Here is a 144,179-nt window from a genome sequence, read left to right on the forward strand (position 1 = left end):
GTTTCCTTTAATACCATACCTCTTGAGATCCCATAAAGGGGAAAAAAAGACATTCCAGCACTTGAATTTCCAGTGGAAAGCTTGAATGTCAAGGAGTTCAAAGCCACAAAGCACAGTAAAACACCATGATTACTTATTATTAAAATTACTAAAGCCACCCTGTGACTTTTAAAAATACCTGAAGATCTTGACATATTTGATGATAATGGTTGGCTAGGATTTTCTAGCATTGTCAAGCATGTATATATTGGGGCACTAGTTTATAGCCATTTAATGAGAGAAAAACACAAGGGTAGAAAAGGAGCAACTCTTCAAACCTGTCAAAAGAACTCCACACACCACATTGCTACCAAATCTGAATCTAAAGTTGAATGAAATGTGATACTATTTCCGTAAAAAACTCCAAATTCCTAAATTGTGGAGGAAGTATTTTGTTCCATCAGCCAATTTTGAGCATTAAGGACAAAGGACTCCTGTTTGAAGATGTGCAGTAAGATCCACACCACATCTCTCACTAGAAGAATGACAAAAATTTTGCAGTTACTGACAACCTCCTCTTTCTCTATGCAAAGACATACCAGAAATTTTCACTAATAAAAAAGGAACAGAAAATTCAAGATCTTTCCAAGTTTTCTTTCAGTATAGCATCTGAAGTGAGTTTAACACGATGCACAAGAGGCAGCTACAGAAAATTCCACATTAAAAGGCCAAGACAGTAGCACAGCATCTCAGGAAGCACTGCTGAGTACCAGATGTATCCTCACTGGGCAAGTGTGCTAAAACACTTCCCTCCAAGACTTAGAACATCAGAATCTGTGTAAAGTGGGGGAACTCCCCCGGAAAATTTGGAGTACAATGACAGATTTGGCTAGAGAAGTTGACAGGATGGTGTCTTTGGAGATGGAAGCACCATGTTCCCAGCTGGACTCCAGGCTGTAATACTTTTCAGTGTTTTTCCTCATCAGAGAGTCCTTTCTGAGGGTGGTATAGCTGATTTTCCCTCTAAGCTCCATTGTAAAGAAGGCAAGACATTAGCTAGAAACAATGAGCAAAGTCCCAGCCTTGCTATTTAACAGCAGGAGTAAAATCCACTAGCAAACTTTGACTTGCAAAGTCAGCAAACACATCTGTTCTGCTCGATTTCTGGATGCTTTCATAACAGTATGTATTCTTTTCAGAGCACTGTGAGAAACATGACTGACCAACAGGCTTTCTTGATTAATAAAACCATACCAGTTGGCACTCCAGTTTTGCCTTCTTTAAAGGAAAAAATGCATTCATTTCATGTAGCTCAACAACAGAAAGTCTACAAAGCGTGGATTAACTCTTGCTATAATGTAGAAAATCTTTTTAAAGTTGTTAACTGACATTTCTAAGCTTTGTCCTGGAGATGGTCGTGATTAAATTTTGAGTAAAGACTTTAGTTGACTTAGCAGTTTAATGAAGAGGAAAAATTTGATCAAAACATGTAATTGCTACAGACAACTGAGTTAGATGATTCCTCTGAATACCAGCACGAACTTTTGGATGCTTATGCTTCAAAATAAACATCAACATTTGGTCCCAACATCCAATTAGTCAATCAATCAATCAATCAATCAATCAACCAATCATCCATTTGAATCTTTCTTAAATATTGTGGAGAATGACCGTGTCATCCCTGCCTTCAACTCACCTGTTCTTTGCAAAACTTGTTGAAGAAAAATCATGTTGAAAATGTGCACACACATTTTGACTATGACATTTATATTACATATTGATATAGCCAAACTGAGCACAACTTCATGCTCACCCTGATTTTGATAATCTGTATTCTTCTGAAGAGTCTTGTCATTCCTGTGCAACAATCAGTCCTTTGTCGACCTTCTGCACTTGCTGTCTGGAGCTTACAAGAATTTTCGTTCCAATCTCTGCAAATGAAAAATTATTTAATCCAAGAAGCAAACACATTTCTGATTCCCAAGAAGATGATTAGATGATACATTATCTTTGGACACAACCTCTGGATCCTCTTCCATTTTATTTGGCAGACTTATAAAGACTTCTCCATTGTGTATATAATTTTGTTTTTTAATACTAGTGTTGCTATCAAGCAAGAAAGAATATGTTCATCATCCTGATTCAGTGGTATCCCCAGCAAGCTGCAGGGAAGCTCCTGTAACATTCTGTTCAGGATGTTCAGGAAACATTGACATCTGTCAGACTAATGTATTTGGGTGTCAACATGTCAACCTTGCAATGCTTCCAAGTTTAAAAAAGTATAAAATTATACTTTAAATTTGATTTAATTTATATTTTACTTTGGGGTTTTTGGGTGTAATTTTGAAGTACAAATTCTTATGTCATATTATTTTCTGAGATGAGACCTTCTTAGCAGCAGTAGAGTGATAACAAGACACAAGTTTTTTCCTCACCAGCATCTCCAGCCAACAGCTCATCCCATTTCTCCAGGACAAGACCAACAGAACAAGTGCTGACACTTTCTTCAACGAACTGGTCACAAAATCTGCTCTTGATTTCTTGGTATGTTTCTAGAGCCATACAAAGACGGATTGGTGTGCATGATATTCATCGTGGTCAAAATTGCAAGAAATGTGGAAGATATTTTGAGCTGTAAATAACCAACAGCAGAATTCCAGTTGACTTCCTGGGAGCCAGCACTTCCCAATCTCTCTCTAAATACCTAATCTATGATCATAATAAAAGACTGGGAAGTTCAAGTAATGGAATTTTTAAAATTATTGCCACAAAAATAGACTGACCATGTATCACCATGACCAGTCATCTTCTGGAAAATTTATGAAGCAACATTGAAGTGAACACTTAACCAGTGCCCTAATTTGGTAGTAGTACAAGAACTGGAACATCCTTCCAAGCTCATTCAGCAAAAACATTTCTGTTTCTCCCTGGGTTTCAGAGCCTCCTACAGCATTGTCTAGAGGGGGTCAGTTAGGACAAGTTTCTTTTTAAATCCAGAGAGGCATTTGATGACCCTCAATGGACCACTGCTGAAAAAAGAATGCCATTCACTTTGGCTTTTGAGAGAAGACAAAATATTTTAACTTGAAGGAAGAGAACAAATGATAATGATTTGACTTCTGATAATTTTCCATACCTAGTACTACAGGCTCATTACCAAATTGGAAAAAAAAAAAAAAGATAAATTTGCAGCATTTTGTTGGGAATCATATTTTTTGGATATGTGCATTAATAAACATCTCATTGTTTTAGTAGTGTTCACTGCTACACTGTAATTAAAAAAAGAGAATAGTTTGAGTGTTTATTCAGTAATAGTTGGTGCATTGTATTTCCATACAAAGGAAAGCATCTAAAAAATGCTGCTTATGTAAGTCTGAAATGTGAGGAATTACAAGCAATATAAGCAAATGTGAATCTCTGATGCATATAAAAATGGTTATAATTACACAGCACTTGACATGGATAAAATATCAATACCACATCTATCACAAAAAAAAAAAGGTTAATATTATTGCTACTGTCATAGGATAATAACTACAATTATAATTATTATCACAAGAATGATATATCACTGAAAGGAGAAACAAATACAAAACCTGAGCAACTCAGCAAACACAAAACTTGATAGTGCAGCTTGGGTGGTTTTTCTTTGATGTTCTACTGTTCAAATATGACTCTACTTCAGCAGCAGGACTATTAGTTTTATGTGGGCTTCAAAATTAATAAACACTGAAAACAATGGTAGCAGATGAATCTTCTTGAGGCCTCAGAAGAACAATATTCTTGGACAGAGCACAGGAAACTTTTTTTTTTTTTTTGTCAATTCCTCCAACACTGAATTGAATAGAAGGCATGAATTGTACCCATGTAAAAAAGTGTCTTCCAGTCCAGCGTTTTTTTGGCACATTTATGGACCATTGATGAAAAAAGAATGCCACAGATGATATAAAACCTTTCTATACAGCATTCAGGATGTCCATGTAAAAACAAAAATTAAGCCAATCTCATCCACACCTTAAGTCCCTCCTGAAATGGTGTTTACAGCACCTAAACTAAGTCCATTTGATAACTGCAATGACACTGTATGTGATGAGAAAGTGAGCACAAACTATATGAGTCTCCCTGATAAAAAATTTATTCTGGTGGCTAATTCCTTCCAGGAAAAAAAGACAAAAGCTGATCACACGTTACTTTCATCCAAGGGGTAGGGCAAAATCTGTAAGCTGAATTGTGGGCACAGGAAATATGAGAAGAGCAAGGTCTTGAGTTTTATAAGGGAGTTTTGGTGTGAAAAGCAATTAGTCTCTCTAAGGTCATGTCTGCAGGGATGATTTCAGACAGTCGGGAATTAACCTCGCCGTTTACTGAGCTGGCAGGACATGACACACTGTTGACCAGAAGCCAATGTAAAGATGCACAAAAAAATTTAAAATACTAAAGTGATCTCAGCCTATGGAATGACTACTGCTTTTTCTTTGTTCTGCCACCCAGTGACGGAAGTGAAGGAATTCAATGCTTCAAGGAATTCAAGGGTAATTTGTCCATGAGATTCTTGCAGCAAGGCAAAAATTCAAACAGTCCTGTAACTTAAGTATTGACAGTACATAAAAAACATGTTGCCTCTTATTTCCTTTTGTGCGTGACTTGCACACACCTGGTCTCAGACCCAATCTAGAGTCCAGCAGTGGAAGCAGATAAGGAGCCAACAGAAATCTACAGAAACACAACACAAATGTGTCACAATATTCAGTATTAAGTCTGTGTAAACTACTGGCTGTAAATCACACAAATCAAGTGGTCTAGAACTACTCAGTTCTAGAACATGAAGCAAAAGTGGTAAAACAGAAGGCCTGACTAGCACCAAGGAAAAACAGCATCTTAAATACTGGATCTACTGTTGCCCTACTTTTTAAGTCACTTCTAATACATGCAACAAACTGTCCAACCCATGTCTTTATATAACGATTTATGGTTTATTTCTTATATTAAGTATATGACCATGTAGATAAAATGTTTATTATATGATCTTTGCCGATGTTCTAGTTCTTGCATTTTGATTCTGAGGATTAGTTTCCAGGGTTTTGTGTTCCTCTCAGTACAGTCTTGCCAAAATTTAATGCTACCAGCCAGGTCTCTGAAGCAGATAAAGTTCTACCCCAAAGACATACAACATGCTATTTTCTCTTTTATGTCATTCTCCAGTCTGTATGTAGGAATAAAAAAAGAATTAAAAAAAAAAAAAGTGATGTCAACTTCTAGGAGACAGACTGATTTTGCAAACTTGCCCCTGGCTTTAAACTGAAAGTGAGGGGGCTCAGATTGGATATTAGGAAAGAATTCCTTTCTGTGAGGGTGGTGAGGCCCTGGGACAGTTTTCCCAGAGCAGCTGTGGCTGTCCCATCCCTGGAAGTGTTGCAGGCCAGGTTGGATGGGGCTCGGAGTAACCTGGGCTTGTGGAAGGTGTCCCTGCCCATGGCAGGGGGTTGGAACTGGATGATCTTTAAGGCCTCTTCCAATTCAAGCCATTCTATAATTCTACGAGTTCCTTCTTCCAAATTTCCACAAACTGCATTCTCCTATGGTTAGAAATGAAAAATATCCGTAAGCTTTAAAGCTTTGGATACAGTATGGAGAAGGTGGAAGTTACTGTATGCTGCAAAGCTCACCTATTGAATAGGTCTGGTTTTGCTATATAAGTAAATTTCTTCTCTGAGACTTGGAATTTCAAATGTAACCCCAGCACCCAGTCTGGTCTTGCGCGTCTGTGGTCTGGTCTGTAATTTTGCTTGCAGGGTAGAGAGGAAGATCAAAAGACTAAAACTGTCAGAGGTAAGAAAAAATAGGTACAGTTCTCTGTGACCATCACAATATTCAAGAGCTGAAATTAAATAACACATGATCTAATGGGAAAAAATACATCACAGCTGCCAGTGAAATCTTACTGACTTCAATCATAAGCTTCTCCAAGAAGTGTTTATGCATCGTGTTGCAAGTCAGAATACAAATCTCTTTGTTAGAAGAAGGTTGATGGACACCTAAAGCTCTGGCTTTGAAAGGGACCGCTTGGATGTTTTCAGTAAAAAAGGAATATTGTTTCATGTACAGACCTAGAACAAAACCAATAAGTTCATTGAGGAATCTGCTCATACCACGTTTCCACAATTAAACACACATTGTGGGAAAGCACTAAGCAATCAATTTCCTTTTACAGTGCTTCAACATTAAAAAAAACCCCATAGGGACATCTATGTCATCTTTGGTGCAGTTACAGAGACAAAAAATTCACTGGTTTAGGAAGAGAAGATGAATAGGCAACTCGTTAACACCAAAGGATTTCCTTGTCTGCCAGAAAAAATTGGAAACTGATCAGCCAATCAAGTATCAAACAGAAGACTGGATTTTAATCCATCTGCAGGGTAAGGCCATCATCTAGTAAAACCAGCACCGTTTACTTCTTCAGTGAGCCTTTGTGTCTACAAAAGACAAAATCTTTGGGTTTGATTACAGAAACGGAAGCATGGAAAAAGATTTCAACAAAAACCTTAACTTTCTGCAATACATATTTCATACTGCCAAATACATATGCAACCATTTAGTGATCCTTATTACTATAAGAAAGCGATTTATGAAAAGTGCTGATGAAAAAGAAATCAGCTAATCAAAAAACCCCCAAACACCTCCAAATAACAAGAACCACACTTAAAAAATGCCCATGAGATCAGCATAAGAGAGATCATTCTTAGTTTATTTATATACCTAAGCATGAACACTTATTTTTCCTCATTTCATTCAGAGCTCTTCTACAATTAAGGCTCCAATTCTACAATCAATAGAGTGTAGGCACAGAAATTCCACTCCATCTGCTGCTAGTAGGACTAAAAAGACCTGTGAGTGATCCAAAGTCCAATAATGTCAGTGGGGAGTTTTTCTATTTCCTTCGATGTACTTAGAAAGGGCATGTGAGGTCAGCAAGCTGCACTCCTTATTCTGTCAGAAATTCCACTGAGGCAGTGCAGTATCAGTCTCCACATAATTACATACATCTTCTTCCTGAAACTGAGGTCAGTCACATTAATCGTAATTTCATGAGAAAATGACTCTTGGAATTGAGCTAGCTCCGTAAAACAGAAACAAAATACATACTATACATTGGTCATGGCAATGTTTTGAGCTACCCTAAACAAATGCACTGTTTAGTTTTTAATTTTTTTTCTGTTCCTAGAGCTGGATTTGTTTATAAATGCCTGACAACACTCTAATGTTTCAGCACTGATTCTTCTGTTACACATCAAAAGCAGTAAAAACTAAATAAGCTACTCAGGCTCACCTGAGGCAATGGACTTGGGCAGATACTTTGGAAATAGATTTGTATCTATAACCAACTAAATGTTTGTCTCCATTTTAAAAAATATCAAAAATAACGGTGAATCATATTAACACGTGGTGCTAAATTTAAAACAGACATAACATGGAAATGTTCTCATCATTGCTGCAGTTATCTAGAACTTCAACCATGGGCTACTAGAAAATATAATGAAAACAAAATCCTAACCTAAATAAAACAAACCCTAAATAAAACAATTTTTTTCCAAGGATTTTTCCCTCTCACATTTGCTATCTGATAACAGTAGTAAAATAAATAAATAAATAGAAGAACATCATCCGCAAAAATGTCTATCAAGCCTGTCAGATCACTCATGGCTCAATGATACAATCCAAAAAGATTGGAATACATTCATCATTTGCTAGATGGAGATTTGCAGCTTCACAAATCACACTGTACCATCAGCACTGAGAATGTCAGTCTCTGTTTTCCTCTGGGGTTGGCTCTTCCTTTAATAAAACATTTAACTGTTTCTGTGCACATGAAAGGAAAAGTTCCAAACTATGCAGATTTCTCTGACGGACAACTTCATCAAGCTGTTGAAATAAAAGAAAAATAAAAATCAATCAACTTTAAGAAAACCTGAAAACAAATGTCAGCAAAAATCCAACCATATCTAACAACAAAAATTCAACAATTAAAGAACCTAAGTAATTTCAATGTGTATAATTTAGTAACAACTTTTCAATGGAGTATTTGAGTTTCTCCAAAATAAAATGCACACAAAGCTAAAAGTAACTTTAAAGCTGTTTAATTCTACACAATCTATTTGAGACTGCTAAACAGCCTAGCTGCCATGCTAGGTAAATCCCCACAGAAATGACAACTGTTGCTTTTATAAAAAATACTGCTTCAGTTTAAAAGTGATCACTATATATAACTGCATGTTCAAAAATTCAAAGCCTACTGGTAATTTAAATGGCAGCATGTTTAAGTAGTTCCCAGAGGAAAAGTCAATATATTTGCTATTTACTTAGCTTGTTCCTACATTTTATCCCCTAATGCCAAATAATGTGAAATATATAAAAATACAACTTTACAGTATAGACAATCTTCCCCACCAAAAAAGATAAGAACACCAGAGCAAGATTTGGCAGGTTATGTCACATAAATGACAAAAATACGGTTTACTGAAAAGCATTTGAATTTCTTTAACATAAACCAAGAAATAAAATGCACTTCAAAATTCCTCCTATTTGAATGTCGAAGTTCAGACATCAAACAAATATTATCAGAACTGAGAGATGTTTTCAATCCTTTAATCAGCCCAAATTCAATTGAACATCCATATAACGACAACACAGGGTGAGACTGAAAGGTAGTGGTACAAGGCACAAAAGTTATGCCACTCAAGGGAAAGGAAGGAATGGAATTTTGAAGAAGTCAGCACTTCTGTCAGACTATTGTACAGAAGTTCATATGCAATGGAAAATGGTAGGTTTTTCAAAAAAATATATCTGACTCATATATCTTGGACTCATAGCTTTAATTACAGCTTTCAACAAAAGCCAATCTGTTTATCAGTCAGCAGTCCAGTTAATTGCTCTAACAGTCACTTGAATGCCCATTTTGTTTTATAACAGATAGGCTATTTTTAAAAATTTCATCACAGAATGCAAGGCAAGGATAGTGACAGCCTCCCACTTCTCTTTGAAAATGCACTCAGGATAAAGTAGCAGCGCTGTGATTTAATACACAAAGGGAAACATTTTTATGAGCCTGTGCTTTTCTGCTCCATATATTCCTCTAATTTATGCAAAACCGGGTAGTTAGAATACTTTGGCAATTTGTTTCAACAGAGATGGATATATCAGATCTAGTCACCAGCAGAACACACACATTTTTCTAAACAGCACACAATCATAAAACTCCTTCAGTAATAGGAGGGTAAAATCACAGGATGGTTTGGGTTGGGAGGGAGTTTAAAGATCACCCAATTCCAACCCCCTGCCATGGCTAGGGACACCTTCCACTGGACCAGGCTGCTCAGAGCCCCATCCAACCCAGCCTGCCAATGTTTCTACTTCTGCAAATTTTCAGCAGTTCACAATTTTGTATCTCTCTGCAAAAGCAGGCATTAGGGCTCCATACACAGCCTGATGAGAACCTAGCCCACTGATTTACAACAGATTTTAAAGCAGATCTAATTCAAATAAATGACAGAAAAGTCTGTTCTTGATATATTCAAGTAACAGCTGCTACTGACAGGAAAATGGAAGAAACAGCAAACTGATCTCTAAAGAAGCTGGAAGAGTCTGGAATAAGTGGACAAAAAACCCCACACTCTGTTATGCTGGTGCATTTCCTCTGATTTGAAAACTCTCTTGCCTCCTTTGTATCTTCTGTACCAAAACATTTTGCTTGAGGAAGTTTGCAGGTTTTTTGTGTGCTTGTGATCCATATTTCTTTGGGGAATGAATAGACAGATATAGCACACTTCACATAATATCATCTGTTGCATGTTAAGAAAGAACATGAGATACCTCTTTCTATAATTAATATAATTCTCACATTATGTCATCAGATTCTCTTGCTTCTGTTAGGTGTATCAATTGGAGAAGTTCAGCATGAAACTGAATTTTAGGGGTTTCCTTTTATTGCATATTATATCATTACACACCTAGACAGTTCTGTACTGAGCTTTGACCACAAGCTTTGGCTAAACTCTCCATTTTCTTTTCTTGCAGCCTTTCCTTGCAAATTCTGCTTTAAAGAGACCAGAGCAGCTCACCAGATGCGTGTTCTGATATGCTGCTGTTAACTTTCTTTACCAAGGCTGCAATCTCAAATTGTATAGGATTAAATTTATTTCACCAAGTACTAAAGTAAATGTTTAATGCCTGTAATGATTGGCTGCAGCACGAAAAAACCAGAATTTCTTCAGGCTTGAGCAAGATTTTAAAAGTCTCAAATGAATTAAGTACACATTTGAGGAACCTTTGTTGAACTCAAGTGGTTAGTTGGTAGTCTCCATTTGTGCATAAGGGAAGTTTATTGCTTGTTAAAAGTTTATGTAAATGCAGTAACATAAAACTTGAGAATTCAGTTCTCCCTTGTTTGCTCAGTTTATGAATATGCATTGCCTTGAGCAGGACATTCTAAAAATCTTCAATGCTACAGCAAATGACAAAACAACCCAGAAAGGCTTGGGATGTTCACAAAACACAAAAAGGGATGCAACAAATGATGCTGGCTTTGAAAATGTACATTTGAATGCATTTAGAAGGAGAACATGCTTGTTAATGAGAAAATTGGCTTGGCTGGGAAATAGAAACAAATGAAGCTTTTTATTGTTTAATGAACTGTTAGCAATGGACACAGCTTGTTTGAAGAGTGCCTCCACACTGCTGTGCTCCTGCTTGCATAATACACCAAAAATGGGAAAATTTATAAGATATTTTAAATCTCACTTTCCCAAACAGTCTCCTCTCTATATTTTCAGGTCCTGTTCACTTCATGGAATGATCTCATTATTTAAACAAACATAAAGGGACATCTGGCAAATTCAAAACTGAATGTGACTCATATGCAAATGTAATCAGTATGAATAATATATTTGGGCTGGAGTATTCACACAACCAACCCAACCCAACTATTCTGATTCTATACATGCTGAAAAATGTATCCTGTTGGTTCAGATTTGCCAAGAAAGGGCATTTTCCTACACCATATTGTTAGTGTTGTCATTGCTATTCAATATTTCTCTTTCACTCTATGAAATCTATTGGTTCAAAGTTCCAAAATTCTTTAGACTGTGTCCAGTTGGTGGAGCTTTCATTTGTTCAAAGCTTTAATGTTCCGGAACTTCATTATTTTAAGTTACTCAACAGCATCTTTTAAATTGGTGTAGATTTTTATTTTCTTTTCCTTAAGAACCAGAAGTTGCCTTGCTAGGCACTTGTATGGATCCTGCTGAGAAACTGGATATATGAGATTTGGAAAAAAATACTTCTTGAATTCTTCCCACTCTCCTCCAGACATTTCATTTACCAAAAATAAGCAGAATGTTGCAGGACCACATTCAGTGCTGTCTGTTCCCCTCTCTTTAAAGCTTCAGTCCACCTCTCAGATCTAAGTACAAAGATGCCTGGATGAGGCTCCCTGTGGGGTCTCACCTCAGCCATACCCACAGGCCACCCAGGATGAGGTGCCTTTGAGCCATGCAAGGCACCACCTGAAGGCACAAGCCCCAGCAGAACTCCTGAGTGGATGCAAGAACTTTGGACTTGGGAAATGGAAAAAAAAAAAAAAAAAAAAAAAAAAAAAAAGGCACTGTACTACCACCCGGAGAATGCTTCCACCCCATGCTGCTCTATTTCAATTTAGGTCAATCCATCTTCCCCTGCATCACTTCAGCCACCCAAAGCTCAAACCAAAGCAAAGTTAACCACTATTCTTAGCTCTTATATTTTCCTAAATTTATCTTACCTTTCAATTTTTCTGTGAAATGGAAAGAAAGTCTACATGAATGATGCCTAAAACAGAAATTAGATTCTTACACAAACAACTGAATGTGCACACCTTCCATATCTTTCCCCTTGCAATATCTACCCGCAAATAGGTTTGTTTTCATGGCATTCATGCTTATCTCCCTCTATTAAACATTCACCAGCTTTTAAAAATACTTCAAATTACTAGAGGAGAAACCCAGCCAGAACTCAATAAATAACTCCTGTATGTCAGAATTATACTCTCTTTCTAGTAACTAATAAAATAGTACATGGAAAATAAAATTTTATGTTAAGCACTGAAGGATATAAGATGAAATTCTGATCTTACCACAGTAAAGTATATTTTGTTATTAATCTCACTGTGGCCTGAAGTTCACCCAGGAAAGTGAAGAAAACAAAATTAATGTTAAATATGGCTCTTCAATTTTTCTGTCTATATAAATATAAAACTGTATCAAAGTGCATTTTTCAAAATTATTTCTCAGATAATATAACTTCCCAATACCAAATGTGTTCGCAGCTGGAGAAATAGTAGCTACATTTATTCAAATACATATTGAAAAATTTACCTGTATCACAAATGCTAATTAGAGTATTAATGTATTCAGTAGCAGTTCAGCTCACTACTCTGGCTCTGTGATACTAACAGGAGTAAAAACTGCTATCTTCTTTTTATCATGAAATTCAACAAATACAATGACCAGAGATTAAAAAAGAGCAGAGATGTTGAGGAAGAAAGCTTTTAATTGTATTTTTATTACTGTTGTTTTTGTAGTTGATCGCACATAAAATAAATAAAAAGTACTGCCATTTTATTGTAATGAGGTATAGCAGTTTCCCAAAGACCATAAAATCAGAAATAAGTTTTTGAGTCCTGTTACTTTTCCAGCAAGACTGCAAAGAAGTTCATAGAGAAAATATTCCAGCAATGATATTTATGCCTATATTCATCAACATAGGAGGAAGGGTCAGTGGGAGAAGACTTAAAATCCTTGTTCCTCAAAGAAAATCATGTTCATCCAAAGACAGGAAAATTTCAAATGCAAAATGAATGTTTTAGAGAATTGAAAACACAGGTGGATGTGTGAAGAGAATAGGTTCTGAAGGTGGATTTAAGCAGCTGATAATAGGCTTTCCATTTATCTACTGTTTACAAGTGGCTGCTGGTTGAATAGGATTCATCACCAAGGCATTTCTTTGAAGTGAAATATTGATTAGCCACAGGTAATTATTCATAGACATCAGCCTGGTATAATTTCATATTTTTCAGAGGACTTGCAGTATAAACATTCTCACGTATTTCCTGCCACTCTCTGAGGAATGTTCAATAGCAAGGGGACATTTTGACACTGGAGATAAAAACAATTAAGCTTTGTTGTAATAATTAATAGTTTACCCTAGTTTATTTAGTCTTAATTTCTCTATGTATTTTTTATTACTGATAAATATACTAAAGCTACACCTCTTTGCTGTTTGCAAGCTGATTTCTGTTTGCTATTTTTCTGTATGGTTTTGTATTATATAAATTTACTAACAAAAAAACTTAGATATAAAATAAAGAATGATGACAGGCATACTTCAGACTATATTTTTTTACAATTTAGTTAAACAACTTTTCTGAAGAAAATTAATATAGGACTAAACAATTCCCATTTTTACTTGAAAAGAATCTGGAATAATTTTTCATTTTATTCTATAGTTTTAACTTGGCACTCTTTGATCAACACACAGATGGATGTGTCCATGGAGAGCAGAACACCAGTCAAAAGTGCTGATGATGACAGATTGCTTTTCTAAATACTTCTGTATTTAATTATTAAGGACTAGAGGAACAAATTTAAATCCCTTTGAAATCAGTGGAACCAGGAAGAAAGTATAAGGAAGAAATTATAGTGATACTTGATTTGTTCGTGTATATAAATAATTTACTAAAAAATTCTGTCAGTGGCACTCCCTCCTCTGTGCAGGGACTTGCTTGAAAATGACAACATGCTAAAAATATGGTGAGTTGCTCCTGGAGGAGGGAATCCAGATGTAATGCAACTTCTTGCTTAGAGTCAACCATTGATGTTGCAACCAAATCAGCCTTTAGGTATTTTTGTTTATCCTAATTCCATGTACATCTGTACCTAACAACAGTTACTTAACAATAGATAATTATTTCAAAATAATTTTGGCATCAGTCTGAGCTATAAATTACGGTTATGGTCTTTCTGAACAATGATCTGAACTTCATTTCTAGGTGAATAAATGGTTGCATTTTAAATCTGTGATACTTTCTAAATGTTTTTAGAGACAAAATATTTTGCAAAAATAATGGCTTTTCATGTATGATCAAAACCTTAACTATTGCAGGCTCCTCTTGGCCCAATTGATGGTGCAAAGCACTACTGCAACTTAGTGCTAGGATTGCACTGGATATTGGCCAAAAACCCAGTCCAACAGCCCCCTGCAGTGTAATTAAACACTCATCAGTGTCCTCTCACTGCTTGATTGGTCAATGTTCCTCTTGGAGGAAAATTCAAACACAAAGGGTTTGCTTTGTACAATTTTTATGATATAAAGACAAGTTTTTTTGGGTTTTTCCCCCCACACAACTAACCCCCTCCAGTGAATGAGCCTGACACGATCCTGAAAGGTTCTGTAGCTGCAGAAGTTCAGCTACATGATAATATTTTCTAGTAAAACTATGGGTCCAGAACTCTTTCTCGGTGCACTAACATGAACTTCTCTGCACAGATTCAACAGAAGGCTTTAAAAAAATTCCCTAGCACATTAAATAGAACATCCAGAAAAATTATTACCTTGAGGAACCTGCAAATCTGAGAGCTGGATGAGGAAACAATTAACTACTTCCTCTCATTTCTATAATGGATGAGAAGGAAAACAGATCCATATGGTACATACGTGCAGCAGAGCTTATTTTAGAGTTAATCCCAGGACAGGACATTTTTGTCTGTCCATCTGTGAATTTCTACTATTGATAACACTAAGAATATAAAAACAAGGTTCTTCACAGTTGTAATTTATACAATATCTGCTACACATTAGAAAGTCATTAGTGTTCAAGACAACCTCTAGGAAAGAGTGATGTTTAATAAATTATATTGCCATGTGAAAATGTTTTTTCTTTTTCCCCTTTAAATAAATAATGCTGCAACTTCTAAACCTCAAGGATTTTATGCTCTGAATTTGATCATTAAAATAATACCATATGTTGGACACATCTTTAAAACAGATTTGCCTAGTTTGCTGAAGGTGGTGGGAAAACACCCTGTCAAACCTCTCAGAATCTCCACTGTCTCCCAGCTGGACCCAGGAATGTAAGAAAATACTAACTTTTCTTCATATAAATACAAGAAAGAAATTTGCTTTCAATTAAGGAAACTAGATCAAGTGCAAAAAGAACTAAAAACGGTTGCAGCACCTGCTCAGACTACTGCAGAAGGTGAAAAATAGGTATTTTCTAAGCCCACAAAAATTATATATATATATATATATATATATATATATATATATTTATGTGCATTAGCACATGAGAAATCTCTGCAGTGACCTACCTACTTAACAGGTAACAAACATGACCAAATTATTTATAGACTATTGCCATACACCAAAAAAAGGAGTTACCATAATTGCTACTATAATTGCTGACTGCTTCAGCAATCTGACTGTTGTGGTTTTAAGTCTCAGAGTCAAGGTTCTGAAAACAAAAATACAGAAATACATGCAAACAGTGTCTTCAAAATCTCTGACTGACAAATGGTTAATATTTGGCCCTGGAAAATGCCTGCACAGCTTCTGGAACACAATGAATTACAGTCTCCACAAGGCAGGCACAAGCAGAAGACTGACCACAATGTGGCCAAATTCATCAGATCACTTCCTCTGATATGAAAAAAGAGAACTACAGATTTACAACAGCATCTAAATAAAGGATTTGTAAGTGAATCAGACTGGTTTCTATCCTGGCTTGTCAGACCCTGAGTGCTCACAGAATGTAGAAATCCTTAATAGTTTTCACTCCAATTGTTTTAAGCAACCAAGTCAGTCTTAGGCACTATCACATCCTGATTCAATACAGCTACAAATGACTTGGCAGAAATCACACAGAGCTTCTGTGGAGCTTCAGAAACCCAACTTGCCACCTCTCCAGGAAAATGCCTGAAGACTATCAGACCATGCTTCCTGAAAAGCCCTGAGTGCAGGGCTGGGTGACAGATCTGCTGTCCAAGATTTGCTTCACTTATCAGTATGCAAACCTGCTCCAACTTAATCCACAGTAACCGCTTGGCTAAAAGCAACAATCTTCCTACACATAAAAATTGCTATTGTTATCAAACCAAATAAAAGATACTATCTGATGGGCTCGTGTTGAGTCATGCTCACGGAATTGCCTTACAGTACCCAGATGATATCTACAGAACTGGATTAATTAAGCCTCACTGAAAAGCAAACAGCAAATACAGGCATTAATCAGAACAATCTTTTTTGTTACTGTGAACACGTATTTTGCATTATCTGTGAATAAGTATGTAAAATAGAAATAATCACTGCATCCTAAGTGTTTGCAGTGTATACAAACTGAAAAAAAATTACCCTAATAATGTGCATGATTGTGAAACCACAGTTGTATACCTGCCCTTCCATTGCCATGGGTGCTTTCTAAACATCAATATCTAATGTGATCCTTCATGAACAGAAGGCTGAGAGGAGCACAACTTCCTTCCCTCTGAGAAGGGTAACAGGGGGTTGATAACACAAGACAGAGAATCACTGCTTTAGGCTGGGACGTGAAAAAAAAAAAGATGCTATATGGAAAGCTGGAGCTACAAATAACATAATGAGTCAGACTGTAATTAATCTACCTCGATATCGAGGAGACTGGGGTTGAATCATGATTATCTGAAGGTTCCTGTGAAACTCTGACACTATCTGCCACAATCTCTAAAGCAAAGTGTCCCTTAACAACACACTGGAGTTTGGTAAATAGAAGCAGCAGGAAAAAAAAAAATCCCACCTCTTGGTTTCGAGGAACTCTTGATTTAACAGCCAGGTTTTCATTCAAATGAAGCTTTAAGATGTGACAGGATGAGACAGTACATTCTAGAAGTCATGGGCAAAGATGATATCACATGAAATGCAGGTATCTTTCTAAAATTACCATTGTAGAGTACAGCTGATGGATTCACATGAAGAAATTAAACGGGGAAAAACAGCCTGCAGCAAATCTGTGATAAATTTAGTGTTGAATCTGTGGCAATATACAAGCCTTAAAATAAATAATTACACATTAAGGTTCAGGGAATAGAAAAATTAATGTCCAACAATCCAGACAGAAATCTTTGACCCCACATTTACTACTGGACTTCTTCAATATTGAGAAGATTGAAGATATAATGCTTTTTTTACTGACAGTAACATCTTACTGGAAAACTCAGTTTGGAGTTTGAAGTCAAGCTACTACAGCAAAATTCAGGGCAAGCAGTTCACAAAGCTGCAGCTGCAACAACGTCATCCAGACCAGACCTGCTTGTTTCGCAACTCACACGGACTGGGTACCCATGGCTCTCTCAGCAGGTCATCACTTTACAACACCACAGGCAGGAAGATTCTAAAGGAGGAGGGAGAAATCACCAGAAGGACACAACAATCTGCAGGATTTCTGCTCCACGCGGATCCAAATCCATCCTGCAACCGCCAGCCAGGGGAGACTCCTCAACTGCTCAACTCAAGAGTTCCTGCCTGGCTACTCTGCTGCACTTCCAGATGCAAATTTGTGTCAAAGCTTTGCTGAGAAATTACACCAAGAACTCACGACCACAGAGAGAACAGTGGTTTTTCACATCGGTAATACCTTGTTTCACATTATTTAAAAAAACCCACAAAAACCAGAAGAAACTGTTGCTTAGCAGGGTGGGGTGGAGGGGAAGGGCAAGGAAGGGAAAGAATATACTTGACCAAATTATATGAGTCAGTAGCCTGCAGCCAAAGCAGAAAAAATAACATATATACTCATTAATGATAAGTCATTGAAGCATCTTGCTGAATTTCTAACACACATAAAATCTTTACGCTTTTAATGCAAAAAGTAAACAGAGAACCACATCTCTTTGCTCCATCTATCTAATCTTGGTATTGCTGTAGGTAATAAAATTTATTTCTTTACATTTTTCTCTAACTTTATAGACAACTTGATTGAATCTCAAATTTTGATCCCACTGGCTTTGCTGCAGGAATCCAATTGCAGGAAATAATCATAGGAAAGATCCATCAAAATGCATATGGTAAGGCCAGCTTTCCCATTTACTTTTTTAAAATCAAAGTTCAGCAGAAGTATAAAAATAGTAAAAGTCATACCTGAAAAAAAGAGCAAAGAAGCTGCAAGATTTGGGGTAAAAATACCTTGAGTTTTCCTGTGTATAAACCACTATGAAAAGTCTCAGATAATTCCTCAGGTAAAAGAGTAAGCAGATAAAACTACTGAGGTTCAAGTATCTCCACATAAAAAGACTTGGGTGTAAATGGGAACCAGCTCCAAAAACCCAAACAAACCCTAAACTACAAATATTCCTCAGCTGTAGGAAAACACAGCTCAGAACAGAATAAACCATCCTCATACACAAAGTTATCTACTAATTTTATTTGTGCAATGAATAGGAGAAAAAAATAGTTTTCCCTCAAAACTCTACAGCCAAGACAATGTGCCAAGTTATGTGACTTTGTGGTGGCTCTGCAATTACTCTGGGCTTATCTTATCCTGGTACATGGACAGAGAAATTCTACAGAGCACCTCGTTAAAACCACTGTGATTTCTGGATCTTTGCAACACAAACACAGAGACCACAAAACTGCCCCTGCATGTCATGGAAACAGTGGAGAAAAGAGCCTTCTGTATTCTGTCCTTGTCTCTTTGGGGCTCAACTCCAGTGTAATTAAAATGGTATCACAAAAATCTAGGGATGGAAGAGACAGTGACCCAACTTCTGATCCTTGCACTGGGAACTCATAATAAAATCAATCAGAGTGGAACAATTGCCTCTTCTCTTTTGCAATCTGACAACCTTGCAGGTGCATGCCAAAATGTCTTTGCTGAGCACGGCCATCATTAACTTTCTAAGACTTTAGGGTCCCCTTGGTGCTAAGAGAATGGTACATCAGGGACTTGGAAAAAGCCAAGAAGTTGACCTATGACTAAGAAAATAAAACTGCAGATGATATTCTTAGCTTTAATTAATCCAAGTGATCATATTGAACTGATTAAACTTTCCATCTAGTACAAAGCAACGTGGATTACACTAACTTAAAGATCAAATTTATGTTACAAAATACTTAATTGTACATACTCATAAATTGTGAATTAAGAAATGACAGTGAAATACAAATCTAGTTACAAGCATATAGATGAATTTGAAAGACGAAGACAGCAAATAATTTAGGTTTTATTTTAATACAAATGAAAAATAATCCCCAAAGTCCTCCTCCTCCTCAAAACATTCACTTATTCAGTGTCATAGAATATTAGATGCTTAATCTTCCAAATTCAGCTGACCTAACTTTTTCCCTAGGATGGCAAGATAAGGGCATCCATGTTCATTTGCATAGATATTTCTGGGGTTTGTTGTTCTTGCTCTTTGTTTTTTTGTCTTAAATTAGCTACTCTTGGTTAATCAAAACATCTGAAAACGCCCATGGACAAGAGCCACAAGTTGCACTAAAAATGCTTAATCCAACACATCTAATCAAGAACTTTAATTTTTTTTTCTCTACTCAGTATCAAAACATATTTGGAGAAAGTCAAACAGAACACGAAACAACCAATCTTCAAACAGATGATCTGGTTACAATTCTCACATTTCCACAAGTACAGCACAAAATCCTAACATGGAGAGATGAATCAGGAGCAGCACAGGAGAGCCTCACTTACAGGGGGCCTGAGGTGTGTAAGGATGCCCTGCTTCCTCCTGTCACACACAGCCTTCCTGATGGACAACAGAGACTTTTGGGAGCCTCCTCTGCCCTCTTACCAAATATTTGCAGAATAGAGGGACCCTGGATGACAGATCTTGCCTTTCCTTGGACCTCAGGTGTTGCCAAATCACTTGATGATGAGAAAACCACACCACTCTGTGCTGATAGATAGATCTGGGTGACATTAGTACAGTGCACACTGCAAGTCTTTATTCATGTGAATACTCTATATGCAGAGAGCCAGCTGAATAATTATGTGTTTGCGGAGCAAATCCAAAGTTACTCTTACAGTAATTAAGATGACACACATTGGATTAAAAGCACAATATGTCTCAATCACAAGAGCAGCTTTGAAACAGTGTCGTATCCAGTCATCTCATTGCTGAACATTATAATTCATCCTGTTATTTTTTCCACTTTTTGGCTTTGATAGCACAATATTTTCTCAGTAATAACACCACTTGATTTCAGTCTCAGCTGGAATCTCGCCTGACTAAAGAGTACATGCATAATCTCAGTCTTTGTAGATTTATACACTGTGGCACAAAAGGATATATGAAACAGTTTTAACTTAAGTAAAGAATTTCAAACTGGCAATTTTACGCTAAAGTAATTGCAGAAAACCCTACAATAGGCTATGTATGTAGTTTCAACTAAATTGCTTTCATCAGCATAAATGATCACTCAAAGAGTTTGAAAATTATAATTTTGGTTATTTAAAAATTTCCTTTGTATTTCAATGAAACTAAGTGGCAGAGAATTGTATTTTCCTCCTTTTCCATCTGTTAAAGGCAGAGCACTATAATTTCCAGGAAATTAAAAATTCTCTTCAATGCACGATGTTTCGCTATTGAAAAGTGGCAGAAAAAAAGCCAAAATGTCCTCTGAAGAAAAATGCCTGACAGGATCAATCAATAAAAATACTATATTCCTCCATAGGAGACTATAACTTCCTTTTAATATTTAGAAACAATAATTTTAAAGCTTATAGAGATCTAAAAGTTCAGGAAGAAATGCCAGGCTCACTCCTGTATCCCGTGCAGATACATCACACTGCTTCAGAATCCTTATCCACAGAGGGGAAAAGGAGAGCCAGGTGCACCAAACTCATCTCACACTACAACTTCAAATAATTCCCTGGCTTAATCATTTGGATTCATACTCCTCTTTGAGCTGGGAAAAGGAACAGTGTGAAAATGCTCCTAAAGCCTCAACGTAAATGTTTCCTTAATCCTATTAAAGCCACGAAACAGGCCCAGCTGAAGGGAGAAGGAAACTGAGCTGAGGAACTCTCAGTGACCCCATCACCACTGTCTCTCTTGGCACTGACCTGGTGGTCACAAGCTCACCCTGGGCATGGCACAGATGTCCTGACATGTCCTGACATCAGGTGGAATCAGGACATCACCGTGGGCACCCCAAGGACACACAGGATGGTGCTGTGTTCTGCAGCAAAACAAAGTTTTGCACTGGTCACCTGCAGCAGCTGAGTGATTAAAATAGCCGATGCTATAGAAGATAGGATTAAGTATTATTGAATGTCACTTTGTTGCTTTACACAGGACTTTATGTTCCCCAAACATGACACTGAATTCAGCCAAAAATGATACAACTTCATTGCTTTTCTTTAAAAGTCAGAAGAAGGGGGGAAAAAAGTTGAAAGAAAAATACTCAAGGTGACACCACACTTTAAAAACTGGGAAACTGGTCTGTTAAAATGTGTTGGTGGTAACATTTAGGGTTTGGACTCCCATTAATGGGGCCCCAGGGAAAATATAAACACTCTTTCTGAAATTAAATCTTGAGTTTGCCCACCGCAGTCTTGTTTTCAGCTTCAGCTGCTGGCACTTCAGCCTGCAATTGAGGCCTTGCATCAAATGCCAAGCCAAACATTCAGGAACAAGAATGGTAATGACACCCTATTTTCTTCTAAGGCACATTAAAATATAGCGAGTATTATTAAAAAAAAAAAAAAAAAAAAAAAAAAGAGATCACTCATTTGAGATTAATAACTTAAAAGAAACTGATTTTTGTAACCTCTCCCACTTGCACTTGTCTTCAAATAATAAACCTTCAGAAGAAAGCTGTGCTTGACTCTTGAAATCAAGCACACTTGCAAAAGAGTAACACGTATCAAAGTTCTGATAATAACTGCCTTAGGGCATAAGCTTTACCTACAAGAGTTCAAAACTAAATTCTCTGGTTTTGATACATGATTTTTCAGGTGACTTAACACGAATGGATCAATAAATGGAAGTCACTAATTTGTAACCCAAGTTTCTCAGGTGGGATCCTTCCTGTTCACAGGGATATGATACATTCACATCAGAGCTCTGTTACTGGAACACCTCCTACTAGAAACTCTTTAAGTTAGCTCTTGTATTCTCACATTCTTTTCCTAAAAACTGTGGTCAAAGTGCGAGTGTGCTGCTCCAGCTGTCAGTTTTTCCCTCTCTCTCCCAAATCTCCAGCATTCTGTAATCTCTCCATGTAGATGGATCTAGAGTAAGGGATGCAATGTAAGACACAGCCCCTGTTCCAGAGAAGGAATTGAGATCTCTTGCCCATGAGGGGAATAATCAGCCCTGCCTATCCTAATCCCAGCTCCTCTGATGTCTCATGGTGCACAGGAACTATCCCCTATATGGGAAAAATTGCAGTCTAGATCTACATGGGATGTATGGAGTTTCTCATATTAACACTTCTCCAAGACATTCAATCCCTGATGTGAATCCGGGTTGAAAATTGATCTGACTCAGAGATCAGACTGTACCCATGATTCAAAACAAGGATTAACAATAACTTACCTGCCATGGGTAGGGAGTTTGAAGAAACTGCCAATTTACCAAAGAGACAGAGAAAAGGGTGCACCAGGAATTCATACAGGGCTTGTTCCACCAATAATACACAATGTTAGAATATAGGACATAACATACTTTAGCCTGCTACCCAACAAATGAGTGAATCCCAAGCTTTATCTTTAAAATCAGCCCCTCCATGTGAATAAAAAAGTGAGACCAAGTAGGTGTCAATTCATGGCCTAACCAATAGCACTGTGTAGAAACTCTGCACTTTTATCTAATTTCTTTAATCAGAGGGTGGTGAGACACTGGAGCAAGTTGTCCAGAGAAGCTGTGGATGCTCCATGCCTGGAAGTGCTCAAGGCAGGGTTGGATGGTGCCCTGGGTGATCCAGTGGGAGGTGTCCCTGCCCATGGTGAGAGACTTGGAACCCAACATGATCTTCCAGGTCCCTTCCAAACCAAACCATCGTGATTCTATAACTCAGGTCTAAAAGCAGCAGATTTGTCTGTCGTGCCTCCCCTGGAGTAAGGAATTAGAAAGAGGGCAGAGTGCTGGATTCTTATTATTGTTCTAAGCTGGAGCCAAAAATGGTTGCAGAAAACACTTTTTAACCATGCAAGCACATCAGTCCTCAACATGAATCACATCAGCACTCCTGATGGAACCATAAAGTCAACCATAAATTTCAGAAACCTGAATATTAGATGTAATAACCCACAGTAATTAGAATACCAGTCTAGATACTGAAGTTAATGTAGTGCTATATGGGAACAGTTCTTTTCTGTTCAAGACATTAGCAGGTAATTTAGGAGCCTTTCAAGGCATATAATTTCACATTCATATGGAGTACATTTCTGAAAGGCAAGTGAAGACGTTTCTTATTTTATTTCCATTCATCATCATGTCAGTCGTGTAACTATCCACTTCATTAGAAAGAAAATAATTGAGAAAATTTACTTAAAAGAAAATAAATACTGGATGTGCACAGTTGAAAAAAAAAATTAGGCAACATAAGTAAAGCAAAAGCAGTAATTTCTAATTTAAATGTGATTAGCACCTGAAGAATCTGAGCTCTGGGGTTTAAAGCTACATTAGGATTCACATTTCAAGAGGAGATTTTGCAGATTTGCAATGGTTACTGCCAGTAGATATATCATAAAAGGAGTTACCATCATGCATGTATGGAAGCACAGAGAGGAAAGCAAAGGGGTGCAGTCAACAACAGAAGGTCAAGAACTTCTCAGCTAAATAGAGATGTTACCCATATAATGAAAGTCTATAAAGAATCTGATTTAAATAATTGGATTCAATAATTTCAGGAAAGATAAAATACAGATAACCAGGAGTTGACCTCTATGTCCATTCTTGGTTGGACAGAAAGCCAAACTGCTTTTCAAGCCACTTTTTAATTCTAAAAATTTGCTTTGATTGCAGTTAGGATAATGAGTGTGAAGATTGGTGTATGGGTGAGAAAAAAAATGGGTCCAGCCTCGTGACACTTCCTCAGTGGCACAAACACAGATTACATACAGAGATTTTTCTACAATGATAAAGTCACCTTTGAAAGTAGAAAATTAAAAATCAATAGCAGGAACAGAACATGTGGATTTTTCTGTCTGATAAGAGGGGCCAATAAGCCATAGTTATTTCCAATTAAACTGATGTTTGAGGGTGTTTTCTGGTAGTAATATTGTTTTCAAATCCTTTTTTACAGTCATAGCCAATTTCAGCCACCAGGCAGACATCTTATTCCTTTTCTACTGTACTGACCTTCCCCATTAATTTGTAATTCTTACTACAAAAAGGGTTATAAATTACAAGGTCTTTAAAAAGAATGTATGACCTATATGATAACTATGGCGTTTACGCCAATATTGTAAAGAACTAAAATGTTATTTCAACTGCAGCACTTGATATGTAAAGGGAGAACTTTTAGTCGGGTTTGTTTAAGAAAAACTTAAGAAAATTGACCATTTTCTGTAATGGTTCTGATGGATGAATAATAGAGTAACTATGCAGAGGTCCACATATCTTCTCATAAGGTCAGATTTCAGGAGTGAATTACAGACAATTCCTCAGACAATTTGAAAACCCAAAGGAATTTGCAGCAGCCTCTCCTCAACAAGGTGGATAAATCTAATTAAACTTGAGCTTCATGCATTCTTTTTCAGTCTTTACCTTAAATAACTAAACGTAAGGTATTAGTTTTCATCATAAAATCTACTCTTAAAATATCAAAGAATGAGAAATTTGCACAGAAAAGACTTCACATTTTAAGAAAAAATCTACATAGATAACAGAGGTTATAGAAATTGCAAAACAGATCTCCTTCAACAATCTGTATTGGTAAAGGTACTTTCAAGATAGATTTATATAGGCTTTGCTGCTGAACTACAAAATCAAACAAAAAAACCCCAAGAAGTTCTAACAGTGCATTGATGATAAATCAGATCTGTACGAACATATTAATTATGAAACATAGCACATGTCACTTGAAAAACCCCTGAAATGGGATTTTGTACCATAAGCAACCCCAAAAGTCAGTGTATTAGTTAGAAACCAACTCAAAAGGTGAAAACAAAGGTCTACTTGTTTCCTTCAAGCAAAACAAACATACAAAATACACTCCATAATTACAGTATGTTATGAAAAATAACCCTGAAGAACAAGGACAACCATGGGGGAAATTAGCAATTTTAATCTGATTTACTGTCAGATTATGTCAGATATGTCCTGCTGTCTTGGATATAACTTGATCACTATTTTTCTTTCCTTAAAAACCATTGTGACTACACTGCATCTGTACACAGAGTGAAATGCACAATTCCCCCTTCAAGTGGCAAATACTTCTTGCCCTGCAGAATAATCCCACTGTAAGTGGGAAAAGGTATGACTTGCTCTTGCCTGGAATAAGCTGCGTAGAATAGAAGGAATAGAAGGAATAGAAGGAATAGAAGGAATAAGACCTTCTATCAAGGTGTTTTATCAGGGTAAAACAGAATTTTCCAAATATTGCAAGTATTTTTCAGAAAAGAACAAAAATAACTTTGGTTCTCCACATGGCAAAGAGCCAAGCTGCCTGTCCTGGCACATCCCAGACATCCCTGGGATCAGCCTGGAATTCTGTTTTCCAAAAAGCACTTGTATTATTACCAATCTAAAAGGGGCAAATCCTCTTTGAAAAATCAGAAAAAAAACTTGTTGGCTCATTTTTTGCTTTCCTGTGAGACAGACATGGCTTATACCAGTTTGCCAGTGATTCTTAAATATAAATACTGTGCTTGAAACAGGCCCTTAGTTTCTGTAATATCAGAAAAAATTATCTATTAAATACACAACCCCCAAATGTATCTCTTTGGCTACTCTCAATTCTGCAGTATTTTGGTAAACATTAGTCAGAGAAACGTTTAGTTCTGTTTTCTTCTAAAGGTTATGAGGCACAGCTGCACAAGTCATATGGGAGCACACAGTAGTACAGTGAGTTTTGTTATAATGGTGACATCTGCTCTCAGAACCCGACCCTTAAATCAGGATGGGAGTGCATTTATGACAAGTGTCTGACCTTCAGGGAAACAGGGGCTGCATTAAAAGCCAATCTGTCATTCCAGTGATTACTCAAGCCCCAACATGTAGTTTTTTCCCTGACAGGCCAAAATATGCCCTTTAAAGCAAATGAGAACTGTGTAGAATCAGCAGACAAAAGGTGACTGATTAATACCCTCAGCTTTGCTGTCAGAAAACAAGCAGCAGATTTTCCTGATGTCAATGTAAACAGGAAAAATTTAAAATTTGCTTGTTGGCTGGCTACTCACCTCATGAAGTGAATCTTTGTAATTTAGAAAAGTTCTTTAAATAACCTATTCAGCACAAGATTTTGTTTGGTAGAAAGTTTTTCCTCTTGTGACTTACTCTCTCCTTTGTATACCAACTTCAAAAATTAATTTTTATCTCTGTACAGTTAATAGTCACAAAAATTAAAAGCAGGCCCAATAATAATAGATTACTGGTTTTTTGTCTGCTATAAATACCTAATAAATAAAACATTGTGAATTAGTATTTTTAAGCACTCAATTGGAATGAACAGGCAGTAAATTACTGAACTATGATATTTATAAACAACTTTGCCTGTAGCACATGCAAAATACCTGAATATTATAACAGAATACTTTTGTAAACCTCTATTCTATAAGATTTCCTAACATTTGTGTGATTTTAGAACTAACAAGGCTTAGTTTTTAACACAAGTTTTTGTTGAAAGCTTGTAACATTTGCAGATTATGTTCAAGAACCAAAACCCTGTCCGAGTATGAAAAATTAAGAAGCACAGTAAAGAATTTCCTGACCTTCCTAACAACAAATAATTGCATACAGATCTTTGTTTGAAGTACAGTAGTGATCAATCAATTCCCTTGATCATCAGAATTTTTCTGAGACACCTGGAAATATAAAACTCCACCAGAATTCTCTGGGTGACATTCTGGTCTGTATAAATGTCCCCTGACAGGGAGACATATTTAAGTCAGTATTGCACAGCTTTCAATATTTTAATTCAGTTATTAAAAAACTATTTTTATAAAGTTTGGCTGGTTCTTTTACTTCCTATCTGCAAATTAATTTAAAAAGAAATCATCTCAGCCAGTCATATAAAATGTAAATATATTTCAGGAATTGTCTTCATGGAACAGCAGGAGCTACACTTAACTGCACAACATCTATATTCATAATGTGTGGGTCCACATTATGAATGCAAAGACCAAGACACAGCCTCAAAATAAGATTGAGAAGCAAGGAGATGAATATACTGCAATAGTGATATTATTTTATTCAGATATTGCTTATCTGCTATTTTACTATTTATTTTCAAGCTCATTTTCAGTTCAGAAATGAAGCATTTCTCCTTTAAATCAGCTGTCTTGGCTTCTCTCAAACCAGTGGATTCTGAAAATCCACCTCACCACCTTTAAGTAATTCTTGTCTTTCACTCTTCACCTTCACAGACCACCAGGCGCAGGCAGCACCTCCTTTTCTTCTCATCTTGGACCAGTGAGAGGAGACAAAGTGCAGGCAAAGGATGAGGGAAAAGCTGTGATCTGGACCCCACTTCACACAGGGAGTTATCACACTCCTCCTTTGCTCACATTATCTGGCATGTTTGCAACACACCTCCAAAATTTGGGTCAACCTCGAAACTGCGCCGCCTTCAGGAGCAAACAACAAATGTGGAAGTTTCCTTGGAACTCTTACAAACCACACTTTGGGGAAAAAAGCTTTGTTTATATCCACTTAATTCAGCATCAGCCAACTGAAGCAAACTGTTTAGTAAATGGGCCAAAGCCTCACGTGAAGTCCATAAAAAGTGGAGCAGGGATAGGTCCAGCCTGTACCCATCAATCAGATTTTAACCAAAAATGTTACAAAAGCAGTGCAGTTGGACAGGTCAGTGGACTGCTCTGCCTCTGTCCTGTAGCCCAGGGATCAGGGTTTGGGAGCTCCAATCCTCAGGCAGAGTTTACAGGATATTAGGCTCTCCTCCTTGCTCTGATCCCGGAGTAACAAACACAAACATGGATTTATACACCTATACATGAGAGCCTAGGTACAGACATGTGCATATATTCTGCCATATCAGCAAGATGTTGGAGTAAAATGAAACTATTAACCCTTAAAAAACCCCTAGAGCTGTTCTACCTCATAAAGGGAATACCTTCACAAGCATTCAGTATAAAAAAAAACCAAACCAGTAGAATTTTTCAAAAACCACAATGCAGAGGCAGAGGTTACAGGATGGTGAACATCAGACAAAGAGGTGAATCCTGAGTTTACATCAAAATAGATGGACTTGGGATCCTCAAGGACAGGTGCTTCCTCACTCTTTGGTTAATTCCAACCAAACTGAAACATTTTGCTTCCCTCTACATCTGTGTCTCAGGTAGAGCTCTATGGCACATTGCACATGCATCGAATCCAAACCAAAAATAACATTTATTTGTATGACAGAAGTGAAGGCAGTGACTTTCTATCTGTGTGCAACCCTTCACCTCTGTCCTCTCCTTTTCCACCCCACCAGCAACAAGGTGAAGCATTGTTTTCCCTTCCTGATATTTCCTGCAAATGCAGGCAAAGCAAGACTACACAGTCAAATATACCTTCAATTAACAAAGATAATTTCTGGACATAATGTTGATGGACCTTTGCTGAGGAAAACAATTCTGGCCAACAGTTGAAGCATGTGTATTTGAAATTGATGTAGATGGATTTTTCAAGGTGTTACAAAAATTTAAATAAAGCTCTGTGAGTTTGGTAGCTATGGAAGATGTCTTTGAACAGATAGGACAGCCTGACTCTAGTTCAGTTTTGATACCCGCTTTGGAATGGTTCTGGTTATGAAATAATCATGACATAACAAAGAGTTAAATTCCTAATTGAAATTTCCTTCACATCTTAGATATCCACATTCTTAAGGTGTTAGCTGTGGCAACATTAAAAATACACACTTTTCTAGTATAAAAATCTTCATTTAACATAGAACAGAGAAAATAAAACTAAGACTGCAGTATGTAATTAGAACTGCTGCCAATATAGTGCTAAATATCTGTAAAAACCTGGGTTCATATGGCACAATTACAATGAATGCCACATCTTCATTTATTGCATGAAAATAACTGGTTTCATCACAGTTTTTTGGTTTTGTTTTTGTTGGGTTTTTTTTAGCTTTAGTGTTCTTTTTTTTGAAGGTGGAAAGACATGCCAACAAATTCTCTCCTAGCTTTGGTGACTGTTTTGGCTTCAATGCAGGGGAAGTTACATTTATTCTTGTCAGCATTTTAGCATGATGGTATTTTTGCTTTTTGTTAAGCAACTTTCTACGAATTCATAATAATCCTCTGCTCACCAAGTACAAATACTGCTGTGCCCATGATTTGAAGGATTCTACAACCAGATTTTCAAAACAATGATGACACAGTGTCGACTACCATTGCAAGTTTGGACCTGGAATGCCCCTGTCACTCAAAATCAAAAAAACCCTTCTCTGAATCCTAGACAAGGCATTTTCCCTGAGTTCTTTCTAGGAATTCCTTACATAAGCTGCTACTTTTTAGCACAGTCCATAAAGTATATTTATTACTCTTACAGGTGTATGAGCTTCGACCATTTCCTCTGCCTCTTATGTAATCATATAAACACTATTATGCTACATGATTTGGACTTTAACCAGTCTTTCACTTCCAACTTGAATACAGGCAGTCTTTATAAATCTTATGCCAGAAAAATCTAGTTCTCCTTATGTATGATTTTGTTTTGAAATTAATGGATATGTGTCAACTGATCAAAAAGAGAAAAAGGTCGGCTGGAATATTTGAATATGCTCTATGAAATGAAAGGAATTTATGCTCCTACCAGCTAAACCAAAGAAGATTTTGTTTCTTTGAAGGTGATATTTTCATTTATATTTGCATTGGAGGCCCTATTTATTTATGACACTTTTATTTATGACACTTATGATAAGTTATAGTAAGTTATTTTACTGGTAGACCTTCCCCACAGCTTATCCTTCATAAACAACTGACTTTGGATATGCTCAAACATCCTTATGGATCATGTTTTGCACTGGATTCTGTTTAAATTGTCTGTCCAAATCAAACAAATCCTGCTAAAAGGAAATGTCTCCACACAGAGCATCATGGAAGGAGCTCACCCAACTGCAATCTTAACTAGCAGCAGAGTTAAACTTCTGAAGGTAAATCCTATTTCCCATACTATTATTTAACCCATAAAAGCAGGAAATATAGAAGCAGAGGCCAAACTCATTATTTCTCCTTCTTTCTCAGGACAACATTCCCCATTAGATTCAAGCTGAGTGATTTTGTTTATTGAGAATACTGAAATTTGATCTCAGGCTGCTACTGCCATATGAAAGAGGTTTTTTAAAAATTATTTTTTGCTTATGTTTTTATAGAGAGCTTCAAAGGGGAGAAGTGTGTTATTTTTTTTTCTCCTCCTACTAAAAGCAAATCAAAGTCCCTTGAGCTACATTTTACTGTTTATACACAAGCATTAAACTGCCAGGATATAGCATTAATAGAACAACTGAAAACAGCTTTCAGAACATTGCAGCATTTCATAACAAGACCAATGCACTGACTATAAATCAAGCTTACTAGAAAACCACTTTTTCAGGTTCTCAGATAATATGGGTTGAGAAGAAGAAATTAATGGCCTTTGTGTGCTTACAAACTGCACAATAAAGCTTATTTGTGAACATAAAATAGCACCTGTTATTTATACTGAAATATTTTCTATGATCTGAGCTCAGATCACAACTTAAATCTGACAGACTGTGTTTATGCCCCACCTTTATGTTACTTTATGTAAGAGGAAATTAACTGAACTATTTAACTGAATTATTAATGTTTGCTTTTCACGTTGTGATGGACTTAAAAGTCTACAAATATATATGAAGAAATGTATCATAATAGCAAATTTTTTGAAAAAAAGAGTGAAAGATTTGAATTCATGAAAAAATTAATGTTTTCCTGTGCCCTTTAAAAGAGGTTTGAGGTTTAGCAAACTTTACCAATTTCTAACTTCATGATGAAACCCATTATCCACTGGTAACTCACCCTCTTCTGTTCTTTAATATATTCCATCAGTTCCTCTCTTGTCCTTTTCACTGCTTCTTCAATTGCCTTTTCACTTCGTTTCTGCTCCTCCATCAATGCTTCCTTGACAATTTCCTTTCCAAAAGAAAAGTATGTAAATGTAAATGAAAAAAAAAGTCATAAATGTGATAAAAGGTCATCCTCTTTCCTCCTGATAGATTTTTATCACCTTTATGCTCTTTCTTAGTAATAGTTATCCTAAATGTATGCAGCATCTTTATAAAAATTGAGACATTAAGTACTAAATTGTAAATAAGAGAGAAAAAAAGGAGAGAAATGATAACTTTTAAAGAAGAGCTTCACAATGTCCAGTCTGAACCTCCCCTGATGCCATTCCCACGCCACCAAAGTCTGTTTCTAAACTGTGATACAAATTATCAAAGCTTTTTGCAAACTTACATAAAACCTTGTCAAAATCACTAATTTTCTTCCAAACTTCAGGAATTGGCAGGAGCATTCTGTACACAGCAGTAAAAAGCAGGAAAAGATACTCACCTACGCATCCCCCTAAATTAGCATTACCCTATATCAAATGCATTACAGTAGAAAAAGTCAGGAACCATTTCTTAGAACATCTCTATCCCCAACAGTATCTGGTTAAGGAAATAAATTGCTGGGCTAAAGTCACTGTCCCAAAACTGAAGTCCCAGCTTCCCAAAGCCTTCTTCATGGAATGAGTAACGACATTAATCCAAATGTTCTGTTTCCAAGATTCATGAGAACAAAATGACAATTCCTATAAATCCTGAAAATGTAATATTTTTAGAAAGCAAAAGAAACCCAAAAAAACCCCAACAACCACACCCATAAAATAAATCACATAATTTTAACTAATTTGTCAGGGAGATCAAGAGGAAGATGGAGAGTGCCTCAGAAATCAGGCAGAAATTGGCAATTCCTATTTGTTCTAGACATTCCAAATTGGAAGAAACAGAAACACTAGTGGTGCACCTGAAGAATCAAGCAAGAAATAATGGAAAAAACCTCAGTGGTTCAAACAGGAACACAACAGGACTTCTAGTGTATTTATTCACACATACATGATTTATGTGGTTCTTTTGAATAATCAAAGCTGTTCGAAAATCAAAGGTAAATATAAATGGATTCCTTATTACTCTTCACTGGTTAGACATAACACTGCATTACCCACAGATTTGTTTACAGGTTTGCTTGACTGCAGAGCAATACAGACATTTTATGATACGTATTTACAATTTGGATTTTGGGGAGTGAGGAAGGTTGGCTGGAGGATAGGTGGAGTTCTAAAGTTTTGGAAGTAGTACATATTTATGAAGTTGCACAATCCATCTGTATATTTAAGAGTGGCAATTTACAATATGCTATTAGTGTACAAAATGAATATTCCACCAAATTGGATCAAACTAATTTTTTTTTTTTTTAAAGAAGTCCCTTCAGTGGAAGTTATTCAACTGAAAAAGAAAGCTCTATTTCTTACCTTTAGTTGTTTGCTCTATTTCAGCCAAAATGGAATAGTTTCTGCTAAACTACAGTTTTTCTATTTTTATAGCAGAAAAAGTCTAAAGTCCCAATTTTAAAATGTGCAACTATGTAGTCCCCACTGTTCTGGAAGGCAGTACACATGAAAATCATAGTTGTGAAAAGTGATTATGACTTTTTGCTATTTTAATTAAGTTTACCAAAGAAAAATCCTGAGATAAAGGTCTCTTTCACTACAGAACTCTGGCAAGACTAACAGAAAAAGTAGCAGAAAATTACATATTACAGAAATATGCTGTTCTTATAATTATACTCTCATGCCAGTTTAATTTGTCAAAAGGTCCCAAAATACTGTCTTGTGTTAGAATGGAAAAAAATCCTATAATCTACCCAATTAAACTCTTCAATTTTACAGAAATGATAAACTGTATATCTTAATATGTAGAAAATTTTACACGCATAAAATACTTACAATCAATTAAAGTATGTTAAATATCCTTGATATGATACTTGAAACACTACTTAGTCCAAATAAAAACACAATTAAATTCTACAAGTCTATTAATAAAATACAAGAAAAGAGAAAACACTAGCAATACCCTTATGGAACACTAGTTTATTACACTGACATTAAAGCATAAAAATTAAAATTGGAAATTATTGTTTTTAATTTCCACTGGTGTAGCCAAAAGTCCCCAGGGATGTGGTTAAATCACCATCCCTGGAGGTATTTAAAACATGTAGTTGTGGCACTTGGGGCCATGGGTTGGTGGTGGCCACGGCAGTGTGAAGTTAACAGAGGCACTCAATGATCTTAAAGGTCTTTTCCAACCTAAGTGATCCTATGATTCATCTACCACACTCTAGTTAACCAAAATAAGTGCTGATGTATCTTCCCAATTTATAGACAGTTCTCTGTTTCAGACACTGATCACCTCCTGTTATCACCTGAAAATCATCTCAACAGTGTCACCAGACAAATCCTGGAGCCACTAGACTGGACAATCTCAAGTGACTACACAAAAAGGCTCCTGCTTTAGTGGAGTATCCAAACCATCCCAACGTTTGGATTTACCAGCCTGCTGGCAGTTGTCCACAACACTTTTGATTTGTTGGGGTTTTTCTGTGATTATTCACTGACCAAACCCTAGGATGAATCATTTGGATCCGTTTCTCTGAGATCTGAGTGTCTGCTTCTCATCTGAGTTGAAATGTTACCCTGCTCACTGGATTCAGGAGAAATGAGACAGCTCCATAAAACACAGAGCTTTCTTCGCAGGTTATGTCTTAAAAACCAGGTCCTACAACCTCTGACAAGGCTCCTGAACTGTCCCATACCTGCAGCTCAAAATGGGCAAACACAGAGTCCTGTGGAACGATGGCACTCGAGACCATCAAAAGACAACTTTGCTGTGATATCAATAAATGGAGAGAAAACTCTTTTATCCCTTTCATTCAGTTTTCAGAAGTCTTCAAAGAGCAAACACTGCACAATAGTTCCTCAGTCAACTCAGTCATACACTTTTGATCTTAATGATATTAGTTTTTCCTTCTGTGACAAGAACCCTCACTTCTTTTATATGACCTTCCCCTAAATGCTCTCCTCTAAGTGCCAAGTCACTGTCTGTCTTTGCTCTGTTTCTGTCATTGGAGTAAATTATCAAATAATATAAAGGTATTTACATTTAGATATTACCTATTGTTGTTGAGCAAAGCATTAGGTGCAGGTACATTCTCTCAGGATGTGTTTACTGTTCCTTCATCTCTTTGCTCCTTCCTTTTATGCTGTATCTACCTTTAGATTCTATCCTAACTTAGATTTTGATTGCAAAGGTAAAAATTTGCCTTTATTTCATCTTTAACAACAGAGGGTTATTTGAGCCTCTTAGTGCTATTTTAATAGACTCAAGAAAATGGAAAAAAAACTGTAAAAAGCTAAGGAAGAACACTGCACAAAATGGCATTTGAGGTGCAATTCTTCTCCCTCCTCCCTTTATTATTTTTTTTACATATTTGATCAATGGCTGGAGTACCAAATTATAGTCTCAAAGCTGGCTTCTTTACATGACTCTCTATACATGTGCTTGACATGAAACCAGTTAGAAGATTAAGAGTACCTAATCAAAAATAAAATACAGTTATTCAAATACTCAATTGACAAATCACAGTCAACCATGTATTAGAAAAGACAATCACACAATCAGAACACATAAATCTGTAGGAAGACAGAAAAAAAAAGCAGTGTAGTTGATACACCAGAGAACTCCAGACAGTATTTAAAGAATAAAACAAGCCATATGTTGCTTTGCAATTTCATAGGAAAATTCTTTTGTTTCCACACAAGGATCAGGTGGCAGCACTAAACTTTATCTAGGAAATGCAACCACAGACTGCAATGTTAGTGTTTTTTCAGAAAATAGTAACTCTCAAATTATAATGTCTGTGGTTATAAACTACTACAATCTACTTCTGAAGTCAGACATGGTTAAAGTCTGTATGCAGTGAACCATTCCTTTTCCAGACTTTGCAAGCACATTAAAAATAAACTCATCTAATGGAAGGGATCTCTTTCCACTCGGTGCTACTGAGTTTTGTCCTTCCTCACACAGTCAAGATTACACAACATTTTCTTTGAAAGTGTCTCTACCAACATTGGCCACACCAATGTTTCTGCAAGACAGCGGAAAAACAAGAAGAAAGTAAAACTGAAAATAATGGTTTGCAACTTTATTGAGAGTAATGTAAGCACACACTCCCAATGAAAGGTGAACAATAAAGAATTAGGAGAAGCCGTCCTTGAAAGAGCAAGTTCTTCTCCAGCACACTGTGTGATACCATATTATCAACAGACTATTTAGGTAGGAATTGGGATATAGAGGAAAAAAACCCCAAAAACGTCTTGTATGAGTCCACACAAAATACATAAAGAGTAATGTTACGACAGTCCAAGCCTGTTACTGAAAAACCATTTTTTCTTCCAAAGATTAGCACTGACCCATCCAATCAAAATCCTACAGAGTGGGAAAAACTTATTTCTGAAATTATATTAAAAAATATGCCACTTTGCTAAGTACTTCAAAAACAGAATAAAGGGAATATTTCAAACTCTGACCCTTCCACAGGACTCTGCAACCCTTGCAAAAGATGAAAAAAAAAAGTGGAAAAAGTGGTAATGAGAGACTGATAAACATAATAGTTTGTATTCCCTTAACTTACAATGCCCTCAAAGCTCTGTATACTACAGACACAAAGGGCTTAGAGGATAAATAAATTAAATTTTAAGGAAACTAAATTAATATTGTGTCATGTTAAAATCCTCCCTAGTAAAAAAAAAAACAAACCTCATAGAAGAAGGGCAAGCAATGCTAATATAGGTAAAAGTTGATCTTCTGGTAAGAAATACTATAAATAGAGTGATTAATGATGAAAAAGGGACAACAGCAAACCCTGAAAGAGAGGCAAAAACCAGTTTATAGCCTATTTAACAGAAAAAGTGTTAGAGTAAAGGGCTGGAAAGTTGCAACAATAATTAGGGCAATTTTTTCAAAGGAGAGAAAAAATGCATTAAGAAAACCATGATACAGTCCAGAGCAATGAGCAACAGGGTTAGTCATGAGGGTGCAGAAAGTATTTAGGAAGTGGGAAAGGAAAAAAGAAAGTCTAAGAAACCTTTGAGTGATAGTGGTGCATTTATAAAGAGATATCACAGAGATTTATCAGGGTTTTCATTGTACACAGAAATAGCTCACAAAGGGGCCATGGAGGAAAAAGTGAGTTTGGCTTCCAAATTTGGTATGAACCAAGAGGCAATCTTGCACAGAATAAATTTATTGGACAATGAAAAGACAAGACAAATGTATAATCCCCATATATTTCCATTTTTCCCCTACGCTGTCCACCAAAAAATTCCTTCAATAGCTACTCATTTGATGCATGAGAAAAAGTGAAGTGGTTTTTTACAGATTATAGGGCTAAGAAAGGGCCATTTAATAGCTAATAAATCTGACTGAAAGCTGGAGTGGGAAATAACTTTTTTGAAAACCCTTTTTCCTTCTTAGTCCATACAACCTTCTCAAATTCAGGGCAGTGGGGAAAAAATATTTAGACAAACAGTATTTTGGAATTAAAATTTAACAGCTAATTTTAGCACTTGTAGAAAAGAAACAAAAGCCAGTTCCTTAGGAATAAAGGCAACAGCTTCATGTTTTAATTTACAAAATTTTTATTCCCTTACACATAACTGAGTGTGGAAATCCTTGAGAATGTCAATACCAAATTCATTCAGGCTTGCCAAACTACCAACAGAAGCACTCCCTCAAGCAGATGACAACCAAAAAAGTTTTGATAATGTAGCAGATAAGGAGTCATTCACTCTTTAGGACTTTGCACCAGGTGTCTGAGACATTTCTCGTTTGCTTTCCAAGCAATGGCATAGGCAGATATTCATAAATCCATGGAAATTCATAAAACACCATTTAAATAATAAATTCTTTTTCAAGTATCTAAATGTTCACCACTAAAATTGTATTAAGGTCACATAGATCACAAATTTATTGTTCTGCAAAGAACACCACCACATGGTCCTTCAGAAATGTGAATATATTCAATTGCCTTTCATTGTTAAAGGTTTACTCAACAAAGACCGCTGGAAAGTTCCTTTTTTTTTTTTTTTTTTTTTTTTTTTTTTTTATAAGCATTTTAGTTAAGTTTTCTTGCAAAAATATTTTTTCCTTTGTATATCTCTGTATATCTCAGTTGTGGCTTGGCTGAATGAGACACAAGAGCCTCAGTTTTCCTGAAATACTTTCCCATTGGTAAGATAATTTTGCTTTAGTGCTTTTCCTCATGTCCAAGAGGAAGCAGAGTTTATGTTAGTTCTTTTAATAAATTAAAGGCTCTTCTTCTTCTTTTTTTTTTCTTTCCTAAATATTTGCAGCCTTCAGAACACTTGAGTCTCTAATGGATCTGCTGTGTGGATTATGGCAGAGATGAACTCAGGCTCTTTTTCCCTGGAGAATTAGAGTAAATCACACTAGATAATACAGAGTATTTTAAATCTAAGCCTTCAGGAAATGACAAAGGTGATTCTTTGCTTCAAATGCCTTAGCAGAATTATTTATTTCAAGCTATGAGATGGACTTAAATTTCCAGGGCTTACCCTCCAGCTGCCAACTTTCATTTTACTTTTAATGAATTTATTTTAGAACAAAAATAGTGGTGCATAAATTCTCTTTGGTTTCTTTTGCTAATTCTCTCCCACACCACCATGGATTTCTCCTTCTTTATTTAGCTGAGAATTCAGCTCCAGAAGTGATAACAATGCAGAGAGGTCTGTGCATTATAACTATGGGAGCTACTCTGCATTCCCCACTAATTAGGAAATTTAAAATATCAGCCTTTTATTCAGAATTGTATGGATGTCATCATCCTATATCCCCAAAAAAATTTTTGGACTTCAGTTTTTTCAATGAATAAAAATAAACATAAACAAGGACAGAGAGAATTATCCATTGTTTTTTTTTCAGTTTAGAGTTGTACCCCAGGAGCTCTGCTGCAATTTTGAATTCTGGGGTAAAAATCTTCTGCCTCAGCCACAGTATGTGTTATAATTTCTCCTTATCTAGAGGATATCCATTATTTATTTAAATAGATGTTCTAGGAAAAAAAAAAAATCTAGTGGAGGACTTTCACCAGGAATTCCTCTCAACACTGACAAGTACCAGACACTCACTCTCCTCACAGGGACGATGCCACTGTAAAAAACACCAGACAATGTATGAAAAACAGAGAAGAAAATTCTGGAGACATGCCAAGCTACATCCAGTCTGCTGAACGGATGAGTTCCTAATCTGTGATGACTTTTCAATGTGTTGTAAATGGATCACGAGGTTCCTGTGCAAATGAACATTATCTTTAATCAAAAGACTAGTTTATTTTTCAAGGAGAGCTTGTTCCTCCTGATTTAAAATGCAAGCCTGCTCTTCCCCCAAACTGAGAATGGTCTTCTAAATTTAAAACAACAACAATAACAAACAAACCCACAAAAAACTCTTATAAAAGCATAAAGCACCTGAATAACACAGTTATAAAATCTGAAGGTGCTGCCAGTCTCAACCAAAATGGAAGTCATATGGACTTTTATTAATTCACAGACTCAAGAGAGTGCTCTAAAAAAACATTTTTATATTTCTCTGGTGATGTAAAATATCTCATTTATCTCTTCAGAGTTATAAGGCTTAAAAAAAGAATATCTTTATTTTAAGTAAAAATACTTTATCTCCAAGTTAAGACCTCAAGTCACTGGAAGAGTCAAAGCTTTCATGAAAAGCTTTCATTAAAAAGAAAAACAGAATAATATTCATCTTACTGTAATCCTTTAATTTCTTAAAGAAAAAACAATGGCGTATGTCAAGGTTGTTCCATCAAGTTGAAATATTAACTCACTATATCTTAGTTCCTACTTGCACTGTAAGTTTACCTTTACTCTGCTATTTCATATTTGGTAACAAAATATTTGATATTAAATACGATTTATTTATTAAACTGTCTCTAAATTTCCTGATTTTTCTCTGGAAATGTTAAAACAGCATAATAAATCTTAAATGGAAGTAGTATTTCCTTATCTGTGGATTTGACAACAATTTGAATGAGGACAAAAATTTCTTTTTAGGACAAAGTTTTGTCAAGCATGAATGTTTATCAAGTAGAAGGCATCTGCATAAACTTCCCAGATTTTCATCCCCTATGGGTCTCCTTCCTGGCCCCTCTGCAACACCACCACTAAAAAAGTCTAAAACAATACCTGTACCAACCCTGCAAAGGAAACACTCATCTTCTCTTTTTTTAAACAAATTCTTTAGGTGATGAAGGGAAATTTCATTGCCTAATTTGGCACAAGTGTCATCTTCAAATCTTTATTGTTCTTCTGCCTAAACTGTCTAACCAATGAAATGTTAACAACCCACATTCTGATGGTTTTTTTTTCCATTTGCTTTCTCATATATAGCCATATAACTTCTAGTGCATGTGTTTAAAAACTGGTGGAAAAAACCCACATATTTTATTTTAATAAAAAAATTAATGGATGGCAAATTACTCTTTTAAACCAACGAATCAAAACTCCCAATCAAAACTCCTGTTTCTCTGGTCCAGAAGGTAAAGGAGAAACAAACAAATTCATTCCACTGTGACATGGCAAATGTTTTCCCCTCATTTTCAGAATTTAAATGTTTTACAGATACACAGTGGTGCTATAGTTTTTAAAATACATCTTTTATCAACTCCTGCACCATGCAAATGAAAATGCCTTTTTCTCTACAGGTTTGTATCTTGAAGAAAAGAATAAAATTTTCAATATTTTTTGAGTTTTTCCATTAATTATTCCTAGAGTTACTTGTGGGCACTTTGGCTGTAACCCATTCTGCCTCACCTATTTTCAGCAGACTAGACTGACCCTTTATGATCTTCCTATTTCACAGACTTATCGCATTAGTGAAGGAAAACTCCTCTTTAATACCACTCTCTAATTTCTTTTTTAGTTCAAATCAATAAAGCAAATGTCTTTGAAATAATTGACAGCAAAATAAAAGTTTTATTCTAGGATTTTTTTTTTTTCTTTTACATTTCATTGTCTAAAATGTTAGGACTTTGTGTTTGCATTTTGGCTGTTGCAGAGCCGACTTAATATATTTCCTAAACAACAACTGCAAGAGAGTCAGGAGTGCAGTTATAGCTTTTGTATGACAAATCTTACAGAAAACAAAACATAAATAAGAAACAAAACTGTGTGGAAGGCTATACACAGAAAAAAAGAATAATGCCCACACACTAAGTGCCTTGTAGGCCCAAGTGTTTTTGTTTTAAACCAAAGTTGTATCTGACATATATACCACATATAAGTTATCATTTGGCACATCGGCTCTGCAGGACTTCTTTAGTTGACAGAAGATTTTAGTACTTGGTGTATGCTTATAGCTGTAATGGCCTAAAGGAGATATGCAAGTTCTTGGCATAGGAAGAAGGGAAAATTTCTCCAAGAAAACAATTTCTCCATGAAAGTCTATCTTCCTCAGGGAATTTGTACTTGTTAATTAGAGAATAAAGAGTGTAACTTCATATATACCACAGACGTATGTGATAGAATTTTGGAAATCTCAAGAAAAATCTGCACTTTTCCTTAATTAAAAATAGATTAGATATTTGAAAAATGAACCTGACAAGAAGGTGAAATAACCATGGTATAACCAAGTAAGAGAAATTATTCCTGTTACAATAAAAGTTGTCAGAGCTGTTTGGTATTAAAATTAATGGAATTAACCAATGACACTACTAAAGGACTACATAAAGTGAAAGATATTTACAACAGAATAAATCACAAGATCCTCCAACATCTCAGTGCTGCTCACCATCACAACAAGTACATCACCAGGTACTTCCACATTAGGAACTACTTGATCTAAAAGAAGCTTGAGAGGAAAAACCTGTTGCTTGGAGAGGCCTGAATTGCTTTCTCAGGGAAATGCTGACATTGGCAGTGTATTTAGGACTTTATCAAATAATACATCCATCAATATTAAACTACTTCTAATGTCATCCTGTCTTGTGACAACTTCAAAGGCAACATCAACTGTGAGAGAGTCTCCAGTGAACACTTTGTCACTCTTCCTTCCACAAACAGATTCTCTTCACCACTGGTACCAGTTCTCCTGCTGGACAGTCTGACTGATTTCTATCTAACCAAAGCCCAAGCACTTGTTCTCAGCTTGAATTCAACTTCTAACTCAGCTTTTTATCCTTCTGCTCTGAAGAAGAGTTTGACTGCCTGAAGGCTCATTGAAAGTCTTGGAAAGGGACATTTCAGCATTTAATACTTTACATTTAAAAGAAGTAAAGAAGATACAAAAAACTAAGCAATTCTATTTACATTAGGAATTAAGGGAATACAAAGTGTTATAATGGCATAGCATCAAAACTTTTTTTTTGGTAGCTGATTAGGTATATGAGGTTATTAATTTTGTTTAATGCTGGAAGGAGAAATGGTTTCTGTTTCCAAAAAGTACTTTTATTTTACTTCAAATTCTTAAGTTTTTTTCTTATGCAGCACATAAAAAAATTACAGCAATATCAAACTCCAACACACCAATGAAATATATACTCCTTAAATTTCTGAAGAGTGCAACATTTGAATATGTCACCAAGAAATCATAGGCTGTTCCTCTAAATATTTCCAGCACCACAGACCACAAAATTCAACTTTTGGAGGAGTAAATTAATTGCTATTATAACACATTTAATTTCAAATTTGTAGAAATGCTAAAAGCACTGTTGGCAATGTCCCTCTCAATTTGGGTTAAGTGATATACAATTATTGTTACAGAAGCGCGTCTCCAATGATTAACTCAAGAAACATTTCTGGTTCATTACTGGTTTAAATTTCCAGTTTTTGTAAGCCCCTCTTTATTTTTTTACCTGTTCTTTAAGGAACAAATGTAACACTTTTTAGTCTTCCACAGGTATGGAGGTCATCAAAACTGTTTACAGCCACTCTCTGAGCTGCTTGTCCTGAGCTCCTTTTGAAGTCAGAGGATAAAACCAGGCATGATTTGTATAATTTTAATATATGTACCTGTAAAGGTCACAAGAGTTTTGTTCTGTATGTGCCAACCTCTCTCATGCACACCATCCAGGTGAAAATAAACTGTTTGCTGTGCATTGCAAATATCAACTGAGCGACAGATGCCACAGGAAAATCTACCACAACAACAGAACACATTCAAAAGTGAAAACAAAAATAAACAAAGTAGGTGCAGGGCAGGGTAAAACATACTAACCTGGTTCTGTTTTCTTTGCTCCTGCATGGCTTCTGACACAGCCTGGGCAATCTGCTCTCTGTGACTGTCACGTTCTGCTTCCCACAATTTTCTTTCTTCTGCATGAATCTTCTCCATATTTCTCCTCTCCTCCTCTACTGCTTTCAGGACAGCTTTCTGCACTACTTCTTGTTCAGCCTTTGAAACAGATTAGGCACAAGTAGATGAGCAACACACCCAACCTGAGTGACTAATTCATAATATATCACCTTCTCCTAATGAGGTCTATGAGCTGACAAGATATGGGATGTGAGTATTTTCACTTCTGAGCTATGAGGTTCAATTTATCTTAATGTGCTCCCAAGCAGGTATTACCTCTGGGCAATGATTTGTGGAGTTACAGAAAGGAAAAGGAAATTACAGGTTGGGATCTTAAATTCCCACCCACTGAAAACACAGGAATCCATAACTAGTTTGCTTAATTCACACACCAAAAGGAAAAAAAAAAAAAAAAAAAAAAAAAAAAAAAAAAAAAAAAAAAAAAAAAAAAAAGCAGCAAAACCCATGGAGGAGTAGGCACATCATAAGCCTCCCTTGATATTCCCATGTAAGTGACATTTCTGCTCTTATCTAAAAATATCTGAAGTGCAAAAACTGTCTGAGCATTTTCTGTAGAAAATTAGCCAACTTATAGTTAAAACAAATGTGTCTTCCCTCCCAAAGCTCCTTAGCAATGCTACAAGAAGTAATGTTTTATTTTCTCCCCCAAGCACTATATTCAACCATTATCTGAAATCACTGAGAATTTGAAGCCAGCAGCTCCACACGTGTAGCCACACAAATATATTTATCAGCAAGACAACTACTGCGTAATGTCTACAAATAGATAATGGCAAACTAAAGTTCAAAATAAGCAAACATAGGATAATAAAACTTAATCATAAATCCCTCATTTTTAATAAGCTTATAGGTCATTCCTGTGCCCCTTGGAGTGATGTGGAAATGGACAAATCAAGTCATAAAAAGCAAAAAAACCTGTATTCATCAGATACCCACACTTCCAACTAAAGCTGCTTTCAATTCATTGGGGCTTGATTTTTTCTACTTAAATATTAAAAATATAATAATTAAATTAGGATATTCTACTATACACACATTTTCCTGCAGATATTAACCATGTAAGAAATGCTTGTAGAACTACTGAATGTTATTCAGGGAGGTGCTCAGCCAGTGTTCATATACAACACAAAAAACACATACAGAAAATGATAATACAGCCTGATGAACTGTGCTAGGTAATACACACCACCAGCTTCCCCAGATCATGACAAGCAACTGCAATTTTGTACTGGATTCTACATCTGTAGAAATTAATTCTAGCTTAACATTTACAAAATTAATGTCCTAGCACCAATCCACTTGCTAATGAAATAGGAGAAATCATATTTAAAAACTGAAAAGTCACTTATCAGCTTATATAAAATAATTCAAACCCTGTTAAACTGTCCCTTTTTGTACATAATTTTAAGAACAGTTCTCTCCTCATTGAAGATGACCATGTTCAATTGAAGTTAAATAAGACATGATGCTAATTAAGATCATCAGTTGACCTTGCCACCCAGCTCTTCAAATCAAGAGAATGATGTCAAAAATCACAAAACCAGATATTTAGGTAACAGAAACGACTGAACTGTAATATTGTGACTTCCTGTTATAAACAGTTTGTTTTTTGTGCAAGAGAAGGAAGCTCCATCCCTGTATCAAGGCATGGGATTTGGCAGACAGGCTCTTTTTCAATAGAATCAGCTTCTTCTAAGGCAGAAGTTTGATAAACATAGTTTTGAAACAAAAGTGAGTGTCTGAACTTGGCATTTCGAATGACACACATGGAATCCACATTGCACAATTATCTGCTAATTAATGAGAGATACCTTTGCAGCAGCTGCCAGAGCCTCCTTGCTTCTCTGTCTTTCTTCATCCAAACATTTGTCCAGCGCTTCCTGCAAATGTTATGAAAAATTAAACTGCAATAGGCAATAAAGGAGTGGCTAAAAATCATTCCAAACAGTCAAAGTGCTTAAGAAAGCTTCCTCTTCCTGTCTGTAATTGTGACAGGATCATTCCCAATAAACTCCACAATGCTGATCTCTTACTTTTTGGTAAACAAAAATGATACCTTGTGTTTTTGTGACTGCTGCATCATAGCTTCTTCTATCTTTTCTGATAGCACCTCCTTTTCTGCTTCCAAAATGTCAAGAAGTCGCTGATGCTATTGGGAGAAAACATTCATATTTTGGTAACCACAGCCAGTGACTAAAACAGACAAAAAGAATTCATCCAAGACACTTAGACTTGTCAGTTACTCAAAAAAATTATTTAAAATGTAGATTCAGTTAAATTACATTCATAGCATTCCTTTGAGTGATTTCATGTCATGGAAAAAAATTACAATAATAAGAAATATTTAGTTTCCTGAAAAAAAGTATTGGGAAAAAAGTTGAAAAATGAATCACTATGTAAAAGCAGCATTTAGATAATTGATAAAGATGGTCTAAGCAACACCACAGTTCATTTCACTCAAACAGTTGCAGAATATAAATTAGTCTTGTGCTACCTCAGTAGTATGTACAGAGAGTAGAAGGCAAATGTATTTCTTTCAACCATTTGTGATATCATGACCCTCGAGAGCTAGGAAATGTGAACAAATGAGAATGGTGCTTTCTTGGTCAATAATGGCCAATTTCTTGTCGTCCTAAACATTCTTTCAGGGAGAAAATGAACTCTGAAGTGACCATGTATTCTATAGAACTGTTCATAGTCACAATCCCTTTTTTTTTCTCAGTATCAAGGAAAGAATTTGCAGGATGTGGGTTTTGTCTGTAAGAGCTAAACTGTTTCCCAAAACAAAAAATCCTTGCTGGAATTTATTGATGCTACATATTTGTCATGATATAATTGCTAGCAAGTCAGTACATTTTTTACAAGTTATTTAAGACATGATCTATTGTAACTAGAAATTACAATATCAATGCAACAACATTTTAAAAGATCACCCAGAGTAAAGTCTTACAGTAGAGTTTTATATTAATATGAGTGTATATAAGATAAATTTTTCACAGTTAAGCATGCAAATCCTCCTTTCAGCAGCATATCTAAGAAACAGTCATTTCTGTTTCACAAATATTATTATGTTTTAATTTCAAGTGTCTCTAATGGCAGCTAGAAATACATTACCATACTGCAATACTATGTTCTGAAAAATATTTTTTCATTTGAAGAATAGAAAACTTTTAGACTGGTTTATAAAGTAAAACACCTATCTGCTCCTTCCAGTATAAACACGTAAAGAAGCATTTCCTTGTGAATTTATTTAAAATAGGTCTGAATGAGGCAGACATATTCTAATGGAAAACACCTGTGGAAGGAGCAGCAAAATTCACATCATGTTTATACTTAATGATGTGTAACTCACTTTTCTTGTGTTTTCAGACATTAGCCTTAACTATCAGGGCACTTACAGAAATTACATTTTCCCAGTAACTCAAAAGTGAAACAATAAATGGCTTTTATTAGTTAAATACTCTCCATGACTCTTCACTTAACCAACTGCACAGGTTACAAATACGTTATTTCGCAATGACACAATATAAAACAAACACAGGCAAATATTTTCACAGACATATGCCACAAATCCAAGCTTACTAATCATGTCAAGCAAAATAATGAATCTTTGTTTTGCTTGTCAAGAATCAGCAGAGGAGATTCTAAGGAGAGCTCCTTAGAGAAAATCACCTCTACCTTGAAAGCACCTCCAATAAAATGGAAGTCAGTTTGTTCAGTGAGATGAGACTTTCTAGTTTAAGCCTGGCAGGCAGGAATTAATTCCAGCTTGACTCTTACCATCAGATTTCCAGGTTTTATATGAAGACTATTCATCAGGTTTCTGGGTTACCTGTATCCATATTTCAGGTTGCCACAACAAGCCAGCTACCAGATCTATTTGACAGTATTCTCAACAGGACCAAAATTTTCAGCTTCTGAACTCCAGAAGACTTTTAAAATTTTATTTTCCACGTACATATAACAAGACATTCAATCCCTTCCTGGAAGTCCAGGAATGCAGATACTTGGATTAATGCAATATAAAACATGTATACATAGAGAAAATCAATGTCAGTCCCCCATGATGATGAAACAGTTTGATGACCACAGCCCTTCACATGATATAAACCTCCCTGCAGAGTTAACTTCTCATTAACCTGTCAGAGACCTGCAATCCTTAAAAATACAGATATCACCATCAAAATTTTAACTACAAAAATTACTCTAACTACAAAAAAAAGTTGCCTAGTAAGCAAACAACTCAAAAAACCCTGAAGGCTGCTGTGACTGCAGTGTGATTATTTTGACTAAGCTAGGCTCTCCTATTTCCTTGGTAGACTAGAAAACTTATATAGAGTTTTATTGAATTCTCAGAAATTCAGCAAGAACCCCATGAAGAATTGCATCTGTTCGTAAAAACATGTTAGTTCATATTTTTTTTAAGGTACCAGAAATAGGTATTTGTAAGGGCATTTGGAATGCTTTCTAAATGTCCTTACAAATAAAAACCCTAAATACAAATACAAGCCCTATTAGTTTTCAAAATAGAAGCTAATAACTTCTGCCATAATTCAGTACAACTTATTTTACATTAAATAGCATCACTACTTCTCATGGAAATACAGAATTTATAATTTCAATACTGTAAGTCTCTTGTGAATAGCTTAGTATGTCCTTTCCTGTTGCAATAAAAATGCTTATTCATGTGGAATAATCCTCCAATAGACGATTACGTTCATATCTGAACTTCTAAAACATCATTTATCATCACAAATGTTGCAACAGCTGTCCATACAACCCAGGAAAGAAAATTCTCTTGTATTAGTCCCAGAGAAATACCTTGGAGAACTGTTTATTTGGCTTCAGAATCTATTTTAGGTCAGTCTTGTTTTTTCAGAGAGAAACATACCTTAAGCTATTACATTACATAAATTATATGAAAAAAAAAAAAAAGGAAATAGAAATGGAGAAAACAGAATAAAATATGTGAACTGCTTCTCCCTCAAACAGGTCTTGAGTCCAGAAAACCCATATGACATAATCAGTATGGCTACAACATGAAAGCTCCCATTCTATATATAATTATTATGCAATTTAATTACAAATCAAGAATGTCTTGGGGTTTTTTTCCACAATACTATGTCCCACAACAGTGTTAGTCCTCATATAGAGATAGGAAATGTTCTGGAAAGCTGTGCTTATTGAAGTGATGTAGAATGATCTTGGTGGTATTATTAATCCATTTCCTAGAAAAGAATGCACCTGAATGCAGCTGAATTTCTTATTTCATCAGAAGCACAGATCTTTCAAAGGCACATTCAGGGATCTTGGTTTTGCACATCACTTGAGCAGGAAATCTGGGAAGTTATGGATAGTAAAGGCTTCTGTCAACAAAGAAATTTTAGCTTTAAAAAAAATGCAGTAATTCAAAGGAAGTTATTAATGATTGCATCAATAGAATTCCTGTTAGTTTAAGGTCTTCTAACCCCTTTGGAACTATTCTTTAGTTTGGGCAGCTAGGTTTGTATTTCAGATTTTAAAATAATCCATACACCCTTTTAAGTAGAAATTACTATTGGATACAATTTCTAGGCAATGCAGAAGGACTTCAGAGTCTGGTACTGAATGCTCATGGTGAACTTCACACTCAATCAGTGCCTCCTCAGCTGGTCTTTCAGACAAATTCATTAAAGGGAGCTGAAGGTTAAAAACAGACAGGAAGAGACAGTTTCACTTCAGCACTTGCACGTTTGAGAGCTTCCAAGTGTCCCTGTATTTATAGTTAACAGGGAGTTAACAGGAAGTTTTACGTAAATTCACTTGGCTTGTAGATTTTTGTTCAGCGATAGTAAAGGACTCTGAACAACAGACCACTGCAGAATTAAAGATGACAACTCTTGGGTTAAATAACTACAGCTAAGCAGTTTTATCTCACAAACCCTCTCTTTCTCACCAGGAGCTGAACCCAGACAAAGGGTGGGAGTTGAATGAATCTCATCTGGCATTTGCAGTTTCCACAGGTAAGAATAAACAACACATTCCTCTCTCTCTCAGACAGTGTTAAATGAATAATGGAAGAGCTTTGAGACTTCAGGTACCACTCTGAGCTATACATACCCTGAACTCTAATTCCCAAGCAATGGAGAGGCCACTGGTAATTTCTCCTGGTAATTGTACATGTCAAGAGCACACTGCCCGTGTTTCAAAAAGTAGACTTAATAAAAGCTTTCCAGGCAGAGTGATCTGTCTCCTGTAAGTAGGATAATGAGTTCATCAGGCCTAATAGTCCTGTGAAAAGTAACCAAGTGTCTCCCAGGTTTCCTGTGAAAGAGTTAGGATGGTGACTTACATAGGAAGCCTTAAATTTGGAAAAAAGCAATTAACCCCTGCAAGGGCCCATGAAGTTTTTAAACAGAAGTTGAGGCCATGGTTTCTTTTATTAATCAACAATCTAAGAAGCAGAAAACAGCTAGAAAACCAACTTAAATAAGTTGGAACTTTGAAGCAAATTATCCAACTCTTAATAAACAAATATACCTTATACTGAGTTTTTGGAATGAAGAGCAAAGATGGAAACTGATAAAAAGTGATGGGTACAGAATTGGAAATACAGAACTGGAAATACAGCGCATGAATCAGTGAGGGACAGAAATAAATGTCAGTGAAAGCTGCACTTTGGAGCACCAGGGAAGTTTTTACCCAGTGTAAATTTCCCAGGCTGCACGTTTACACTCTGTGTGTTATCTGTAAGGCACAGCAAAGAACTGAACACTATGTAGAGATACTCGGATCTAAAAACCTTCAGCTTTGGTACAACAAATACAGCAGCTCTTTACTACATCACTTTACCTGATTTTCAAAGCCTATCCCTCTCATGTGGACTTCTTTCCTACAAAGCTATAATTTACCTCCTCCTCTTATTCCCTAGACAGGGATTATAGAGTTAAGAGTGCAAAATTCTAAGTTGTAAAAATTCTGAAGATCAAATTGTCTCATCACATGATGACCCAGTAAAATATAGGAAAGAGATTTCCAAAAGAAAAATAGAAGGAAACCTCAAACTTTTCTAAAAAGTTGTCCTTCACTGTGGAGAGAAACACTAGTATTTCTACCCTACCCTCTGGAAAGTAGCATGAGAGGGTCAAGAAGAGTCTTGTGAAAATTAGCTTAAAACAAAAGGCATTCAAAAATAGGTTATAATGTTTTCCTCCCTGCAAGAAGTTCTCTAGGCAATGCTTCCAAATGAAAATCGTTTGATGTAGATTCAAATATAAATACAGAGGTCCTGTGGTTTTTCTTGATTCCTGTAAAAAAGAAATCAAAAAAATCTTTCTTTTTTTCCTGGAATGTGAGTCAGAGAAGACATTGTAAACAGATTTAATCACAATAGCAACTAGTCAGTCTTTTCTGTTATTTTTATATATTAAATTTATTTCTGAAAAATCGTGAAATTTTTCTTTCAGGTAAGCAGAATTTGAAGGATTTCATAGAAGGTATTACACTAACTTATGGGGTGAATGAAATAATGCATGATTTGAGCTCTGTTACAGATAAAATGATGCATTAAAGCTATCAGTAACTAATTCTAACTTAGTGCAGTTATAATTCCTTGCATATTCTTATTAATCCTAAACTCCAAATTTAAAGTCAAACAAAAAAAAAATTGCATGTCTTGCATGAATTGAAATGCTTTAAAAAAAATAGTTTCTTTCTGAGTCCTGCACGGTTTCATTTAAAAGGAAATGTATACAGGACATAAAAATAAATATCCACAACACATAAATAAATAAAATAAAATAAAAATGCATTTCTTTTGCTATAATAATGGACATCCAATTTATGTTTCTGCAGATGGTTTCCTTCTGAATATTGAGTAAATCATCATGAATGGGTCACCAAATTTGGCATGGTTAAATTCATTTTGCTTATGTAAAATTCATTCATAGCTTATGTAAAATTAGTCAGTTAGATAACAATTAAAAAAAAGAAAAACAGCAAAGAACATCACAGAGCAACTGAAGTTAGTATGACAATCCTAACACTACACAGGAAGAAGAGCCCTTGCATTAATTGGTGAATCTCTGCAAGGAGTTATTGGTGTTTCTCTCTTCCACAGGTCGTGAGGAAACAATTGTCACACACTAAGGAAATGATCCTTGGAACCTTCTTTAATGCCTTCATTATCAAAAACAGTATATTGAGACATTCATATAACTAATTCACCCTCAGTGAAAGAGCAGATTTCCTTTTAACAAGTATTTACTTGTGAATTTTTTAGCCTAATGAAACTGCATTGTAGTTAATTGTTTAATAGAAAAAAACCCACAATAATATAATCTACAATACTTGGGCTTTTTTGTACCTTCATAATATATGGACATAGAACCATCCTCTTCCCTCAAGATTCAGGGAAAATTATCTTCAGGAATATTTAGTAAATGTTTCAGCACTTCATTCACCAGCATGGAAAATAAAACACTGGATGGGGCTTTTCAAGAATTCAACACTTCAAATCTGTTCACCTATTTTAAAAGAAACCTTCTTAACTCACAAAGTTCTAATTTTCTTTCTGTCTCTCATGAAGGGATCTGACAGTAGGAAGAAATAACACAGGTCATGGGAAACATTATTATCTACATGAGAGGAAGGTGACGTAACAGAAATACATCATGATTTTGTAATGTTATCAAAATATTCCTATTTCTACATCCTATTCAAAATATTATCCTGAGGAAAAAGGCGAGCTTATTAAAATAATAATTACGGTTTTCTGCTGCTCTAAACAAGGCTGTCTACACTTTAACAGCATTTTCTTTTATACTGAACCTTTTCTGCAGCACTGCTAAGCCCTGCCTAAGTCAAATGACAAGAAGTCGTAATTGCAACTGGTTTTCTTACACTGTCCTCACTATCTGTGGCATCTCAGTGTTTGGCAGCGCAAGGTGGAAAATCTGTCTGGAGAATTCCAACATCTGGTACATATTTCCACTTCCTCAAATTATAACTTATTACTGCATGGTTGAACTGTGTCTTTTTGCCAGTTTGAGGTCCAAGTGTCTAAAAGAGAGGCAAAGCTTTTCCAAGAGACAGCTCGGGAATCGGCAAAACATTATTACATGAGAAAAAGCTAAAACAATGTAAATATGAAGAAAAATTGTAATAGAGGTAATAAAATAAGCCAGGGTTCCACTCAGCAGCACACAGTGAGTGCACAAACTGTATCATTTGAGGCACATCAGAGGATGAAATTAGGTTTAATTTTGCTGCATACGTACTTCGTTGTTTTTATAAGTAAAGTAGGAAGATATATAAAGGCATCTAATAATGAAAATACTTTTCTTGGAAAGCCTACATAGTAATGGAGACCATTAAAAACCCAACACACTTCAACTCCTGGGGATACAGAGATAAGCAACTTTATAAAAATGTGACAATAATAAAAAAGTGTCAATTACTTCTATTTTGTGATCTAATTCATTTCCCGGCCCACATGAGCTCTCCACAAATTGTTCCATTTATCAGGAAGAAATAAAGGAAATGAACTCCTAAAATATGACCAACGTAAACAGCAAAATATTCAATAATGGAAGACAGCAAAAGAGAACAAACACAATTTTGTTTTTCAACTAGAGCTGACAGAAAAATAACTGAGGAAAAAGAAATCATTCTATATTACTTAGCTGTTCAGAATACTGTCCTGACAGGAGTTGAGGGCATTAATTCCTAACAAGTACTGAAGGTTTGAGGATAACAAGTTATATAAGCAAAAGAGAGAAAGAAAAAAACTAAAAAAAAAATTACTCTAAAGAGCTACTTTCAAGTGCCACTTGACAAATCCAAGGAAGCAAATGTAATTTCCCAATAATATTTTTGGTGGAGATGCTAAAAGCATCCTGGCTGAATTGACAGTGCAAAGGGACCGCAAAATCAACCTCCAACTACCATGTGAGAGTGGGCACATTGAAATCAGGTTAGAAAACTCTGGCAAGGGTTTAGATTTAAAGAAACACAACCAAACACTTATGCCTGTTACCAGATTTTTTCATGGAACAACAGAATCACAGAATGGGTCAAGCTGGAAGGGACCACAGTGGGTCATCTGGTCCCACTTCCCTGCTCAAGCAGGGTAAATCCTGAAAAATATCTTTCAGAATTTAGGAAAAACAAGTAAGTAACCAAACAAAAAGCCATCCCAGCAGGAGATGGCTGGTTCTTGCTCTTTTCATTTTGATTCTCTCTAAATACAAGGAAATCAAGGAGGTATCAGGAATTTGGGAATAAATTTCTCAAGTTTGCCACAGGATTTTAATCAATCCTTGGGTTTTTTTGCTCCTTTTAAGTTCTGAGAAAGTGTAACTTTGCTCTTGGCAAAAGAGCAGCAGACACAACTAGAAGAAAGTTGTGAAAAGACACAACTAGATTAATTATGTGAAGGTGAATTACATGAAAATGTAACAGGAAGGGCTGTTTGGAAGTACTTGGTTTTGAAGGGAATGAATAAACAAATATTTCTACAGCAGTAAACTACAAGATTTCTGGGAATTGAGAGAAAATGCCCAAAGAAGGGGACATGGTAAGTACTCTAAATAATTTCCAAACCTATCATAGCTGGAATTATTGAACCAGAAAGGTTATGCCCACCACAGTGTTCGTATTTTCAGTCTGCAAGTCTTCAGGATTACTGATCTCACTGCAAAAATTTGGCCAATGTCTCCTAAAAATGCAAATATTCTCAAGACTCTCAGAATCTACTTGGCATATGGATGGCTCCTTCAAAATCAGGAATTAAAAAAAAAAAATTCACAATTACTACCATCAGATGGGAAAAACACAGAGCCTCTTTTGTTTACAAGAGGAGAAAAACCTAATCAAAGTTCATAAAATAAGCATTATTAGAGAAACATGACACATATTTTGAGTAGCTATGAAAGCAAGGGTTTGAAATCAAAGAAAATTGTATCTCCTGTGAAACTGAGCTTCTGATTGATGTGAACATTCTCCCTGGCATATAATCACTGTAAAAGAATTGTACTTCCTACATTTGACATTCTAGGAGTTGTAGGGAGACTGGTACTTTTCACAAAAAGGTTATGCAAAACACATCAAAATGAATCACCCAAATACTAGAGTAGATAAGATACCAATCCCATTCCAGCAGTTTGTGACTATTGTCACACCAGTTTTCTGCTTGTCCACAGACTGTTCTTGAAAGCATCATAAACTTTGAAAGATGAGCCCCAGCCAATGGAACTTTTATTCTGACTGACCTTTCAGCAATTGTTTTCATGTAGAAGATAAAGCAGTACTTCACTACGTGAGGCTCAAAGAGACAAAACATTTCATGAAACAGATTTATCATATAAATGACACCCAACATCATGATAGAGTGAAAAAAGCATTAAAGACATAGGGAAGAGAGAAAGAGTGGAAAAAGCATTAGACATTTAACTCTAATTGTCTTAAATGCTGTTGCATCTACAAATATGAGACATGTTTCACACACATAAAATCATCATGAAAAATAACTGTAGGTGTTTAGGATTTAATATTTAAACAGTAGGTATTTAAGATTTTATTTTACCTTAATACACAGACTATTTCAAGAAGAATAAAAAATCTACCTTGCTATAGACAAATTTTAACACCATCTGCCTTGATTGAATATTAAGAGATATTTCTGAGCATGAAAAAAATCTATTTAAAAGTTTCTTGATTATGTTTTTCAGCATGTATTTTCACGCAACACATGAGTAAAAGCACGCGATCACAGTTGGTCTTCATTTTCAGAAGGCAACATCAAACGTTTGTGTCTCAAAAAGGAAAAGGATGAAATTTGAGATTTTCCAACCTGTAAAGAACTTAAATATGTGTTTTCTACTGGCATTTTCTGGTATCATCAAATTCTAAAAAAGTAAAACTGACAAGCATAGCATTCCTAAGTATTCAGTAGACTACATGACTGGTTAATGGCACAGAGAAAAAGAGTTTTCGTTGTCCTGTTCATTGATGGAGGAAACCACGACACTGGTGACCCTAAATGTGCCACAAGGATGCCTGGTTTGCGTTTTGAAATGTTGATATCATGGAATCACAGAATGGTCTGGGTTGGAAGGGACCTTGGAGATCATCTGGTTCCAACCCTATCCATGGCCAGGGACACCTTCCACTGTCCCAGGTTGCTCAGAGCCCCATCCAACCTGGCCTGGGACACTGCCAGGGATGGGGCAGCCACAGCTGCTCTGGGAAACCTGTGCCAGGGCCTCCCCACCCTCACAGGGAACAATTTCTTCCCAATATCCAATCTAACCCTGCTCTCTGTCAGTGTGAAGCCATTGCCCCTTGTCCTGTCACTCCAGGCCCTTGTCAAGAGTCTCTCTCCATCTTTCCTGTGGGTTCCCTTCAGGCACTGCAAGGCCACAGTGAGGTCACCCCAAAGGCTGAACAATCCCAATTCCCTCAGCCTTTCCTCCCAGCAGAGCTGCTCCATCCCTCTGATGCCCTTGGTGTCCCTGCTCTGCCCTGGCTGCAGCAGCTCCCTGTCCTTGCTGTGCTGGGATCCCAGGGCTGGAGGCAGCTCTGCAGGTGGGGTCTCACCTGAGCAGGACAGAGGAGCAGCATCCCCTCCTCCCCTGCTCCACACACAACTTTGGATATGGGAATGTATTTCCTTGGAAAAACCAGCAGCCCTAGAGGATGTCACCTGGGAAGGAACCAGTCATCATCATCCAGGGATTCCACCTACAGTGAGCCAGTTTGCTGACAAGGCTGACACATAATGATCAAATATCAACTGCAGGTATTTTTCCAGCTGGAAACTGGGATAGGACCATGGACCATGCAACGAGACCTTTGCTTCTTTTCCATCCTGGAAAACACAGCCTTGTACACTGAACATTATCAGCAGGACAGCACCACTCTGGACAGGATTTTAACCTGCATCTCCACCTGATAAAATTAAGTTTCAAAAGCAGAAACTTCAATAAACTCTAACAAAAGGTTAAAGACAGAAAAACTGCCTTTCTTCTGTCTCAAAGACATTTTTGGAGGAAGGGGCATGGGAATTTAGGGGGGAAACAGAAGTGAGTAGAAAGCATGGGAAAGGAGCTATCATGAGATAATCTTGATTGTGTGGAACTGGAAATAAAACAGCAGAAAATTTAAAAGGAATGGCAAACAAGCACAAGAAGCTATGTGGTTTGACAGTTTTACACAGGCTTAAAACTTCGGAGGCAAAATACTGCTTGTAAGGCAAGATTATTAGAAGGGAACAAAAAGAAGCAAGGGATTTTTGTGTTGAGTGTATACTTGCATTGTGTGATTACTGCTGCACCAAAAAAACTTCTTTACAGTGACACAAACACTCATAAATCTCCATGTAAAGATGGGTATGCATGTACAGTCCCATAACACAAAACAGCAATGAAATCTGTGTGTAAATATCAGCAGTAATTTCATCAAACTCAACTGCTGGCACATAACAAAACCATTTGAAGAAAAAGAAGTGTGAAAATAAACATGAAAACATACATTTAAGAATAGATGTGTTCAAAAAGAATAAAAACCGTACCACCCATTTCTCAGATCTTTCATTGAAGTTTTATAAATTTTATGAGTGAATAAAATCTGCCAATATAAATCATATTTAATTAAACCTGATAGCTCAACCACAGGCACCTACATTTGTCTATTTGATCAGGTTTCAAAATCTCAGTTTTATATTAACAATTTTTCGTTTCACATACAATTAGAGGTGAAAAACGTCGATTGTATTGAATGAGAAATGACTTGGAAGTTAGTGAACAAAATTTACACTTTTTCTGGGATCCAAAGGGGGTGTTAAATACAGACATGATGTGAACTGGGCATTGTGTTTTGTCATAGCCATTCTCCTGTCCTATGAACAAGAACAGTTCTTTACATTGTTGGGTTCTCCCCAGGTAAATTTAAACCTCTTCAACGTGTTTCCACACTTCTGTCCCATTTTTGGGGTTTTGATGCAAATCTGACTGATCACAGGTGTAAGTTATTGCTCAGTCTATAGAACAATCTCAAAAAATCTTATGACATTTCTGTATTTTGTGAGGTTCATTCAGACAGTGATATCAAGTTAGCAAAGTATATGTGAATTTCAAAAACAGAAAACATTTTTTTTAAATTCATTTTAGACAAAGCTTTATAACCTCACTCATGATGCAATCAATTTCTCCACATTATGACATCTTTCCTTCATACTGTTTACACAGATGCTTGTATATATTTAAGATCCATTTGCACCAGGTGTTAATTGATATGGTCAGAACAGTCAAATGGTCATAAAACACTTCTGGAAATCGTGGAGTCCTTCAAGGGGATCTTTGATGTATTTAGGCCTAAGATACTCCACAAAAATTAAAGAAAAAAATATTATCCTTTTCATTTTTTTGCAGAATTGTTGCTAACAATACTTAAAAGGTAGCTTAGTTGCAATATGACTCCAGGGGGGCTATTAACAAATTAACTTCTTGGTTTTTAAACTTCCATTATGGTCATTATTATTTTGATCCAAGAGATGTACTTCAGTCAAACCAAGATCTTATTGATAACAAACCACATTGACACTGTTCAGACACTCATCACTAATTGCTCTAATTTCAAATACTTGCTGTGCAGTGTGCTTTTACTCAAGTCATGCTAAATATATATATATATGTATATACACACATATATACACACATATATACACACACACACACACACAGAGTCACACAGTTCTGGATATTATATAACTCCTCATAGTGTTTTTTTTTAGGTAAGATTTCTATGAAGTAAAAACAGGTGTGGACAATACACGTTTTTGTTTACCATCTAAGAACCATCTCAAAATTTGGACCAAAAATTCATGCAAATCCCACACAATCAAATCCTGCATCTAACTACATAAATTAAAAATAATTAAATGGTTACTTCCAGACCACAGAAAATAGCAGCTGTTAAGAAGTATGCATTAAGTTTGAGACTTTTTCTCACTGCTACACTCTCCTTGATTGTGTTCTAAGCAGGCTCCAGTGTTATAGTATGTTTTTGATCCCAACAGATGAAGAGTCCTTATTTTTAAATACTTGTGTTTAGTGGTATGCTGAGGAAACAAAGTGGGAGATGGATCATTTTCTTTGGGGATCATATATGTTAGCATTTTTATCGAACAGGGAGGAGTTGAAACTAAAAGAAAATCATGGAAATTCTTGTATGTGCACATCCATACCTGAGCATCAAGGAGCTCTTCACATTTGTGGGAATGCTTTTCAATGGCTAATATATACTGCTTTTCAATAGCTGCCTCTTGCTGCTGAACTGTAGATTGTAGCAGTGCCTGCAAAAAAAAAAAGTCACAAAATACTCAACCAAGATATAACTGGGATGTTTATTGGTAACTGCTGATCCACTAAGACTCATCTACAACCAGAATGCGGAATGCTGTTATAAATTTGGAATGTGCAATGATTAAAGTACCTTTCTATGTAACACTACCTTGTTTTCAGTCAGGACTAACATTTTTTAGATCTCAGATTTCTTATACAGTCTGCCTAAAAGACAGCAGCATACAGAAGATAGAGAGGGAGAGTATTTCTGTTAAATATACTCAGTTTAGTGGGACCACACAAGAAGAGGAGCATATGAAAGCTGCTGAAGAGAAAAAAAAATAATAAAAAAAAAAGCCAGACATATTTCCCTGGCTGACAAAACTCCACATCCTCTCGGCACTGTGTAAGATCCCATGGGCCAAGCATGATCTTCACAACCACAAGTCAAGTAAAAGCAGATGGAAATTCTGAGTAACATAAAACATAAAAGAATGCCCCCCCAGGATGTTCACACTTGAATGTGAAGCGGTGGAAGTCGAAGTGTGGAAAGTCAAAGTAGCAAGGCAGTAACAAACAGCTGATGGGAGGAGTTGTGAGTGTGTGAGCACGTGTTTGTGCAAATGCCTGAACTCACACGTGCCTGGCCAAGCCCTGCAGAACCTCCAGCATCTGAATGCAGAAAGGGAAATAAAAATCTTGAAGGTACGTGGAGAAACTAAATTATCATTTTGAGAATTTTGCTCAGGTTCCCTTAAACAATGATGGTAGTTTAACATTTACTTGGCTGATGTGGTTTAAGCCTTTTCCCCTGACAGTATAAAGTCTTTATGCTACTTTCCAAATATTCACTGGGCTATTTATGCACAACGTACTGAACTATTCTTAACTAGTAATCAATACACTGAAGTAGTCAAAATGACTGGGTAAGTTAAAACAGACATGATTTTTACAGAAAACAGACCTTTGGCCCAAATGCAGACAATGAAAAAAAAGAATATCCATCTTTCAAACAACCTTTATTTTACAGATATATTTACTTCATGGAACATAGCACACACATCAAATAAAATTTTGAATAGTTTAAAAAAAACCCCAAGAATGCATAAAAAAGATAAAATCTTCTGACAGTTTTTGAATTACCTTTCCAAATTTTCCACTACCTATCCTCTTATGCCAAAATCGCTGTTCTTCAGTAATGCTGTGGCATGGTAGCAGTTCTCAGCACAAGTTCAGCAATTAAAAAGGTTAAAACTTGTGCTTAATCAAAGTGTAACATTACATTTACTGGCATTTGCAGAGGATTGAGCAAACTGTATGTTTACTTTCAGAAAAAGCCAATTTATTTCTAACTAATTTAAATTATCTCATTCATAGAAATTCTAGCATCAGAAAAACTGAACTCTCCAAAGAGTGTAACCTCTGTACATCAGTCTTTATACTCTGCATAAATTAGAATAGCCACATATCACTGGTAAAAATTAAGCCTGGACCTTGGGGTTTGGGTTCTTTTTTTTTTGCCTTAACTATTGTAGCAAGAAATGTTTCATGCAACTGGTACAAAAGAAAATAAAATAATTCTGTTCTTAGGGAATACAGTAACAGAATGGTCATTAGGCTGCCATGGCATTTCTCAGTTTCTTGCTCATGCCAAGGGTTGAGTCACCTTATGCACTTTGCTGTGCAAACCTCACTGGCAACTATTAAAATCCTATTAAATGATATAAAAAACTTTCAGTTTTCAAGGAAATTATTATTATTCATTGGATGGCATGTAGAGGCTGTAAATTTTTCAACATTAACTTACTACTATTATTTTTCTGTAGAAAATACATAAAATTCCAATTCAGAAACAAAAGAAGAAAACTTCCTTTTCTGTCACACACACTATTAACCCAGTTTAAATAATACCACTGGGCTGATACTGTATTTAACTGTTCCACTAGTTGGCCAAGTAAGGAGAAAGAGAGAGAAATATCCTTATGTAGCACAGTACTGCAGGTTTCTCAATAGGAAATATAGCACAGAGGTGTGATACCCATTGAAAACAATGGCAAATTTCAAGAGAATCATCTACTCAAATTTAGTAATTAAAAAAAATTTAATTTACCAATTAGCTCATTTACTGAACTGAAACACACATTTGGCTACTTGATGATCGCTATCTCTCATCTTATAACTACAATTGCACTAAAAGTCTTTTGATTAATTGCTGTTCTGGGCAAATACTCTTATCACTGCCAAAATACCACCTTCTTCCTTAATTAGTTAAGGAGGAGTTATTAATTATTCTGCTGGGCTGACATTCCATAAATCTATGGCTGGTGATCTAATATCAAGCCGACATTCTTGAAACAGTCCCCTTTCAATTGAATCATTTCAAGTAAGGTTACAGCAGAATGTAGCCTACAGCATCTGTTGCATGAAATCAAGGGTAAGACTTAAATATGAATGCTCTTGTTAATTGATTTTTCCTTTTATGAATTTTGAAATGATCTTCCTTGAACACTGGTTGGGAAGGGTCATCATAGAATCACAAGATCAGAGGATTTTAAGGGTTGGAAGAGACCTTAAAGATTATAAAGTTATATATATAGTTCCAACTCCTTGCTATAGGCAGGGACACCTTCCACTAGACCAGGTGGCCCAGAGCCCCATCCAACCTGGCTTCTTCCCCACTTTCTGATCTCTCTGCTAAGGAAAAAAACTTTTAGAGAATTGATCCTGCTTTTCCTTCAACAACCAAAACTTCATGGTGGTTTCTGACAGAACAAAGAGACTGAAATCCCTTAAGTTCTCTACAGTCTTCATTTTAGTTTGATATATGATGCATTATAAAAATCACTGAAAAAAACATTATTTCCTCAAACCATTACAAAAATCTTCACACATCTAAATGACTGTACAAAACATTTTTAAATTAAACTAGGTAAACTGAGTAAATTAGGCAAATTCAAATGACATGTTTTAGCAGTGGTCAGAGTATTTAGTCCTGGAATTGACAGCACATTACCTGTGCAGTGGGGACCCTGGAGAATGGCATTCCTGCATACAGACCAGGGACTGAAAAACTGCACTAATATGAGAAGAAAAGTTTAAAACCACAAATGAGCACAACACTTCATCCTGTATTTCTACAGTGTGTTATGTCCTGAGCACCAGATTATCTCTAAAATTTCTCCTCATCCTTAAAAAAGCAGAAGTGCAATAACTATGGTTTTGCCAGAAGTGTAACACAGACATGTCAGCCTATTTTTAATACAAACTTACTTGCACAGCCCTAGTGCATTATGTGTTCATTCTACTGGCAATAGAACCACGGCTACTTGCCTAGACAGAATTTGTTGTCAAGCCAGAAGGTAGAATTTATGAGAAACCCTCTTGAACTAAATAGCCAAAATACAGACTGTTACCTCTAGTTCTTCCTAAATTCCCTAAAAGTAACAAATTGTCAACCCCCTTTCTTTAAGCTCTCCCTTTTTATTATAGGAATCTGCTATTCGGAATAAAGGCAACAGGAAAAACAAAGCAAAGGTAATTATCCTCTCCTATCTCTTCTGAAAAAAAATTTAGAAAGCAATTCCGAGCCATGCAAAACACAGGCTTCCCAGATGCATAACATTGTTTGAAAATGTTAAACCTACTCATATGTGACATCAGTATGAAATACAAATCATGGTGTACAATTTGCTGGGCTGTGTTTTAGAATGTTTCTCAAAAGCACCGTATCAAAAGCCTTAGTCAATCCAAAAGAACATCCTGCTCAAGCATCATTGGCTTCTTTAAGTAGCTAAATGGAAGCCAGTACATCAAACCTCTTCTTTACTCCAAAATTGCTGAGTCAGGATAACCAAAAGAAGTAATTCTTAAAAATAAAAGTTACTAATGAGAATTTACCACATTGCTTCAAACATACGAACTGTATTAAATGTAGCAATAGTCCTAACAGAATTTTTATGCTTTATAGCATTAGACAATGATTCATCTAATTCAGCATCCTGTCTCCACCACTTAATTACTTTCCACTACTTAATTTAAGGGTGAAATGCAATTAACCAATTTCTGAATGATAAAACAATGTAAATTCTTTCCTGACCAGTGGAAAAGATACATTTACTCAATCGAATGCAGTATGTGACTAGTTGTGTTTCAATTTAGCTATTAGCTAAGACAGAGATGATACAAATTAAACTATTTAAAAGATTTCTGAAAATCTTTTCAATAGAATTCTACTTATCCACTTCAGCCCAAAATGCTGCACATTTTCATGATTGGGCTCTTTCCATGTGAGCTCACATTTTTAGTGAAAATGAAACATGGCAGTTTAGGTGCAAATAAAGGGGGTTAAATACAACAAAGGGGTAATGTATTTTTTGCAGTGATATAAAAAAATCAGTTTTATATTCATCTGCTTGTGGTAGAAACTCTGTTGATCCAAACCAGTAAGGATCAACAACTCACAATTTGAATACTGTGATGGGTTTATCTAAATAGCTCAGTTTTACTGGCATGCAAGTGTAAAGGATTTATTTTCCACTAAACACTGTTCTCACAGACTCCTGCCAGAAACCAACTGCAAACGCACTCATAATTTTCTATTAATCTTCCTATTCTTCTAATATTTAACAGAATTTAATATTATTGTATTATTCTACAGTCAGAAGCACATGCACAATTCATCCTTACTAGAAGGGGAGGGAGAAATTCCTTGCAATTTTTATAATTGCTTTCAAAAAGTAAAAGCCATTTAATCAATGATAAAATACTTTTGAAAGCCAGATGTCTGAAAGTATGAGACATGATTGCACCCTTGCTTTTATCAGAATTCTGTGGAGAGACTTCCATGGTAGCATCACTGTTGTACAGAACTATTTGCATACTGTAAAATCTCAAGGATTCTCTCCTTTTCCAGCCATCAGCTCTCCATGAGAAAAAGCAATGTTGTTTTATATTCGAGGATCATTTGAATTCTAGTGTGACTTGTACATGAACAAGCATAGAAGTTGGAAGTGAAATACAAGCCCTTGCAAAAATTTTGGATTTGTCCTTTTATTCATGTGTCAGGCCTTTCTGAGCCAGGATGTCAACTTGGAAACTTAATAAGCTAAGCTGATGTTTTAAAGAGCTGAGAACTGGCCACATATCAGAGCTTTCTCTCACTAGGGATAAACTATGTCTAAAAAAAGATATCCTGGTTCTAGATTAACTTCTTTTGTAATGAAATCCTTTAAACTTTCCTTTCTTTATAAGAGGTGTATTATTGACACAAATATTTTTGGAAGAAAATCTGATGGCCCTCCCCATATCCCATGCTTTGGAAATCTGTCTGTTCTTTCATTCTAAAAATCTGAAAAAACCCATCAACCTTACACTGAAACCTGATGGACAAAACTCTTCCTGCAGCAAGGGCTGGGAAGAACTTTGCACCTTGAAGTTCATTTCTATAAAGGCAACACATCTGATTCATGCAGGTTGTCTTTTAGAACACTATTAATGGCATGAAATAATCTAAGGAAACAAAACCCATCAAATAAAAACACCTGCCTGTAACTTTATATTCTTTAAGCCTCATATTAGAGGATATCTTATGTAATGAGAAATAAACCAGATTAAAATTATTAACTCATCTATTTACAGAACTGTGACAATTTCAGAACCAAAGCTTGACTAAACAAGCACAGGAGAAATTCTTATGTTGCTTGTGGTAAATATCTTAAGATTTGCCATGATCCCACAAGCATAACTTCCAAGATCTACATTTACTTTTCTTTACCGTGGTTAATTACCAGGGATAAAAGTTTAAAACAACAATGACATGAAAGACAGAAATTAAATAAAATTAGGTAAACACGAGAAGGGGAAACTTGGCATACACAGAACACTGAGTTAATTTTTAATTTGCTTTCTTGTGGTTTTTTAATACAAATTTCGTGACTGCGTTGTGGATGGTTTATTTGTTGTAAGGAAGATTAGAATGTGAAATGCTTAACAATGGCCAAGGCTTTTGAGGGTTTGTGCTACAAAGCACCTAATGGTCTCTATTAATGGATTTCCCAACACATTCAACAAGTGAACATTCCAAAGACAACTGAATTTAATTCTAAGAGCTTTGCTATATCCACGTCCTTGAAAATAGGTCGTTCAATATCTGACTTCTCGTGTAAGCTGCATTTTCAGTGCTGCTGCCATATTAAGAAGGACCAGCCAGGAGCAGGAATTGAGGGAGTTTGTCCTCAAATTTGAGTACCTGGTCTGCCCAGGGACACCACAGTAGTGAAAGACCCATGTGGAGAAATACTGTCCCTTTTACAACAAGTAAGTCCCCAAAATACAGGAAAGAGACTAGAAGGAAATTTAAGCCATTTGTAAGTACAGGAAGATACCTCATCAATAACAGAGGTCTGCTGCAGTGCATCTTCAGGGAGTGGAATTAGCTCTGAGTGGAAGAAAACTGATTTTCTGGTTACTAATTTGGCAGCCTTGTACACAGAAGCCACGAAATGGCAACTCTCTCTTCCTTTGTAAACCAAAAAGGAGTTCACAAATTCCACCAACAATAACACTTATCTATGCCAGGAATACAGAAAACACAAGTCAGTCAACTTTCTTCAACTGTGAAAGGTGAAAACTTAAGGTTTCAGTACCTAAGTGACAGGATTTGGGGTTTGAGGCATTTTGGAGATTATTTCCTGAATTGCTCATATTTTTACAAGCTACACTTAAACAATCAATGTTGGGTATTTTTATAATGTTAAATATTTAACAATATTTGACTCATTTATTTAAGAAAAAAAAATCTTAGCCCTGTTCCATATTAAAATACTGACAATGAATTAACATTTTAAAAGAATCCATGAGATAATTTTCTCAAACAAAACTACAGAACAGTTTTTGCCTCCACTGAATTCCCTGATGATTCAGTGTTACTTTTTTATTTAAAGTACATGATAAAGAGTTAGAAGAAAGGTATCAAAATATAAACAACCAACTAAAACATGCTTGGGGCTTTTTTTAAACCTAGCAATCCTTTTTGATTTTTCTTGCCACCCTGATGAATAAGTCACCTCATGTTTGCAGACAGGGTTGATTACAGTAATCTACTCAGAGCTTGGCATATCTGATATTATTTCTCATCAGAATGTTCAACTAACCACACGAGGCAACAGGAAGGCTTGTGTGAGGTATATTCATGTCATGGTTTTCTGGTATTAAAGAGCGACTTTATGTAACTTGAATATAAACATAATATGAGAAATAATACACTACATACAAACATTGTTTAGAAACACAGGGTTCAATTAACTCCTTAATCTTTTGTGCCAAATCACTGAAACTGATAAACATAAATCTTATTTTCCGGAAGCCATGTCAGATCTACCTAGCTGCTGCTGACTGGTAAAATAGCTTTCAAAAGTGATTATGACACATAAATATATTCCTCTACACAGGAAGAAATTATTCCTTTAAAGGGCCAATATAACCCATGCAGAGCTCTCCTTTACTTCACATAAATTAAATAAAATGGTGAAAAATTACACCTCGAAAACATTCAAAATTTCATTAAATGCTATAAAATTGTTGGATTTCACAATTTGCTGATATTTTCAGAAATAAGAAGAAGGAAACATAAGTTAAACTTTCATTAATACTATAAAATTGTTAGATTTCACAATTTGCTTATCTTTTCAGAAATAAAATAAAGGAAACATAAGTGCAGCAATTATCAAAAGCTCACAAGCTTTTTCAAAATGTAAATTCCCAGATATTTCACACATATCTAGAACAAAATTGAAACTAAAAATGCTGCCCTTGATGTTCAGTGGCACACCCAAAGGTGCACACTCCAAATAAAACTCCCTTTTGAGAATTTCCAAGGCAAAGGGGTCCTCAAAGAAATAAGGGAAGAGAAGCACAATAATTCTCCTCCAGAAGTGAAATGAGGGAGGCATGGAGAAGTGGGACACTGCCACTGGCCAGGTTTAAGTTTTCTTAGGAATGGAAAACTTTGAAAATCTTTTCTGGATAGGTTCAGAATGAAACTAGTATAAATCATATTGATGGAGACAATTATTAGAATTTTTAATTTTAATTAGAATTTTTAGCTTTACCTTCTCCTCCTAACTTGATTCACTTTTTGTCCTTTGTGCATTTCTTACTCAATAGTTTCCATAACAGAATAAAAGACACAGATTTATGCTCCACGGTAACATCCAGTTCTTTCACTCTCCAAGCTGACAGGAACTAAAACAGCATGAAAGAAGAACTACAGATTCAGCTTTATTTCATCCATAACTCCCTCCCTTAGTGCTGTGCAGATAAAAACCTGCTGAACTACTCTGTGATGCTGCTTTCCTGCGAAGTGCAACTCTGGAGACTGAAGAGGTCCAAAATGTGGATTTGTGATAAACAATCCAACCCAAAGTTTACCACAACTGACTGAGAATTTTGGGTTTGTTCTGGTTTTAAGTTTCCTTACTGAAAGTGGCTAACCAACTTTATCTGAAGTTTTCCAAAGTGCAGACTGGGAAAACATGTCATGCAAAATTTCAGACCAAACAATCTAAATTGAAAGCAACAGAAAAGACAGTGAGAGAGGTCGAGCAATCAGCACAAGCAGTACTAATAATTGTGCACTGCAGGCAGTCATCCTATTCACTATTTCAATAACACCATTTGGAAATTCTGTTAGCTTGGCAACTCATTTACCTTGAATTCTTCAACAATAATAGTTAAGGCTTCATGTCCAGCTTTTCTCATGTCTTCTAATTCCTGCTTATGCTTCTCCTGTACAAAAATACAGAAAACATAATATGCAACGTAGGCAGCCGACTTAACAATTTTAATTAGGAGAATAAATAAATAAATAAATAAATGGCAATTATTTTCTTCATTTTTTGTATCCTTCATGAAGAAATGCACACTGCTTGATCCTTTAGATATGATATACATAATGTATGTGAATATATATGTGCGTGTGTGTGTACATATATATGCTAAATTCAAATAGGTCACAGTATCTAACTTTTGTCTTATTTTTTAATTTTACTTTATAGACCCTAGATGATTCTAAATGGTTCTCCATTTTTTTTTTTTTTTAGAACTTTCTTGTTTCTTGGTATACTGTGGATGACAGGACTTCCAAATCACCTTCTTAGTAAATGTCATTTTACTGCCTCTACCAATAAAAATGTTGAGAGGAAGTAGTATCAGACTGAGTTTCCCCAGAAATGCACACCCTTCTCCGACTCATTACATGGCTCCTCTTTTGTTTTATTCTTAGGATTCCTGGGAAACTCTTCTTGCAAAGGAAATCCCAAACAGATTTTTCAAACAAAGCTGCATTGTTCACTTCTTATTTTCTGCACAGTTATGTAAATGAACCTGCAGAGAAACATTCCACCATTTTTTCCTTTACCTAATAGTTTGCTAAGCCTGCAATGTGAACACCTCATTGGATTCCCACCAGCTTTTCCCACTTATCAATGAGCAGCATCACTTTTTCCAATCACCAATTAGTAAGAAAATTAAATACATTCCCTCCCTCCTCGTTCTTTGCTTCAGGGTCTGTTCTTGTATCTGCTCCTATGGCAGGATGTAGTTGCTTTAAATCATCTTGGATTTAAATGATTGGATTTTCTTGGTGCAGAAAGCAGTAACACATTAATCACAAATGTTCCTTTGCAGTGATCATGGAACAAAAAACATACACAACTTACACTATATAATTTTTTTCTTTGGGCCATAACAAAGCTGAAATTAATTATTATAATTCTAGGCTTCCTAAGACCTGTGCGTTTGGAATAAGCAAAACCTAGTGTCTAAAAAAGCATGTAAGACCTTTAAAAATTAATTAATCGGTCTGGAACTGTATTTAACTAGAGATTTCTGCTCTGTCACTCGATTCCTTTCTCCTGAAACAGTCACCTCAGCAAAAAGCAGGAAACTACAGCTACACAATCCTCTTACCTCTGCCCCCAATATAATGAGACATTTGGATTTTCTTTAATAAAACTGAGGGCTTTGGTGAAGCCCAGCAAGAACAACTGCTAAGTGGAAGAAGAATTGAAGATGGAAACATTTTGCAGTGTACATTAAACACTACATCAGACAACAACACACAACATGTGGGTACATCATTTTAATCCCATTGTGATGCAATCACGTATCACTGACAACACAAATTGTTCCAACTCTGATATTATACAGGTTAAAAAACCCCAATTGTTTTGGCTGAGGAAGTAAGATATTCCATTCTCTCTTTATTTCTGTACTCATGCAAGAAGGCAAACTATAGCTCCCTGCAGGTAACTGAAGTAGAAGACAAATTTCAAATCCATCTTATGCAGCTTTGCTTTACACAATTACATCATTAAAACTCTTCGTACTGGACTCCATTCCACATCATTAAAACTCTTCGCACTGGACTCCATTCCACTGAGATTTTTCTCTTCATAAAATCAATCCTTCTTTAAGAGCATTATTTTAAAAAAATACAAATAACATTTAGCATCATAATGATTCTGTTAAGAAACTTGTCAGATCTTATTTGAAGATATAAATATTTCCTTCAATTCAGCCAAGTACAGAGAAAAAAAATAATAATACTGAATGCAATGGAACTAAATCAATGAGAAATTGAGGTAAACATAATGAGAATTAGTCCATAATGGCTAATTAATATACACACTAGAGTGTGCTATTGTGTATAAAATAGAGATTGGTCACTATTTCTGCTCATGTGAAACAAGAATGTGAGCTCTACAGAACTAAGATGCAGGAACATCTCCAGGTCTCTAGCAAAGCAAATATTTTCACTTTGGTCCAATCACCAACATCTTAGTGAAAGATACAGCTAAGAACCTAAAGATAAGGAAAAAATGTAGGGAGGAGGGAAAGATTTCAGATATCCCAAGATAACCAAAACCCCCACATTGTGTACAACCTTAAGCTCACCACAGGAAGCAAGGAGAAACTGTGATTTATTCCATACAAGTAAATATCATTTGTACCTGGAACATAACAATGGAAGACTTTGAGGTGAATAATGAAGTGAGGTAGCAAACAAACTTTCACAAGCAACTGCCTAACATCGTGGTGGTGAGGACATTTCCTGCTGAGTTAGAAATGAGTTGAGCCAGAGTTGAGTGAGTGTGAACAGAGCAGCCTGCTGGGAATATTATGACTGATTAAATGTGAAAAACTATGCAAAGGAAATAGTATGGAAGAACCTGTACATGCCCCAAACTGAAAACATAATTACAGTTCCCACACCACTCTCTGAGTATTTGCAGTGGATAACAAGGATTTCTCTACCCTGTCACATTTAAGACATTAATATTTTGTGAAGAACAATTATAGTTTATATCTGCTCTTTTTTATTCCCTACAGGATGTGCATATCTGCTGAAGAGGACATTAAATAAAAAGAAGTGCTAAAGCTAAACTGTTGTTAGTATGAATGCATATTTTGCTACCAGAACTGCATGATATGGTAAAAAGCACCTATACTTGACTCAGGAAGCCTTCTCCTTGAATTTTTTAAAATATTAAACAGATAGTTACTCCTTTGGGATGAGGCTACAAATGTACCAGGGCAACTTGTGTCCTGGATACTTTCCTACTTCTCCACAATCTAAATGGTGGGACAGGATAGCAAGAAGAAGCAAGGAAGGAGTGAACAACAACAATGCCAGGGAAGCTGACAAGAGAATATTTCCATTAAACAACACAGTAAGCGTGAAAGGAATTCTGAGCTTCATCAGGATATTTTCATGTCTCTTATCTCAAAAGCATCAGTCTTCAGATCAAATTAAATTCCATCCTTTTCCATAAAGCTCAAAATATTAATTGGAAAGGGTTGCCAGCTGTCATCAATGGCTACTGATACGGAGGCCAGTTATAAAATCCAAAACAACCCTATATAGTGCATGCATTTAAAAATATATCAGTATTTATGTAGCTCTTTACTGCTTTACTTCATGGTACATATAGATATGTATGAAAAAACTACACTAGGAGAGTTTCCCTTCTTTCTATAGATGGGAGACTGACCCTCACACTCCAAGGGTCTGGAAAAAGGACAGCTTGGGGAAAGAGGGTCATGTTAGGAAATACTTAAGCAAGCTGGACATAATTAAGTCCGTGATGCCTGACAGGATGAACCAACAAGTGCTGAGGGAGTTGGCAGATGTAGTTGTGAGGCTCTGCTCAATACCTGTGGGCTGATCACAATGACCCAGAGAAGTGTCTGAGAACTGGAGGTAGTAAATGTCATCCCTGTCCTCAAGAATTGACAAGAAACCACAAGGAGCTACAGGCTAGGCAGTCCCAACTCAGCACCTGGGAAGGTAATTTTGTTGTTTTTTCCTGGGACAGAATGAAGTTTTTCACAGCAGGGGGCTGTGTTTTGGACTTGTCCTGAAAAAAGCATCGGTAACACATGGGTATTTTAGATACTGCTGGCTTTGGACACTTCTCAAAAATGGTCATGGAGAAGCTGCCTAAGTGTGGTCAGAAGCAGAAAGTGAGGTGGATTGAATACTGGCTGAACACCCAAAAGATGGCAGTGTGTCCCAGTGGACAGGAAGCTGAACATGAGGCCAACAATCCTGGACTTAATTAGGCTAAATATCCCCCAGGTCATGAGAGGTGACCCTACCCCCTCACTCTGCACTGCTAGGGCCATTCTTGGAGTACTGTGTCCAGTTCTGGGCTCCCCAGTGGAAAAAAAGAAAACATGGACATACTGAAGAGAGACCAACAAAGAGACAAAAAGATGATGATGGGTCTGGATCATCCTTCACATAAAGAGAGACTGAGAGAGCTGGGACTGTTAAGTTTGGAAGAGAGAAGGCTCAGGGGGACCTTATCAATGTATATAAATACCTGAAGGGATGATACAAAAAGAACAGAGTTAGGTTGTGGAATGGGCTGCCCAGGGAAGTGGTGGAGTCACTGTCCCTGGAGGTGTTTGAAGAAAGACTGGATGTGGCACTGGACTTGACGATCTCCAAGATCTTTACCAACCTAGTTGATTCTGTAATTATTTTTGCCAAGTCCTAATACTTGGATATTAATACCTAATAGTACGTGTTAATCCTGAGGCTACTTGTTTTTTCTCAAAACTTTCCCACAGAAAGTACTAAAAAAGATCCTACAAAGCAAACAGTGAAGTCCTGTGTATTTATCACAAGTGAGCCTGTTCAAAGGACCCACTGCATACAGCTCACTACAGCACACACGTTGTTTTCCAATATTTATTCTGGATCCAATCTTTTCTTACCAGTTTCAAACATACAGAATGTCAAATGTCAAAACTAACAGTAACCAAACCTACAATTTATATCAACAAATCTTTAACTAGAGATACCTTATGCGCCAAAACCTGGTAACATTTCCATCTGCAGCTCTGTTAACCTTTGAGAAGTAATCAACATATGCCTTAGAAATATAACTAATTGAAAGAATGTATATTGAATTTTCATGGCGTTGTGCTATTCGTAACACATAATGATGTTCACAGCACATTCCTAGAGGATACCTTCAGTCTTTTCATGGATGTTTAAAAACCCAAGATGACTACAAAGAAACTTGACACTCAGTCAAAGAGGCTTCAAAAGCATGCAGGAATAAATTTCACTTAAGCATGAATAAAAGCTTTCCAAGATTTAATTCTAGAAGATATAAGAAAAAAGAACATATTATATGCAAGTACTCTATTAATTTTATGTCAAGCTGTAAGATTAACATATCTTTGAATTTTTTCCAATGTAATAAAAACCCTAATTGTTTTCTTCCTTGTTTTCGAAGTATAGAAAATAAGTTTAATTATAACATAAACAATCATACTTAGCAAAAAATAAACAGAAAGAAAAGCTACATCTTTACATTTGCATCTCCTTTTCATTTTCATTATGTGAACTATTTTCTTTGGCTGCCTCTTTAATTAAAACTCCGGGAGCAAACAATGGTGATGTACTTATCTCTTCTTCCAATCTTAACTCCTTTTCTCGTTTGTAAATGTGAAAATTATGGAACACTAAAAGCATTCCAAAGCAGACATACTATATGGACACTAGCTGATCAACAGCTATTTCCTATCAAAGTACAAGCAAAGCATCTTCAACACAAATTGTTGCCATGGTCATTCCAGGCTACAAATGCCTTTTTGTTTGCTGGTTTCCTGAAGACAAGTGATGATGAGCAAGTTGAACAAAACTCAGAGAATTCACTGGACAACCAGAGACAGAAGTATCCACCTTTGCATCAAGTTGCTGCATCTGTTTCATAAAAAATTTGATGAGAATTTGCTGTATCTGTTTCATAAAAAATTTGATGAGAATTTGCTGTATCTGTTTCATAAAAAATTTGACGAGAATTTAGATCAAAAAATAAAATAACCATCAGCTTGGGAAACTGAGCATCAAATCAAAGAGTTTGGGATAAAGTAAATACCAAGAAAAACAGGCACTGAAGAAGATGTCAATACACCTTTTCAAATTCTTTCTTAGCTGAAGATCTGCATGAAAAACTTCTCTTGAACCTTGTTGTTTCAGAGAAAAGAGGGATACCAAATAAAATCAAATGCTTGTCATTTAGAGCATCTTGTCCAAACCAGAATGTAAACATCATCTGCAACTGAACTCCCAACATTTTCCTCCATCAGAGAACTGCTATCAAGCTGTAAACTTCAAGATTAACTTGTTGGTTATTAGTTTTACTTCCTGAAAAAGTCATAAATAGTCTAAGCATGAAGGGGGGAAAAAATATCCAAAGAGATAGAAGTTACACTTTTGCCAGAGAAAACAAAGAAGTATATAAAGAAAACAGGAGAAGTAACTAGGGCTCATTTATTTTAAGATGCTGCTATGGATTCTGAAAGAAAGGGATTTTTGCCTAACCTCAGAAAAATTCCAGCTGGAAGGAAGCATCTCTCATAGTCCAGAAAAAGGTATCCAAATCACAGACACACAGATTTTATAAGAAGTCCTTCTCACTTCCAGTGTATCTTAGGGAACTAGTAATGCAGCTCCACATTCTGAACTCTATTTTGCTTCCTGTAAAACCTCACACTGAAACATGGATAGGTTTCACAGGTTTCACAGCACAAGCTCCTATTCTAACATGGCAGATATAGTGAAAACCACCAAAAATGTTATATTCCATACACCAATTATTTAAGTTTACAGTAACTGATATTTTGACTAGTTTACAATTTCAAATACTGCATTAATCAGATTTTTGGTTCAGGCATTCCTGACCCTGCCCTTAAGTGGCAATGAGGTAGGCCAGATTGGAGTAAAATATTCCAAATCATTCAGCCTGGGGAATATCCCCTGGACTGGAGTTATAACTTTAGTGACTGGGAGTAGACTATTTATTTTTCTCAGTTTATGACCAAAGTATTAAATCACAAAATCACACAATCATTCAGGTTGGAAGGAACCTCTGGAGGTCATCTAGCTTAACCTCCAGCTGAAAGCAAGATCAACACTGAATTCAAACTAGATTGTTCAGATCCTTGTGCAGTGAGATCTTGAAAATCTCTGAAGATGGGGATTTCACAACCTCGCTGGCTAAGACATCCCAATGCCTATCTTCATCATATAATACTTTTTTCCTTATAAAAAAATTGCAACTTCCCATGTTTCAATCCATCACCATTTCCTGCTACACACCTCTGCAGAACCTGCCTGGCTCCATTTTTCTGAAAACTCTTGTATGTATTGCCCATCTGCTGTTAGGTTTCCTCTAAGCCTTCTCTTACCCAGACTGAGCCAGTGTACACTGCAATCCTCTCATCCAAAATCTAGGGGTTTCATCACAGAAGGCAATCAGGTTGGTCAGGCATAATTGGTCTTTTGGTAAATCCACATTGGCTGTTTCCAATCACCTTGTTCATGTGCCCAGAAACGGCTGCCACGATATTCCCAAAGACCAAGGGGCTGGCGTGCCTGGATCCATCCATCCATCCGTCCATCCATCCATCCATCCATCCATCCATCCATCCATCATCCTTCTTGTCTCTTTCCAATAACCAGTGGCTTCCCCCAGTCTCTGAGTGGATGCAGAACTCTCTCATAGCGACAGCCAACTCTCTCATCACTCCTGAGCTCTGTGGCCTGGAGCTGCTGGTTTTTACAAATGACACCTCTTCTCTCCCATTCCTTTTTGCTGAGCTGGGGAAGCTCTGGCTCTGCTTCCTTCCCAGACACTGTGCATCTGCACTTTTGGCATGGGTGCCCAGAATCCAGTCAATTGTTGTGCTGGTTAATGCATGAGAGCCTGCTTTGTGTTATTTCTTTCACCACCTCCCACCTCGGAGGTGACTAAACCCCCACCTCTCACAAACTCACACACGGGAGGAGAAAAGAAGTCTTGCTTTGGTCTTTGACAAGCAACACATTAGATGGACAAATCAAGATGACAGTATTTAATTCTCATGAATATATTAAAGAACTTGGGCTTGATTAGCAAAGACAATGATGACATCCTGACATCAAATTGCCTGACATCAATTCCCATTCTACAGTATTTTTTAAAAACAAACAAACAACAAACAAACGCCCCAACCTCCCCCACAAAACCCCCTTATACTTTGGAGCCTAGATATAAACCTGGGCATCTGAAGAGCAATTCCAGTGAAAAATATAACAATACATGCATTAATTTCTCTCTTTTAGTTACTGTGAAACACTGATTGTACTGAACTAACAGCAAAACTAATTACTCCAGAGGAGAAAAGTTATGTTTGAGGATGTGGTATAGGTGGAAAAATTTAATCAACCTCTTAAAAAAAAGGATAAATTTAAGCTAATCTGTTCCTCAAAGCAAAGCAATCTCACTAAAATCACAAAAAAACAGTCAAAATCTTTTCTTTTTCTCACCAGAAAGCTTCAGATGTAACATTCAGGAAGAGTCAGCAATGATTGATGCCACTTCAAGTTACTAAGAAGTAACTAAAATCCATGTTGGGTTTAAATTTTTTTGTTTTTGTTGGGTTTTTTGTTTGGTTGGTTGGGTTTTCTTAAAATTAAACTGTGATTTGAAAAATACAGATCTATCAAATTTTTAAAATAAGCATCTGTAGATGCTTAAGCTATGTCAACTAATCTATTTTTGAAATGCATTACTATTGACCATGAAAAGCAAATGAATTCATATAGAAAATTATTCAGAATTCTAAAATTACAGTGAAAATAAAAAAAAATTAGACATATATCTGTGCTTTTCAAAATATAGTTGAAGAGTAATACAACTCAAGATTCTCAACACTTTTATACACTCCATTTACTTCTTCACTTTGATGATATTAACTTAATAGTAATAATAATAATAATAAATTAACACTTAAATAAAATTGAAATAAATATTCTTTGATAGATGCATAAATATGAGGCAGGGGCTGACTTTCCCATATCTGTATTCTCCATATATTTTCCTTGTTGCCTTCTCATTGTTTCTAGAACACCCCTCACTTTCTTCCACCCCTCACTCTGTCTTTCCCTCCAACGATGTTGAAACCACGATTCTCATATTTGATTTTTTTATTTTGAACAAGAGCAATTCCACAACTCCCTCTTTAATCTATTCAATATGCTGCAGTTAAAAACAAAAAGGCAATCTCACCCTTTCCCCCCCTAAAAAACCCCAAAACCAAAAAACCCCACCAAATACCCCACAGCAGCCAAAACCTTCCCTCCCCAGTAAGGACCCTGCTGAAAGAGTGAGATGGAGAAGCAGAGGGATTCTAATTTGGACACAAATATTCTTTCCTCTAACTCTACAAACCCAGACCATACAAATGCTGCCCCTTTCGAAGTCCCTCAGTTCCCTTCTCCAAGCCAGCTGGCAAGGAGGCAAAAACAAGCTCACTCTTCCTTTGTTGTATGTGAGAAATTAAAATGTAAATACATTTTTAAAAGGCTGTAGCATTAGGACTGAATTTGACAGAAAGCTTGAGCTGTGTGTTTTAGCTTGATTTGAAACTTCTTGGTATTTTACACTACGTCAGACCTCCCACAAATTGGCTTACCCAGATGAGAAAAATCATGATTAAGACACGTTCTTGTTCTGAGCAGCTCCCCTCTTCAGAGGGGCACAAACATTGCTTACAGTAAGGCTCTTGGCTAAAAGTGTTTGCAAAAAGGGAAAGCAAATCCTGCTGGAATACAGCCGCCTCAACTGGATGTATGCAGATTTATTAAGCATATGTAAAGGTATTTAAAGGACTGGAGGCCACATTTAAAAATGTAAAGTAGTGGAGCACCAGTTAAAAATACAAAATATCGTAAAAATGAATAAAATTTTTAGTCTTCCTTAAAAAATACTACTGAGTTTCTGTTGTGCAGTAGATTTATCAGATATGTCAGTAATTAGTACAGGATAAGATAATTTAATTGGTGGTGACAGAATGGGACTGTGTTGAGAGTTGATAAAATATTGTCACAGGAGTTGCAACACTCCTCAAAGAGCTGCTATTTTTGCTTGACAAATAATCATCTCTTAAAAGAACGTGAAAGTAAATACAGACAAATTTGATGTAAGCAGGAGGGCAAGTGCCACTAGACCTCCATTCATGAGAGAACTCTAATGAAAATATGCAAAATATGAGATGTCTTCAGACTATTCCAGTAGTCTTTGTTAGCTAAAATAGCCCCTTTTTTTCCTGCATGGGAGATGTCCACTGCATTTTTGGCTGAATTCCTTAAAGCCCTGAATAATTTTCCTCTGTTGACCACTGCCACCACATTTATAGAAAATAACAGCATAGAATATCTAAGACTAAACTACCTTAAAATAACAGCACTGAATGTGCTGAAGTGACACAGAGTTGAGAATCCAAGTCCAAGGGACTCAGGGAACTCCTCACCAGCCCAGCTGAACACAGCTGTTTTCCCACTGGGGATTCTGTGCAGGTAATGGAACTCCCAAGGGGCAAAGATGCAATCACACTCCATATGAAACTCCAGAATTGTTCCCTCTACTGACCTTTCTCAAGTTTTTTTTTCCTTCTCTTTGTTTTATTTACTCTTTTAAACAAAGTATTTTGCAAAGTATTTTACAAAAGCAGGAATCACACACTGTCTGGAACTAGGTTTTAGCCCAAAAAGCTGGAAATGGATCTCCTTTTCTGCTTATCACTAAACAAGAAGGCTCTTCAAGCATAAAAAGTACCTTTCAACTTACGAAGTTTGAATATAAGGGAGCTTCAGAACGTTTTCCATTCTTTCTTGCTTACGAGCTCAAACTGTGTTTTCCTTCTGAGCTTCCCTGAAGTTATCAAGACTCATTGCAAATTCTCTGTCTAGCAGATCAATAGAAATTTGCTTTCTCAAAAGTCAGACAAACTCAGCCCTTTGAAAACTTAGCACAGAAACTACATTCTCCCTACATAAATGGGAAGTACTTTAAGCACAGACTTAGTGGCTGAAATTATTCTTAAAATATAAAAAAATATTATGAGAACTGAAGAAATTCAAAATTTCTCTCAGTCCTTTATTGCAATGCCTTAGATTATTTTTAAGCATTATTCAGACTTATTATTTCATTTTGTCATTATGGTGCTCACTTCTGGAAATTAATGTTGATCATCCTAACCAATTATTTGCCTGAGAATGCTTTAATTTGTAATACATATCCAAAACTAAAACACTCCATGTGTTTATCAATACCTTTGAGCAACAGGTTTATTTTTAAGGAATCACATAGAACTGGGAAAATCTGTTTTATCTCAATATCCTCCAGGTTTAAGAACAGATGTTCTAGTTTTCATTAGTATCAGCTTTCTTTCAGTGACCAAACTTCCGCCAAGAACAGTAAAAAAGTCTTTAGTAGTTTAAGTACATGATTATTTTAAATGTCGCATGCTCTTCTGGACCTTTTAAGCCTTTAATGAAGAAAAAACCTTATACAAGTCTCAGCAGCAAAATGTTATTTATTTATTTAAGAGCAGCAACAGTAAAGTTACCAATACTTTTATCTCTGGAACTGCTTTCTCAATATCAGGAGTTATATTGAAGTGACCTGTTACACACCTTTGCAGTAGCTTAAAATATTAGTTATTTGTTGACACTTTGCCTACATATTAACATTTTGGCAGTTCACTCAACTAAAAAAAAAGTAAAGGCATAATTAATAAGAAAGTTTCCAAGGTAACTGAGAAGGGATGAATAAATTCAACTTTGATATGTAAATCACAAGAGTTACTTGGCTATGTAATAACTTCCAGGGTGTGAATTAGTGAGATTAGAACACATTTATACAAATAAATTTGCTTAATACTTGGCAAATTATACATTTTAGGTGGCTTTAGAAACACAAGTAAACTGTGTTTCAACACCAAGTGTACGCTACATATACATAAAATTTAATACAGATTGGAAAAGTAAATTTAAAGGTGTATTAAGGTTATGCAGGTTAATTAAGCAGTGAAAGTTTTAAGCTGCATTCTGCAATCATTTATAGTTGATTAATGGATTATAAACCAAATGAGATGATTTAACAGGTAAAGGGTAATAAAGGGACAATCCTTCAAATCTCTCTCCAAAAAAACACACTGATATTTGCTGTGCATCTTCTGCCGCCAAGTGCATAAACAGAAAGTACAAATTCTTTTAAAAGTATCGACTAATTTTGGCTAATATTGGCTAAGATTTACTATTTTGGTGTTACCCTTTTCTACACAGGTTTCTTTTCAGATAAATGTTGCACATTTTCACTGTCCCCTCAAAAATCCAACAAGATCCTACTCCTACAAAAGCTAGAAAAGCCTTGATGTGAAAATCTTGATGACACAAGACTGATGGTAAAGAACTCTAACCAATCAGTGCTAAATATATCTGGCCATTTCACAACCTTTTTAAGTAGAATTTCCACATTAAGTAGGAGAAAAAGTAAAAGATCAATCCCTCTCCATGCACTCGCTGTGAATGTGCAAACGAAGATGTGCAGAAGCTGTGACCAACTTGTAACACACTGAACATAAATCAGTAAATGCACTCAAATAAATCCAGGATGCACTGGCATAAAACAGATCAGGACACAAAACTTGGTTTAAAAAAACCTGTTTTGCTAGTACCTACTTGTACACTAAGAAAATGAAGGTTATTTAAGCATGATTTTTTGAATACTTTGAAAATCAGGGAGGTGAACGAGCCACATAAGTGTAAAAAAATAAATGCTTGGCATGCCCTATGACTGTAACTGAGTATCAGATTATAAGGCGAGTCAGGCATCTCAAAACTGTTAAATAACACCAAAACATCATGAGAGGTATATTTTTTTAAAACAAAATTAGAATGCTTAGTCTTACATCCACTCTTCTAATTAATAATTCTGAAACAAGAGAACAAAACAATTAATAAAAGAATTGAAGTTTAAATGGAAAACATAAGGCAAAAGAGCAGAATCTTTCCATAATAGAAATAAAAAGTAATTTTTCCTCATGGATGGAAAAATAATTTAGAGGAAAGAAGACATCAAAACTGAGGGCGGGGGGGGCGAGGGTAGGGGGAGAACAGGCTAAAATGTAAACAGCTCTGAAATTATTAATAAATAAAGACTTTGAATAAAAATGAGTGTCTGAAAGAAGAGTACAGAGAGTAACATTAAAAAAAATTAAAGGTGAATAAATAAACGTGAGGTATCTGGCACTCACTTGAAAAAGAGGTGGGCAAGGGATTGTTGCCATATCCATAAATACCTTTAGCAGCTCAGCAAAAAGATGCACTGCTATCTGTTAAACTGTCTCTTCTGAAATTCCCCCTTTTTCCATATTCCATAATTTGAAACCCTGCTGTGACCCGTGAAATTTCCTGGAATCTCATTTATAAATTTGTTTGCAGGTACAGTACATAAACTTTTTTTTTTTTTTTCACACCTATTTTTATTTTTTTTTTTTTTTGTTATTAACATTCTGTCTCCTCTATGTCTGCACCTAAAACCAACCTAAATATTTTCTTAGAAGATGGTGTTTAACAGGATGTAAGTCATATATTAGTTTTGTAAGAAAACATACATTTTCTAGTACTCCAGCCATAAAAACCACCTACCTCCAAGACCTGTTTCCAACCTCCTGCAGAACACCTTTTCCAGGATCATAAATGCACTCTCCTGGAAGGAAAGACCAGGAAGGCGATGACAGGGTGTGTGAGGGAAGAGCTGGAATGTGTGGAGCTCTGTTTTGGGCTAGGGGATCAGGGAAGGATTTAGGGGTCAGGATTAGCAGGCAGGACAGCAAAGTGGGAATTGCTGTGCCAGACAGACTCCAGAGGGATGAGGCAGGTGAAGCTTTCTCAAGAGAACAGCCTCATTTGATTCCTCACGGGAATGTTTCCAACTCTGGAATCTGCCAGTGGGACAACGCAGTGATCCAGCAGATTCCTGGGCACAGGGAAAACAACCCCTGGGACAGGACACAGGCAGTTGAGACACTCTGTTGGACCTGAGCCTTAAAAACATGGAAGGGCACTCTGAGGACGTGAAGATCTGCCCTGACTGCAGTGACCATGAAAGGGTGAGTTCAGGAGAAGGGCAAAACCAAGGATCACGATGTTGGATTTGAGGGACAAGGCTTTGGCCTCTTTGGGATCTGCCTGGGACATGGGACACAACCTCAGAGAGAAGGCTCCAAAAGAGCTGGTTCCTGCTCAGGGATTCTCTCCTCCAAATGCAAGAATGGTCCATAGGGACAAGCAGGAAGTCAAGCACAAGCAGCAGGATCAAATCACTAAACTCTGACATAAAAGAGAAGTGGAAGCACTACCTTCAAAAACAAGGAGACAGACACAACCAAATATGCATCCTGGTTTATATGAATTTGCGTGATAATATATAAAATTTGTGTCTAATATATAAAAACCTCCAAAACAACAGGCAATATTAATCAAAATAAAAATAAAGAGTTAAGAGGCAACAAACTGGCCCAAAATCTCAGGTTTACAATTTCCTATCTTTATAGAACTGCATTTAAAGACTTTTCCTCATAATTTGAAGCTGTATAATTTAAATGCGACATTTTTACAGGTGCTCAAATGAAATATTCCCCAAAACATCAACAGCTATGGAAATACATAAATGAAACAACGTCTAACATCAGTATTGACTGAACTTAGGTTATTGTTACCTTTAATCCCAGGTTAAATAATAGGTGTTATTGCATATCCTAGTGAACTTCCTTTGGATCACTCTGTTGTGATCATTCACTGTTCTGTGAATGTTTTTCTCAGGATAGTTTTCCTCTCCTGCCTTTCTGAAACACCACTCAAACAAGGAGCTTATCTGACCCACTTTCTTACACACAAACACGTTACATAAAGTGAAGTCGCACTATGAACCAATTCATTTCCGCTCATGATTCTTTGCAATAACAGTAACACTTCTATATAAAATAAGCACATTTAAGTCCCTTTTCAAATAAAAATTTTTAAGATATTCCCTAGAGAAAGGTGGAGCAGAAATAATGGTTTCCAAGAGAAAAAAAAAATGTTGGTGTTTCCAGAACAACAATAGATTTATTAAGTCGCAAGAACAGAAGTCGGTTGTCAAAAGATAAAAAAGTTTATTTCAAAAAGAAGGGTCACACCACAGCAACTATACTGTTTTTTAGAAAAACAGCCTGCTTAACTTCCAGAAATGGATGATGATAGGAAAAAATGTGCATAACCGCAAATAGAATTTTCCAGTGGCAAGGCAGCACTTCTTCAAATGGGACTGTGTGGTAAATCAAACAAATAGCAGAGAAAAGTACGATCCAGTTCTTAGTGAATCACCAAAACCAGTTGTCTGTAGATAGACCAAACATCAGGGGCCTTATCAGCTAAACAATCTGTCCAAAGAATTAGGTTCCTGCTCAGAGCAGTGGAAACCAGGCCCTACTTTCCCTTCTCAAATTAAGTGTTCCCTCACTGATATGCAAACAGGAGAACATCACCTACTGATGAGGAATGTTAATTTTGCTATTGATGGCTTTCACTGTATTACAAATTGGAGTTTGGTAGCTTTAAAATGCAGCCTTTGATTATTTCTACAACATATTGTAATGTGGCTACAACAAAATCTTAGATTTCTAGGATTAAGTGACCACTAAATCTGCATTATCTTCAAAACTTTGTACGACTTACTAGCCCCAAATGACCTGAAAATATGTAACAACTCACACCTAAGGAAGAGTTGAAGTATTAAAAGTTGAGATGAATATATACACTCTGATCAAAAAAAGGGAAAAATATAAAACTGACATACCAACCAAGAAAATATAAAAATCAGTTACACATTTGCACCTGTTTCTCTCCTGTCTAAACTAAGCAAGGAATTATAAGGCTAAGATTGCAACTTTATGGTTGTAACACTGCACACAAGTCAAACCCTCTAAATTCACATTTCCCACAGCAATTTTAACTCAGTTCCAATTTCCAAGTAAAGAAGTTAGAAATATACTATTTTCTTCTACCTCTTAAATAGTACAAGCACTAAAGCAGGAATATGGGAATCATAACTAATTTTATTAGCTTATATTAATTCAAGATCTCAAAGAGAACATTGCATTAAATATTCAAACAATTCTATAATACTAGTTAATAGCAATTTGTTTATTCTGTTTATGAACCCACTGCTGCCCCTTTACTGTCTCTGGTTGCTGCAGTTACATATGGGAATAATGTTGAGAATGTAAAAATACTACATGGTCTGTTCAATCTTGATTTTTTTAAAAGCTTATTTTATTTAGATGAAACACAGAACTTTCTACCTTTTGGTTTTACACAATGATAAATGTGGCGACACTCTATTGTCATCCATTGGTTAAATATTAACACTGTACCAAAGATTTGGAATTCTGCCTCCCACATTTAGGAATAGTGACTATCACTACCCTTCAATTCTTCAGTTTTCAGAACTACCAAATTCAGTTTAAGGCTTTTTTTACCCTTACGATGAAGAAAGTTTGTGACTAGCCCAGTACAAAACTTGCTTCATTAGAAAGGTAACCCAGCTCAGAGAAATATTTTTATGTTCCTATCTTGCCTTTCCAAGATATTTTTTTCTATATCAAAAAACCTAAAGCATATTTCATTGATGCAACTCTGTGAGAACAAAACTCTGATAACAAAACTGTCACCCTTGACTGGGGCAGAAACAAACAGGAAAAGATGTAAAAATAAATAGATTACTGACTTAGTTGACAAAGATCAATGAAATATCTCAAAACAGTACCTTCTTCAAAACAGTAAGCACAGTACCATCTTCAAAAAAGATAAGGGGTCTTATCTAAATATCACCTTGTTAAAAATCTGATTAACTGACTGACTTTGTTATATCTAGAGCAGCTTTTGAGAACTCCCTGTCACAAGTGCCAGAAGCCAGTTAATTAGTAAATATAAAGGTGCATGAAACACTGCATGTTCATGTAAAAGGCAGTCAGAAAAGCCTCCTGAGGCACTGGTTTTATACTTTTTACTCAAACATTAACACAGTAATTTCATTTAAAAGGAATTAAGTCAATGCGCACCTACAGCTTTGGACGCTGGCATCGCTTCCACTGGAGACCTCACCCTGAGAGTTCCCAGAGCTGTGCCAGAGGCACCACTGCAGGCTGCTTTAAAGCTTTTCAGCTCAACAGCACTAACAACCAGCTGCTTCTACTGGAGAAGGCAGAGCCAGTGGGACACACATCTGTCCTCAGGAGCTGCCAGCCCTGCTCAGTGTGTGGCCACAGGTGGTGACTCTCGCGGTTGCATGAGCCAGAGGAGAAAGACAAAAGAAACTAAAAGCTGTAGTAACACAAGGCATCCACAATTCAAGCCTCATGAAAGTAACTTTAACAGGCACCTCTTAGAAGCACAACTCACTTTCCTTCTCTGGTGTGAGTCTGGCTGCACCCAGAAGACAAGAGGAGGCACACGAACATTTCTCCAAAGTTAAAGTTTATGACTCTTTAATTGCCATTTTTGAAAACTCCAGTATCTAACTCAATGGGTTATGATACAGAATGATAGTTGCAAAGTTCAGTAGCATTTTTGCTATTCAAATTCACAGTGCTCTTCAAGCAGAAGTATTAACATGAAATCCACCCCTTCTATTGTTTAGAACGACCAATATTTTTAACCACTATTGTACTCCATAAATCATGAGGGTTTTAAGTTAAACATCCTTCTATATCATGGTTAAGCAAACATTTCTTTCATTGAGTAAAGCACAACACACAAAAAAGGAAAAAACACAGTATTAGATAATTATATTACTGTAAATTACAGAATGTACTGCTGTCAGGAATTCAAAACAAATTATTACAGCAACGCTTTAAGTACAAATGGAAAAAAGCAATAGCTATTAAAGACCATCCACAGCAGCAGAAAAATTAAGTGAAGCTGACTTACAGACACAAACTTCTGAAATGCTTAAACATGCTTGCTTTGCTCTAATGCTGGAAGATGATTGAAAACTTAAATGAAAATTTTGTCTGGGATGTAAAACTTTACACATGTATTTAATGGAAGATGTTAACTTTCACAATGGAAATAATTCTAATTCCATTGTCTATCATCTAATTACATTTTACAGATATTTATTATGCAGCATGAATTACTCTATATTGAAGTTATGTAAGACAGCACCAACAATTGGCCATGGCAGTCTACAACATGCTAAGTCAGGCTGTTAAACACAAGTACTGAGCAAAGTGGTTTTCTTTCCATCTGTTTTATGAAATAGATCCTAACAAGGAAGAGTGATCTGAGTCATAAAAACGTAGTTAGGCAAGTGGAATATTAAATTTACATTCCTGCTAATGTAAAAAAATCAGCCTTTCATCTAAAAACCTCAGAAATTCTTTAAATTCAAAAGGATTTGGAGCAGGCCCACAGATGCCTAAAAGAATATTTGTTGGACATAAATATGCTCAATACAAAACCCTCCTGAAAAACAAGGATACTACAAGAAAGAAATTACCTGGAGTGTCTTGTAATGATCTTGATGTGGAAGCACTTTTTCTTTTTTTTCCTTCAAGAAATCCATTTCTAGGACACTATGTTTTTCCAGCAAATATTCCAATTCCTATGAAGTTTGTAAAACAAAACACATGAAATTACAAACATTTGCAAATTGCAAAAATACAGATTCATTCAACCATTCAAACTAATTTAATTTCTGGTAACTGTAACATTTGCTGTTTTAATTATCATAGAGATAAAGGGTCATGCAAGAAAAATCTGACTGCAGGCTTTAAATTGAGACAGTATTTTCAAGTGTGAGGCATTTAAAACCCAAGGCATGTTCCATGTGGAAGGAATGACCCACATAAAGTGGCCAAGGTGCCCTTAATAACATCCTATAATTTCTTCTGAACCTGAGGGGTTCAGGCAGCTGGACCTGTTGTTACAGGTCCCTTCCAACTGGAACTATTCCACTCTATTCTATTCCAATTATTTTCGTATTTTTAATACCTTGCTCTGCCTTTCTGCACTTGAAAAGCAGCATATTAAATGTACTGTCAGCAAATGTTTTCATTGAAAAGGCAGGAATCCTATGACATATATGCATGTATACAATGATCTACATCTATATCTCCAAAATGTATGAAATCTTAAAATATTCTGGGATCTTGCAGAGATCCACTCTAGACCCTTGTCTAACATGAACCAATAGAGAGGAAGGAGAATAACACCACTGAGAGTAAACTTCAAAATTATCTGCTGTACAAAGAGCTAAAGAGTTTTATTTTTCCTTAATGCAGCCATTGCTATCGTACATAAGCTGCTGGCACCCTTTCAGTAGCTCAAGAGCAACAATTTCTCCAAGCCATGCAGGAAGCCAGTATAGAAACAAATGACCTGCCAGGTCAGTGCACAGCTATTCAAACAAAGGCATGACTGAGAAGGTCATGAGGAGGACAGAAAGAGCAGGTCTGCTTAGTTCAACGCTGCTTTTGGACAAAATAGTCAAAACAGTTTGAGAGATTCCACTGGTGAGATGGAAACAGACTGTGGAACACCCATCCAAACCCTCCTCTTCCAGCCTGTGTTTCTGCTTCCTTCCAACCTTTCCTTCATACACTTATAGCAAAACCAGCCCACTGCAGACCTCCTCATCCTTGGCTCCAAGTTATTCACCCTCATTTTCATTTCCAACAAGCCCTCTGCTCCTTTCCCAGCACAACTTGAGGCCTCCCAAGAAACAGTATTAAGAATAACAGAAGTTAAACTCACTCTCCCATGCCTCAGTGACCTTTTGATAACTCAGATGTGTAACTACAGGCACAGCCCTGCTTGGTGCTCTTATTGTATTCAGGTCAGAAGGAATATGAAGAATTTAGCTACTAGAGCTCCCACCCCCAAAAAAATCAAAACAAAGCTCATGCTGAGAAAGCTTGTATCTTTATTTTATTTTTTTTTCCACCAGTTAGGCTAAAGAAGTATTTTTTTTTCCCTGACACTTCAGAAAAATTCAGCTTAAAACAGACACCAGACATGGAAAAAAAAATGTATTTCAGCTAAATTGAGTGGTGTGCCCAGTTCTGGCAAGTCTCTGAAAAGCATCCAGAAAAGGACAATAGAGATGGGGAAGGGTTTGGAGCACAAATCTGATGAGAAGAGGCTGGAGGAGTAGTGGGGACTCAGACTGGAAAAAGAGAGGTTCAGGGGGATCTCTTGTAGCCAGGTGGGGTCAGGCTCTGCTCCCAAGGAACAAGGGATAGGAGAAAAGGAAACAGCCTCAAACTGTGCCAGGGGAGCTCAGCTTAGACATCAACAGGAATTTCTTCCTGGAAAGGGGAGTCAGGCATTGGAAAGGGCTGCCCAAGGAGGTGGTGGGGTCCCCATCCCTGGAGGTGTCCAGGGAATCCCTGGATGTGGCACTCAGTGCTCTGTGCTGGTGACAAGGTGGGATTGATCAGTCACAGGCTGAACTCGATGGTCTTCAAAGTCTTTTCCAACTTTAATGATTCTATGATTCTAAATTTGGCCAGTTTCTCTGGAATTTGGCTGATTTCCATGACAAAAATCAATTTCAAATGAATTTTAAACCTTTTCCAGCTCCACCTATATTTAATTCTATATAAATGCCAAAGTTCTTTGTTCAAAAAGACTGTTCATACCTTTTTGATTTTTAGTTTTTCTTCTTCAGCACAGCAAAGCTTGATTTCGAGGTTTGCAACAGCTTGTTGAAGGCAGCTCTTGAGTTCATTTTTTCTCTTTGTCTCAACATCAGCTAAAGTCTTGTCTTCAATTACATTTGAAGAGGCAACTGGAACATCTGCTTGAGTCTAATTCATGGAAGAAAAGTGGAATTGAATTATCTCTCTCAAGCATCAGGGAAACAAACTCTCCTTGGATTAGTCATTGCATATTTTCACCCAGTGACACTGCAAACAGTGGTCACAGAAAGGGAATACAGAGGGTTTGTGCTAAAATAAATCTCTCATCATTAGGCTAGACTAAAAGAATAAAAGTAATTCAGACATCTCTACAACATTTAGTTACTGCTATTTCAGTAAACTGTAGAAGAACAGAAAACAGGTGAAACACTGATGATAAGCCCACACTTCCAAAAAAGAACATATAAATTAGGTGATGTTTAAAATATTTTGTGGTATAATTGACAAAAAATAAAAGTCAAAGCTTTATTTCTCCCATCTTAAAAAAAATAAAAGGGGGCAAACAATTGTTCATTTTGCAGCAAAAGAACTCCAAGGAAAAAGCTGGAAAATTAATTCAGCTGCCACTTTTTCAACAATCTGAAAGCCAAGCACACTTGAGCTTTGGGTGGTGAAAGGAACATATCAGTGTCTTTATTAAAGAGAGTTTTGACTGATCTGACCTAATCCACCCCCCTAGGACCTTTTATTCAAATCACACACTCAGATAATGCATTGACTTTCCAATAAATATCCCTCAAAGGATTCAAATAAAGTAACAAACAAAACTAGCTAAGATCTTGACTGAACATGAATATATAAGATACAGCAGACAAAACAGACAGAGAGAAAACTGCAGTTTGTGCTCTGAATTCTCCTGTAAGAAGCAAAGAGAAGCCATAAGTGCCAGTTCCATTTCTGAGTACCACTCAAGATTAGAGTCTGGCATCACCAAAAACTGTGAGTATGGAACCTGTAATAGCAAAGGATTTTTTCATATGAAACCTCAGGAGGCTCTGGACATAGAATTATAAAAGAATAGAGTTCTCCTAGCATCACCCTGTAACAGGTATAAGAATATTTTATTTTCGTTTTCTGCCCACCATTTTCCTTTAGTTTACTGCAAAGTCATCTCCATTTGAAAAAAATGTTAAAGAACATGCTCTCAACTCCTTTCAACAGGACTTGGTAATAAAGTTTTTTAATTTGTACTATTTCCTGCATTACAGAGAATTTATGGAATGATGAGTCTGTCAGTAGCTGAACAGAACAAGAAGTGAAAAACTGAAACAGGGACTAGAACTAGAATCTGCATGCACATTTAGTCTGAAGTAACAAATTGTATTTCTTATTTTTCTGTAAGATTACCTAACTAAATGACTTTATAGTTTTTAAAAATACCCCTAAGCCTTAGTGCTCTGGAATAACCCAAGTGCTCTTTCCAGAGAACACAAAAGCTAAAATTGCTGGCCTAGCTCAAAGAAGAAAGGTTGAAGGTTATTCACTGTTAGCCAAAATTTAAAAAAAGGCAGGATCTGTGGTGGCTGAAGAAAATCACTTTTTGATCATCCTGCCAGTAAAAGAAATTTACTTATCAAAACGTTGTTGAAGAGCCAGATGAAGAGCCTTCAGCACAGAAAATTACCCCGGCTGGCATCAGTCAAAAAAAGAAAACAAACCCTCCTCCCTCTCAAGTAAAAAAAAAAAAAACCTGTAACTTTTGGCTTTATAAATTTCTTTGATATCATTTGCATCTGGGCACATCTCTTCTTCACTTTTCATAGGATTTCCCTAGAACATTAACTTGGGAACAAACACAAAATGGTAATTAATTAATTAATTAATTAATTCCCAATTGGTGCCACAGTCTTTCTGGAAATGTCAACATACAGATGCTCCTCTAAGGAAAAGAATAAGATTCAGTTAAAGCAAAACCTGGATTCGTGCAGGTTGTTTAAACAGCTCTAAAGAAATGCTTTTAAATGATCAGAAAACGAAAATCTGACTTAATCATGAAATTCAGCTTTCACCAGGCCTGAGCCTACCTGAAGAATAAGAAACCAAGGAAGTGCTGAAAACAGCCCAAAACACTGATCGGTTCATAATGAGGCAAGAGCATTTTCTAATTTAAGCACATACTACCCCACATTCCTGCAACAAGGAAGTTTACCATTAATTAACGTATTCAAATGGGGGTCACTGCAATTAATGGCAGTAAAAAACTCGGAAGAGTAAATGTATTAAAGTCTCATCTGCAGCAGCTCTTGAGATTCTGATAGAATTCCTGTGATAATCTCCAGGGAGAAAGACTTTTCCTTTCTTTGCTCACCTAGTTATTTAGTTAAAAATGAAACATTTTCACACCCCAGAGAGTGTAAACAAAGTTCAGTTCTCAGCAGCACTTCAGCCACAGGGAGAGATTAAGATCCCACAACTGGGACTGTGTCAGACCACCAAAAAAACCACCAAACCCAACTGTAAAAGTAATGGGGAAAAAATAAAATCAAACAAAATAAAATAAAATGCAACCTCCCTAAAATTAATTTGATTATAATTAAGTAAAGATTAAATGCTAATTCTCTAATTATAGAATTGTTTGGGTTGTGGAAGGGACCTTCAGGATCATCTCATTCCAACACCCTGGCAGGGACAGAACACCTTCCACTAGACCAGGTTGCTCCAAGCTCCATCCTTGAAAATCCTAAAATCCTAGTCCTAAAACCACTTGAGAGAACATATAAGTACAACATACAACTACAGTTGTAATCTGTTCAGCTTTAACAGCAGCCAGTTTTTTTGAGAGAACCTTCCTGCTGTTTCTTGCTCAACACCATCAGCGTGCCTTTAATATCTCTAACACAGTTCTCCCTCTTGCAGTTCATACCAAAGCAGTATGGTTTCTTTCAGTTATAGGTTTCATAAATACTTTTAAAATCATTTTACTTCAAAGTCTGCATCACAGAAATCCAAGGACCTTTTGCCCTTTAAAAGCATTTCACTCTAAATGTGCACAGGACATTTAATACATTGAGTTCCTGCACTGAAGCTCAAAAATTGTGGGTTTACCTGTACTTCAGGAAGGGCTGAATTTATCACAGTCTTGCCTGTTTGAATAGCTGTTGCCACATTATCACTTGATAAAATGAAGGAGTCAGGAGGAACCAGGCAGGAAGAAGGCACAGAGTGCTCCAGGAGAACATCAGTAGTTCTATGGACTTCAGGTACTAGAATCAGAAAACACACATGATATGAAGAACAACCCAAACATCAGTTTTGTTTCTGGACTCCATGCCTAGTAAAATCTGTCACAAGTCTAGTCATACCAATGTAAGGTTATATACCTCTTATAATCCAATTGTACTGAAGAGTAATTCCACACAAAATGCCTGTGTTTTTCAGTGGTATCAATTAAGGACATTCAAAATGGTAGTCACAATACATTAAGACTTTAAATTTACACAGAGGTTTTACAAGCTTTTACAATCCTCAAAAGGATCACTGTTAACTCTGGCTCTTTTGATTCAGCATGATCTTTAATCATTCTCAGTCAACTGGAAAACTATACTTACAATTTCCCAAGTTTTATACATTTCAAAAGTTAAAAAAACCCACAACTGTCTTAGAAGCCACATACAAACAGCTTGCCAAGACACATGATACAGCAGCTTTATATTTTATAAGAGATAAAAAGACAACAAAGTAAATAAGTCTCTAGCTAATAAAACTTAACTGGAATTCACATTGGACTGAGAGCTCTTCCATACCAAATTCCAGTTATGCCATAAAAACCCTGAACAGTGGATCAGCATTACCAACCCGGCACAACAGAAAGTCTTGTTTTGAAAAAAGACATAAACTAAACAAACTAAATCAAAAGAATTAAAAAGAGAAAGTTTTTCCTACATTTTTAATTTAACAGCAAAATCTTGCAAACTTTGACATGGTCAGCTCCAGGTGTGTCTTTGCAACAGGCAAAAAAAAAAAAAAAAAAAAAAAAAAAAAAAGCACATCCAATTATTTCAGAAAATAATTATTATTATTACATGTAAAAGATGCCACTAGCCTGGAGCAAGGCTCAGCCTCTGGATATCACTGTGAAATACTGCAAAAGTACCCAGTACAAACCAGTGTGTACAACTGGCCTCGAGGCATTCAAAAGGACACAGTAATCCTTGAATCCAGGCACTCTCTGTCCCACCTTCTTCAGCTCCCAGTTCTAGGATTCAGGTATGACATAGAGGAACACGCAAATCTCATTGAATGAAAAGAAGAAATAAAATAGACTATGAGGCAGAAAAGTATCAGTAGGGTAACTGCAATGATAGTAGACTTGGATGTGGCCAAAAAATAGGAAAAAAACCAAATCACAGCTCAGCAAAAGATGGAAACTTGGCTGAAAAGCCTGGAGGAGAGTACTTCAGTAAACAGAAGAGGAACCAGTTTAGGTAACTGTATTTCAGTAGTTAACTCTTCTTCAGAGCTGTAAAAGAGACTTTTTTGGCTTTCTTTTGGGTACCTTAAGATAAAACTTCCATTCCAAATGCCTACCTTCAAAGGCAGCTTCCTATAACAATTACCTACCCTGTTAGTTCAAGTGGCATTGCAGTGACACAGAAGATGATCTTTTTGTATTTAAACAAACATTAAAGTCTCAGTTTTATGCTATCACTTAATGCCGAGTCTCACTTTTAAATCAATTTCCATCTGATGGAAAAACAGATAAAAAAATGTACCAGGCAATTTCTGACCATGCAGGCAAGTGGTTCTCTTTCTAAAACTGTCAACTCACATGGAAAAACTGGGCATGATCCTTGTGATGAGAACGTTCAACCTTTGGTGAACCATAGCACAGGCATAATTCACATATAAATAATTTATCACACAAGTAAAAACAGCCATGGAGACTGTTGACATGACATATGAGGAATGTAGACTTGTTGAGATTAGAGTTTTAGGTATTCACATATTTTGGGGTGTCCAATCCTAGAGATAAACCTCCATTTTTTCAGGTAGTAGAGTTTTACATGGAATCTTCTACAATCAAGTGGAGCTTTCAGTAGTTCTAATTATAGTAATGAATGCTTAGTATCTTGAAGGGGAAAAAACCCAAACAAACCAGAAACAAAATCCGCACTTCTTAATTTGTAAAAAATGAAACCTAGGAAATGAGGAGCAACAACTGGTGAGCACTTCTGAACATTGTGGTTTAAAATTTTCAGCTGAACACATGACCTTGCAGAAGACAAGAAAAGGTGGCAACTCTCCAAGGTATCATTCAAACATCTTTTTTTACAAAACCTTCTTTTCACTTTTCAGCAATGCTAAAGATTCATAAATTAGACATTCCAAGAATTACATGTGCTATGTCTGTAATTCAAGCTCTCTTAATTCATTCCTCTTGTGTATATACTGGTGAAATTGCATTTTAGTTCAGCTCAAAATTCGCTTATAAAGAGAACCCCTAAATTGTTCCTGCTTATGCCTTAGCTACCATAATGGAACAGTTTCACAACCCCTGAAACAAAAACCTGCCTCTGTTGGAACTACCTGACTCAACTGCAACAGGCTAAGCCTGATAGCCCTGATGAATTTCCAAATAAATTTATTTTTCATTGATCAGAGCTGCAGCACTCTAGAGAAAAGAAGCAGGCACTCAGTTACAGGTATATCAAAAGTCATACACCCAAAAAGGCTGAAATATGATGCAGTTATAAGATATTGCCAGAATTGTACTTAAAAAGTGTTTAATAATTTCTGAAGCCCTGGCTTCCCAATATTAAGAATATTCTGTCATAGGTTTGTATGTAAGAACTGCCTGATCCATGCAGTTTGTTAAAAATAAAAAACCCATGAAACAAAATTAAACTTCCTTCCTCAACTCCCCTTGTCTTGATATTACAATTCAAGGAGACTTTCAATTATACTGTATTCACTGAACTCTATCCCTGGACATTTTCAGTTAAAAGTAACATCCAGGTAGAAAGATTTGATTTTAAAACTGGCTTTGTGTCCACAGTGGAAAAAAACACTCTGATGCACTCACAGCACAAAGCTCTTCCCCACATTTTATTCTTCCAAAGCCAAACTATTCTAGAAGAAAGGTAATTACATCTACTACCTTAACATTTTAAATCTACAGCCATACTATCAAAAAGATAGCAAGAAGCCCAAGACCAATTTCAAGGGCAAAATTGCACTGAAATCACCATTGAGGCCTTAGAAATGACTTTTGAATTTTGCTTGCACACTGAAAAATATGGCCATAGGCTTCAGTGTTTTGTTTTATAACTTCCAATCATCAGATATGTAGGAAATTCATGAGTAACTCCTCCTCTGGAAAGTTCATCAAATCTTGGGTGAATACAATGGTATCACCCCCCAAATTTGTCAAAATCACCTCAATAGCACCATAATACACTTGATTTTTTCAGCAATTGAATTCTCAATTTTATTGAGAAATTTCTAGGGTAAGACAAGAACAGTTTTCTTTTTTAGATAACATTGGGCAGACAATTCAAATTCAGTTATTTCCGTTTCTAGAAATATCAATTGACAAGTCAATGCCCAAGAAGCACTTGACCAATACTATTAAAAAACTTGCCTTATTACAATAAATTAATTTATTCAAAGCAATATTTGCACAAAAAAGTCACGTAAAGATTTTATAGTAACAAAATATCCAGAATATAGGAGTTTTCTTATCATTTTGAAATGCTTAAATACCTTGGTATAACTTACCCTAGGACTTTTTTGTCACTTAAAATCATATAAAAACTTCACTGTTATGTACAAACAATTTCAATTTTACACACCTTACAGGATTTTAATTGGACTTCACTGACAGACACTGCACAGCTATATTGGATTTAATTTATTAAACATATTAAGACATGCTACTGAATTTAAGCAATAATTTTAATTTTTTGTCCAAATGACAAGATGAATAATAAAGTTATTTGGAAAAATAACATTCCCTTAGTATTTGTTTTCCTCTGTTTCAATGACAAATAAAACTAATCATTCTGTAACAGATAAAAGCCAGAAATAAATCAATAAGAATGTTTTAAGAACATGATTTATAGACAGCTCATGTTGAGAAAAATCCCTGCCTTATTTTGCGTAATTTATTCTGCATAAAAATACAATGTGGGTTGTTGGTTATTTTTTTTCCCTTGATGCTGCAAAAGTGCTGTTTTGTTTTGTGACAAGAGTGAAATCTAGACCACAACAAAATCAGTAACACCTCCATAATCTTTTAGTTCTATTGATAATATATAATAATCAATAAACTTTCCTCTATTTCCTAAAATCCAGACAGCCACCAGGCACTTGTATAAATTAATAAAATAGTTCCCTAATGTTTCTGCTTCAGCTTGAGATAAAGAATATGTAATATATTTTTCAACTATATAAATGGCTTAAGTGAAAAAGATCATTCTCACCCCTCCCCTCTTTCCCAAAGCAAGTAAAAGACTTCATCACAGTCTTATTTTTAACTCTACTTTTTCTGTTTTACCACAATTTGCAACAGATCTTCCACACTCAAAAGTAAAGAATATCCTTTAAATGAAGAAGTTCCATTCCTTTTCTACTGTATAAACTGAATTTCTCTTTCATTCCTCATCAGAGCTTAACTTTGAGAAGTGCAGCTTCCTAAAATAATTGCTCAGGAACATTCTTATGCTCAAGGTTTGACTGCTGGCTATTCTTTTATTGTGCATTATTTTATTATATACACCCTTCTAAGCACTAATTTTTACAGTGAATACGTAAGGACAGGAATAGAATATTAAGATTTTTTTACAGTGATTCTGTCAATACCTGTAGGAAATGCTGCCCAGGCAATAGCAGGAGATGTGGTCTGCTTTTCACCATTTCCAAACTCGTAACTCTCTGCTGCCTGGAAACAAGAAGAAATGGTTAAATATTTTACAAAATGCAATAAATGTCCATAAAATAGTTGAAAATAGTTAAATTTCAAAGCAAAGTTATCCAAACAGCATACCTCAAACCCTCCAAAGTCATCATCATCCATCTTTCAGCAGGCACTAGAACACAAAAGAAATCTTGATTTTAAAACATTTTCATAACCTCATCCCCCGCTTGCTCAGAAATGAGCATTCAGTCCTTCCCTCCAGTCTCATCTCCACTACCCGAAACCTCCATCATTTGTAAGTCATAAAACACATCAAGGGGCCTAAATAAGAACTTTTTGACACAGAGGATGCAAGACCAAGAATTGCAACATCTCGCTTAAGAAGCACTTTTTTATTAATTGAGTTAAATACAAAAAAAATGGGTACTTTACAACAAAATCTGAATAACTTCAGGGGTTACATAAGCACTGCCTGTCCACATAGTCCAACAACTTTTGAAAGTAAAAATGCAGGAAGAGCTTTCTCTCAGAGGAAAATAGGAAGATGTTGCCTAAAAGTTGTATCTAAAAATTTCAGGTAGAGCAAACAGGCCCCCAGTACCTCAACAAACGGTACTACAACCATCAAATATTCCAGTCTGGATATGCATCTATAAAACAAACAAATAAATACACATATGTCCAGGAAATAGGATTTCTGACCACCTAACCCTTCATTAGGGGTTATCTTCACAATAAGGAAAACAATCTATCTAAACGCAGCCATGATCTACTGTGGACCTTGTATAATATTTTGTGTTTATGATTTAAAGCATTCAAAAAAATATTTTCCATTGTTAAGTTGCTTTTCCAAATCAGCACTGTGATTAAATCCAAAAAGATTTCCTGCTTTTCCCATCTCTTCTTAGCTGTCTGGCACCATCAGAACAAACTGCAGCTTGGGACAAGACTGCGGTGAATTTCTGGAAATTTTTCTGCTACCACAGAGGTCCGTCCCTAGGTTTCATGGAGGAGCTGATTAAGATTTTACAAACTGATCAGCATTTTTGACTTGTAGCCCTGAATTCTGTGGCATTTGGATATATTTATAGTTAAACTGCAGTTCCTTTTTTTAAAAAAAAGCAGGCTAAGTTACTCAGCTAATGAAAGTAAGTCAAGATATACAAAGCTGTTGAAAGAAAGGTATTATGTATTAACAATATATATATATATCTGTAATTCTGATATGTAAATGAAGGATGATCCAAAAAACCTTTATGGTCTTTATAGAATGTTAAAAGTGTTTATAAAGCTAACTGATTTCAGTTAAAACAGTCTGTAGGCTGGATAAACTTCTATTACTGCAGAAAAGATGGAAAGGGACTGTTTACAAGAGCGTAGGTATAGATTGGATGTTAGGAATAAATTGTTCCCTGTGAGGGTGGTGAGGCCCTGGCACAGGTTTCCCAGAGCAGCTGTGGCTGCCCCATCCCTGGAAGTGTCCCAGGCCAGGTTGGATGGGGCTCTGAGCAACCTGGGCTAGTGGAAGGTGTCCCTGCCTTGGGACTGGGTGATCTTTAAGGTCCCTTCCAACCCAAACCATTCTGTTATCCAATGATAAATCATCACTATCACAGTGTAAGTAGAAAGATTTGATTAAATGGAAGTATTGTTCAACAGTCTGATGTGGTAAAAGGACTAAATATCTTTTCAGGGACCATGAGGAGTTTTGTTGACTTTGCGTCAATTGGGTTTTGTGCTGGTTCATAATCCAAGAGAGAAAGAAGGTAGTTGGGTATTTTTCCCATCAGTGTTAAGGTTAATTGGTCAAAATTAAGTTAATTGGTGCACTTCATGCACTCTTATCAACTTTCAGAGCTTTAATACATAGCTCTAGAATACAGCACATGTGTGCACAAATGATGGGTGGAGATTGTGTGGATAGCACAGGACTGCAGACGGAGACAGCCCAAACTGAGAATGTCACTCTATTCACGCCACATTCCATGAAAAACCACCCAAACCAGACTGGTGATGGACACAATCACTGCAGAGCACAGTGTTCAGGTAGCAGGCACAGCAGCCAGCTGGAGAAAGTGAGCCTTTAAAAGGCTAATGTATTTTATCTACACGCTCTGTATCACATCAACAGATCTTACAGGCTCTCCACAAAGTTCCTTCAAAGCAGATTTTCTCCACAAAGTGCATGAGACGTTAGTTATTCCCATCATCTCAGAACTGGTATGTCTCAACCAGGCAAAGTACATTCAGCACTGTATTTTAAAAATACAAACTGGAACGAGTTCAGAGGAGTTCAACAGGAATTAAAGCAATTTTGGAAAGGCATGCTAAAATGGAGAGGCTCTTAAAAAAATAAAAGGCAAACAAAAATATGAAAAATCATGTTCTAAGAAGTGATTTAACTACTTTGATTTCTCTTCAAATACAACACTGACCTGAGGCAGTAAAGACAGAAGGCCCTGTAAGGAAAACATGTGAGGATTTCCATTTCTCCTTCAAGAACATTTATAAGAAACTATGCATAAATAAAATGGAACTTTTGATAGAGAAAAAGAATGCAGGGCAGAAGAAAAACTGGAAAGCAACCTGTTATTGAATCCATGATCTTTTTTATTGCATTTCATATACAGTTTTTTAAGTCTGGTAACAATCCCAAGACTATTCTGACCTAAGATTACCTTTACCCTACAAATTTTAAACACAGACATTTTGTGGCTCTAAGAGCATGATTTATTTATGAATTATTCCACATGTCACTCCAAAGGAATTAAAGATAAACAAACTCCAAGCAACTCTCTATAGTACCAATGGTGTTTTCACATCTAGCTGTTAATCCTCCAATTTTCAATTATTCAGAGATCCCACAGGAATTCCATGAGAAGTGATTCTCCCCCAGGTGAGAGAATTCTGGCTCTGTTTGTTCTTTGGGTGTGTATAACATATATTCATACAAATACATGCACCTCTGTTTCAAAATTAAATCCTGAGTTGTTTCTATGCCTTGTTTGCTGTGGACAAAAAAAAAATTAATCTAAAAATAGCAGAAACTGGGAAACTCCATGTGTGTCACAAATAGGCAGGCAGCAAATTAGGATAGAAAGCAAAGAATAAATCCTGAGGGATGCTGATATAAGGCATTTCAAAAACTCAAAGGCCGAGGTTCTCTTCAAAGAGTGTTGGTGCAAGAGCTCTTATTAGGAGATGTCTTTCCCAAAATATGATCTTTTCTTGCATAAAAAGGGAGCCTTCTGCAGAGAAAAGGGTCACACCAAAGGTATAGGAACAGTTTAGAAAAAGAAATAGGAGACATTCACAGTCCTCAAAGTACATCTGCATTTAACTCTAAAAATGTATTAATAATTCATTATAAATTTAACTGAGAACAATGCTGAAAATACGATGAAATACATAATTTCTCAATTCTATCCCTTATTCTCATTATGGAAATGCATTTCTGGTAAAAATAAATAACAGAAGTGGCCTAACACCTCTCCTTAGAACTGCAACAAATTTGGGAGCAAGTTCTTTTAATCAACATCTTATTCCAAAATGGGGAATCAGACTTTTCTTTCCTCACAGGGCAGGAACATTATTTGTGGCACCAGAATAGGAAAGAATACATTAAGTGCTGACAATCTTCAGGATTTGAAAAATAACAGAAAAAGACAAAACAACCCACACAGTCTTACCATGACTAAATGTGGTCTCTTGAAATATGCCCGATACTGGAATTAAGTAACTGTAAAATTGGGCAACAAGAAGTCAACCTCAAAATTACAGAGTCGTAGGAATTATGGTTGGAAAAGACACAGTAGGTCATCCAGCCCAGGTCATTTCCAAAACATTTACAGTTCTCAGACAGTCGTGTCCTAAAAGGCTTGAGAAGCTCCCCAGTCACACGCCGTGAAAAGAAGGAAACTTTCCATGGACAACGAATACTCAAGCCACTGAATTTTGAGTAGGTTTTATCAACGAGTCTGTATCCACCAAATGGAACAAAAAAACTTCTGCCAAAATTCAGACCAGAAACTTCTGCCAAAATTCAGACCAGCAGGTCATCCAACCCAACCCAACCCAACCTCAAAGCAGGGTCAAGACTGCATTTCAGATGAGGTTGCTCAAGACTTCCTCCTGCATGGCTGGTAAGGCTGCATGATGGATTTATTCAGATGTGCATACATGAGAAGCTTACAAGCTTTCCTGTGCCAAATACAGTCACCAAAGCCTGGCCAGCAGCTTAAAACAGGTCAGAAGAACTTTGTGAAATGCGCTTACCTAACAGACACACCACAAGCACGTTTTTATATACAGGAAGAGCAAGAGCCATTCCCAAGAAATAAGGCAGAAAAATGTAAGCTGGGGAAAAAAAAAAGCGCCTCTTCCCATTTCAACAATTAGGGGGAGAAAGAATGTTGTGATCACACCAGAAATCCTGGTATTCTTCATATCCAAAAGGCAAAAGTGGTGGAAAGACCAAGTGGTGAATTAAGAAGGATTCCTTATTCACATTCACCTCTGGTTAGTGAGAATTCAAATTAGTCAAGTCCTGATCCATTACTTCATAATCTAAATTTGTCAAGGTAATAGAGAACTGATTCTGCCAGGTACAATCAAGTGACTTGGTATAACCTGGCCTGTAAGTTTGAGTTTGAGGCCGAATTTTGTACATTTTAATGGAACAAGTGACAGAGTATATATTGCTGTTTGTTTTGTTAGAAGCGTCTGTGTGGAGCTGCCTGAGGGTGGGGCTGCTGTATTTCTGGCAAACCCCAGGGGTGGGTAACTCCTATCTATGAGAACCTATCAGTTTTACTTTCATTCTCATGTTTCCTAAATGTCTCATCCAATGTATTTAGTCCAGGACAGGATTATTAGCTGTTTCTTGACTGGACATAACATAGACCACAGCATTTGAAGAATAAATTTTTGGCCAAAACTGCAGGCTCCAAAAAGTCTACTCAGGATAAGTATGAGATTAAAAAAAAAAGAAACAAAAAAACCAAAACAAAACACCCAATAAAACAAAACTAAAAAGTAGCAATTTAGAAAGCATGTACACTGGTAAGAACTCTGTGATAAAGAGCAGAGCAGATGATAAATTCCTGTATCACCAAGATCTAACCAGCTCACATGCACTTTTCTCCATGGCTTTTTCACCAAAATTCCAAGTATCTCTTAAAAATTTTAAAACAGGAACAAACTCTTCTTTTTACCTAGCTGATACAGGGTTTTCTCCTGATCTACAGCAATTACAGCTGCAGGATATGCATTTGGCATCTTAAAAAATTTGTAGTAGCTGCTAAGCCATTAATTGGAAAAAATTTAATTACAGAATAAACATATCCCAAAGGGTACCTAGCTCAAGAAAGACCAGAATATGAATGTACAGCATAATGGGAACTCAAATATATTTAGAACATTCGTAAAAATTCCTAAAGAAGAAAAACCACCTTAAAAATTCTGCATGCTGTGTGTCCTACCCCATCATAAGACAGGGGAAACTGGCCAACACCAAAATTACCAATGTTCTCCATCACGTTCCAGTGTGGATTCCATCACAAAAAGGGACATGTGGGAAATCTCCTCTGCCAGGAAGCAGAGTGCTGGTCAGCTCCCAGAGTGAAAGGCACAGTGACAGAGCTGTCAGCACCTTCATTTTAACAGGGGACAGGAGTCTGTCTACCCACACCGTGAATTAAGACACTTCAAGGTTATGGGGGAAAAGAAAACAACAAAGAAAGTGTCACGGCAATTTTCCCCTGGGAACTGAGGCTGGTTCATTTAGCCTGGAGAAAAACAGGCTCAGGGGGACATTATCAGTCTCTACCACTCCCTGACAGGAGGGTGCAGCCAGGTGAGGGTCAGAAAGAAACTTTTTTCATCACTTAGTCCTTTTGTCAGGAGACTCCATGAAGTAAAATATCCAGAGCCTGCAAGAAGCGTGTAAGATTCCATATCCTATGATGTGATGTTCCACACCTAGCATCACCAGTAATTTTGAAATGACTCTACTTTCACATGGCAATGCTGCAAGTAACAAAACGGTACCAGAAAAGCTGCAGCATTTGTATCAGCTTCATGTAGCAAGACCATCTTACATGGTTTATAAGATTTCCACAACCGCTTTCCCCAATATTAAAAGCATTTTTAGAAGGAAAAAGAACCATATTGTATAAATAAACACTTTAGCTTCACGTAGCCTTTATTAAAGAAATTTGAATAATCATTAGAAATAATAATCTCACCTTCATGGCACAGAACTATTACGAGAAAAAACCTCAGAAAAGGCACAAAAACTGCTATTAAGATAATCTACAAAATCAATTCCATAAAAATCTGTGATTTAGAATTTGAGGGCACTCTTCTCTGGCATATATCTTTTGACTTTTTTAAACAGTGAGCAAAGCAGGGAAAAGCAATGAAGCACAAATTAGAAGTCCATTTCACACTCACAGTTCAAACACGACTACACAAAACAGAAAGCAAGAGTTCCACTTTCACCCACAAGAGAAAAATGAGTTTGGAGAGCTCCTATAGAGAAAGAAAGTACTGGCTTTCAAATTAACTTAGGACATAGGAGGGAGAAAAAAAAAAGAAAAATACCAACCCACAGCACCACAACCTTGTGTGGAAAACATATTCAAGAACAGTCAATTCCTCAGCCATAGCCTAGAAGAAACTAACCAACAAAAACCATGTTCTCTGAAATTTCCTCCAATTTTGTCAATCTTCTATTTAAAAAATACTAACCTCTTCTCTCTGGATATTCAAAGGTGATTTCAAATTCAAGCAATGGAGGGTTTAAAAGCAAAACACAAGAGTCATGTGTTTCAAATGTTTCATTCCCACTTAAAATATCATTGAGCTTCAAGAACTCAAGACTGACAACTGAAACTCTCCTGCTTCTCCATGTTACTGTTAATAAGCAGCATTAGCAAATGCAATCAGTTCTTTTGATTCTTCTACCTGCAAATCACAGTAACATGCTTTGACAGAACTTAAAAAGAGGAGCCTGCACAATGGAAAGCTTTCCAAGAGTAAAAAAACTCAAGTTCTGCCTCAAGCAAACTTTGTCACGGAACAGGTATGTGAAAATAGAAGGTTTGACACAATCTTAGTAACAGCAAGAGCATCACAGCAACACAATTTAATGTAACAACATGTCAAACAAAAATCTAAGTCCTTGAATGCATGCTCATATGAATGTGTGGTAACTTGCACTAATAAATGTCATTAACTTTTTGAAAAGAGGGCTCAAGACCTTTCACATTAAGCAGGGATCTATGCTTTAGAGGAAAATAAAAAGTAAAAAAACCCAACTAAACAAAAACAAACCCAGGGTAATACCAGGTTTTGGCATGATGAAATGCCTAGGAAAATTTGGTGCTGGGTGAATCACTTATTCTAAAAACTGACACTCCTTCACCAGAAGAAGAATCTTTAAAATAAAATAAAAAATAAATAAATAAATAAATAAAATTTTAAAGATTCTGTAGATCATCTTTTATGCATTTAAAATGAACCTTTTTTCTGTTAATTAAAATTAAATTAAGATAGTAAAGGTCTAAATATAAAGGATGATCAGTACACCTGACAGTTAAAATATTTTTGAAAAAGATTCTCTTTAGCTCTACATAGAGATAGTTCGCACAAACTGTGAAACATCAACAGGCTATCATTCTAATCTTATGTTAGAAAAGCTGACAGGTGACCATGGATACTTCAAAAAAAACCACCCCAAAGAATCAAAAAAATCCCAAAAATCCCAAAACTCAGCAACACATGGTAAGATAGGATTATACTAAATAAATATACATTATGTAAGATAAGATTTTACTAAATAAAATATACAGCATTTTTTTAATCATTCCTGTATGCCCCCTAATGAACTGGAAGACTCACTTTTTCAATTCATAAACCAACTCCCCTCAGCTTCCTCCAAACCCTGGAAGTACAGCTTAGCTTATCTCACAGGTGAAGATACTAATTTCAGGCAAAAGAAAAGATATTAAGATATTTCTCTGACATGACAAGACATTATCAAAAAGAATAATAATAATGTGTGAGATTGTCAAGTCCTTCTGATTTTATATGACTCAGTTGCTGGTCTTGAAAAAGAAAACCTTAAATAATGCTAATAATATTAATTTCTCCCAATCACCTGTTAGAAATTCCGATATTATGGAAGTTCATGCAAAAACTGAAATACAACACAACTGGTCATCAAAAAACCCTTTTAATCCTTCATTTTACAAGCTCTAGATATACTATTAGAAGCAGAAAAGGCCAGATATTATTCCCTCTCACACAGAAAGAAGAATGCATCATCATTGCCTCTTCTTCTCCCTTTACTGACACTTAAAAAGACTTGATGACTTTTTGTTCACATATTAAGCAGATTAATTGATTTTCCATACTCTCCTAAAGAGATGGTCCATTTCATGAAGAAAAAACTCATGCTGTGACCTAAAATTCATTTTCATATGACTCTTAGGAAACAAACTGGAGAGGTTTCACATCGTCCAACTCCCAACTCATAAACAAGTAAAATGAAAATGCTGAAGTGCTTTCCAACAGAAAGCACTGCTGCCAAAATGTCTGTGCACATTATCTTTCTTTTTTTCATCTTCATTTTTGGTCTGCTCCTAAGCATGCAACACAACACTTTTCACCACATGAACTTGACCAAATGGATATTATGATAATTGCATGTTCTCTGTTGCAATAATAATAATAAAAAAATAATTCATTTCTCACAGAAAAGACTGATTGCCATCAATGCCTTTGTAATATGCTGAGGGAGCTGCAAACAGAGATTCCAGATCAGGCCAGAGTGAAAACAGGATTTGAGCTCAACATCTAAATGCTTTTCTTTTAATCAGATCACAATACTTTACAATAATTTATCACTTCAAGTTGACTCTTTATGCCTACTATGCATTTATAGAATACAGTTCTTCTCTAGGCCCAAAGCTTTTGACAAAGATTTGCCAGAACTACCAGGCCCTTCTCAGAAAGAGGGAGACGTTTCCTGACAGGTTCCATATTCAGCAAGTTACCGGGACATTTAAGGACCAAATATGTGAGGAGGGTACTGATACCAAGAACACCACATGTCAGTTAACAATTAATCAAAAATTATTTCTCGTTCAAGAAGAGTTAAACTCTCCCTCAACCCCAAACAAACAGACAAAACCAAAATGCTCCACATCTTCCCAGTTTAAAAGAAACAAATTGTTCCTTCTCCCATGCAATTTCTTTTAAACCACAGTTTTATAAATCTTCTAAGACCTTTGCTAAATTGAAAATAAATGCATGCCTAACAGATATTCATCCTAAAGTATAAAAAGTTCCATGCAGGTAGAATGCATGTACAAGAACAAAATAGTAACAAGCTGTAGTGGACACTTTATTATTTATACAAGCACACAGTGAAATTAGAAATAATATACTTGAGAATTCATGGAATTATACGAGGTAACAAGGCCTTGACATATTCACAGAGCTTAATGGCTTTTGAAACAAGCAGTGTTTAAAAGAGAACTAGTGAAATTTATCCAGAAATTACTATGCAAAAGTATCCCTTCTGGCAATGCTGCGAAAACCGGCAGAACGTTCAGGTTCCAAAGTGCAAACTACACGTAGAGTGATATCTTTTAACTATGTTAATTACTGGGCAATTACACAGCCTTCAGTCAGCAAAATTCCCAATGAAAACAGGTTCTGCTTGACTAAAGTCAGCAAGAAAAAACTTGAATATTAGAAAAATAACCTACACTTACACTCAGTAGTAATTAAAAAAAAAAAAAAAAACGCATTTAGCAATTAAAATTTTCAGGTGATAACTATAATCTTCTGTAGAGGCTTTGACAAAAAAAAATGTATGTGAATGGCCAACTTCAAGATAATCCAGTTGTCTTCTAAAATATATGATTGTTTAAAAAAAAATACAGAAAAACTCACAACTATCTCCCTTCACTCATAATGAATAGTATGTTAGGTTATTCCTATAATCAACTGACTACTTTCCCCAGGACAAATATTGCTCACTGCACAACTTACACAGAAAAATTAATATGTAAAAGATTTCACTAGATAAGAACAAAGAAAAAAAATCTTTTATTTTAATACAAAATAATTTTAAGACATTCAAACCCAGTGCATTTCACAGGAGCTCAGGATGGAGCCTGGGAGGCTGACACCAGAGTTCTGACCAGAAGCTGCCTGTTCTAGTCTGCCTAAGACTAGAACTAAACTCAACTCTGAGAATGTTGGTCTCCTTTCAGCCTTCCCTCACTTTTCTATTTGGTGTGTGGGTTTATCATTCAAACATTGTGAAAGGAACCTGGACTGGGTTGATAAGCAAGAACTAATCATTAGCCCCTGCTGTACCAAAGACATTGTCAGTGTTCCATCCTTTGTTGGCTTTACCAACTCCACAAGTTCTGCAGTCATGTAGAGTTAAACCAGGTTAAACACATGTAATTTTTAATATACAATAATTTTTCCATGGGATTCAATGTTGACATAAAATTTAACATAAAAAAAATATTTCAAAAACCTCATAAAATTCTTATTTATAAACTAGACAGAAATTAGATCATGGTGTATTTTACACCAAGAGGAAATCTGAAATATTTTAGCATAGATGCTACTGGAAGACAACCATTTAAAATCAAAATGCATTATGTTTTTGCAACAACTAGTTAACATTTTTCTTAAAAAAAAAAATCCCACATATTCAAGTATGTTAGAAGAAGAATTACTTCATTTCCAAGTGTTTTACATATACTACATATAGATCATAACTTGCAAAAAGTGATTTACATTTTTGTAACTTTTTTCGCACTCTTGCTACTCAGTATGCATCCATTTTACTAAAAACATGTCTTTAATACATTTCACATCACAATAACTCAAAAAATTAACCTCTTCCATCTCTCCTAAACACACTCTGGAATACATTAAGGCAATTTAGCAAGCTGATACCTTATAAAAACATTTTGAAGCCTTTTACTGATAAGTTAATTTTCTAACAGTAGTACCTTGGCCTCTTATAAATGAATAATAAAGATGGTTAACTTCTAAAGATATGCTCTGAAAGTACTAGGGATTTATACTATATTATTTCTGCTTGCTATAATAATAATAAAAAAAAAAAAAAAAAAAAAAAAAAAATACACAAAACAAACCCCAAAAAAACTACTAACTTTGCTCAACTGTGAAAGTACCACTGGGACAAGACAGGTGTGTGCACACAGATATGGATAGATAAAGATGATACAGAGAAAGACAAAGAACACACTTATTTTCAGATAGTAAAATATAAAGGATGTATGTATAGCAAAGTCTTCAGGGCACACAGTCAATTTAAATGAAACAGTTTCCAAACATAAGTATAATTTTATAATTTGCCTCAGTTTTTGAAATTTTTGAGCACATTAGTTCTTGTCTCTTCTCCACTTGAAGATTCTTAAGCCAATATTGTTCTTTCAACCCCAGTGAGAGGGCAAGTCAGGCCTCTTTATTTAAACATTAAAGGCAGTTCATAAGTGCATTTGTAAGGATAATTTAACTAAATCCAAAGTACATTCAATATTGATGGAAGTTAAATAGATGTATCACACACTTTTTAAGCACTCTTCAACTAGAAAAAGTATTTAGCAAAGTCCTAAAGCAGAACCTATTTCATAGCTCCTAATAATAAAATTAATCTGGTCCTGGAGTATCAGCATCTCATTTTATCATTCATCACACTGTGATTAATCCTAAATTCCTGTAAGAATCATTTTTAAGTGGATTAAACAAAAGTAGTTTTAAACTCAGTTTCTGAGACCCCTTCCAGAAACAGTTTACAATGCTATTCTCTATCAGTTCTAACCAAATGTGCAGGAACTTGTCCAGGGGGAAAAAATCACATAAAAAAAGGGCAGAGGGGGCAAAAAGTGTTTTGGGTAAAATCAGAAGGTGAACAAGGGAGATATCCTGGTGGAAGCATGTTATAGCCCACCCAACCAGGATGAAGAGACAAATGAAGTATTTTTTTAAAGGACTGGGAGAAGTTTCACAATCACTGGCCCTCTTACTGAGCATCTGCTGGAAATGAAACACAGCAGAGGGGAAACATGACTGTAAGGATGCCATGAGGTTCTGCAGGGAGGAATTCAGGAGGGCCCAACCCCAATTAAAACTTAACTGGCTACCACCATAAAAGACAGTATAAAAATTATTTTATAAATGCAACAGCAAGAAAAGGAGGGCTAAATCTCCATCCTCATTGGATGCAGTGGAAAAATAATAGTGAGAAAGAATGAAGAAAAGGCCGAGGTACTTAGTGCTGTCTTTGCTTTAGTCTTCAATAGCAAGACCAGATGTCCCCAGCACACCCAGCCCTGAGCTGGAAGAGAGGCAGAGGGAGCAGAATGAACACTCACATTCCAAAAGAAGATGCTACTGTGCCTCTCAGGCACACACAGGTCTACAGAGCTGGCTGGGATCCACCTGAGGCTGCTGAGCAAGTTGCTGAGAGAGCCCACACAGCCACTTCAAATAATTTACCAGCAGTCCTGGCTATTTAAGGAGGTCCCAACTGGCTGGACATTAGCAAATATTCCTCCCACCTACAAACAGAAAGGGAAGGAGCATCCGACCTTATCTTTTCTGACAGAGACCCATGTTTTGAATGAGGGAAGTGCTTTGGATGTTTTTTACCTGGACTTTAGTAAAACTTATCTTTTTCCAATGTCTTCACCTGGAGAAACTGGCTGCTCCTGGCTTGGACATGTGTACTCTTTGCTGGGTAAAATAAATGGCTGGGTGAACAGGCACAAGAGAGTATGAAGTGGCTGAGGGAGCTGGGAGTGTTTGGTCTGGAGAAAAGGATGCTTGGGGGGACCTTATGGTTTTCCACAACTCCTTGACAGGAGAGTGCAACCAGGTGAGGGTCAGGCTCTGCTCCCAGGGAACAAGCAACAGGAAAAGGGGAAACAGCCTCGAGGTGTGCCAGATGTTTAGATTGAATACTGGGGGAAAAAAACCTTCCCCAAAAGGGTGGTGAAGCACTGGAAAAGGCTGCCCAGGGCAGTGGCGGAGCCACCAATCCTGGAGGCATTTCAAAGGCGTGTGGATGCAGCACCTGGGGACATGGGTTAGTGGTGAACTTGGCAGTGTGAGGTTAATGGTTGGACCCAACCATCTTCGAAGTTTTTTCCAACCTTAACAATTCCATGATTTCAAACAAACTTTTCTTCAGTCTGTAGTCAATCAGGCCAAGATACAGATTTTTTACTGTGTCAACTCATGTAATAAAAGCAAGCTTGACAGTGGCATGTGCATAATGTGGAAACCTCTTCAGAAACTCACTATTACGCTCTTTCAGAAGCTGCACCCCATGGAAAGTCCTTTTAAAAGCTTAATGGCAAATGCATGCTAAAATATTATGCTTTCCATCTAAATCTACACTAAATTCCAATCCTCAGAGACAGGATTTCCACTTTATTTCTCTCTATACACACACACTAAGCTCAAGAACTGTAATATAGTAAAGTGTTGTTAAAGATTCAAAAAAAAGCAAGCCTAGCACAAAGAACTTGCCTGTAGGTCTCTTTTCCTTAGAAATTTTGAAAAATCCCAAACATCACTGTCTTCTGCAATAAACAGAAGATACTTAAATGAAAACATAGGTATTTAATATAAATGGATACTAAAACAAATTCAAAGTTAAGCAATTCCACCTTTCTGTAAACCCACCTCAAGATAAAAAAATCCTAGCAGTGGGTTCTGGCAAAGTATTTAATGAGGAATAAAGAACTACAAGACCAAGTTCTGGCAACAATACACAGAATATTGGAGAACTTTCACCTGCATTTACTTTACTCAGAAACCTTAAGGAGACACAGAATAAACATTTAAGAAACACAGAATGAACTTATTTAGTACATTATTCAGTACATTTATTTATTTACAATTTAATGATGTTTCAAAACCAAAATAATTTCTAAACCTTTGGACATTTTGTATTTCAAATCTTCAAATTTTATGTGGAATCATTTCACTTGACTATAAACACCTGGGAAGGAGACAAAAAAATTACTTATGAGCTTCTAATTTTAGGGTTCCTAAGGTTGTTACAAAGAATCCTTTCATAATCTTGTATATTGAGATCAAATTGCTTATGAATTGATGTAATGGATTGTTAGTTTCGACTTCCCAGACGAAGGGGGTTTGTTCAGCTGGCTTTTTAAATGTTAAACTACTTCCAGGGCTAGGTTAAGCAACCTGTTTCACTGCAGGAGATTATATTCTCTTTTTGTGAGCATGGCTATTAACTGGTGAAGTACCTCTAAACTTATTCACCTTCTTCCAGAATTATTCTGCCTCCAGCTGATGTGCCCAGAAGCCCATGTGCAACAGCAAAGACATCTACAGCAGTGATTTCCTTGAAAAGTCCACAGCTTAGAGCAAGCATCTGTCATCCCTTTCAGCTCACATTTATTCAATATCCTCTCCCACAGCTGCATCCCCTCCCCAGAGCGTTCAGAGAACAGAGTAGTTCCAGCTACAATGGACCTACAACAATCATCTGGTCCAACAGCCTGACCCCTCAACAGAAGTTGGAACTCATTAGGAAGGGCATTGTCCAAGAGCCTCCAAGACATGGACAGGCCTGGGGCGCCGACCACGGACCTGGAAGGCTCTGCCCTGCCTGGCCACCCTCAAGGAGGGCACCCCTCAGCCTCCCTCTCTCCAAACTTGCATAATCCCAAAGTCCTTGGTTGCTCCTCACAGGACACGCCTTCCATCGTATCCATACTGAAGTATGGAATTCCCGCTCCGTTTTCATACACACTCGTTGTCACTTGAAAGAGATGAATGCCACTTGTGAATTTTTCATCTTCTGCTCAGATCAAAACCACGCAGTGCCTTGGTGTGGCTGTGCTGCCACATGAGAGCTCTCGTGAATGCAATGGTTCATAGCCAGAGTGCAATTCTCCAGTATGTACAAAAACTGAAACACGAGCAGCCAGCATGCTCAAACACTGATAGTAATGTCCCTGTGAACTGCTTTTCTATAAATAACACAACACATTAAATCACTTTTGAAGTCCTTTGTTGAAGGAAAAGCAACAGCTCTAGTAACAGATCCAAGGCTACAGCCTTGAAATTATTAGTTTTCACAGTGGAATAATTTGAGTTTGGATGTTTCACACCTCAAGGTGTGCTTGCATATCCTAAATCCTTCATTTCCAAAGATATCAAGTTGTAAATACTGTCACCCCTTAGTGCCAGATTCCAACTGTATTCCTACAAGCAACCTACCCTCCAGCAGAGATTGCTCTGGCCTGTACACATCTGCTACAGCCTTATAATTCAGAGGAAAGATAAAGAGAAGCAAAAGTCTTGATTTGGAACCACCTCTGCCACCAGCATTATTTTACTCTTTCCAAAAGCTAACAAATGGCCCCAACCATTACTGTTGCACAGTCACCTAAAATCAATTTATGTATGTGCACAAAAATTTGCCATCTATTCCAGGACTGCACTAAAATGAGATCAAATATTCCTGGAGTCCATGAAAGAAGGGGTGTGAATGGGTCTGTGGAAGAATGGGTCTGAACTTGACTTTTGTTTCACTGGAAGTGCAAACTTGCATATTTAACATTTGAGTGTTACAATGCTGTCTGTTTACCAGATAAGGAGGTTCAAATTTGGTTATTTAATCAAGGAAAGTGTTGAATAGGTGAAAACTCTACATCCTAAAACTTACCATAGTTGTTCATGACTAACTGAGATTTTAAGTATTTTCTTTTCTTTTTTTTCTTTTCTTTTTTTTTTTTTTATACTAAATCAGCACTATAGTTTAGATATGCTTGATTTTCTTAAAACTAAAACTTAGAACTTTTGCAAATATAACATAAGACATATTTTAACCTAAATCCATTCCCAAATTCTTCTCTGAAAGACATTCAAAACCTAAATTTTAATCATTCCAATGTCTAATAGAAAAACCTGCTTTTCTTTTATAGGCATTATAAAGGTATGATAAATATTTCTCTTTCTGAGAATCCAAAATGACTTTATAAATAATATGCCCGTTCCTGTGGCTGTGATTCAAAGGATGAGAAAGTTTACTAGTGTCTGTAACAAGGTGATCACAGGAAATTTTAGCCTCATGTACACCAACAAACTTAAGGCAGACAAGAGATGTCACATAAAGCTGCTGGAAAACTGCAGAAGAGCTCCATAAAATTACATCCCTAAAAATCTCTTGACGAACATCCACTTGTATGTGTAAGTAAAAAAACTTAATTCACTTTTATTAATTCAGAAAGTCCTCTGTGATTACTTAGAAAGAAATTTATGGGTATGTAATTCTGCTTCTCCAACCACTCCCTAGAATGGAATTTACATTTTTAATCGTTTAATTGAAAGAGTGGACAGAACCCCCAGAATTCATTTCAGTCACACCTAAAATAAATCTGCCAACTGAACAATGGAAAGGAAAAAAAGCCTGCTATGTCAGAAAAGCAAAATTCTTCACATTGGTCAATCCCAAACGTTTCAGAACAAAGTAATACAAATCCCACTGTATGCTAAGAAAGTTTAGATAGTATAATTCTACATTAAAAAATTACATATCACTTAATTTTTATCTGTAAAAATAGTACTACTTCTGGAGACTCAGGTCTAAAGAGCAGATACCTTTGCTTAAAGGATGCAAAGTGACGAGGGAAGATTAGGGTTGTGAGAGGCCTTATCAGAAAAGATAAATCCAAACCTCAAATTTAAGGTACTTATTTTTACTAACACTTAAGCAGGGGTTATTTCCACATAAATCTTTAAGTCTTTAGAAGTATGAAGTAGAAAAAAGAAAAACAAGCCTCGCACTTTGAATTTCTGATGCAATCTTACAATTATAAATATCAAAGTAACAAAGTAATGAAGGGTAACAGATGTTAAAATACAGTGTCTGAAAGTCACCTGGGAACACTTTTTAGATGATCTGCCACTTACACTGCACTTAAAGGTAGATTCAGTCCACATGACTTTTTTAGAGTCTGTTGCCTGAGACTTGAAGTGTACTGGGGAGGAAAGCCCTACCAAAAAAAAACCCCAAAAACTGAAAAACCAAAAAAAAAACAGTCAAAAATGTTCTGAGTATCAAGACTGGTTTAACAAGAATTTTTCTCCTTCATTTTAATGACCAAATTAATTTTCCAGGAGCAGAAAGAACTTCCCTGACTTTCCTGTAAGGGCACTTGAGCATGAACCACTGCACAGATGGACAGCAGCAGGTTACACCACACGTGTAATGTGAGGATACACACAGGATACGTACCCTGCACTTACAAACCACACCCCAAATACACCTGAACATGGGCAGGAAGACACTGTGAACTTTACATTTAAGGACTCACAGAAAATGTGTTTCCATTCTACCACAAACTTTTTTCCCATTTGGTGTTGCAAGCTTTCCTGGAAGCTGGGTTTTCAGCAGGAACCCAGCCAAGGGCTCAGAGACACATCACACTTAGATATCTGTCTCAGCACTTCTGTAAAGATTCGGGGAGTTATTGCCCTTAAGATTGCAATCCAATTGTTCCTCTGGACCAGAAATATGCTTCACAGCATAACTGCATTTTGGCACCTCTAAATCTGTGTGGCTGTCATCAGCCTGACACCACAGAAGCAGCTAACAGTGCCTGGACAGCAGATACTCTTCATCAACCTCTGGCAGTAGTTGTGTCACTTGGAAGGAAATGTGAAGGAGCTGGGCCACAACAGCCCACAGTGTTCAAAGACATGCAGAAAACAGTCAGTGAGCTCTAAATTAATTGCAAAAGGGCTGAAACTGCACTGTGTCTCCAAATCCTGGTGGAGATTTCTGTGTGAATGTGACAGAAACAAAAGTGTCACCTGGTATGCTCAGTTTCCAACCACTCCAGGTCAAACTGATAGGAAGCCTTAAACTTAATTATAGCAGTGGTCAGAGAAAGATTTGGATAAAAACAAATCCAAAGTGAAAGACCCTATTTTAATGCCAGTTGTCTCAATCTGGTGTGCACACGACCCACCCACCCCCTCAGCTGAGCTACAGTAAAACACCAGCTCAGCTTCCATGTCCCAGACTAAACAGCAGAAAGTTGGAATTCTCAGTACTAAAGTACTGCTGGAACTATTCACACAGACACATTGAGGCACACAGCACATAAATTTATCTCCTGTATTTAATTGTCTTCCTTCCAAAATACTCTTAAGAATCTTTTTAAGAGGCTCTGAAAAAAGGCTCTGGGATTATCTACTCTTCATTGAGCATCTGAGCATCACCTGTTTGAATGCTACTGTGATTTTCTTCTTTCAGATCCTGCCAGCATGAGGATCAGTACTGCACTCAACAGACACTGTCTGCCCTGCAGGCTGTAATTGAGGATGGTCAGCAGTCTGCTTCCAGTATTAGGGAGTGAGTAACTCAGAGCCCCTGAAGGAAAAACAAGGAAGTAATTACAACATTTGCATCAACATTTACTTTAGACAGTCAAGCCATGGATGTGGAGGCACTGAGATCATGGTCATATTTTAAAAAAAATGTATGTGGAAGAGCAAAATCTAAAGAACAGAAAGGCAATCAGCCAGGAAGTGCTGAGAACAAAAACTACTAAGCACGTCTACTGAAACAGATCTTGAAGCACTGTGACAAAAACTACCCAAAGTTCCCTTAAAATGCTGCAGTAAGGTGGCAAAAGATGCATTCATGGTGTGCAATTGACAGGCAGAAAGAACTGCTAAGGTAGAAGAGAAAAATTGCTAATGAAATAAACTAGAGTCTCCTGACAAGAGCCAAAGCTGCAGGCAGAGTTCATCTTGACAATATCCAGAGCAAAAGGGTGGGCTCAGGTGCTGAAGTATCAAGAGGACACAATCAACCCTATTACAAAAACCAGAAACCTCAAAACTCCTAAAATGCTTAAAGACCAGATTTATAGAAAGTGGTTGAGATGCTTGAAGATTCTGAGACATTTTCAGGAATACGTCAGCACCTAACTCTGTTTAGAGTAATAGGCACTAGGCACCCACGCACCTCTAAAAAATCACACAGGATATTTCACAACTAAAACATTCTGGACAATGTTTGAAAGCTTGGCCATGTATAGTCTGGCCTCGGGAGCAGAAGAGCAAAGAATTCACAGCCAGAATTTCCAAACCTCTGGGCTAGAGAAGTACTCCAAGGGTTCTCCCATTGATGGAGACACCAATTTTCTGGTGCAAAGATGCAAGGAAAGAAGGCAGGCCCCTGCTGCTCCTCTGAACTAATTCTAAAATCCCCTTTTGTAGCGACCCTTATGCCCCTTTATAGGCATTATAAAGGTATGATAAACATTTCTCTTTCTGAGAATCCAAAATGACTTTACAAACAATGTGCCCATTCCTGTGGCTGTGATTCAAAGGATGAGAAAAGTGTCTGTAACAAGGTGATCACAGGAAATTTTAGCCTCATATTCACCAACAAGGACATCACCAGCACCACACAGGACTGGTCAGGGCTGAGGAGTGAGGAGGGCTGGGACGGGTCAGGCAGGTGAGGGGGCAGAAGAAGGAGGGAGAAGGCGGGTGCAAGTAAGTGGAGGCAGGAAAAAAAGCAGGGAAAAAGGCAGGAAAAGGCAGGAAAAAAGGCAGGAAAAAAGGCAGGAAAAAGGGCAGGAAAAAGGGCAGGAAAAAGGGCAGGAAAAAGGGCAGGTGAGGGCAGGTGAGAGCAGGTGAGGGCAGGTGAGGGCAGGAAAAGGAAAGGCAGGGAAAGGCAGGGAAAGGCAGGGAAAGGCAGGGAAAGGCAGGGAAAGGCAGGGAAAGGAAGGGAAAGGCAGGGAAAGGAAGGGAAAGGAAGGTGAGGGTGGGAAAAGGCAGGTGAGGGCAGATGAGGACAGGAAAAGGCAGAAAAAGGCAGGGAAAAAGACAGGAAAAAAGGCAGGAAAAGGCAGGTGAGGGCAGGTGAGGGCAGGTGAGGGCAGGAAAAGGGAGGTGAGGGCAGGAAAAGGACAGGAAAAGGCAGGAAAGGGCAGGAAAAGGCAGGTGAAGGCAGGAAAAAAGGCAGGAAAAGGCAGGAAAGGGCAGGTGAGGGCAGGAAAAGGCAGGAAAGGGCAGGTGAGGGCAGGAAAAGGCAGGAAAGGGCAGGTGAGGGCAGGTGAGGGCAGGTGAGGGCAGGAAAAGGCAGGAAAGGGCAGGTGAGGGCAGGAGGAGACAGGAAGAGACAGATGAGGGCAAGTGAAGGCAGGAGGAAACAGGTGAAGCTGCAAGCAGGTGGAGGCAGAAGAATGAAGGGCGGCAGGTGGAGGCAGGAGAATGAAGGGTGGCAGGTGGAGGCAGGAGAATGAAGGGCGGCAGGTGGAGGCAGGAGAATGAAGGGTGGCAGGTGGAGGCAGGAGAATGAAGGGCGGCAGGTGTAGCCGGACCTCTCAGAGCCCGTCCCCACAGCCACACTCCGGCCGGGCTCTGCCGCCCGCTCGGCCAGCGCGGCTCCCGCCTGTAACCAGGGCGGGCAGGGCAGTGACCCTGGTCTAGGAGGACTATGACCAAGACTGACAGAGCTGTGACCTGGGCTGGCAGGACACTGATCCAGCCGGGAGCAGCTCCCGCCCCTGTGTCCGGCCCATCCCGGCCCCGCTGCCGCCGGCGCGGCCTCACCCGGATGTGGATCCGGCCCCCCCTTCCCGTCCCCGCGGCCGAGGTCACCTTGATCCCTCCTGAGGTGAACTGTCGGTCCCCCAGGCTGGGTTTGTCTCGCCTGGTGCAAAAAAAAAAAAAAAAAGAACTGATGGCGTCAGATAACTTGTACAATACGCGTTGCTTAATGAAGGAAACAACCTTGTGTTTTGGAGCGTTGCGTAAAAATTACATCACGGGATAAATATGCATTAGGTAGGCGGGGAGGGTGGGTTGGAGAGGCGGGCCCGTGTGGGGGTTTGCTTTATAAAAGATGCAAGTTGTCACCACCTGAGCGTGGTTTGTGGGGAACTCCGCCACGCTTCCTGTAAAGAATAAACAGTATTTATTATGTAGAGTTTCTAAGTTGCTCTGGCTGTGTTTAGGGAGCTCCTGAAGGCGGGAACAGCCCCGGGTGCTGCTGCTCATCCCGGCCTCTCCCTGCTGCTGGAGTCACCGCTGGAATCACCCCTGGAATCACCCCAGCACCGCTGTCAGAGCAGCCCCAGCCCTCTATAGACCCTCTGCCCCTTTGCCCTTTGGTTCCCGGCCCGCCTTTGCCCACCCAGCCCCACTGCAGGCTCGGAGCATCCCCCGCGTCCCGTCAGTGCCACCCCAGAATCGCAGGATCCCGAGGGATGGAAGGGACCTCTGGAGATGATCCAGTCCGACCTCCCTGCCAGACAAGGGTCATGCAGAGCAGGTGGCACAGAGATGGGTTTGGGATGTTGAATCCACACCCTCCCTGAGCAGCTGTTCCAAGTGCTCTGCCATACTCAAGGGTTAGAAGTTGTTCCTCGTGTTAAAATTAAATTTGTGTTTTAGTTTACACCCTTTGCTCCTCATACAGTCAATGGATACTGCTGGAAAGAGTCTGGTCCCTCCTCTTGGCACGCCTTTGAGATATTTATCAGCATTAAGGAGGTCCCCTCTCAGTCCTCTCTTCTCCAGAATAAACAGCCCCAGCTCCTGCAGTCTCTCCTCATCACAGACCTGCTCCACACTCACCGCCTTGGTGGCCCTTCTCCATTAGCTCCTTGTCTTTCCTGTTCTGAGAAATATGGAAATGAATCAGGAACTGGCAGGACAGTGAGGATCAGGCCATCCCTGGGCTGGGCAGGAGGAGATAAGCCTTTGTACCATTCTCTGACAGGTCGTGGCATAAAGATGACAAAGTAAGGGCAAACAGCCAAGTTGTGAATGACACATTGTGATGAACTGGGAAAACAACGGGTTAATTTCACTACCGAACCTCTTTTGTGAACAGAACAGTGTCAGTATCTAGTAGAAACTTAATGAACACTACATTAAAAGTCATAGAATGAAAAAAAGGTGTAACATTATGCCAATGTACCTCTCAGCAGCTTTCCCGTTCCATACTGCTTGAAGAAACATAAGATCACAGAATTACAGACTGCTTTGGCTTGCAAAGGACCTTACAGCTCATCCAGTTCCACCCCTGCCCTGGGCAGGGTCACCTTTCCACCACCCCAGACTGCTCAAAGCCTCATCCAACCTGGCCTTGGACATTTCCAGGGGTGGGGCAGACACAGCTTCTCTGGGAAACCTGTGCCAGGGCCTCACCAAAATATTATGAAAAAATTAAGAGATACTCTGGTGTAGGTTTTGTGTCCCATTTTTCCTGACTGACTGCAGTGTTCCTGAAGGTAGAACAAGATTTTTTTGGGGCAGTGAATAGTATACACCTTTATCAGTCTTCTTCTAAGATTTACCATAAAAAAAAAAAAAAAAAAAAAAAAAGCTTGTGCCTGAGCACTATAAAATTTTACAGTTTAATAGAAGTTTCTGAAACGTTATACTCAGCAGACAAAAACAGCAATTAAGGGCTTGTTTTCTGCTGCATTAGTTAAATCTACTGCAGTATTATCCCAGCTAAGAAGCATTAAATAAATCAGTTAGATGATAAAATTTCTTCTTGGATGTAAAGGGGAAAAAAAAAATCTCCCTAAAAAACTCTTCTCAATATTCTATATTAATGTTGGTATATTCAATAGGTTTTATAAAGTTTTGGTCAGGAGTTATTTGGTTGGTTTCTGTAATGCTAAAAGTGAAGGTTCAGATTCTCAGAACTTCAGGAGGTTCCTTACAGGGTGATGTTCAAACCTGCTCTGAGGCCTGGAGTCCCTGCTCCTGTTTTGTCAATAAACTAAAGATTTCACTTCTTTTTACTATCAAGATATTATTCTTTTTGTACAGATTAATGTAAATTTGGATTACTGAAGGCAGGAATCCTTAAATATGTTACGTTTATCATCAGTGTGTTCTTGTATTGCTTCTCTGTAGCATGTTCCTTTTCTGCTTTAGATTTTGCTATACTGTTTTTTTTAGAAGAAATAAATGCATTCTGGGAAAAAAGTGAAGAAAAAATAGCTCTTACTGATCCAGATTAGATAATTATAATTTCACTGTATCTTTAAAGCACAGCTATGTCTTTTGGATTGTGAGAATTAGTATTTAGTACACGCAACTTTACACTTTTCTTACACTTTGTCCCCTCAAAATGTAGACTCCTCTGGCTCATTTTCTCCATTTTGAAATTTAGTAGAAATAAATGAGTTCCTTGTTACAATCTATTATTATTAATGTTATTCCTGAGTTTAGTTAATCTTTTATAATGGCCATTATCATATTTCTCTTACTTTTTTTTTCCACGTCAGAATTTGGTAGATGAGAAAAATAAAAACATTTTTGTTTTGATTTTCCACTGAAGTAGCTGCATTAATTTTGTATCTTCTGTCCTTAATTTATATACCAGCAGCACAAGAGGAAAGTGTGCCTAGTATACCAGAGCTGTTCCAAAAAAGAATTCAAATATTAAGGTTTTTTGTGTAAGATTATGTTTCGCTTGTTGAAAAATCCATTTCAACATCTCTTCCACAAAATTTAGATCTTTGTAACACAGGCCTCTCTGGTTGAGGTTCTTTGTTTATTTGTTTGTTGGGTTTTTTTAAGGTTATAATTTTCAAAATATCTGTATTTTTGGTTTCCTTGGGGTCTGATGTGGTTTTGTTTTGATAATCATCTTCCCATCTTCCCTGCTGAGTTGCCACACTGTAGTCCTTGAAATAAGCTGCTCTTGGTGAATCTACTTTGATTTTTACTTCATTTGACCTGTCTCAAGGCACCCATAACTCACTTTGAAAATCTCCCTGGGTAAAGCCCCTTATATTTTAGGGGTAGTGTGCCTTGAGGAAATAGCCAAAATTTTCTTACTGTCCAGCACTGCATTTCGTTGACTATCCCAATTTGGTCAGGCTATCAGTATAAATTGCTGGCATTTTTTCCAAAGCAGTATTGATTCTCAACAGCCACTGTATTTTTGGAAACTGAAGGGCAAAGAAGCAAAACGGAAACAAGAAAATCCATTTGTCTCAGCCTCAGACTCATTCCTCGAAGGGGACAATTTAATAAGCACAAATTCAGCAAGCAGAGAAAAAAGCAAGAGGAGGAAACAAATTGCAAACTATACACTGGCTACAGCTTTTAAAAGGAATCAGGAAGAAGAAGCTGTATGGGAGGCTTGTATTTTGGCTTAAGGTTGCATGTAGTAAATAGCAAAAGGTTGGTTGTTTCTATTTTTTTAGCTCTACTCAGCTTTAAACTATGTTCCTCTCTAGAGCTTTATGAAATATGAAGAAGACCTTTCATAATACTGAAAAACAGAAGGTCCAGTATAATTGCACCCAAAATAGTTTGAACCAATCTAAGACCAAAAAAAATCTTAATTTGGGCTGAGTGTTATTGTTTCGTCTCCTAGAGAGCAAAGTTTATAGATATTCCTGTCAGTTCTGGAACTTTTTTTTTTTTAATTCATTCAGCCTTACATGGTAACACTGGGTGGTTATAAATAGGTGAGTGATACCCCCCTTCATTTGAGCATTTTTGTGTGGTATGAAGCCTGTCATATTTGTGGGTCTTCCAGAGGAAACAATGTTTGTAATGCTGTTGGACTGGAGGCTTTTTTAAAATCCTAGTAGAGAAATAAGCAAAAACTGCTGAACAAGCATGATTTATAAAGTAGATATGGATTGATTTACCACTATTAAATGCCATCATTAACCTACAGAGCTGACTTCCTTACTGAGGGAGGTTGTTGATAGAGCACAAAAAAATGAAGCATTTACTTTTCTTACCCTGAAGCAGATAGAGAAACAATGGGGTGTGGGACAGTGAGATTTTTTGTATGAGACATAACCACTATTTTTTTTTTTTCCAAATACAGCCAAGGCTTAGAGAATCTAAAGTCTTTATGGTCCATTGTTTGGTGATCAGCAGGGGAGAATGGACCAAATTCATCTTGTTGCCAAACTACCATTTCCACAGCAAGAACCAACATCCTTTCTCTTTCGTGTGGTCACTATTAGGAGCAAGGTCCAGTCAGTTTGAAAGGGCAGAAGAAAATGCTGTGTTAACTGTGAAAGTAGACATCATGTGTAGGATAATTTAGTCTGTTTCAACTTAAATCTCTGATCTTTTTTTTTATTGAAGTACCCACCTACTTCAGTCCTCACAACTAGCAATAAAACAAATAGTATATTTGTTGCCAGACCACAATCCAGCTTCAAAAAATTCTGCCACCCTTTTCTATCCACTAAAAACCCCACAGTGAGGGCATACTATACTTGTTTGCCTTTTAGAGTTTTATAAAAAAAACATACTATAGAAATCATTGTGATTTCCTTTCAAGAAAAATTACTAAAAGTAGACAGTTAAAACTCCTGCTGTAAAAAAAAAACCACAATAGAATAATGTTTCTCCTCTACCTATTATAATATATTTCTCTTCTTAGATGACAGTAGCAGAACCCAGAGGCTGTATTCTAAAGTGGTTTTATTTTTTTCTGTTTATAGAATCTGTTTATTGGCACAAATGCCAAGGTTTCTGCAGCTTCACCAAGAATCATTCTGGTAACGTGTTGTACTGTACCAGCCATCTCGAGTCATGCACTCAGTTAGTTGTATCTGCCTAACCAACCTTCTCTAATTATCACAGCTTTTGTGCATTTAAATAAACACTGCACTAGTTGGCTTGGTTTTCTGCTGGGTTGAGTATTTTTGTTTTAAATATTGCATCCTGCTGTTTTTTAAATCCTGTGGAAGTACTTTTGAGTTTGCAAATCAGTGATCTATTTTTCAGCTACCTTTTTTTCCCTGGTTTAATTGATTTATATGTTAAGTGCATTCGTATAAGCAACAATGCTACACTGGAGACATCTTTATGAAGTCATGTTAAAAGGTTTAAGACAGATTTTTGATTCACAAGAACAATTGTTTTTCAATCAGCTTTTGCTTACATCTGCAAGAACAATTTATGAACGGTGCTCTTACTTCAAGTAGTATTTTCCTACAGCATTTTTACCTCCTTTATTTAATGTCAAAATAAATAAATATTTGAGTTCACAGAAATTCCATAGTAAACATTATTGCACAAAGAAGTCACCTAGTTAATCACAGAAAACTGCATGAGTGCAAGTAGAATGGTTTAGCTGTGAGGGAAATGTCCAAGTAGTTATTTTTAAAGCCATTATAAACATATTTGGGGCACTTAAAATCAGCCAAACCTCACCAACAAGAACTGGGGCAAGATTCTTCAGCTGACAGCTAATGTACACATATTTTGTGGGCATTTGAAAGAGTGGACAAACAAGGTCCATATATTCTCTTAACACCAAGGGTAAGAACTCTGAACTTCACTCAGTAGAAATAGTTTTGGAGGACAAAAGTATGGCCACTTGAAAGCAGTTCTGTTTTCACACTTGGCTTTCTTAGAGCTTCTGTATTCAAGGCTCATATGGGTTACACTTGAAACACAACTTTATTTATAACATCATTGGTATCTTCTCCACAATGTTGCCAAAATACACGGAGTTAAGCATATGTAATGGGTTAATCAGAAATTCAATGGGCCAAAAGTTTTCCTAAAACTTTTAGCCCTCTTAAGTTTTTGCTGTGTTGTTGTTTTTCTGTATTTATTTTAATTTTTAATACATAATTGAAAAGAATTTTGCAGCACTACTGGATTTATCCCATCAACATGGTTTTGTGGAAATATAAGAGAGTTAAATCATGCCACTTCCTTATATTCAGTACCTCTACTCAGAGTACCTATATTTGAAAGATAGAGCTTTATCAAAAGAATTGTGGTTGTTTATTAATATTTTGCTAAAATTAATGAGAAAAATTATAATAATAAGTTTGCTGTATTAATAGTAATGTCTTGAAATGGATATTGGATAATCTAGGAAATCATGCAGTCCGTCTTGAACTTCCTTTAAGCAGGAGCTGGCACAGTTTCCTCCAAGCTATGGAAATCCAGAGCTGAATCCCAGAATTTCTAGAATCTCAGAAATGTCAGGTAAATGATAAAAAAAAAAAAAAAAAAAGGTGGGTGTAAAATTTTCCAGAGAACTTGCATGAGCAACTACTTCAGCTACTCAGGGGATGAGCTGGAGTCCCAAAGAAGGGCAAATGTTATTGGAATAGCTGCTTGGAATTGTGTGTTCTACTGTGCAAAGCATGATTATAGTACAGTAGTTGAACCAGATGCAGTGCCACATTATTCATCCCTGGAATCCTCTCCAAACTTGCTGGAACCAGGTACTGCCTCAGATTGTTCAGCATTATCAGGATGTAATTCTTTATGAGTGTCTTAATATCCACTGTTAAAAATAGCTTGTGGTAAGACCTAAAAATCTTCAGACTGTCTGAACACCACCCTGGAGTTATTTATAACTACCTATGAATTTGTTCTATTTGAGACAGACACAGGCAAACAGCCAGAAAGGTTCTGGAAGAAAAAAAATTCCTCAGTTAGTTCTCGCTGTAAAAAGCACGCACCTTTTTGTGAGACCTGGACTTTGTCAGCAGCGGTGGCTGCAGCCATCACTGTTGGACAGCTCTTAGCCAGGGAATGACATTCCTTCCACTGGCAGTCAGAGGGGACTGACCATTCCTTTCTCCAGCAGTAATCCAGCAGTGCCGGGCCATTGCACCACCAGGAATGTCATATGCATGTCTACATATAGTCAAAAGATTGAGCTTGGAATTACAGCACTAAAAGGAACACCTATTCCTGTTCCGCTTCTCTTTCCTGGATGGAGACATATTTTTGCCATCTCTTCACGCTAAATTTTAGGGAGAATGATTAACCACGTGGCCCTCTTTGGGGGGGGATAACGTCATAGTAATAATTGTCAAGGAAAGAGGTGATTACTATTCTGATCCTGATTATTAATTTGTATACTAGAGCTTGTTTTGCTATTTAATACACTTCCAAGTAATTCAGCTGCTATGCAGAAATTTAATTTAAACCATAAAAAAGATAGTTTGACTAGATATTTGTATTGAGATTAGGTAAATGTTTGTAATGTAATGTGCAAGTGTATCAGAGAAACCCCTGTCAAGCAAAGAATTACAAGTAGCACTGGGGACTTTGGATACTCAAAAATTACATTGTCACACAGGGAAAATGAGTGAAAAAGACACCCCTAATGATTCTTTTTTTTTTAAAAAAAAAAGGTCATTGGGCAAACCTGGAAATTGCTAAGCAGGCTATAAGTTATAAAGCCTTACTGTTTTTAGAGGGAAAATCTATTGATGCAGCTATAAAGATATTGCCGCTTAAAAAAAACCAAACCAAAACAAAAAAAAACACACCTCATCCTACATAAAACCCTGTTAACCCTTTAGCAAGTATTTTAATTACAAGAGAAAAAGTAAAATATTTGCTATGCTGTAAACTAAGATTCTTGCCTATAATCCTCAAAAAATGCCATTATAACATTAGAAATGAACCTCTACTCATGATCTCCCAGTAGTACTTGAAATGCTTGGCAATGTTTCTTACCAAAACAAACAATTTTAAAAAATGCATTTTTAGCTTTCTGGTGAGGTATTTCAGTAGGCAAATTGTGATGGCCACTACTGTTGGTGGTTTTCATGAGGCAACATTTTCATTTCACAATGAGCAAAGGAATATTCCTGTTAGGAATGTTCTGCAGATGTATTCATATCACCAGAAAGTTGGGTCCCGATGTTTTGTGGGTTTGTACCCATTAAAATCATAGAATGGTTTGGGTTGGAAGGGACCTTAAAGATAATTTATTTCCAAAACCTTCTGCCATGGGCAATATTAATTGCATAGCATTACTTTGGGCAATCAAGGAATTTATGAGCAAGAATTGAACACCTGGCATGGCCCAAAATGTTACAATCTCAGTATACTTTTGGGATGTTTGTGAAACACGTTATGCATATAGATGAAATTTGCATTTTTCAGTTGCACAAAAGATTATTAAACTTTTAAAGTAGTGGAAACATCTGTCTTTTGAAAATCTGTATTAAGAAATATGTCCACATGTTAAAAAAATTAGATGAATGCTTGCAAAATTACTCAGGAGAATTTTGACCTTAATCCATTGATCCACATTTTAGTACACTATGTACATTAGAAATAACATTATTTATTAGCATATTGTAATGGAATATCACACCAGTATATTGTTTGCATGAGTGAAGAAAGCAAAAATGTACTTCCAAACTTGAAGATTTCATGATTTAAACAAGAGTTTTGGAGAAGCAGTTGTGCTAGGAAAAACCTGGGAGTTCTGGTGGACAACAAATTGAACATAAGCCAACAGTAGGCTCTCATGGCAAGAATCTTAGTTTCTAGTGTCACAAACATTTTACTTTTTCTTTTATAATTAAAATACTTTCTTGATGGTGAACAGGTGTGGTTTTTTCTTTTCTTTTCTTTTTTGAAGTGGCAATAGCTTGATAGCTGCATTGACTGCTTATTGGCAACTGAGTATTGCCAACAGCTTGAGGTTTGCTTCCTCACAGATCTGGTTCTATTAGTTGGGATCAGTGGAATCTCTGGGAAGTTTCATGTAAGAGAGATCTCAGACCATAAAAAAAGGACTGTGCCAGCTGCTCCTGCTGACACTCAGCAGGTACTTTTCTGTTCTGTGGATGATGAGCTAAGTATTAGGACAACTCTGAAGTTCTCTTAATTGTGTCAAAACACTGCTTTCTTCGCAGCTGTGTGTGGAAGATTTCTTCTTCCAATGCCCCTAAGCAAATAATCCAGCATAGTGGTTTTGTGGCCTATGGCTGAGATGGAAACAGGACTTGAGTCTTAAATACAAGAGAATCAGATCTTGTAACATATAATCACCTCAAATACTCAGTTACTATCAAATGTCTGTGTATTGCTAAAGGAAGGGGATTTCTGCTCATTTGTTAGAGAATGAATGAATGACTCTATTGTTAATTAGAATCAGATTGCAAAAAGTGTTTGCATTTCTGTGAACAAACTTCAGTTTGAAAAGTGGCTGTTCAGTCTTGCCCACGGTTTTGTGCACATACTTTCTGAAGTCAGCAAGTGTTGGCGAGCACTGTAGTGCATAAATGACACCTGCATGTGTGTCTGGGGGCAAGATTGACCCCACAGGCTGTAGGGCTCCCACCACCTAACCCTTCACATTCCATAGACACTGCAGGGATAAACCCAGTTCATGCTCATAAAAGTGCCTGTACTTTGAAAAAGTCATCATTAGAATTGTTCATCTGCATAGCTTGTACACCTACTTATAAAGCAAGATGTGATATATCCCAGGCAATGTGAATTTTCTATTCAGTCAGGTTTACTTTGTGATGGTTTTCAATTTATCACAGTATTCTAACTAGGTGTATAGAGGATTCATTTTCAGTCATGCCAAGGAAATTAGGAAATGTGTGTAGAATAAGAATTTTCACCAGATAATTGTTTAAATACCTGGTTTTTATAGTATGATACCAATTCTCTTGTGCTTTGCCCTTCTAGTGTGTCTATATTTTTGTGTTTCACAGAGATATGAAAGACCTGAAAGGTACAGCACCCAGACTGTGCACAGACTGTCCCCATAGCTTATGTTTACTCATCCTGAGCTCCAACACTTAGACAATTTTCAAAGTAGAGTTTTGGATTTCCCAGATTTTCCATGTGTGCTGCACCTTTCATGACAGACCTCACACCTGTGCTCACCACTGCTAACACCTGCATTACACCTGTGCAGTCAACAGGGTTTGCTCTACAGGACCTGCAGTGATGGTCTGCATCTGAAGCATGTGTGGGATCCACAGCTGTGGCAGTGGGATTTCCAAAATCCACCTTCTTGTTAGAGTCCTGTGGCCTCACACCTCGAGTGCATTGTGGGGGATATGGCCTGACATGCCTATTTCACTTGTGGTCCTGCCAATGAATTACAGGGGCTTCAAAATTACATCATGTAGGTTATATCCACCCTGCTTTCCATGGAACAGGCATGTGTGTCCCTGCAGGGCTGGTTGATGTTGAGGATCCATATGAACAAATATTAAATTCTTCACTTTTTAATCTTGTATTCTCCTGTTGCACCCAGATCAGAATCATATTCCCTCAGCGGCCTTCCTTGTTTGGTGGTTAGAGGAAAACTTTTTCTTCCTTTAAATATTTCCAGAAATTTTATTTTTCCCCTAGGCTCATATAATTCTCTTCTATATTGTAATTCACTAACCCTCTTCATGTAAGAGCTACGTAATCCCATAAAGGCTCCCTCAGGAGGCACAAGTGTGCTTCATGCCTAACAGATTTTTAATAGAACTCTGAGACTATGTTGCTATTGAGTCATGGTGGAAGGACATGGCAAGCTGATATGGTTTTTGGAGGACCAGAGCCAGGACAAATTAATTCAGCCATGCCCATTGCCTTCTGTAACAATAGGGCTGAATCATAAATCAGATCCCAAACCTCTATTTGTGTTCCTTCTCCAGTACAGAGTTTCCTTGCCAGTGAGCATGGTGGTGTGTGCTAAAGCTGTCTGCACATGCATTTACACATAGACAATAAAGCTGTTGCAGAAATTACATTTTAAGCTGGAGTTTGTGCACACATGACAGTGCATGTGTATCCCAAGGAACCAGGAAAGTTTATGCTCTGCTATGGGGCCTGCTGACAGAAAACATCCTTTATTCAGGAGATGGCTGTCATTCTGAAGTCCACTGACACATTTCAGGCCTGCTGCTTTGTTCTAGCAGGCATTGTGAGAAGCCATGAGAGTAATTATGTGGTACTGATAGAATCTATCCAGGAACACAGGACCAAACCTGTTCTTAGTTTTGGGAAGGGATTCATTCTCAGGGATTCCATTTTGTTTAGGGTGGGTTGGTTTTGGCTTTACTCCAACAAATATCCTGAGGTTTGACTGAAGTCAAAATTTACCTTTTTTTTTTTTTCTAAAAAAAAGCACATTCATTAAGTACATTCTTTTGAAACAAATGTTAAGACTTACATCAACACTGCCAGTTATGATTCTTTTGTGCATCAAATATGAAATGGGAGAAGAAAACCCCCATGAATGATGTGGAGACAGTGTCTGGCTGTGACAGACTGGCAGTGGCAGTCATGGCTTCTTATCAGGGATTTAAAAGGAAGTGAATTATGAAATTATGATAGTCGTACCATGGACATCACCAGAGAACGTTCAAAGGCAGGGGTTTTAGTAGGAAAGTGCTTATGAGTTCCAGAAATGGGTGATAATCTTGCTCTACTGAAACTGGAGAATCTTCAAATTATTCATTTTCTGTATTTTTACTTATATTTATTTTTCTTCTTTTTATTCTCTTTCCTGTTTTTGTTTTTGGTTTGGGGTTTTGTTGTTGTTGTTGTTGTTGCTTTTGCTTTTGCTTTTGTTTTTTAGAGCTGGGTCATTGAAAGATGCCTTTCCCTTCACAGAAAAGTAAATATCCTGCCCATGATCCCACAAAAAAAAGAGATGCTTTTCTTCAGTGTAAAGCCAATAAATATAGCAAGACATTTATGAGACAGGCAAGTGGCAGCTGCTGTTCTAGAATTGGTTTGTCTTACCAGCATAGAACTCAGATATTATTAATTATGATTAATTAACGATCACCTGATTATGCCACCCTGATCAACCTAAACTATCAGTTGTTTAGCAATAAATAGCATGATGCTGTAATAATAATGATTATATCTACCTACACTTCAGAACATTTATTTACTGTATCTTTCCCTTACAAATTACTTTGAAGTCAATGCCATTCTCGTAGACAGCTAGAAGAGGAAGCATTTAATGTGTGGCTTTGGGTGTGCCATAATAAAGATATTTTATACTGTTGGACCATTCTCTAAGTAAACTTCAGGGGTTTTGAGCTTAATTACAGTAGATAATAAAATATGTTGCCACAACACTAGTAAAATAGCTTCATTTTTTTCAGTTGGAAGGGTAATATGCTAAAAAGAAGTATACTGTTATTCATACTGCATTTAACATTATTTGTTTCTAATTGCTTTCCTTGATTGCTCCTACAAGGCTTTCAGAGAGCAGTAAAAGAGAAAAACACTATCAAAACATGGTTATGCATCATTATATTTAACTACTAGTATTTCAAGTTCATTCTAGAGACATGTTGAATTTCATTCAGTTTTGCACATGGCACATTTAGATTTTTGTTTCCCCTGGAAAGCAAAATAAGCAGGCAGTTTGTGAAACATTTTAAAACAAATCTGAATTGCAGTTTCCTTTTCTGAACCCATTTTGTATTTTCAGAAGAAGCGTTATCAAGTTACATCTCATTTTGGATGCATGAAAACAAATTTAGCAACTACTTTCTACCAAAATAAACAGCAGCAGAGGTGATTTGTCACAGAATTATCTACTTATCCCACACTGTTATCTGTGTAGAAGATGTGTCTGAATGGCTTCCGTGGAGCTTGAGAATGGAGCATTTTGTCTGCAAATATTTTAGTTGAGGTTTTAATTGAATATAAACATGAACTGCATGAACTTTGGCACTTGAAGGACTCCTGAGGAAAAGCTGCCACCAGGAATATAGAAGTGTAAGTGCTCATATATTGTAAGGATATTGCATCAAAGCTGTCGCTTAGTAAGCAGATCAGCCTTTCACTTCTGTCTCAGAAACCAACAGGATGCTATCTAAGTGTGTTTAGCCAGCTGAAAGCTATCAGAGAGTTCCTCCAAACAAACATTGTTTGAATTAATACGTTATTTCCAAACCAGTTACATTGGCAAGGTATAAGGTAACATGTGGTTTAGAAAAATAAACCTAAATAAAATGAAAACAGGAGCAGCAGAGACTCTGTTTGAGTCTTCTATGAACCGTGTGTGGATTTCATCTCATATGGCAAATGGCCGAAAATTAGAGGTGATATTCTGAGGAGAAAAGGTCAAAACAAAAAGGGAAAATTTGAATATAGTGGAAGCGCCCATTGAGTCTTAGTTAAGTGCAGAACTATACGTTTGGTGAAATTGCTATACGTTGTTATAAAGGTATTTTTCAGTTCTCATGGTACTACTGGCACCTGTTTAAACAAATTTCCCTTACATTTGAGATGTGATCCAAAGGCCAGCAAGGTCCTTGGGTCATTTCTGTGATTTCTAATGGCCAGAGGTGAAGATTTGGAGAAGCTGAGAGTGTTATTTGTAGGTGAAGGATGACTGACAGTAAGGGAGACTGCAGACACTTGGGTTCCCTGCAAGGTTCTCCAGTTTTGCCTTTTGCAGCTTCAGTTCAAGGTGTTCTCTGAGTTATGATTGAATCAGAACTGTGAAAATTATGAAAAAACCCCTAAATGCAGATTACAGTTTGTTTTTGGTTTGGTTTGGTTTGTTTTTTTTAACCTGAGAACATGGTGCTGATAGGTGAGGTTTAGGGATAACTGGGGAATGAATCTAAAATGCCACATTTCTTGCAAGATACTTTTTCTCTACAAGTGTAGCTCATTCAGAAAAATCTGATCTTTGGAGCTGCAGCTTGGAGGATCAAACCAGTAAATGGTGCAAAAATGGGAGATAAAAAATATGGCATACCTTCCTTTCTTATATAAAAGGATGTTACTGTGGGAGAGGTTAATGGAACAAGAACTTTCACTGGACATAACTGATTTTCTGTTTGCGTGTGAAGTCACATTGAAAATAAGCATTAATTTCTAAAACCTGTACGAATTCTTAATTTTTGAAAGGTTCACTGAAAATAATTTATATTCTCTGAAAGTTGCTACTTTTTTTTTTTTTTTTTTTTTAAGAAAATCACATATCTTTAATATTTTTCATTTGGTGGAATTTGTTGGTCAGTGACTTGGTATCTTTACCATTCAGAGCTCAGTTGCTGATAAATATAGAAAAGCATGTTTGTCAAGAACAAGGCACAATGTGGTTTTCAGGGCCTGTTTGGATTTTAATTATTTCTATTTAGCTACAAATTTTTCCCGTTCTCCATCTCTTTATGAATTACATTTTTTTTTCATGGCCATTAAAGTAGACAATACAAGTAGAACCTCAAAATTATCTGTAAGAAACCATCTGTTAAAAATAAGGAATTGTGCTTTGTATTCTTAATTCACAGACACACACAACCAAATGGATGTTTATTGTTTTTTAAAAAACACTCTAATCTTCTCTGTATAACATCTCCTACTACAAAGCTGTTTCCAGAAATTATTTAGACCTCTTGATGAGAGATTGTACTTTGATGTTCTTAAAATATTAAAATTTATTGTAATGTACTTAATCTGTTGAATTAAAAAATGCTTCTTTCCACTATAAAGAAATCCAATCAGTGAAAGCACATTTTATTTTGTTTTGATTTGTTTCTGAATAATCTTCCATGTTTATTAACAGCACAAACTAGTAAAGGATTAGGGAAAAAAGGCTGAAAGGCCAATTAAAATAAACAAAGAAGGAAGAGGTGCAAAGTTGTGTAACCCAATTTCCTTCAAGTTGTTCAAACACTGTCATGCTCTTTTAGGTCTATTTGGAGTTACACAGCAGGTACTAGAGGGGACTGACCCCTCGACTTCTGATTTGCTCTAACCTTTATTCTAAACTGAGGTCCAGAGGGAGCTCAAGTTTTGTTTGAATTTATCTGTATTTATCTAAAGAGCCTCTTACTGTCCAAGCTGTAGGCATGCCATTTCCTTTCCATGAAACATTTCTCCCCCTGGAATCAGAGGAGTTCAAATTCACTGGATAGAAATATGTATTCAATAAATTTTCAGTGGAGCTGTCCTGGGGAAAAATCTTAGCGTAAATTACTATCAGGAGGTTAAGGGAATATATTTCCAGTGTCCCCTTACCCTTCCAGATCCCACCTCCTGTATTTTCTGTACTTTTAGTCTTAAAAGAGTTCTCTCATACAGGCTAGATGGCATGATCTTCTGGGGAAGCCAATGATCACAAAATGACAAAACCCAGGAAATGACAAAGAAACTTGTTCTTTGTCAATGCTGTAATTATTTATCCAAGCCTTACAGGCATGACTGTATGTCCATGCAGTTTCTACATACCACTATTTTTATACCGTCTTTTTGAGAATTTAAGAATTCTTTGGGAAATAATTTCAATGATTTATCAAGCATGGCACTTTTGTGAAATCTCTTCCATTTTGGCTTGTAGTTAGTATTCATTCAATTTCATCACCTGCTAAAAGATACATTTTGGAGAAGTTTAGATTGACCAGTGGAAATTTAAATTTCCAGCATCTTTCCTCTAGATCTCATTTTGATATTGTTGCACTTCTTAATTTTCCTTTGGTTACTGTGGAGTCGTGAGTGCATAGGTAATTCCATCTCATCCAATGCATGTACTGTGCTAAGGTGAATTGCTTTGTCAAGGTTGAAATGGCTTTGGAATGAATGACTGGATTCATTAGAATTGTACTCAGTACCGAAAATTTTTGCCAAACTTTACTTTGAAGTCAAAAAACTGTGACAAGCTTCAGTCTGAATGTGATGTTTGACTGACGTGTTTTGCTCTCCAGAGCAGTGGTTTGAGCTGTATCTTCCTTTTTTAGAAAAGTGAAACATATTGAATGTTGGAATCCACATCTTTAAGCATATTGCTGCCATCATATGGCTACACACTTATTTGTCAGAATGGCATAATGAAAGCAGTTTTGCATCTGAAAAGAAAGGCTTTTATGTGAGAGAGCACAAAGCTGCAGAGAGAAGCAGTAATGAGTGTTATGATGTTTCTAATCCTTTTTCTTGTTTAGGCTGCAACAGCTCTGCCTTGTCTTGGAGTGTGAAATACTTGTCTCCTGAAGCTAAATGAGTAAGATCTGTGTGATCCATAGCAAGGTGACATAGAGATAATGTACATAAATATTAGTCAGAAATTAGACCGTGGGAGAGAGGTTAATGGGAGTTTTGCCTGAATAATGAGTGAATAAAAACTAGGAAAAGCTGTCAGAACTCATCCCAGCTGGTTACAAAAGTAGTTGTGTCAGTGTTTTACAGTAATTTAAATCAAATTCACTCTTATTCCTTTTGTCTCTGATCATCCCCTTTTTGGAGCTTCTCATGCAAACTTTCATCAATTCATATTTTGGCAGTCTTTGGCTGATTTAAAAAAAAATGAAATAAATTGTCTTTCCAATCTCAGGCCTATATTTGTGCTGGCAGGCACAAGTCATGTTGAGGCAAACTCTATTTCCTTTCTCCTTATTTGTCCCATAAAGATCATAAGCACAGTCAATCTGGCAAACACAGTAACAGTGTGGCTAGTAAGGAAAAAAAGAGAAAGGATGGGGATAGGAAAGAAATAATATACAATTATGAATATATTATATAAAATTTTTACTTGGAGTAGGGAAGACTAATGCCAAAATTAATGCAACTTTTGAGCATTTTTTGAAATAATAACTATCAGTATGATATAAACTGTCAGTATTTGAAGAAATATTTGCTTTTTATCTTTTAACTTCCAGTATAAAATTTCATATGATGAGACCTGTTTAATTTCAGGCATGTTCAATTTACCTCAAATCATCCACCCTGCATTAATTTTTACCACACATTATTATTTATTTTGAAATAATTCCACAGGAAGTGACAGACTTAGGGTTAAACTGGATGGTTCATAGGGTTGTGTGAAATAGAGCCAAGACAACTTACTCAGCCATCATATAATGGTTTCTGACTCCATAATCATAATAGAGGAAAACAGCAGAAGAAAAAAGTGATAGGAAGGACAATAATTAAATATCCTGGTCCATCAGTGTAATGAACTTTAAAAAGTTCAGAGAGACATTTTTGTAGCATAAAAATCTATCATTTCCAGGTGAGCTTTTTTGGATTGGTCCAAAATTCCAGATCAACAGGACGGTGCATTCAAAAGGGATTTTAATCCCAAATAAAACTGCCAGACTGCAGCAGACAACAAAGATAAGCCCAGCTCTCACATATATTGGAAACAGATGTTGAAGGGATGTAACAGTTTTATAAACATGAGTTTGGAATTGCTACATTGCTCATAAGTGATGAAATAACAAGTGCAGATTCTCATAAGTTTGCAGGGTTTTATTCGTCCAAAGGAAGGAATGACAGAAATAAAAAACATCTCTGTGATGATGTTCTCTACCTATAGAAGGATTTCCTTTCTTTTTTTTTAATACATGGGGTTGCAATCTGAAACTGATTTTGCAACTTCCCTTGCCCAAGGATTTAGTGGCACAGGCCAAGCATCTCCTGTGTCCCAGGTATCTTCAACATTTGTGTTTAATGAGACTTACAGGAAAGCACAAGAGGAAAGCTGTAAATCCTCTGGCTATTCCTGCCATATATCATAGGAATATCATCCCAAATCTCCCGCAAAATCCCACTCCTGTGGCAGTCAGCTGAGTACTTCTGGCATATAGGGGGGGCTCAGGAGGAGGGGAGAGTGGGTCATTCCAAAGCTGAGGCATGTCAGCAGAGGATACTCCCTGGGTAACCTGCTGTCCTTCACTTCAAGAGGGATTTTCCAAGGTTATTTCCACTGAGACAACATTTGGTAACTTGGGGCAAAAATACACAGTGTGTTTACTCAAGCCATGGGAACCCAGGCCAACACCTCACAACCGCCACAACAACCACACACAAGGACTCACAACCAACACCTTACAGCCAAAATCAGTTTCTTATATTCCAGCTAGGAATCATTCCACAGCGAGGAGCACCAGGGGCATATATTGCTGCTACCAGCTTCTTCTGGTGCTGCAATTTGTAGGATTTTTGATTGCACCCAGTGTAGTTTACTTTGAGGTAATCCAGTCCTGAAGTATGAAAGGAGGGATCCAAACAGGAAATTCCACAGTCAAAGGTAATGTTTCAACCATAGGCAATACAGCATTTTTAGAAGCTTCTGCTCCATGATCAGAGAGCAGCTGGTATCCAACATAACCACGGATTTGCAAACACCAGTGAGAAATAGTGAAACAATGAAAGATTTAGGGGTATTAAAATTCAGCTGCAATGCCCAACCAGGCCATCAATTTAATCCTGTTGCACTGGATGGATCAGCAGATTTCATCTTTCTGCACTTTCCCCACACGTTTGGCAAGGCACTACTGCACTGATGGTTGGAGGAGTGATAAAATTGTGAATACACCCTAGAAATAATACCTGGATCCTATCTCCCTCTCACCCAACAGTTTCAAATACACATTGGACAGGAAAGATGACAGTGCAGATCTCCAATCTAGTCTCTCTTCAGACAGCCTCCAGGCAAAGGAAATGAATTTTGCATGAGACATTCTGAGAAAAGCAAATTAGGAGAGAAAATAGCAATTCAAAAGCAATGTTCACCACTGTTGTGTATTATGAGAGCTAGTGAAATGTGGAAGAAAAGCCTTGCAGTGTTACTGTGGCCATGAAGTCAAAATTCAGTCTCAGGCTGATGGAATCAATGCAACTTCTATCCCATACCTGCACAAATAAAGGGACTGAGAAGGATCATGGGGCTCTGAGATAAAGAGATCTTTGGTAATTTTCTTTGCCATGGGTTTTGATGTGATGTAATGTAATGTAAAATAGAATGCAAATAATAGTTAATCAAGTCACTCAACATGGTGTCCATCTTTCTTTGTTACAAAAAAACAGTTACTGCGTTTTGTCACACACAGGTAAAATTGAGTTAAAAGCCTTAAAAGTTTTTATAAATTGGTGAAATCATAAGATACTTAAACTGCCAGAATTTTGTGTCACCTTTTGTATATCCATTGAGATAGTGAGATTAAAGACCATATTGTTTTTTATTTTCTCCAGAGAATCTCTGTCTCATTGAGGACAGAGGGTGGAGACACTTCAGTTAATGAACAGGCATCTTTAATTCAGGGTTTTCTTCAGCATGTGATTTAGTGCCCTGTTTATTGCAAGCAATTGGATCCCTGATAGAAACCCAGAACTGTTCATTTCTCCTTGGCTTATTCTGTTTAATATTCATGTCTACACTTCATGAATTCTTCACAAATATTTCTGGTTTAATTCTCACAAGACCAGCCTCAGAGATCACAGTATTACAGGTAGAGAAGAGAAGCACAAAGGTCTTGAGGTCAGAAGTTTTCACCGATTGTGTGGGTTGGATCTTGCATGCCTAGAAATAGATCTTTTCAGAACTATCTACCACTTCATGTCTCAAAGCACAGGTCCCATACATACCCAGTGTGGTCTTGAGCTGCAGGCATTTCTGAAAACCAAGCAGACAGCTAAAGAAATGGAGAACATGCTTGCAGGACATCTTGGAAAGACACATTGAAGTCAACTGTCTGATCTTACATGGGAAGTACTAGAGTCTAGAAGAGAATCCTCCAGGTTGGTATCTGATAGTCATTAAGACATTCTCTTAAACTGTGTTCTCTGCCTTATGACTCCCTTTGACTTGGACCTCTGCTGTAGCTAAAGTTTCCTTCATTATACTGAAAAAAACCCCCTGGAATCTTGTGTATAAATTATTCTTCAACTATGTAATTAAATATGATATTGCTACCCTGTATGTGGTGGCCAAATGAAAGTTGCATAAATAATTCTAGTTTGGGCTTTTCATAAATGGTAACAGTTGACATTATGACCATAGTGCATAATTGCCATGTAATGTTTTATTTCTTCTTAAACTTTTAAGAAATGAACTGGAAAAAAGTATTCACATGCTGTATTCTGGCAGCATGTGAAATGTCAGCAGGATTGGAACCCAAATCCACTGTACTGCTTTGCCCTACATGAACTGACAGAGTGATTGATTGCAGGATGACTAACCATTGTCTAGGTGAATGAACATAAACAGAAATAATATAATCTTTTTTTTCTACCAAAGTAAGAATATGTTGCCTGGTAAAACCTGGTTCCATTCAGGACCAGTCTCTTTGCCCTCCCCCTGGGTTATTTTTGATCCAGATTGACTTTCCTTGTACAGCTACTGGAAGAGCAAGCAGATATTCATTGCACAGTTGACCAGCTCTTCTTTCTCCTCTCACTCTTGTTTGTCTACATCCAGCACACTGGGCCCAGCTTTCCTTTAGCTGCAACTTCAGGCAGTTCCAGTTCCAGGTTGATGGGAATGACTGCTTATCAATAAATCCCTTCCTCTCCTGTGCCCAGACCTCACCAATATCTCCCAGGGTCTTTCCTTCCTGTCAAAGGCCAGTTCAGTATTACTCCCTCCTCCAGTCTTGCTCAACTTAATTTCTCTTCCTCTCCAAGTGTATTCAAGCATCCTCCTTCTGTCTCCCTGCCTTTCCTGGCTAAAGGGACAAAATATTTTGAAATGTGGCTCCAGGTTACCTAAGCCTACCCTATATGGCTAGCATAAAGCAATCCTGGCAAATTAATGTGGTCACTGGTTCTCATTCCAGTACATCCCTGTTTCCCACAATTTCTGTAAATAGATAATTCTAGGTTTTTGGGCTTTTTTTTTTTTTTTCTTCCCTCTTTGCATTTTGATCAACTGCTTTCTTGTTTTGCCTCCAGTCAGCATTATTTTCTCTTATCTGTTTTCAGCCACGTACAGAACACTTAGTGTGTGCTATGAAGTGGAGTAAAAATGCATTCTCAACTAGATATAATCAGAGTTTGATTTCTGCCTCCTGCTCTAAGTTTGAGCAGGACTGGTTCTATCAGTCCTTCTAGTCCTCACCTTCACTGCAAAGAGAATAAGATTTTACATGCAGAATAATAGTGTGTAAGTTTGAGGCAGTGGAATGTTTTGCCATTATGAGATTATGCTTATGAGGTGGTGCAAAGAACTCCCACAGATAAAACCTGATGATTAACTGGGTATTGTGGGTGCTTGATGTTTTTAATTTAGGCTTCCAGAAATTCATGAGCCCTGCTGCCCTGTGGTGGACATCTTTCTTCATCACAGCACAGTAAGTATTCACAGCTTTTGAGCCCACAGACTACTGAGTTATGGAATTAAAACAAAAAACATCTTGGTCTAGAAAATGTAGAGGTATTTGGGAACATCAGCCCTGCATTTACACCAATTTTCAGATTGGCAAACTCTGCTTATTTGATTTTCCTGTTATTATTTTGAAGTGAATGGGGTGTCATTCATCTGTTTTGAAATCCTGTATGTTGATAATGACTGCATTTCAGTGGGCTTGCTTTATGAACTCAGCTTCTTCCCAACAGCAAAAAAGAAGCCAGGGAACAGCTGCTCTGCAGCCACAGGAAGGCCTTTTGGAGACAGCTGGGGGTAGAGGAGGGGAAGCAATGTCAAAGGTACTCAGTGTTTTCCTCTCCTCCTCCAGCTCATCCCCAAAATTACGCAGCAGAGTGAGAACATGTCCCCATTTACTGCACATCCTGGGCAGTCTTGGCCAGGGCAGGTTCTGTGGGACCCCACCCCTTTCTCTGTTTGTGGTAACCTTTTTCATTTGCTTTTGATTGCCTTTCCACATTAAGCAGATGTTTTTATTAAGCTCTCCAAGGTGACACACGGGTCATTTTCTTGGGTGGTTACTGTTAATTCAAAATTCAACAATGTGTGTTAGTAATATCCTTCCAACACACCTTATTTTGAATTTTCCATCATGAACTTCCTCTGCCATTGTGCTGCCTAATTGCCGAGGTTTGTCTTGACTAACTTAAATAACTGCTCAGTTAAATAATTGTTCCTTGTTGAAAAAACAGTTCCATGGCAAGTCATGCCACCATACTGACCAAGGCCTTTTCCAAGACTCCATGAATACAGTGAATTTCTGTTAGTGCTCTGCTGCTGACCACTGCCATATTGAAAACTGAGCTCTTCATTCCATTCTGTTCTCTTCCAGCCAGCTTGTGATCAACACACAACTGCAACGCCCACCTCACAACCTCTCAGTTTCCTTACTAGCCTCTTGTGAGGTATATTGTCAAAAGTGCTTTAAAAATCCCAATAAATTATGTCAGTGAAACAATTCTTGTTCCTAGTCCAGCTGAATTCTTTCAAATGTTCTCTGAAAACTCTCAAAATCCACTAATCTAATTCAGAAAAAGAGTCAGGAACACTAGTAAATTATGGTTGACTTGCTTGTTTTTAGTAGTTGGCAGCAACTCTATTGATGCTCTGGCTCTAAGCCATTTAGATTCCTGTCAGAAAAATTAGTAGCAGTAATTGTTGCTCTGGGATTCCGCTGAATCCCAAACAATTTCCGGTACCAGAGGGAGGCACAGAACTCTCACTGCACACCTGGACTGTCTGGGAACTCTGTGTTCTGGGCAGTAGCAGCAGTGGAGATGCTGGGCTGGAGGTCAAGGAGCACTTTGAGAGACTGGATGAGGTCAAAACTCTGTGTGAAGTGAGTCCCATCACATCCCACAGTGTCTGCATTCCCACTTCCAGTAAGCCTTTATTTCTTCCATGGAAACCTCTCACAGCTGACCCAACCTCCTCACTGCCAGCTCTCTGTCTGGGGGACAGGAAGTGTTTTTGGCAGGGAGGAGATGGAGAACATGCTGAAGGTACTGCAGACAAAGTGCAGACAAAAAGGGCTGAAATTATTTTGGGGGAGTTTTTAAACTGGTGGAGAGGGGCTAAGGGAAAGTAACCTGGTTCTGCAAAAGATGAGATGTGAGATAGGAATGATGGGGTCATCTTTATTGCTAAGAGATACAGTAATCTCTAGGGAGAAATCCTATTGTCGATGGGACTGAGTTCCACTGACCCTTTCAATTTCCATAGTTGAATTGACATTGCACATCTCCCCTCAAAGATCTGGCCTGGAATATCTGCATGGTATCAAAGTGGTCTGAAGAAACAGTCAGAGCTCTTTTAAAATGTTGTTGTCACTCACTCATCAGTATGCACATTTGCTCAATAAACTTCCCTAGCTCCACCAAATACATATATTTGAGGCAAACCTCAAAAGGGAATAACTTAATACCATGGAAATAATTACCAGGAAGTCATGTTATGCTTCCTGCCAGTTCACAAGAACCCTATTTTTCCAAAATGTGAATGTTACATTGCTGCTTAATAGACTCTAAACTTCAAAAGAAATGGTTGAAATCTTTTATCTTGGGAGAGAAGAAAGGCAGCACTGCCATACTCCCCAGCTGCAATCTAGAACTGCTTTAAACCAAGTGTATGATCCAAGCACTGTTAAAAACTGGAAGGTGAAAATTGTCTAGACTGGGAAGCTCCTTCCATATACCTGTAGTTTTGGTGATATCAGGAAACACTGCTCTTACATTTCATATATTTCCAGTTCTTAGTAAGTAGATTTTCCTACGAAAAGAAAGTTACCTTTTTAAAATGTATATTTAGATGATACGCTGGTTGAGTTTCATCTCTTTGGTTTCTTCTATCACACCACTGAACTCTCATGGAAGCAGTTAAAAATGTGGAGGTCGAATGCTGAGGGGGAGTTGCACCATCAATTTCTTTTGAAATGTGATTTATCCAAGGGTCAGGCTTTGAGTGGTTCTTGTGCAGTGATGTAAAGCAGGAGCAATGCCACTGAGGTTCTTCAGGCAGTGCCAAAGCAAAGTGGATGGAAACCACTGCAAAGCACAGCCATGGACTTCGTGGCATTTGTTTTTCTTTGCTGAGGCCTCTGCAGTTTTGTCAATAAGGGGCAAGATAAATTAGTGTTTGTTGAAATATTTGCTGCCCTGTGTTACACACTGCTGGCAGAGAAGCTGAAGTGCCATCAGTGCTCACAGCAGAGCTGTTCCAAACCTGCTGGGGAACATCCCTGTCATGCTGCAGGCAATAGAGGTGATGGATTGTCCTTTATCTCTTTTATTCTTGTTTTAACGTAGACTTTTTTTCATAGTCCACAGATGGCACCTGAAAGTACAGTATGTGTTCCAAAAGAAATTCCAGGCTCTTTTTTTTCCCCTCATCTTCTTCCAAGAGAAAAAAAGCACACATACTTTTTTGTGTGTTATGGCCTTCTGTGGGACACCACCCACAACCTCACCCTTTTTTCCCCTTCCATGGATAATCTTTTCACAGGGTGGAGAGGGGATGGGATGGGATGGGAAAGAAAGAGTTGCTTTCATGTTTTCTAGCAATGATTTTGTCTACAACTATTTCCTTCTTGACTTCTTACTCACTGTTTATAAATTCTCCCGGTACTTTAACAATAGTATTGTTGCCACAGCTGCACTGATTATATTTCTCTAACTTCTCTCATTTTGGGGCTTGGAATCAGTGTGGTTTGTTTTCATACATGGTAACTTGGAACAGCCTATAATAACATTACAGAAAGCCTTGATAATATAATTGTAATGTGCACACACACTACTTTCTCTGCTTTTTTGTCTTGAGGATCAAATATCTAATTTGTTGGGTTGGTTTTTTTTAATACTCTGCCTACAACAAAAAGTGAAGCATTGATTCCACATAGGTACATTACAAAATGTAGGGGTTTGACAAGCATATTAATAAGGGATCAGTTAATGTTTTAAGTGTTTCATTGCATAGAGATGTATCTCCACATATGAGATTTGGGGTTGAGGTTTTTTTTTTTTTTTGGTTGTGTTTTTCTTATTGGTTGGTTGGTTGGTTGGTTGGTTGGGGTTTTTTAGTTTTGGTTTGGTTTGGGGTTTTTTGGTGGTTTGTTGGCAGTTTTTTTGGTGAAGGTGGGCTTTTCCCTTATTTCTTCTTCTGTTCATTTAATTATTTATTTATTTATTTTAATCTGCTATATCCATTATTCTCCTTAAGATAATAATAATAAAAAATGCCGAGAAAACCATTAAAATGTGCAATGTATTTTAATTAGTTTTATTTAAGTGATAAAAAAATCTTTTGCCCTTCTCAGCTGCTACTCAAAATGCAGATATGGTTCTTGTTTGTGCTGAAAACTTGCATGAGAACTTTTACAAGACTAAGGATCCTGATGGTGCAAGGTTCCTCCCCACATGGCTGAAGTTCAACCTTTGAACTTCAGGACAAGTCCTCTTTTACTGGGATACCTCTCAATGTTCTTGATGTCCTTAAATAAGAAGCAAGTATATTAAATATGTCAAATTAGAAAGGTCTTCACTTGCTAGATTATAACCTGGAGGTGTAGAGGTGTAAGTCATGAGGATCTACTGCAACCAGCAGCTCCCCAGCGCAAAAATATGGGTTATGGGACATTCCTTTAGACGTGTTAGGTAATGCATCAGGTCTGTCTCCCTTTCAGATTGCATCAGATACCTGTGCAAGTCTTAACACACTGAATTTCCCTTTGTTTTGGGGCTGATTAGTGCTGACAGAACGTGGCTCACTGGCAGTCAGGGACACGATGTTTCCTGCAAAGCCCAGGCAGGGTGAAAGGAAGTCAGGGCATCACCCTCCTGTCCTGCTTTGCTGCACTGACACTCGCAGAGAGCTTTAAGGCGTGGGGTGCAGGTGCTCTGAGCTGCCCTGGTTCAAACCACCCTCTGGGATGGGCACTCAGGGACAAAAACATGGAGCAAGCTGGGCAGGCCCCTTGTCACCTACAGGTGGAGCAGAGGGAAATCTTCCAGCACTAAAAAGCTTTCTCCTGAATACTGATGTCACCTAGAAAAGCAAAGGGAATGGGACAGTAATGGTATTCCATTGTCACCACTGAATCAACCAGCCCCAAACAAGTATCTTAGAGTCAAAGCAGACTGGCGGGTTTTTTAATTATCCCATCAGTTATTCCATTCCTTATGTTTTATATAATCCATCCCAATTACGATATTTTTCCTAGCATGTGGGATATAAATAAGGGAGTTATTAAATCCAGAGCTGATGAACAGCTTTAAATGCTGGCTTGGCACCATTTGCTTTTAGAGATGCTCCCCATATGACGACTTCTAATGGATTAGAATTGCAGAATTCACAGTTGCTTTTTCTGGTGTCACTGCATATATATTTAACTGATAAGAAGCAGGAGGCAGCATGCTCAGATTCCTGGTACATTAAAGGAGAAAGTGAATTTAAAATCCATAAGGCGATTCTTCCTGCCTCTCACCATTAATTGCTTTTTGGCAAATTCTATTTGAAAGAAGAGCCAAAAACTCTTTAGAGCCAAGCCTGGGAAACAAGGATGTTTTCAGGTTAATCGATGGATCAAATCACCAAATGCTCTCACGCATTGTCTGGCAGATTCCAAAAAAACCCTTAACACAATTAAAGAGCTGGATTGTCTGCACAGGCCACGATTGATTTTACTCACAAATAAGTAGTTGGTTAAAAAAAGAAATTAGTGTCTGATGTTGAAAGAAAACGTTTGCACTGAACGAATTAGAGAGGTCATCAGTCAAGACTCTTTAATACAAGTCAAAATATCACCCTCGCAATAAACTGGCAAACTGAACATCAGTTTGAGTTATCTCTTGTTGTAAGCACACAGGTTTTATGTGCCTAAGGGAATCTGTTGCAACTTGCGTATACTTAAATGCGTTTCAAATGATGTTTTAATTTTATTTTATGAGCAGAATTTTCTGTTTCTCTTCTCTTCACAGATTATCTTGCCTCTTACCTTATTGAGGGTGTTTGGGAGGTACCAGATGCATGTCTGAAGAGAAGCCACGCTGGTGACTGCAGGGTAAGGCCAAATTACAAAATTGTTGTGAAATCAATGTAATCCTTAGGAACACCTTACACAAAGTTGCTTGATTTTTATTGAAGTCAAGAGCTTTCTCTTAATAATGGCATCAAAGTTTGCAACTGCCCCTTGGATGTTGTTATTCCAGTGGAAAAAATCCCAAGAACCATATGTATGTTACACTTGGGATTTACATATCAACCAATTGTCATGTGGTTTGAGCACAGCCTCAGTTCACCTACGAGCTCTGAGCAATTCATTTCCACATTTAGCTTGTTGATCCCTGGTTTTGCAAGCACCTGTGCTTCCTGCTTTCATCTAGTATTAGAAGCAGAAATACTGATACACACTGAAACAGCTCAGGGAGAAAATCATGCTGATTTTTCCCCCCATCCCCTAAAATTTCAAAACTGCATTTGTGTACTTGTTCAAGTACTTTCCTGAACATAAATTACCAAACCCCTCAATACTGAACAGTTTTAATAATGTAAGAGACTTCCAGAAGAAATATCCTTGCAGAGATTAATGTATAGGTCAAGGAGCATGAAGGTCTCAGTTCTTTTTCTTCCTCTTTTGATGTTGTTCTAAACATTCTGACCTTGTTCTAAAGAGAAGGACCTATGACATCCCTAGGCTATGTTCTCTAACCCTGATATTGACAATTTCAGGGAACTATTGCAAAATTAGGTCCTTCTCAGTGTTAATGAAAGGACACCAGGAGGTTTCTCATTTTTAAAGGCATCCCAGAACTTTGATTCAATGGAAATTAGGCACCTTAGTCCCTTTGATACTCAGAGTGTATCTCTAGAAATTTGGGGTGACTAAACCACTTAAAATAAAACATTGACACTTTAGACTTTGGGGCTGCAAATGTTTCTGGAGATGCTCAGCTTTAAGCACATGAATGGATTCATTTATGTTATGTGGTCCCAGATCCAGCAACACAGAGGTTTATGTAAAAATATAAATATTTTCAGGGCAGGAATTTCATTTTCCCAAAATCAAACAACATTCAAGGCATTTTGGAGGATATTGGGAGCTATGGATCCCTTTGCAGCCTTCTTGAGGTGTGATGTGATCAATATTCACCAAAGCAACATTATTTGGTGTAGCTCTTACAAGCAGGATTCTAATTTAAACTCAGAGGTTCTGAATGAAAAGATAATGGTTTCTACTATTCTGTGCTTTTGCTTAATGGGAAGCAATTAGTTGTGTTCATTTGTATCCTCATTTGGTGAGGAAGACCCAGCCTAAAAGGAACATTCTCCATATTTGTCTCTTCTGCTATTTGAATGTATTAAAATAGTTGCAAAATGATAAAAAAATTTGTCAGTTGTAGAATGAAAATGGCTACCATAGGCCTAGGAAGAAACATCCTTTTTAACCCATATTAGCCCTGGCTCAGTCTAATCTGTGGTACAGGATGTCCCTTATGCTCATCTAAATGACTTGGGTAGGGAAATATTCTCTCCTGCTCACCAGTGTTTACCAAAAAGAGAGAAAAAAAGGTTACTTAATATGTAATTTAAAAATCAAGTCAGAATGTTCCAAGTGTATTGATTTTTTTTTTTTTTTTTTTTTAACTATTGGAAAAGGATTCCGAGTTATTGGGTTGTTATCTCTTCCCATGCTGTTTTGGCAGTCTCTCCAATATTAGATACACATTTTGTTTTCTCCAGAAAATTTATAAATTTTAGATCT

General features: G+C 36.9%; 1 protein-coding gene across 4 annotated transcripts; it reads right to left on the bottom strand.

Moving 5' to 3' along the window:
* Positions 1-6,339: 6,339 nt before the first annotated feature.
* Positions 6,340-115,846, bottom strand: CCDC91 (coiled-coil domain containing 91). Of its 4 annotated transcripts, none has more exons than XM_083860168.1 (14): positions 115,684-115,846; positions 95,089-95,131; positions 94,905-94,983; positions 90,150-90,307; positions 87,045-87,212; positions 84,902-85,006; positions 66,663-66,740; positions 57,860-57,967; positions 44,693-44,785; positions 44,448-44,516; positions 42,538-42,714; positions 31,211-31,324; positions 7,763-7,899; positions 6,340-7,035 (listed from the first exon to the last, which is right to left on the bottom strand). In XM_083860168.1, the coding sequence occupies exons 2-13, from the start codon at positions 95,116-95,118 to the stop codon at positions 7,780-7,782; spliced, it is 1,299 nt and encodes a 432-aa protein (XP_083716294.1). In that variant the 5' UTR covers positions 95,119-95,131; positions 115,684-115,846; the 3' UTR covers positions 6,340-7,035; positions 7,763-7,779. The 4 variants fall into 4 exon arrangements, with proteins under 4 accessions (XP_083716294.1, XP_083716295.1, XP_083716296.1 ...); XM_083860169.1 differs by adding an exon at positions 113,287-113,437 and having other exon boundaries at positions 6,341-7,899; XM_083860170.1 differs by lacking the exon at positions 115,684-115,846 and adding exons at positions 113,287-113,437; positions 115,404-115,418 and having other exon boundaries at positions 6,341-7,899.
* Positions 115,847-144,179: the final 28,333 nt, after the last annotated feature.

This window comes from Zosterops lateralis (genome assembly GCF_965231275.1).
Source record: "Zosterops lateralis genome assembly, chromosome: 4".
Classification (NCBI taxonomy): Eukaryota; Metazoa; Chordata; class Aves; order Passeriformes; family Zosteropidae; genus Zosterops; species Zosterops lateralis.

Bases quoted from the DNA above. Each gene is read 5' to 3' on its own strand.
- CCDC91 (XM_083860168.1), bottom strand. From the start codon at position 95,118: ATGGATGATGATGACTTTGGAGGGTTTGAG. The intron at 85,007-87,044 runs GTATGAACAGTC...CAAACTTCATAG, and splicing joins AAAAACTAAAAATCAAAAAG to GAATTGGAATATTTGCTGGA. The intron at 7,900-31,210 runs GTGAGTTACCAG...TTATTTCAACAG, and splicing joins ATATTAAAGAACAGAAGAGG to CTTGATGAAGTTGTCCGTCA.